Raw genomic sequence first — 144,179 nt, forward strand, 5'->3', positions numbered from 1 at the left:
GGTGAATAAGTACTAGGAAGAATTTCAGTTCTTTTTAATCTACTCACTCATAGACAACCTTTATGTCAGTATACTGATCACTTTATTGTTTTTCTGTGTTCCCAAAAACGACACATCCATAAAATACATGTATTATTAAGCAGACAGTGTCTACACATCATCACTTATACTACAATTGTTTTTAAGAAAAGCCTAAAAAATCTTCTTTTTTTTGTCTTCATAGCTGTTTGCATGTGAATTGGCGTTAAAGAAACACATCAGAGTCATTTATTCTCGCTGTATCGGCCCTATATATGAATACGCTGAATTGAATTGAACTTTGCATGACTTCTGTTTATAAATAACCAGAATTAAGCAAAAAGGAAATGCATGTAAAATGGTATGCACATTTCAATGATGTATTTATCAGCTTTAACACTGTAATAAAGAGGCTTTTAGTTTGAAAGTCCTCACAGTGGGAGTCAAATGCGTGTAGAAAAGTATAGCAGGGCCCCTCCCTCTCAGTGCATGAGGCTGATTTGGCTCCAGATATAAACACAGAGCTGCTGTTCTTCGTTTCTCCTCACTTTCCTCTCAAGCTGTGTGCAGTTTGCTCCTAAAGACCGAGGCGGAGGGAGAAAAACACCAGGAGGGGACGATTCCCGGCGCTTTCCCAGGATGGAGGTAGAAACTATTTAAGTCTCTCTTCTCTTTACAACCAGATGTTTTTAGACATTAAAGTGGAATTGAAATGGAGGCATTACATCAATGGTTAAAGTTGCAGTATTTAAAAATACTGCTATATACATATATATATTTGGAAGAGTTAAGATTGTTTTCTTTTAATATTTAATCATTTTACAGGGTTGAAAAGTTATAGATCAGTGGGAGCATATAGGATATCAAAGCTTTTCTCATTACTTTTGGCTTCTTATACAAAGCAGCACATAAAATCCAAATAATGACACATTCACACACATTTACGGGAGATTTATTAAAACTACACAAGTTGAGATGCTCAGTGAGTTTCAGACTAATCTTGTTGCTCATTACCAAAGCCTAAGTGGAAGTAAAAGGAGATGACAGAGGATCTTTTATGAATTCCTCAAATTACAGAGATCTGTACAGCGTCCCTCTTCCTCTGAAGAGCATAAGTTGAAACAGAAACTCTGTTTCTCCTGAGCAGAGGAAATGTATGGCTTGCTCACAGTTTTTGGGAGCCTCCTCCCTGTTTAAAGAAAGACTTTTAACATCACTCGCAAGAGTTTCATTCTACGTGAAAAGTAGGAAGCGAAACACCCAATTTCTTTCCTCCACAGCACATTAGGAAGTGCGGAAGTAATCTGCAAAGCTTCTCCCACGAAGCAAAATCCACTCAGTTTGAGGTTAAGGCTCTGCTTTGCTTCTACTTAGACTCTGAGCTGCATGTAGAAGCAGATCTGAGGTGGTTTTGAATTTTATTCGTCAAATATTTTTCTGATGAAGATGCGCAAATTATGCCTGATTCATGGAGACCTTCAGATATTTTATTGGGATGACATATGATTCATAGCTATTCTATTGTGTGAAGAATGCATAACTTTTGTTTTCATTAACTCTGGACAAATATTGAGCGGTCAACAAATTCTCCCACCTGAGCTGTGGATGTTTGCAGCTCCTCTAGAGTTGACATGTGCTACCTGGCTGCTGCCTGATTCACTGAAGAACTGGTAACACAAAACCAACATGGAGGGACTGTCATAATGTCAAGGAATTTTGTTGATCAGAAGATTTGTGAATGTTTTTCAAAATCGAGTAATTTATGTTCATCGAATGTGACACAATCGACCAACCTTCTTATTTTTTCTCACACTGGAACATCGATGCCAAACAAACCGGACATTTATAGAGTTTTGAGTGGGCACCTGAGGATTTTCCACAGGGGCAGATTTCATGCTGTGGTGCTTTTTTCTTCTTTGATGGAAACACTCCACCACAAGTGGGGCAGGGAGTATTTTGGAGATACTTTGCCAACCATCTGGCGAGCACATTTATTATGTAATGCATAGTAAAGTCAATGTATAACAGCCATTGCCAGCTGCACTGCTAATGAGTTAGTTTTTCCCTTTCCTGGTCTGCTGCACTACGTCATCCAAATTGTGTCAAAGCACGATTATAAACAGGTACTCTTGGCTGTTCTCGCATAATAAAAGTTCTTCATCACTGGAGCACATAAGACTGACTTTTGGGCTGATTCATTTCACTCTTACTCTTTTAACTTTGAGAAGATTAAAAACAATGCCTAACTATACTGAGCTGTGATGAATCTCTTCAAATCACACATTGACATGAATCACCCAGCGATGTCATATGACACTGAGATTTCCTGCATCTTGTAAGATCGTCTTGTTTTTTTTTCTCTCTCTCTCTGAGAATATTTGCAGACTTATGTTCACACATCTTAACTGTATTCTCCTCTGATGTAAGCTGTGGAAAATGCCCCAAAGGACACAATTACATGCTTTTTCCCAAACTCTTTGTGTTTTCTCTGCACTTTTTCTCATGCTGTTTACAACAGTTTCCCAGAATGACAATCTGAAATAGCTTTCTGTCTTCTTTTGCTGAACACTTTTGTCACTTTGGTCCTGTTTCATTGATTGTTTGCATTCCATGTCTCCAGACAGGTACAGATTTGCACAGCATTAAAAAAAAACTTTAAAAAGATAGCACCAAGGTGTTTTCGCCAAACATACGAAGCAGCAAAAGATTCTGCAATGTTATGATGGGATGTCTTATTTCTTGTCCCAAACACTAATCTGAGTGAGTTAAGATGAGGCAATACATAAAATCACCACCATATGCAGATTTGACAACCCAATAACTTTACAGTTTCTAAAACAACACATATTATAATATCTACATGGGGTCATAATATTTTAAACGTGCAACACCTTCCTCACTCACCAACGATGCTCTCTGCATTTTACATGACAACAAAAAATTGCTTGTCCCATTTGAAGATTTTTCTGGAAATATTAGAAGAGATGATAGCAGAGGAGCTTGTTTTTTTTTTTTTGTTGTTGTTGTTGATGTTTCCTACAACAACAACAATGAGACTGTATAAAATGACAGTCTCATTTTATACTGTCAGGGCATGGTGGTAATTTTAACAAATATGTAACAAACATATCTTATAAAAGTTACATGGTGCAGCTTTGAAATGGATCTGGACTTTTCCAAAGGAAAAATCAAACAGTGACAACAAACAAAAAGGCATGCAGTAGATAAATCAAGCATAAAGAACTCAACAGTTTTGGCCCCCAAAACAGAAATAAACTACTCTGGTGTTTATTAGCAGAGTTTCCCACTCTCGTTGAACTGAAGACACAAACTTTAAACAGTTTGGATATTTAACCATTTGGTCGACATGTCTACTATGTTTTTGATATGACTTGTTGATAATTTGGTTCATTGTGTATTTAAATGCATTTTTAGTTAATTATAGCAGATAAAACATTTTTTAAAAGAGTCCAACTCCATAATTATAGCACTTTCCTTTAAATATCATTTAGTTGTTTAAATTCAAAATAAGTCTCATCACAAAGGTACAGCAGGTCACAACACACAGGCAAACGGTGACTTGCAGCAGCCATTATAGTTTCTCTTTAACAAGTTCTTAAATAGTCATGGAAAAATTCAGATTAATTTTGAAAAAAGCAATGGTTACGAAAAATAAATATTGATACAAAACATGTTTGCAAGTCTCCCAGAACAACAGCAGCTTGGACAGGAGACAAAACAGGATCAGGGACCAGATCCAGAATATTCCTAAACCAAGCTGAAACACACAAGTACCAACTTGTAGGAAAATCGTTCATGCTTTATGTGGAAATGAGGAACTATTAGCCTAAAACATACTTGTTGTGTTGCCTAGTTGCGGATGTATTTTCTCTATATTTACATCTTTGTGCTTCCTTTTTGCATTGCAACTCAGTTTGTTGGAAAGTTTTTCCACTTTGTGCCCAATCATTATTTTAAAAAACTAAAATCTTTAAACTGCATGATCGTTCATTATTCTTTTCTGTTATTGCATAATTTTCTTTTTTTATTTGTTGTTGTTTTTTCTGCTTTTTCTACTAAAAACAAAAACAAAAAAACCGTGATGCTCTGTCAGGGCCTGCTGCTGTCACTGGACACTTTACGAGCCTCCTGCAGAGAAATGCAGGAGGTGAGTTATGAGCAAGACAACCAGCGCAAGAAAAACACCCGTGCTGCTGCCATTCATGAATCAATGTAACAGAATGATGCACAGTTTCATTTAAACATAGAGTTTACATGCGTTGTCTATCAAAATCACAATTTTTGGATGAACAACATTGTTGTCGTTAAAAAAAATTATTTGGATTTGAGCTACTTATGGCCAGTTCTAAATGAATAAATAGGTTAATTTAGACGGAAAGAACCCCTGATAATTCTGACTAAGAGTAGGAGGAAATGACTAAAACAGTCTTTATAAGTTCATAGATGACATTCAGACCTCCCTGCAGAGCAGTTAGCCCACACAGCCTGCACCACCCTCTTCTAATTTTGGCATATGGCCATTCTTCTTCCTTTTTTGGCAGAAAGGAGTGTAAAGATAAAGGCTGCAAGCTGCTACTTGTTTGCAAACACCATTTCACCTCCTGGTCGTTTTTACTGCGGGTGGTTCTTATCCTCTGAGCTCGGGTCCTCTACCAGAGGCCTGGGAGCTTGAGGGTTCTGCGTAGTATCTTGGCTGTGCCAAGGACTGCACATTTCTGGACTGAGATGTCTGATGTTGTTCCTGGGATCTGTTGTAGCCACTGCTCCAGTTTGGGGGTTACTGCCCCGAGGGCCCCGATGACCACAGGCACCACTGTGGTCTTCACCTTCCAGGCCCTCTCCAGTTCTTCCTTGAGGCCCTGGTATTTCTCCAGTTTCTCGTGCTCCTTTTTCCTAATGTTGCAATCACTTGGTATTGCTACATCTACCACAACGGCTTTCCTCTGATGTTTATCCACTACGACAATGTCTGGTTGGTTCGCCATTACCATTTTGTCTGTCTGGATCTGGAAGTCCCACAGGATCTTAGCTCTGGCGTTCTCCACCACCTTTGGGGGTGTTTCCCACTTTGATCTCGGGGTTTCCAGTCCATATTCTGCACAGATGTTTCTGTACACTATGCCTGCCACTTGGTTATGTCGCTCCATGTACGCTTTCCCTGCCAGTATCTTGCACCCTGCTGTGATGTGCTGGACTGTCTCAGGGGCCTCCTTGCACAACCTACACCTTGGGTCTTGTCTGGTGTGGTAGATCTGGACCTCTATTGCTCTGGTGTTTATATATATATATATAATTTTTTTTATCCTTGTAGATAAAACTTTTAATGAGTATAAAAGGAGACTTTAGGTCATTGAGGTCTGGATGAGCACTGCCTTTTGCGGGTGTGACTTTGATGTTTTGTGTAATCAGTGTGCAATCCCAAGGTTTTCTTATCACGACACTTTGACATTTTTCTCTGTATCAGTGCTTTTAATCATTTCTGTCTGTAAACTTTCAGTTTCAACAAAGCTTATAAAATTTAGTGATGGTTATGGGGATAAAACACTTCAATTCAATTAGAGCAGGATTTGTCTGTAATATTAGTGTTATGATTATAAATGTTATGAATTATCCTCATAAACATGTGAGTACATGAAAATATCTAGTTTCACCTTTGCATTAAAACTATCCAAGCTGTTCTTGGTGCGTGTATATCATCATCCTGTTTCTATTTTTAGGTCATCATAGTTACGTATTCTTTACTTTGTGATTTTTCTATATATATATTTTATTGTTTGACTCGCATACAGTACCAGTTTGTGCTAGTAGCACCTCCCTGTTACCTCAGGGCCGCAGACGCCCATGGATGAGTTTTGCTCATCCACTGGTGAAGGACTTCATTGTGAGAACTGTGGAAAAGAGAAATTTTCACTTGAGGTCTGGTTTAAAAACACCTCATGTTTTCCTGGAAAGGCAGCAGGCATTAGAAGTGCCAGTTTCTCTGAAACAAGTGCTGAGGCCAGAAGGAGTTGTTCTCTGTCATTGTTTCCCTGCGGCAGGACTTGCTGAAGCTACAGAGACAATATGCAAGCATAATGCTCTGTCTGCTCTTCTGAACAAGATCTGATTGAGCAATTGTCTAGTTTATTTCATTCTAACTAAGAGATCTCCAGAGGGTTTTAATTTCAGAGAAGCATCCACGATCTTACAGATTATCATCAGGCTCATGATTGATTGTGTATTTGGCAGCTCTTTGACTCCGGGTGGATATGTTGATGTCTGCTGAGCCTGATATCATGTGCTTCTTCCCAACTGCCTCTGGGAGCAGGAATTGCAGTAAGAAAAGAAAGCAAACTTTGTGTGGACAGCCTAACTTTTCTTCTTCTTTCACAGCTGATGATCACACAGTGAACCGCGTGCTTTCATTCACAGTGTGGAATTAAGATATTAGTTGTGCACATCATTAAACATTTGCTATGTATATCTGAACCTAGACATCTCAGTTGCTGCTCCGAGTCATTTAAAAATAGGCATTTACCCACACCAAGTCCCAGTCCAATGTTTTGCTGAGAAGTCGGTAACCGATGGCATTCTGCATTCTACTTTCTTTGTCTAGATTTTGCAGTATCAGTGCTTAGCTAAGAAATCAACTTTAAGATTCTGAAAACCCTCACCCACAATCCACCGATCTTTAGTTGACGTTTCTAAAAAGATGCCACATTTTGACACATACAATTGCAGCATTGAGGTCTACCAACACACCTGTGGGGGCGCTGCACCGAGAACTACTGAAAGAAGCAACACAAAAACTTCTGAAGAGGACACTGAGCACAATTTCATCCTTTAGGGAAATGGGAACAAAAGTTGAGTAGCATCAGATTTTAGCAGTTGGAGGATTTCTCTCTTGTCGTTGTTAAAAGATGTCGAGCCAGTTCCACTTATCTATGTGAACAAAAATGAAAAGGTTGTTCTCCAAAAATTTTATCCTTGGCTCTGTACTTTATAAAATGAAAAGATTAGTGTTTCAGCTGTGTGCAAACCTGACAGACATGGTCTGATTTTTATTTATCACCCAATATGTCCAAATTAGCTCGAGGTTTATGTTTAGGCTTGTTGTTTCTCAGGAAGGAAGTCTCTAGTTATTTTTTGTTTGTTTGTTTTTTTAGGTTTTTGCTGGATTAACCTGTACTTAGCTTTTTTCCAAGGAAAGTGTTCCCATATCATAATGCTGCCCCCACAACTCCCTTGTCTGATGGCATGTAGAGCATGATGTGCAAAATTTAGATATTAGCACTTTTGCTAAGCTCTGCTGCAGCTCACATGACTCCACTGAATGCTTGTTTAGCTTAAAGAAGAATTTCAACCATCTCCTTGTTTAGGCATACCCAGTTGCTCCATATGCTGTATTACAGCATGCTTCAGATGTGGTCGAGGGACACTCGGAGGAGCAGAGGGGTTACGAAGCAGAGCTGCTTGAACAGCGCTGGGGCTTTTTCCCAGGCCTTACGCCCCCAAAAATAGTCTGATCTGATCTGTCTTGTAGAGAAACATAGTTTCCCACTCTTTCACAGCCAAGCGTGGGGTCCCAGCTGAGTGAAACGTGTGCGGTACTGATAACCAACTCTTTATTTTTCCCATTTAAGGCCTATTGTTATCTGTTTTGCCTTCTCTGGGACAAAAATAGTAAGCGATATTGCTTGTTAATGTAGCAAAAGTTACGTATGCCTTTCACTTTACATGACTGCACTTTGCACCATGAAGAGACTCATGCCGTAGAAAGTGAATTGCCCAGTTGCTCACATGTAATTTAAAGAGGCTTGTGGGACATCCCATCCACAAAACAATTACTTTTTATCTAAAAGGTTTGTTTGCTTTCAGACAGCTCACCGTAAATTACTGATTCCCTCTTTCATTGTTAATTATAATCTGACCATTAGATAAAGCTTAAAAAAAAAAAAAAAAAAAGAATTTGAACAAACTATGCATATTTTAAATGCGAAACTAACCACATCAGTGGATTGACTGATTTCTGAACCCTTGCCCTGTTAGTTATGCCGTCCACTAAGTGATGACTTTACACTCTGAAGATTTAAATAACTCATGACCATTAATTAGGAGATTTACAAGCATTTGGAATTTGTTCACCCAATAGTTAGATTTTAGATATGGAGCTGCTCAAAAGACTGTTACCAAGGCAAACCCAGATGCCTGATGTTCTTCATAATTTATTCAAATCAGCAGAAGCTTGGCTTTTTTATGGCTCAGTCACTCCTGTTAAGTTTGCAACCGAACATGACATGTCAGAAATCTAAAAATTAATGTAAAGCAACTTTTATACTAAAATTAAATTATAAAAATGCTTAATTTACTAATCAAGTGACTTTTTGAGGTGGATAGTTGCACTGGATTTTATTTAGGGGTACCTCATAAAAGGGAACAGAATAACCTTTTTTCTTTTTTTTTCACTCCATCCAGTTTAAAGCCCTCGTTTATCTTTTCCCACCATTTTCGATGACGCAGCTTTTCTTCAACCCAGACATCTCACCGGCGACCAAAACAAAGAGCCCTGCTTCCTTTGGCTGTGCAGTTGTGATTTGGGTTTTCTCTGAATGCGTTTGTTTTGGAAGGACAGGAAAGAGTTAACAATTGGAGCTTACAAAATAACGAGGTTGGGGGGGGGTTTGGAGGGCATCTGGTAATTACTGCTTATCAAATATGAGGCAGGAGAGTTTAGGAAAGAGTTTGGATGTGGAGCGGGACAACAGAGGAGTCCAAGCAGACGTTTCGCTGTGTTTGGGTGGAGGGAGTGAGGCAGTGAGGTCATGCTGAGAACAAGAGAACCAAAAGAAAATAAAGCGTTGCGATTAACCTGGTATGTGTGTTTGTGACGCTTGGGAGATCCATGTTTTCCTGGGCGCTGGTCCAAAATGTGCTCAGGGGAAGCGGAGGGAATGTCAGAGTGGAAATGCCCACTCAGGAAACATGACAGAAGTGGCAGCTGCGAACAGAAAGCCATGAGTTTCTTAATGATGTATAAAAGTAACATGGAAATGCGATATAGTGTGAAAGTTACTGATTGAAAGGGAGTGACCACACAAGCAAGATGCAAATCATTTAATGGCAACATGATTCATGAGAATTTCCACAAGCTCAGAACAATTTGACTACAAACGCATGGAAACCAAAAGCATTAGCGGTTTAAACGTATTATCTACGACAGAGCAGGGGCAAGAAAACAAAAACAATACAATTAATAGAAGAAAATCAAAAAATTACAAGTCACAATATTCCCGCTACACTCTTTGTAATATTTTGACTTTATTCTCAAATTCCAATGACTTCATTTTACAATTATTACAATATTTTTATAATATTTATTTTTATAGTACAATGACTTCATTCTCATAATATTACAACTTTATTCTTGTAATCTGCAGGAGTTGATTAATCTTTTATTTTACATTTTTTTTGTATGCTCTATTACTCCATTGTATTATATGAAGAGAGGAGAAATTTAACTTAGAAAAAAAGTGATAATTTTTTTGATTTCATTTAAAAATTTACATTTTTAACATTATTCAAAAATAACATTTGTTTCATTTATTTTCTATTTTTTAGTATGGCCTAATGCACCATCATACTATAGAAATAAATGAAGAGTGGAGAAATTTATGCGCGTTCTGCTATGACGCCAACTTATCATTCAGGCTCAGATATGTGCAGAGTTAGTGACCCTGAAAGGGAAGTGCGGAGGAGGGCGGTGAAGAAATCAGTTTGGGAATAGCGGGAGACGGAGAAAGTGAAGAGGCCGAGCAGTGATAACAATGTGAAGCAGCGAGGACGTGCAGGTCCCTGCTGTCACAGGCTGCAGCATGATGCTGACCAGCTGCAGGGTGAAGGACTCACTTCCTGTCGCGCTTCAAGAGAGTTCCTCCAAGGACGGCGCCAAAACCCACCAAACTGCTGCTGGAATCCTTTTTCCCCACCCTTAGTCACCTGATGTCTGCATTTCCCACTGTGCTTGCTTTTTCTTTTGACCGAGAAGAGGAAGTGAAACACTTTTATTGAAGAATATCAGCATTTTTTGGTTTTCTTTGAATTCAGTCAAAAATGGTTTATGTCACTGTCACTTTTCAATCTGACATTTGAATTTTGTCATTCATCAAACAAAAAATATTGTGCACTTCAAGTAAAACTTATGCCACCTGTATTTAACTATGTGTCATAACTAACCACTTGCTAATTTCCTGTCTGATTCTGTTTGCGCAATTGAGAAACTTCAATCTTCTTTTGATGAAGATATGTTACGTTGTTGAATGTTCTATTTGTCCTTTTATGCTGAAAGATGATGTTTCTCTTCATCTTAAGCTTTCTAGCTGGTTCCCTCCCCTGCCCATCCTCTCTGTCTTGATGCCATTCTCATTTCTATGTGAAAAGTTAGAAATGAGAATTTTACCTTGTTTATAGTGATCTAGTGACAATGTGTGTTAAGCCAAAGCTTGACTTTGGTTTAACTTTACCACATATCTATGGTAGATGTTAAATATGCATTTGAAAAATGCAAACTGAAAGAAAAGAATGGAGCTTCAAAAAAATGCTTACTGGCCACAAGATGGTCAAGCTTTGTTTGCTCAAGTATTTGAAGATCAGCCTCTTGGGCCACAAGACAAATGTGAAAATATCCCTGAACTTTGTTTATTTACAAACAGTTTTGAGTCATTTTACTTTAAAATAAATTTAAAACTTAACTAAAAATCCTATGTTAATCCAAGATGAGCCTCTTCTGTTTCACATTTAATGCAGTTACCCCTATTTCTGACCTAGACTGATTTGTCTTTGAGTGACCTAGAGTGATCTGAACCTAATGCTATCTATTGCAACACACTTTTCACAACTTATGATTCAAATTATTATGGCCGCTGAAGATGAGGATGTTTGGATGAATGCTTTGAATCTTTTTTTTTTTTTTTTTTTTTTTGAGTAATTGTTAAATAATCCTGGTGGTTTTGTGTTGAATTCTTGTTTTTCCAGAAGGATTCTCCATCCAAGCCGTCTGTGGCTGAGCTGGCCGGAAAGTTAAAGGGTCACATTATGCCGATGCCCAATTCAAATGATGAGGTAACCGTCCAGCCAAGCAGTTTAATAAAAACATCTTCAGTATTCTGACTCATAACCTGTTTATACTCAGAAGACTTTCTGCGTTTTTTTCCTCTCTTCCTGCAGTTGCCTTTTCGAGGACGACCTCCTTGTTCTCTGAAGTTGCAAAATCCTACACAAGACAAGGAAGTGTCAGCTGTGGGTAAACTTGGTCCCTCTGTTGATTTATGTGCTACGGTCAACTTCCTGAATTTTGAAAAGCTTTGGGTTTGTCTCAGTCTTCTCACAATGTGTTGATTCAATAAAATCTTTGCCTTCGTTCAGTTTTGAGTCTGCATTTAAGAGTACAATGGATTTTACTGAAAATAATGTATGTAGATTTTTTTTAGAGTGACCATTTCCATTTTCAAGATAAATGTTCAAAATTCATATCTTAATGTGGCACACTCCATAAGGAAAAATGTGACTTAAATTATATTCATGAATCGTAGCATTATAAAGAATAATGTACTAATACCAAACAATTAGAACACAAATAATACTTCATTACAGATTCATTATTTTCCTGGGACCAACATCTTTTTCACATTATTTATTTTCCATTTTATTTATTTACAATGAAGCACACATCTTTTCCAGCAACACATATCATGTTGTATTACTGTTTATACGTATTTAAGTAAGTTCTTGTCTTAATCAAGTTAACTTTTTGAGTATAAACGTATTTGATAGACCTGATTTGATCTCAAAATGTCCAATAAAGGACACAAATCATGGATAAAGTCAAATCTTAATCAAAATAAAAAGTAGTTATTTTGTTTGGAATGCCAAACGTCTTTCAGTCAATCCTTGGTTTGAGCAACCTGGGTGGCATTTCTGGAAGCTTTTTTTATACCTTCAAGCCAGAGTAAAGTCATATTTCCTTCCGAGAGTCTTTGAGTAAATCAGTCGTGCATTTTTCCCAACACGTCTCGGTTACTGTAAGTCTATGTATAAGGAGGGTATTAATCAGTTGGTCCAGCTTTTGACTGGCTCCAGGAAACAGCATTTAATTCTGGTTGCAGCCACACTCCACTGGCTTCCTGCTACCTACAGAAACTAAAATTAAGATTTTGTTACTTTTTCAGGGATATGAAAGTTTTATTTGGAGCAAAAAAGCCAAATATGCAGACTTAAGTTCATTCTGTGGCTTTCAACTCAGCTGCAGCTTCGCTTTTTTTTTCTTTTTAACTTTGTATGTTCACTATTTATTTATTTCATTATTACAGAATTGTTTGATCAACTATTTTGACTATTTTTACACATTTGATTCCTATCAATATCTTAATGGTTATTTTTGTAGTTGCATTTAATCGTTTTGGTGCCTAAACTCACTTGAGATTAACAATGTTTCTGTATTTATCTCTGATGGTGACAGTTTTTGTTTTCATTTTTTGCCAGACATCTGTCTCTCCCACCACCTTCAAAACAAAGAACTCCTCCATCATTGAAAAACTGCAGGTACAACTTCAGACATTTGATTGTTTTACAGTGCACAATCCACTACAGGAAGTGAGGATGTTTAAATCATTACTGCCCCCTACTGGTGCATTGGCTCATGACATTTTGGGAAGAAAGAGGTGGGGCTTTTCTTCCCCAATGCCACAGTCGGCTCAGATTAATGGCCTAATGAGATCTTGGGCCACTGAGGCTCTGGTGAGCCTCATACTTTAGACCCTTTAGTTAGTTATTCCCACAGTGAGCAGCCATGGGACAAAAAGGCTGCAGATTCTCCCTCTTCCTCTTCTCCCCAGTCCAGGTAGGACACATCAGTGATCTTAACTCAAGGGTGTTTTTAGACTTTTAGATGTACATGAAGAGGGAATGACATGCAGATCAATGAAGTGTGATGGAGAAGAGAAACATCCTAAAGCTGAATGACTGTAGATCTTGAGAACTAGAGTTGGGCAGCCCTGTGTTTTGGGAGGCAGATGATTTCTCGAACTGATTGGTCAAGGTTTACTTGTGACTGGAGTTTATTTTGACAGTCTGCTTTAAAAGTAGGAGGAATCAGAGGAGCAAAGAAAATAATGCATTCTGGATCCTTGTTTTTTGTATTTGTTAATCGTTTGCTTTTGTTGATATGCTCAAATTTTCATTTTATCACTCTCAAATTCCGCTTTCCAGTGCAGAATTACATGCACTGGAAAGTCCCTCAACAGATAATCACACATTATTCCTCTCCGCAGGCCAACCTCGCTCTATCCCCCACAGCTCTTCTGCCTTCACCTAAGGGTTCAGATGTGAAGCTGCAGCCAGCACAGTTGTCGCCCTCCACGCCCTGCACGCCCCTGAGCCCCACCCTGCGCCCGCTGCATCTGTCCAGTGAAGATGAGGATCCTGTTAGCTTCGACAGCCCACCTGAAGGGACGCCCCTGCTGAGCTTTAATAAGGTAAATCCATCACCAGGCATGAACAGCATGGATCTAGTTGTTGGTCTTCTGATCTATCCACAACATACAGTATTTATTTTTGATCCATTGTGAGTCCTAGATTACTTGTGACCTCATTTGAATTGTTGTATTTGAATTTTTGAGACAAACTGAGCCAATGATTGAAAAACAAAATGAGTCGAAGTATTACTCACGCTACTTGGTGAGTGAGTTGTGACGACACAGCGAGGCACATGCGGATTGTCCTCACAGACGCACTTCTGATTGGCCGATGTGCATCTTCTGTTTAAGCGGGTCCGAGATAATCTAGAGCAAGATGGTGGATTGAAGAAAATAATCCACTTAGCCTAGTTGGAGTCCCTGGCTACACTTTGTGGTGTGTTCTCACGCAAACCACTGTGAGATTTCTAACGTGACCGGAAATCATTTGAAGAGCAAAAACAACTGCTGTTGGACCGAAGATGAAGCACATTTAGTTTTTGTTTTAGAAATGACAACTAGACAAAGAAAAACCCTGTACAGAATTCACGCCTTTGAATGTTTCTGTCTTGCTTGTTGTTAATTTATACATATTCTAACAGCGTTATACTCCTACACTGTCTTTTCTAGATTTAAAAATAGATCTGAATTAGTGCTGAAACAAATATTTGGAGTATTCATAGTTAAGCGGTATTTGAAGACGTCAACTAAATTACTAATCAGCACAACAAAAAATATCTACATTTTGCATTTAGCATGAAAAAAACTTCATATGACAATATGTTCTACCCAGACCTCCTCAAGTGGAGCAGTTTTAGCTTAATCTGGTTCATAGAATGTTAAAAAGTCTCTCAATAAGTATCTTTTGCACTCCAGTTACTAACCGCTTAATCAAAAAAAGATTTATATTTATCAAATACACATATATCTATCTCTCTCTCTCTCTCTATATATATATATATATATATATATATATATATATATATATATATATATATATATATATATATATATATATATATATATATATATATAGAGAGAGAGAGAGAGAGAGATAGATATATATATATATATATATATATATATATATATATATATATATATATATATAGAGAGAGAGAGAGAAATATATATATATATACAGAGAGAGAGAGAGAGAGACATATATATATATATATATATATATATATATATATATATATATATATATATATATATATATATATATATATATATATATCGAGATAGATATATATATGTTAAATATCCATCCCTAATTACACAGCTTCTAAACTCTCTCATGGCTCTTTCTCGTCTTGTCCACATAGACCCGTCCACGATTATCATTCAAGAGGCGTCCACCTACAAGACAACACAGAAGGTCAGCTGGAGAGGAGGCAGGTGCTACAAGTGACCATTCCCCGTGTGAACTGGACGCCCCGAAAGAAAATGGGAACAAGGACCAGATGTTTGAGAATCTAATGGGAGAAGCTGAATCCAAGCAGCTGGGCAGTGTAAAAGAAGCTGAAAACAACGACGAAGACTTTGAAAAGATTGAGGCTGAGGTGGCACAGTCTGACCCAGACGACAGACAGGATCTGGAGCAGGAGGCGGATCTAGACCTACCTGCAGAGGCTTTACAGGAGGGACAGGAGTCTTTACCGTCTGACAAGCAGAGGGAGGGGGACGCTGAAACAGAAAAGGGGCAGGAAGAAGACAATATGTGAACTATAAAAGCCTTTTCTTTCTGGAAAAAGAACATAAAAATAAGTATATGAACGCATTCATTAGGAGAACTACCCTATTTAAGAGATTATCTATTTAAAACATCTCTGCCATTCGATTTTAAAGGACTCCGCCGCCCTCTACTGGCTGTCTTTAGAACAGGTCTTTCAGCACTGGACAGTTGAGAAAAGCAGCTGTTTGGAAAACAGCACATGGAAAGAAAAATCCTCTCTTATACCTGATCATGGGAAACATTTGTTAAATTTGCAAATCCCTCCTTTCATAGAACTTTTTTTTTTAACTTCAAGACTTTGATATGAGTTCAGCCCCACCCCTCGGATCTGTCATGTATGGAGTGCAGAGAGTAACATTAAATAATAGGATGGATAAAGGTATAAAATACCAGAGACTAGATTCAGGCTCTTTTGTATATGTATTATGGTAAACTAATTTACTTAAATTGACTGTCCTTAAAAATACTGTATATGTTGGTTTGTGTGCAACAAAATGTACAGATATTCTGACCCTTATGAATATTAAAGTAAAATATTTCTACAATATTTCAAATTACAGTGCTCTAGACAATTATCAACACTCCTGATTATGAATGATAAAAAGTCTTGGATTATTTTCCTCCTGATAGATCCAATAAAAACTCAATGTCATTTCTTTGGAGGAGTTCATCGATTTTGAAATATCAAAGAGCCGGTGATGATACACATTCCATCATTGTCCCCAAGGCTGTTGGAAGAGAAAAAGGTCCACTGCTTTCCAGATCCTCCCCTGTACCTAACATTGGGCAACATATTCCTGTTTGGTGTTGCCTCAGTGAAAATTGGAAAGACAAGCATCACTTCAACCAACGTTTGCTCCAACTGAAGTGATCAGAAATCAGTAAGACTTCCTGGATAGCAAGATGCAACCAAGTCTTTAGAAGATAGACAGACCCACACAATGACATGTCCTTCACTTTTCCTTGCAGTGAAAATTATGTCCTTTGTCAGTGAAATTATTATGTTTTACCAGTTTGTATTTTAATATCAGTATTTTAAAGAAGCTATGACGCCATGATGTACGCCGAGGGTCTAAATCGATGAGAATAGCCCCGCCGTATATTGATCCTCCACTACACTGGAAATGAGGTAACTTTTAACTCTTTCCTCCTTTGTTTGCAGCCATCTAGTTGGCATGAAGTGGTTATGATAACTTAGTAACCACCAGTGATGTCAATAACATATTACTTAGTAATGATTTACTGACTTCAAACCACTTTTTTCAATAACGGGTAATCTAACGCGTTGCTATTTCAAATCCAGTAGTCAAACTACAGTTACTTATCAAAATTTGCGTTACTATTTTCTTTTTAAAGTAAATTTTATTTCCTCAACATGTCTTGGGGAGTAACCGACATTTCTATGCAACAGTATCAGTGGTGACAGCAACAGAAACATGGAGGAAAGAGGGAAATGCGAATTATGTTGCTGGAAAAACAGGAAGCATTTTGAGTTTTTCTCACCAAGTCTGGTTATTCTAAGCAGCTTTGGGCTTGTTTTTTTTTTTTGTTTGTTTCATTTTCTAAAATCTTAGATTTAATGAGTTGCTGTTGCGCTTTTTGGGCTTAGAAATAAGCAGACATAAACCCCAGAATTTGTCTGACATCCAGTAATATTTTGTCAGACTCTCCCTGTCCATCATTTCCCAGATGGTCCGTCCCGCTGTGTCTTTGCTAATGTCAAGTTAATATATCACCTGTGAATCACATTGAGCTCTGATTTGCGCTCCAGAAAACTACAAATATCGAGACTAATATAAACAGTGCAACAAATGTGAAAACAGCCAAGAATGACCATGTCCAGAAAGTTGTACAACTAAAATTAACAATTCAAAAGAAAAAAAGCCTCCAAATTAAACTATAATGCATGTTGATTTTGAAAAACATTATAATATGAGCACTTTTGTCAAATCTTCATTGTGGTAAGATCATGTAAGTTTTCTCAAATCCATTAAAACTCAACATTAGGTATGGCTGGTTAGCTCAGCTGGTCAGAGCGTGATGCTAATAACGCTGAGCTCATGAGTCCAAACCCCACACTGGCCAATGGAAACATAAAGTTTTTCAGAAAATCAACACATAAATTGCAGAAGGCTTTAAACTACAATAGTAGATATTCAAGTTGTCTTTTCACGAGAGGTTATGTAGCATTTTCTGACTGTCTTTGGGTTGTAAAGGTTGCAGACCCCGGGACTGGACTGACCTGCCCACACTTAAACACAATCACCACCAAAGGTTTGTCTGGTGACATCCTGGCTTAAACATGGCGCTCTCTTTGACGTCTCCAACATTGTGGAGGGCTATCATTTCTTCTCGGCGTAAATCGACTTTTACCAGAGAACAGAATCGAGTTTGAGGATCCATTGTCCATGGCGTCTGTGTGTTGTGGTGTGGTCAGGTACCTGCGAAGGCTGTCCAGTAAGCTTTACATTCTGATGTAAATGGTTTCGACCCATCTGTCTCTCAACTCCCTTAAATGTGCTTGGAGTTGAGTGGCATTCTTCATCATGACTGTGTGACTGTTCACAAAGAAGCAGCCACACAGAGGACGTCCACTTCTGTATGTTTCTGTGACTTTCAGTTTCAGTATCTCTGTTGTAACCTTATGACACTCTGTGACACCCTAAGCTCAATGGCCACTTCCGTCTAATTACATCCTGCCTGAAACCCCACAATGGCAAGGCAAGTCGATCATCTGCTAAGTGTCGTCTTGATCTTGTGACATCAAAGCATGATGATGAGGAAATTTATTGATTGATTCCTGGTTAAAAAACCTGCTGTGAATTTTGTCATTAAGCTCCATATCACAGAAAAGGAAGTGGTGCAAAAAAGACTGACACATTGAACAGTTGAACATGAGCGCTCAAAGGTTTAGAGAAGGTTACATTAAGTTCATCTGTAAATGTAGCACATTTTGGCTTCATCCTGTAATTTCACCCTACCCTACATAAGTAATGGATATCATGCCTGTTTGTGCTTTATTTTTATAAAGGGTTGTTTATTTCTAACCTAAATAAGATTTGGTAATGTCACATGGTTTATTTATTCACTGTGAGATTAAGTCATACATTTGTCCTGCATATCACATAGTTAGATAAATCCCTAAGCAGATACTGAGACAACTGGGTAATGCAAGATACTTTCCTTTGAAACTTAAAGTGCTGATTTTCATGAGTATTTCATTCATAGAGTGAATCACCAGCGACTTGTTTTGTAAAAATGATAGAGTTCATATCTTGTGTTGTTATTCCTGGAATCTGCTGAAGTCTTACTTCCAGTTTGAGGTTATTGCCTCAGTTTAACTGTGAAGTAAAGTCATCCTTCTAAGTATGACTTTACAGAACTTGTCTAGTTCTGATTTTAAGCTCCAAGTTTTCTTTTCAAAAGTTCAAGTTCCTTCTTAAAGTTTCTGTGGTATCAGTTGCATCATCTGCCATTGTGCTGTCTTCTGTCCTTTTTTAGGCAATAGAAGGCATCACCATGATAAACCTGTCTGTGTGGCTGTCAGCTCTCACTGTGACGTTAGCCGTGGGACTCCCGCTCACACTTAGCATGTTTCTACATGTTTGTACAATTGCAGACGGTTTCTGACTGTTATGTTCTGGTCTGTTTTTGAACAAAATGCCCTGGATGTCCTGTCTAGCTACAAATCTGTTTGATAAAGCAGAGTAAAAATATCTAAAATCCTTTAAAATATGGTGTCTATTTATTAGATTTATTTGATGCTGAAAACTACATAATTCTGTTCTTTCAAAGCATGTTCCTGAATAGCTAAACACCCAAATGTTTTGAAGATTGTGTACAAATATTTATGATAAACTGGCCAGATGACTTCCTGCAACATGGTGCTCTTAGATGTATTTAGCAAACATATTCCTACATATTTCTCATTTCTAATCTCAATACCATAACCAATTCCAGACTCACATTTCCTTAGTTACGGGTCTAGTTTTTGCAAAATTTTGGAAATATTAGTTCAAAGCTTTTTCATTTGAATTGCACAAATCATAAAGCAACACAATGTTAAAGATTAATTTAAATTTGGCAATATAGTAAAGAGTGATCTTATTGGTTTGTTAAACATCTTTACTAATTTACATCAACTATCAAAATCTATAAAATTGTTTCATGATATGTGATACCAAAAATTAGGTGCTTCAGTGCTTTAAAAAACAGGCCCAGAAAGTAAAATCTAACAGCTATAAACAACTCCAGAATTCATAAAACTGGACAAAAATTGCACAATCCCAAGTCTAAAGGAAATGATGTTTTAAAAATACATTTTAAAATTAAAAACTCAACTATTTATTCATACTTCATTATCCAGATACAATATTTCAGAATCTCACCAAACAGTTGTGTTATTTTATTATGATTGTGTCTACATCTTTTAGTCTGATGTTTCTCATACTTCTTTAATGCTCCATAGATTCTCTACAGCTTATCTCAGGCCAAATGGCTAACCAATCAAACATAACGATGCCAATAATGGAAAATGAAATCAGTATCTTCATAAAATGTGCTCCTGGTAAGCATCAGTGTTGACTTTTAACTTGAACTAAAACAAATTGACTATCACCTTAATTTACAAAATAAAACACATTTGACTTTGGTCTTGAACCAGTCCTTTTTTTTCTTTCTTTACAATTTATTCCTATAACCTTTATTTTCTGCCACACTTTTTTCTTCCAGCTAACTCTCCATTTATACTCTCGAATAAAGCTTTTTGTGAACAGCCAGTTTTTTTAAAGCAAAGGACATTTGTGGTTTACCCTCCAATAATGTGTTATGGATATATGATTCTTGTTCTGTCTTTTTTTTTTTCGGCATACAATGCAGCACGCTCTTTATGGTTTTATATGCATAATATGTTATGGTTTGTTATATCCATAACATATGAGACTGCCGACAGTCACACAGAAACAAAAACTGATTAAGGCAGGCCCTTAGAGAGGGTGCAATGAGGAGAAGATAAAGGCAAAACTCGTACTGCAATCTTTTCTACTCTGTCACCCTTAAGGTGTGCTGAGTGGAGCCCACCGCTGGACAGTGAATGTCACTCTATAACTGTCCAGTTTGTATGACTTGTAACACTTCATTTCAACTGGAATTCAGAAGTACTTTATTGATCCAAAAGGGACATTAAATTTGATCATTTTCGGCATTAATGCCTGCTTTATACTTAACCAAATCCCATTCATTCTCAAGGTAATGACTGAGGAGTTTTGGTCAGGTCACAGAACTGGTAAACACAGCTGGGTGTTGCACAGGAGGGGAAAAGCCTGCAGCACGACAAAGGTGGGTTATCTTCTGCTGGACATTGATCAAATCCACATTTCTCCTTTTGTGTGCATCATATCTTTGTGTTACATGTCATTTTTATTCATCTGTCAATATTTTAGTTTGTTGAGAAAGGAAACATTGTGCACTCAATTACTGGAATAAATGAATTTACAAATGATTTTAATTTATTAGGCGCGTGTGTGGAGACAGCGGTTGGTATTTCCGACCCGACTTTCAAAAGATACCGGAGTTGTGTCATGGTATTCGTGAGGAGGCTTCAGTACCGCCTCCCAAAACCATCGGCCCATTCAGGAAAAGTCGTCCGTCAACAAGTCGGTCGGACGAAACCGAAACGACACCTGACAGCCAGTCGGAGAAGAGAGGACCTGCGAAAGAAGACACTTCACCCCCAACCCCGAGGAAACGCTCCCTTCAGCTTCTTACTCACAATTACCGATTACCTTTTGCTGTCGGTCGGCGAGAACTTATTTTGTTTTTTTGTTTTTCGGGGTTTTTTTTACTGTTTGAACCGGGACTGATACGTTTACGGTCCCACGGAGAGGACGTGTTTGTTCTTAGTTGACACCTTTTGACAGGCGCTTCCGGGTCTGTTGGAATATTATAACCACGGAATGGAATCTGGGGACGTTGAGTTGAACGAAATTAAGACAATTTCGGACCAAAAGGTACGTTAGTAAAAGAATGGGTACTTCAAATTCCTATCCGTTTTACTTCTCCTGTTTAGGGTTAAGGTAAGTTGACAGGTGGGGGCGTGTGATCCCCAACCCTGATCACTTCCAATCAGTCCAGTTTCTTATGTCAAAGAAATGCAGTATTGATTTATATAAGTAGTTGTGGATTTTTGTTTAGGGGAGTGAGGTCAGATAATATTTCCAACAGAATTGTATGATAAAATATTCTATTGAGAGAACATTAAAAGAAATTGTACAAATTGTACAAATATTATTTACGTGGGTTCAGATATAAGAACATTTTTGAAAACTTGAATGGGACAATTTTAAAGCTTGAACAACAAATGTCAACATTTCTGGATTTTAAATGTTTTTTCTTTAAATATGATCCTGAAATGTTCGTCACAAATGCTTGATTTGATGAATAAAAATTGGTTAATTGCCTTATCCTAGCCTTTTAGGTAGAAAAAAGGCATGCAGAATCTGATCTTCGTAAGTGTAAACCTAAAAAGAAAAATACACGAGCTTGTATTCTGTTTTACATGAAACCTTGCAGTGGAATACAAATTTGGACCTTGCTTGGATAGGAATGGGCCATAAATCAAAATGGTTGGTTTATTGTCCTTTTTGTAGTATAACAATATGCTTAGTTAAAATGAACAAACTAACCATTTGGTTGCGTTAAGAAAATCCCACTGGTTGTTTTTGTTAAATAAAACAGTTTTGTGGGACCATCTCTGAAACTGCAAGCGCTTCTGCAAACTCAATAATAGCAACATATTTACTCAATATTACTTTGAGAGCCAATTCTCTTGTGATCACAGGATAATAAAACCCCTGAACGTCTGTCCTAGTGTTTGATTTTGGTGTGCTGCCATTTTTGGCCACTCATTTTGGTGTGTGATTATTAGCAACCACACCACCTGGACGTCCGTTTGAAAAAAGTTTTAGGAGCCACCCTTATTCTTGGGAGCTGACATTTTCCTGAAACAATAATTTACAACCATAATTTGCAATGACAAAAATACGGCAATGGAAGGTGAAGGTCATTTTATTTAAATAGCACATTTTCAGCAACAAGGCAATACAAAGTTCTTTAGGGGAATTAAAAGGAAATTCAAACAAACTAACTTTTGAAGGAAAGAACAAAAGGAGAAAAATAATCCAGTTTGTTCATCTTAAGTATCAACATTACTTTAGATGTTGATACTTTAACTTTAGATGTTAAAGTTAAAGTATCAACTTTAACTTTTGATACATCTAAAGTATGTACTCATCTACTTACTAAAACCCCTGTTCAGGGTTACTAAGCAGGAGCACCTAGAAATAACTGTTTTGTGTTGATAATCAATATTTTTTATGAACTCTTAGGACATGGTAGATGGTCAAGATGCTGAGGCCAGTGTGGTAAACTCTTTACTTCCAGAGGTGAGTTTTTGTCACTCTTTGTCTAATGCTTGTCCTCTACATGACCTTATATTTAACAATTTGCAACAATTTCATAAGAATAACATTGCTACATAAATACAATGAAGTTTTTAGGAAAGCCATTTACTTTAGCCTTTTCCTTTTTGTCATTTTAAGATCTTGAACAGAAAAAAGAACTCAAGTTTCAACCAATAGTTATTAATCTGTCGTAGACATTCAGATGCCAGCTATGCAAAGCATCGGTAGGGATAGATAAAATGATATGTTTGCAAAAACTGCAGCGTCTTTGCAAGTGAAAAAACTGCACTGTGATACTAAATACAATATAATGGTTTAGACAAAAGATCACACCCTTTTGCAGTTGGAAAATAAAATTTTTACTAAGGCGACACATTTTTTAATCTTACTTCAAGTGTAAGAAACCACACAAAGATAGAACTAATGTTAAAACAAAATGAGACATCTGCTAAAGGCTTTGCTAAAACTAGCAAAACGCAGATTAAACAGAACTGCTTACAACCTGGATTACCAAAAAGGTAATATTTGGGTGAAAAGATGATAATCAAATTAAATTAAGACATATTTAAAACACAATATGGAAAGATAATTGAGAAACAAGTATAATATAAACAAATATGGCTTTTTAAGTCTGATTATAATGACTTTTGTCTAGTGTGAATATTTGTTTATGCTATCTACTTAGCACATACAATGCTAAGGCTATTTTGGTGAGCAAACCTTGATCATGAGCTAAATTTATCATCACAAACCAAAATGACAGGAAAACCTCATGTATAAATAATAGATTATAGCGTCCTAGCCTCTTTGTAGTGACTTGGTGGCCAATTTTTTGGTCAAAGTGTGAATGTTCAGCAATGTTAGCCAGTAAAAAATGCTAACTGGTTAACAGGTTAAAGGTTAAAATCATCAAGCGTGATCAAACATTCTCAAACATTCAAAACAAATCCAGTTTGGGAGCAAACCTAAATCCCTCTTAGAACAGCTTCTTTATCTGTTAGTGTTAACTTTATAACTGAATCTAGTCTAACTGTGTGTGATATTGATCTTTTAGCTGTCAAAAGAGACATTTAAACCACTTTTCCTTTTGCCAGAGCAATAATGGGGGGAAAACAGGCACTAAACCAAAGCATAAGAACTGGACAAGTCTCCAGGTAGGATCACAACATTGCTTCTCATTAGCTTTTTCTTCTTAATGTTTGCTTTAAATAACAGTGAACCCCCATTTTAACAAATGTAGTTTTGTTTTTTTTTTGTACTTTCAGAAATGTTTATCCCTCAAAGAAAAACGCAGCAAACTGATTGCTGCCTTCATTGTCATTTTCCTTATAACTATTGTGATTGTCATCTCTGTTTCTGCATGCTATGGTATGAAATCTAAGCTTACTGTTTGTTGCAAAACTACAATTTCTTTAATTTCTTTAAATGCTAAAGATGTTATGATATTTATCTAGGTTGCATAAGCACAGGCTTAACTTTTAGTGTGGTTTACTTGTTGATTTTTTGTAATTTTTCAGCGACTCATAGTGTTTCAGCTTTTCATGTCTAACACTGTTTTTCTTTAAACAGCAAATTATGACGATGAGGATGAACAATTTGACCAAACAACGTTTATTCTACAACAGAAATTTAATGGGAGCTTCCAGATGGGAACTCCATTTTCAAATGAAACCCAAGGTCTCAGTGACGTTCAGAGAAAGGTTAGTGATATTATTTTACATAAATATTATTACCAAGCCAGACATGGTACGCAAGACACAGATAAACAACGAGACGGCTGCTGCTTTATCTATGTATTTGCCTTTCTTATGCCCATTTTTTTCTCTACTTCTTTGACAAAAAAAAAAAAAAGATGGGACCATTTCAAGTTCTAACTAGAAACTAAATAGAAAATAACGCAAAAAACTATCTTTCTTTATTATGATGAACACAATACTGTCTTTCATTTGTATCATCTTCACATGCATAGGCAGGCAGCCCAAGGCATGTGAGAGTTAAGTGGCCCACACCACCAGTTGTCCCCCAAGACCACCAAATTAGCATGATAAACAAACTAAATGCTATTACACATGGAAAAACTATATTTATGTTATTTTTATAGTTGCTTCACAATAGCCTGATATCTTCCTGCTGCTGCCACTGCTGGAGAAATATAATAAATCAAACGTGTTAACTTGTTTACTATAAATGTGGTGTTTATCAGCTGATGTCACTTTCAAATAATTAAAATAATATGGCACGTTTAAATAACAGTGTTCAAATCAAAATCTCTGCTTTTTTTTGTTAGTTTACTACTCATGTATGGTAACTGTCAAAATAACACTGGTATGAGGCAGACTAATTACAAATTATGTTAATAATAGTGGTCACATTACATATATAGAGTAACCTAGGAATGAGAAAGAATCTGGTGTTGACATGTTGGTATGGGGACCCTGATGCAAGTCTGCTTACTGCCCCAAAAAGGCTTGTGCTGGCCCTTCAGACAGAGCTCCTGCCTCTGTCTCTGCAGAACTCTTTTCTTCATCTTCTCCCGACTGTCACAGCTCTTGTCTCTTCTGGAAAGTGTAGCTACACTCCAAATAATCTTCCTAATATGGTCTTAACCTTCAGTTCTAGAGAGGTGCAGTTTCTGATCTGCTCTGAAAAACAACCAGAAGCATTTATGTTTAATGCGTTCGAGAAATGTTTGGGGTTTTTTTGCCTTAAAAATTTATTTCATACATAGTATTTTATTGTGTTTTGCAGTTCTTTTTAATAATGCAACAGTATTGCAGAAATAAAGCACAGCTATCATTTCTTAAAAAGAATGTCTTGGTTGCTCTGGTTTTCCAACTAACACCACATTCCTATTGTTTCTTTTTGCATGTTTCTACCTGCCCCACCCAGGTGACCAAGCTCTATGAATCCTCCCATGCTCTGGGTCGTTTCTTCTCAGACGCGGAGATATTTCACCTTGGGTAAACACACAAGCCACTCAGTGGTTTTTGCACTGTAGTCTACCGCGTGTTGCATGACACGTTATGCTTTGTGCAGAAGTTAACCAGTGCTTCTCTCTGCCTACAGGAATGGGTCTGCTGTTGTGCAATACAAGCTGACATTTATCTTTCCTGAAGAAAAGCTTAGGAACTCCACTCTCAGCAGAGAGATTGTGTACAATGTGTTCAGGCAGTTCCTCTACGATCAGAATGAAGACGAATACAACATTCTCCCAAGTTCCTTGGAAATGCACACCATGCATTGAAAAATGAGCTCCTGTAAAACCACTAAAACCGGATTTCCAGGATGGATTTTTTTTTTTTTTTACGTATTGGCCTCGAAACAGTTGACTTGTCAGCTGTCATTCACCACACAAACACATCCACTGTGAATGCTCTCACATGACCAGATAGCATAAACCACATGGTTGTAAAACATTTGTGTTTTTTATGTACTGTCATTTAGATTTTATTGTATATTGCCATTGTTTTTAAGCTCCAACGGTCTTTGTTAAAACCTCTGATGTTGTATATTTTCGCTATATTGATGTAGCAGAAATGGTGATCTGCTGTTAGATGTGGAAACACACACTCCTTTGCATACATGTTCAGTTTTGAAGCAGACCTCATTTGCAAACTGTAACTAAACTTACCTTGAAGCATTTGCCTAAAGTGCAACAAACACTAAAATAACCAGGTACACAGAGATTAAGAGTTATTTTATTTGCCAAGTGATGAACTTGTTTACCTAAGTATGATTTATACTATTATTCACATGTACTTTGTGACAGATATTAAATATCAGCGGTTTCATTAATTCTGTTTTATTTTTTATTTTTTGCTGCATTTTAGTGTTTTTTATGGACAACAGAGGGCGCAGGTGTGCCTCACCAGGGGTATGTTTTATTTTAATTTTTTTTTTTACCTTTCAGTGAATCGATACCCTCAATGAGGTTGTAGAGAAGGTTATTTCAGTTTGAACTTGTAAATGTTTAACACCTTGAACAAACACAGCGGTCACAGTTAATCAGTTTGCACGCGTTTTTGTAACCGTATCCTCATGTAAAGTAAGACTTTAACCTGTTAAATGTCAGAGGGTCACGTTTAGAAGTGGAACCATTTGGTTGAAGATTATTCCAGGTAAGGTTATTGTGGATTTAGGAGTTTTTAAAAGCACAGTATCCTTTAATAATCCCCTGTAGACTGTACCACAGATTTTGTCTTACAATGAAATATGCCATTTACGAGAATTTTAAAACAATCTGCTACAATTTTTTCAGTCGTCATGATAAAACAAGATTAGTAGAAGACGGAAAAATTAATGTTTCCTGAAATTTTCGAAGATGAAGCAATATCAACTAAATACGTCTAATCCAGAATGGTAAGGCAAAGTCTGACCCTCACCCCAGAGGGAGCAATTCAACAGTTTTTGAGGCACTCCCAGAAGGAGCTTGATGGTTATTGTGAATAGTGTTTTCCTATTTTCCATCCTGCCTCTGTGATCCCATCTTGGATATGTGGAAGGTGAAGGATTGAAGTCCAGCCTTATTTAATCCACTTCCATTTTTCAGACACCGTGAGTATTTTTGCAGCTGCTTCTGAACAGAACCACTCCCAGAATGTTTTGTGGCCAAATGGAGACCAGTAACTGTAAACTCTGAAAGATAAAACAGGATGCACCTACACAAATACACAGTGGGACAAAATCAGAATCTTGGACAAAGTTGATGACCTTGATATTAATGTGAAAAATTTTCATCATACTTTTTTGTTATGTGTACATTGGCTCCACCCACAAGACCAACAGGTATATTATATTTCTCACCTGTCCAGAAAGCATCTGTGTACCTTTCATATTCAGGTATCATTTGAGATTCGTTGTGTAACAGAATGGTTGGCTTTCAAAAAGAGGCACTATCAAGGAAAAAAATCGAAAGTATATTTGTGTACACCTTAAATAATATTGTAACTCATTCTTTTTCTCTTAAATGAATCCATAAAAACATTATTCTATGACTGTAGGCTCTGAGAAGACTATTACAGAGAGAGGCCATTGTTCCCCCTGAAATTTCCCAAGTGGCAGCACTGCTGCCAAAAAGAAATAATGTCTCTTTTAAAACAAGGTTATACAATAGCTCGTTTGGAGCGTTCTTCCATATATTAACAAATCTCAGGGTGATAAGACAATAGTAGTGTTATTTGAAGAAATATAGTTGCTATTCACCAATTTAAAGAACTATTATTCTCCATATTAATCAGAGGTGCCCAAATCCCTGCCCAAGTTCAAGGCTACCATCCTGAAACTTGTAGACACATCTACTCTCCAACACAGCTGAATAAAATGAGTGGAGAGCCAAAAATATGCTGATTAGGACATTTGGAGATGCATCTAGGTTGCAGGAAAGTAGCCTTGAACTTGGGCACCCCGGTCCTTGTCTTGACAAAGGCAACAAATAGACATTGGTGAGTTGTTAAAAAATATTCTAATTTCTGCCATGCAAAAACTCAGGTGGCATTTTTCCACAAAACTCAAAAATCTGTCCCCTCGCCTCATTTTCTCCTTGTCACCTGGAATTATTGACATGAGTGCATGTGATTCTTTGGCAGCGATGCAAAGATCAACATTGACTCTGGCTGTCAATTCTATTTTGAGAATTTTCAGCCACCCAAAGCCAGATTTACTCAGCTGAGCTCACTGAGCTTCTATAGCCTTATCACAAACATCAGAGGTTCCTCTGAAAGCTGCCATGAATACTTCAACACTAGAGTCATTCCATTCTTATCAACTTGGGACCCTAAAGCTGATGGAGAACCTGAGCAAGGGCCCATGTCTTTTTACAATAAACTAGAGTTTATGACACTTTGTTTTATTCAAATACATTTTTATTCGGCCCACTTGAGACAATAATATATAGAAATGTCTCTCTGCAATTTTTCCAAGAAAGTCTCCATTTAGCTGCATCTAGGAACTGCATTTGTTGCAGTCCAGATTTTTGTCTGGACTTTGACGAGACCAATTAGACACTGAATCTTGCTGCCAAACTTGGAGGAAGGTTCTTGCTCTCTCACCCTCCTCTCTCTCTCCCACAATTCAATTACGTTACACCAGATAATGACATTTATTTCCGCTTTTGTTTCTAACCTAATGTACTGAGGTTCTTGGAAGCCTCAGCACTTATCCAATTAAAGCGTTATCTCTCCTTTGGGCTTAAAGATTAAGCGTAAACTCTGCGGTGGGTTTCAGACAGAAATCACAGGTGCCATCTTCTCCGAGCATCGGTTTCACCGCCACTTCTCTGAGGGATCTGTAACCACAATAAAAATCACAATCCCTGAAAGGAGTGATGGGCTCTTACAGCTCGAACCTGGATGATATCTTGGAGGAGGACATGCATCACTGGTACACAAAGTTCATGAAGGAATCTCCCTCAGGACTAATCACCCTGTTTGAACTGAAGACGATGCTTGACATGAACGGCATGACAGAAGAGGCCAACAGTTATGTGGACCAGGTGTTCTATACCTTTGATATGGATGGGGTAAGAAAATAAATTTCTGCTTGTCTGCCTTTAATGACTTAGTGAGAGCAACATTTACAACCTAAATGATAGATAAAATGTGCTTCTGCTTCAACAAAGTACAAAAGAATTTGATTATAAATTTTAGGATTTTTACCTAAAGAAAATAGATGTTTATGTTGTCTTTGTTTTTCTCCTCAGGATGGCTATTTAGACTTTGTGGAATACATCGCAGCTATAAGTTTATTGCTGAAGGGAGAAATAAATCAGAAATTAAAGTGGTACTTCAAGCTTTTTGATCAAGACGGAAATGGGAAAATTGACAAGGATGAGCTGGAAACTATATTTAAGGTACAGCTTGCTCTTCAATGATATTAACAATCATATTCTCACACTTGCAGAGCATGGCCTCTGGAATCCTTAAAGCTTTTTACAGATCCTGAAATGGACATGACATCTAATCTGAGAATCTCTTACATCATCAGAAGGCTAAATATGTTGTTACCTAACTGACAGACCAAATAGACCAGACAGGACAAATTCTTGCACATTTTAATAATTAAGTCAATATTTATTTATTGTGAAATGTACTTTCATTTAAAGTGTATTTCAGGCTAAAAGGACATAAAAAACTATTATTTAATTTGTTAGAGCTCATAGTTTCTTTTCAGTTCAGATGTCACTGTTTTAACCTAACCTGATAATGTACTCCCAACTTTAAAAGCTGCCGTAAATTCTCCTCAACAGGCTATTCAAGATATCACCAGAAGTTACGAGATACCTCCAGAGACAATTGTGACTCTTATATATGAGAAAATTGACGTCAAAGGAGAAGGTAACACCCTACAGTATTTACACAGCTTCAGCTTGTGTCTTAGTGGGATTAAAGGGGAAAGAGCAAAACAATGTAATGTTTAGCCAAAAGGTGGACGATTCTTTTATTTAACATCTAGAAAGGGAAATCTTTATCTAATCTTATTTGTAAAATACCTGAAGCAAACTATGTTAAATTACAGCAGTTTCTGAAATGGAGTAAGCTCTGGGCTATGATTGGGCCATTCAAAGGCATAAATATGTGTTGGTATCCCAGTGGTGTCCAAACTTTAAAATCTGCAAACTGAAAGGAAATTAAACTAAAATGTATTGCATTGTGATTTTGCTTTTTAAACTCTCAGTAATCTAATATTAAACAAATATTAAATATTCTGATGAAACAGGAAAGCAATATAATTTTTCTGAATAGATCAATAGATAATTTTATGTTAAGAGCCATAACTTACTCTTGTATAGTTTTGTTTTAGTCTATTCTCAGTCATAAGGATGAGAAATGAGTCATTCTTTCTGCTGCTTGCTGTATTTAGTTTCGGTGAATTGATTCTCCAAAGTCTGATTTAGAAACACCTGCTGGATTTTTTTTCTATTTTATTTAAGGCTGTAGTTGTTGTTAAATTAAACATGGTTAATTAAAGAAAAATGCTTGTAAGTGCCTAATGGTTATAATTTTAAAAAGATTTGAATTTCCCAGGGAAAACCATGACTTGTATAATAATAGTCCACCTGCCTATGTTAAAAGGGGTCATTTATAGATCAGCCGCACTCTTTTTAGGTTAAAGGTTGTGAAATGAAACTGAACCTAATTATTTCTAGCTACACAGTACCCGTACATATGTAAGATGGACTTCTCATTTCCATGTTCATTTCCTCAGGTGAGCTGACGCTGGAAGAGTTCATCAGCGGAGCGAGGGAGCATCCGGACATCATGGATATGCTCACGAAAATGATGGATCTCACACACGTCTTGGAAATCATAGTCAAAGGTCAAAGGAGGGATGCCGTGAATTGAGATGCGATTCCACAAACGGAATTTTTGCTGAGCTATGCATTGTAAATTAAAAAAAAAAAAACAAGACTCTCCTTGAAGGATTTGGACTTAATCTCTGCCAGCAACAAACTAAGGGGCTGATATGTCACTTTTCACTCAGACTGTACTTGCAGAGCTACATTTATGGTTTCTATTTAGGATTGAAACATTTTTGCAAATGATTTTGCTCGTGACTGTTGGGGAAGCTTCAAGTTGTGGTTCCAGGTTATGCAAATTAATGGAGTAAATTCTATGCATTTTTAACTAGTTGGTTCAAAGCAAACATCTTGAGATCAAAGTGAATTTTGAACGGTTCTGCTGAATTCAAAACTTTTTCTGTTGGTTGTTGAAGTACAAAATGCAACCAGGACCAAGAGGTGCAACAAGCACAAAGAAAGTTGTATGTATGTACAGGTTATATTATGGATGTTACAATAAGTTTTCACTATTAATATGAAAGTGATGCCTTTATGAATGTTTGTTTTAAAATTTGTTTCACTTTTTGAAAGATTTGTCAAAATCACTGTCAGAGATGAAATCCACAGGTGGAAGACATTTATTTAAACCTGCAAAGGCTAAAATGACATAACTGAGTGTCTTATTTTACTTTGGTTTACAGTATTGCTACATGTAATAGTAAATATGAAGCAAAACATTAAAAATAGGCAATATTTTAAACAGAAATATAGACTCATTATTTTGTCGATAAGGTGTATAGTATTTATGGCTATATGAATGCATTTTAAAATTATTAATAAAGTGAAAGTTTGAGGAGAGATTATTAGATTTACAGATGATAATATCTTGGTATTTGTTTATTTTTGTTCATAAATCCAGATTTGTTGGACAGGCAGACTGAAGCAGGTGGCTTGTCAGAGAGAGGCTAAGATCACAGCAGACTGTCTCAAAATCTGAGAGCTTCACAACTTTTGAAAATGCAACTTTATAAAACCTGTAAAGTTTTGTCATGTTTACATTAATTACACAGTAGCTGATCATGTCTTTCTAGAGGAAACTGGGTCGGAGGCAGTGTACCACCTATGATATTCATATGTATATTAGGTCTTGCATGAATGTTCTGGGTAAATACCTTCAACTGCTCCTTCAAAGAAATCCGTTTTGAAAAAGTGTTTTACTTTTTAAAATAAATCAGTTTTAATAATAAAAAATAATAGTTAAAGGTTCTGTATAGAGTAGTCCAGTCTTATTTAGATAAGGGTTATTCCTCAGTATTTGTTGGCCAAATACTGAGGAAGAAAAAGGAAAATCTTTCTGGTCCAAATTGCCTACTTAAAATATATACGTGTAAACATCTATAAAACAACCTTCCCCGAGGCTGCTGTAATATTTCACAATTCACATCCCTCTTCTGATCAAACAGGCCGTTATTCTGACTGGAATTGCTTTTGATTTTCTGTTTTCATCACCTCCTGTCACCATTTTCTGTGTAAAAAAAAAAAAACACAGACTTATCTGTAATCATTTAATGCATATGTGATTATGGTTATTGACTAGCATTCATGTAAACCTAGGGGACATTGTATTTGTTTTCAGATTGTGTAAGTTTATGCAGTTTTGATCTCTCTCATACTAACTGCTTGGCTTCAGCTTCTGCTATCAACTTATCTGTATTTATATTTCATGAAAATGCAGTCAAGAGTTATAAAATGTGGGTTGTTGTTAATACCTTGGAAGATATTAACAATAATCTTTCAAACAACCCCGCTTTAAAAGACCCTGAACTATCCCTTTAAGACTTTATGCCAAAGAGCTCAAGGCTTCCCTCTAGTGACCACTGTCAAATATTACAAAACATTTTTATTATTATTTTTGGTGAAGGAAACTGATTGTGTTAAACATTTCATGTTAAATTATTTGTCAGCCTTTTATCACTATTTAGAGCAGATTTGCATAACATGTTTGGAGAGTGTGAATATTTAAACAGTACAATGTTTTAAATCGCCCTTCATTATCTTAAACTGTCTGCAGACCTAAAAACTCTTTGTCTTCTGGCAGACATTGGAAGTTTCCTGGATTTGCCTGTTGTATTTTAAATTTAGTTTTACCCCTTATTACCAAAGTTTGGAAATTTGGATTGATATGAACTCATTAGCCCATGCTCTAAGGTCATTCAGACATCATGCCCGTCTGGCTTGGTTATTGATTCCACAGAGGAACGTTTTGTGCTTGCAATTTAAAACACAAAATATATCTGGCTGTGAGTTGTGTAAACAAAGATAAGGTTTGACTTCAAATAGCACCCATATGTTGCCAAATTTATCGGATGATGCACTGACCAACCCACCCTGGCTCGTCATTTAAAACGTAGTTTCTCCCTGTGGCTTTGCACTGCATAAATCTACCTGCTGTCGGCCGCCACTCCTCAGGAACAGCCATCCACATCCTTCTGAATCATGCAGTCTGCTGAATCCAAATTCAACAGAAACAGCTTGTTTCTGACCCTGAAGCAATACAGCTCAGCCGTCAATGACATGGAGAAGACCATCCTCCTGCCAAGCCTGCTGCGAGACGTCCCCTCCGACTGCAAAGCAGATGAGGCCTGCAGAGATCTCTATGCCAACTACTTGATGCTGAAGGCCATTCGAAACACAGTGGAGAGCAGCCTGGTTCCCCTGGACGATTGGAAGGCCAAAAACGCCACATTCACCAAGACCCTGGAGCCTTTCCTGGAAGCTGATCCTGAAGCATTATTTCTCTTCCATCTGAGAGGACTGTTTTCTGTGATGAGCGACCTCACAAAGGAGACTCGGAGCCTCACTAACAAATACTTGGACATAATTGGATTGGCAAATTAACGTCAAAACATTTGTTTGCAGACATTGACCTTCAGGATTTAAGCTTCATGAATATGGAATAAATGTACTTGAGCAAAACTGACAACTTGTGTTTTATTTGCTGGTAGTGAGTAGCTAATTTGCACTGAATAATGCCAAACGTTTTTGTAATTAGTGATGTAGCCATTAATTAGTGATTAGCATTTTGAATGGTGAAATGCCGTTTCCTCGCCCCCAGATCTTTATATTGCATCCAAGGTAAAAGTTTCCACTTTGTTTCCATCTCCAGACATATTTCACTCAGCCCACTTTTGTTAGACATCAAGGATGTTTTTGAGGTATAAAGAAAAGCAATAATTTTATAATTTGGCAAGTCCAATTTTAGGCCAAGTGATTGGTGCAGCTCCACATTAAATAAATTAAATCTCCTTTAAATCTAGAAGATGGTCTTAGCCAGTAAAAGCTCAATTGATTACAGCCAAAACAATAAATAAATGAACTAGGAGTTATTAAAGAAACTTATGATTTGAAAATAAAGACAAAAAATGTCAATTTCTTAATACTATACATCCATCCATCATCATACAACCCTATCCCTAGTTGGTGTTTGGGAGGGGTGTTGGTGCCAAATACCAGCTGTCAACGGGCGAGAGGCGGTGTACAGGTTGCCAGTCCATCGCAGGGCTTTCTGAATACTACATTAGGACAAGTACACATTTTAGTAATTTTTTTTATTTACATCTGTATATGTCATACAATACATGGCAGATTGCACAAACAGGCTGCCCAATAGAAAACTGTCTGTCCTCTCTTTATTCTTCTGTTTGTCCCCCTGGCACCCACTGACACTTAGCGAATTGGATAGAATGGCTCAACAATCTCTGCAAAGGTCTTTTTTTCTGGTGAGATGAAAGACATAGAGACAAATATTAAGAACAAAATATGGGCAAAAATATGGTTTAAACTAACGTATAGGTTCAATCAGAATTATAACTCCAAAATAGTGATTCATAGTTGACAGGTGTTTTGATTATTTTTTTTTAAACATACCGTAATTCTTAATGGTAATGAATGTGATTGTGCTGTTTAGGCACAACCACATCAACACAAGTGAATATGCCATAAATACCTCAGTGGCATTTTAAAACACGTTTTCTAAGCAAACACTTATGAAGAAAGAACTATGATGTGAAAAACAAAACTACAAACCTTTAGTTTCGAATCTTTCAGGGTGGAGTTTAACATACTCATTCATGACTTGGTCCCGCTTGGCATAGGTGTAGTTTTCATGTTTTGTAACATGATAACCGATGAACCAGCCAAGAGTTGCCATAAGAACCTGCCGATGAACACCTGAAAAATAAATTAGGATGCAACTATCTTCAGTATTGTCTCTCAGAATGACACTTTTGTAAATCTCAAATTATAATGTGACCATTTCAATAATAAATATTTAAAATGCCTAATTAAAAAGACAAACAAACTAAAAGGCAATGGCTTAAGAAAACAGGAAATAAACTGCAAGGCAGGCAAACTGACTTGCAGTCATGGACATCACAATACATTTTACATAGAAAATATGCACCAATAAAACAAAACAAGACACTAACAATCTAAAACCCGAAATGCATAACTGTGTGAATGTTACAATTTAAGCAGAAAGCGAAATAACTGGTCGACTTTCTCAGCTGGTCAACTCAGAAACAACAATGCTAACCTGACTTCAGAGGCGGCCTATGGTTGAAAGCGTTGTCGAGCATCGCGCTGAACCAGCCTATTCCGGACAGCCACACCGAATTCCTGTTAACGATTCCGGGAGGAGGGAGAGCCTTTCCTTCCTCTGGAACAAGCCCCATGACGACAAGGTTTAATCTACTGTATGTAGATTTGTCGGGATCTACCGCCTGGGTAGTTGTAGCTATCACCTCTCTGAGGGAAGTCAAGGACGTGCGTGCAAGTGAATGAAGTGTCCGGGTACAACAAATGAGGATTGTTAAGGTTCCACTAAAGATGGGTTCAGTAACGTGAGATGCAAAGTGAAACAACGCTACAGAAAAATTTAAAAAATAAAATTAAAAAATGAATAAATTTACGAGAGTGTAGTCTATATAATTCGGGAATAAGCTTGTAGTATCACGACAATAAATCCACCTTATTACGAATTTATTCTCGGAATATTACGACTTTATTCTAAAATTAATTTTGACGGTATTCTCATCTTATTTTGACTTTATTTTTATGATTTTTATTACTTTATTCTCGTGAAGAACATCCAGTCTGATCATCAAGGGGTACTGAATTAAAAATAATGTATGGCTAATAAAGGATTATTAAACGCTCTTTCAGTAATTCTGCTTTCAATTTAAAAAATTGTACACTAGAATTGCTATAATTTACAAGTTAATATTACCTTAATTTAACAGTTTTTTTTTAAAGTTAAAATGTAAAACTGTGAAAAACTGTGATTTTAAATAATGCCATGTGGCTAAACTTTTGGGTACATCTAACTTTTGTGCTGATGCACCTAAGAAAAAATGTTAGGCACGAGTGTAAAAAATTGTTCTCGCACTGTTATTGCATTTATTCATCATCTTCCCTCCAGATCTCTTAGACCTCCCCACAGAAGCCTTTGGAGGCCATCCGGGTGGCTGCTTAGCCATCTTCTTCATCCTCTTCATACTCTCTGTCGTCATCTATGGTGGCGTCCTGGTACTGCTGATATTCCGACACCAGGTCATTCATGTTGCTCTCTGCCTCGGTGAACTCCATCTCGTCCATGCCTTCACCGATGTACCTGTGACATGAAAGCGTTAGAATCTATCACACAGTGTTCTAACACACCACTGTGCCTCACTGAGTCTTACTCACCAGTGAAGGAAAGCCTTGCGGCGGTACATGGCGGAGAACTGCTCCGAAATGCGCTTGAAGAGCTCTTGAATGGCTGTGCTGTTTCCGATGAACGTGGCGGACATCTTGAGTCCACGCGGTGGGATGTCGCAGACGGCTGTCTTTACATTGTTTGGAATCCACTCTACAAAGTAGCTGCTATTCTTGTTCTGCACGTTCAGCATCTGCTCGTCCACCTCCTTCATGGACATCCGGCCTCGGAAGATGGCGGCTACTGTGAGGTAACGGCCGTGGCGTGGATCACAAGCTGCCATCATGTTCTTGGCATCAAACATCTGCCGGGTGAGTTCAGGAACTGTCAGGGCCCTTGGAAAACACAGACATTCAAGAAGAAGAATTTTTTGAGAAAAAGTGAGGCTTTGTTATTAAATAAAGGTGGGTTCAGGGCAGCATCTTCACCTGTACTGCTGGCTGCCTCGGCTCGTCAGGGGGGCAAAGCCTGGCATAAAGAAGTGCAGTCTGGGAAACGGCACCATGTTGACAGCCAATTTCCTCAAGTCAGCGTTCAGCTGACCAGGGAATCGCAGACAGGTGGTTACACCGCTCATGGTGGCCGAGACCAGGTGGTTCAGATCACCGTATGTAGGGGTGGTAATTTTTAATGTACGGAAGCAGATGTCATACAGCGCCTCATTGTCAATGCAGAAGGTCTCATCAGTGTTCTCAACCAGCTGATGGACAGAGAGGGTGGCATTATAGGGCTCCACCACAGTGTCTGACACCTACCATGGTGAGAGAGGAATACCTCGTTTAAGATTAGAACAAAGCAGCAATGAGGCAAAGCATCATATCTGAACACGAGTGAATGCAGGATATAAACCTTAGGCGACGGCACAACACTGAAAGTGTTCATGATGCGGTCTGGGTACTCCTCCCGGATCTTGCTGATGAGGAGTGTGCCCATGCCAGAGCCGGTGCCTCCTCCCAGGGAGTGGGTGAGCTGGAAGCCCTGCAAGCAGTCGCATCCCTCTGCCTCTTTCCTTACCACATCCAGAACAGTGTCCACCAGCTCAGCTCCTTCTGTATAATGGCCTTTAGCCCAATTGTTGCCAGCGCCACTCTGGCCTGTTGGAGATCAAAATAATTTGTTAAAAAATAAAAGTGTCAACTTTTTTAATTCAATCGATTCTTGAATTGAACTTTCAAGAACCGATTGAGGGGATGATATTGCCATGACTAGTTGTCATCATAGTTGATAATTTAATGAAATGTTTTTTTTCCCCAAGATTTCTGAAACTTGAACTTCGAGTGGTTTTCTTTCAAACAGTGTTTAGAGAAGCCCTTGGTGCAGTCTACTCTCAGTCGAATGATGTCACACCTGTATGCGTTAACGTACAGGTTTTAGCATGGCAACATCCGCAATACCGCTTTATGTGGTCAATTAAATGTTTTAAACGAAAACAAAATGCTTCCAGTAATATACATACCAAAAACAAAACTGTCAGGCCTAAACACCTGCCCAAAAGGACCGGACCTCACAGCATCCATAGTGCCTGGTTCCAAGTCAACCAACACAGCGCGAGGGACATATTTTCCACCTAGTAGGGAGGGAGAGGATATACCAATTATACAAAGACACAGTAACATCCTTGCCTGCTTGACAAAGTAAAATTGGACAAAAAGATCAAAAATAATTTATGGAAAACAATATGAAATGTATATCAATGTGCAAGATGCGGATAAAAAACAATTTGCAGCACATCAGCTGTCGTCATAATTCGTTTGGGAGCTTGGACTTTTGTGCATCATTGAAACAGATGCTTAGTAACCATTGAATTCAATTCAAATTAGGCAATTAGGCAAAGTAACGGACTTCTAGTGGATTTTAACTGTACTAAAGTGTTTTCTTGAGATATTGAATAACTTCCCCTGGGAAGTAAAATATGAATAAAACCTGATGCCTCGTTGAAATAAACGCATATCCGGTCCAGCTGCAGGTCGCTGTCTCCGATGTATCGCCCGGTTCGGTCGATGCCATGTTCATCACTTATTACCTCCCAGAACTACGAGCAACGAGAGAGGAAAAACTATTAAACTAACGGCTTGAGCAGCAGCGTTTTCTAATTACATTTTAGCTATTCTCCTTTTTTAGGCCTCAAAATAATCTAACTTCTCAGTCGGTGTCCTCGTGAATTTAGGCCTCCATTTTACAAATATATTTTCTTACCTTTGATCCAATTTGGTTCCCGCATTGGCCAGCTTGAATATGAACAATTTCCCTCATTATTATGAAAGGCTTTCCAATTGTTCGAGTCAATTTTTTTCTTCTTTTTTTTTTTTCTTTTTTAACGAGCAAAGTTGTGCCTACTGCGGTACTCCATTGGGATGGAGGTCGGGAAGAATGATGCTCCACGTTGACTGTGGAAAGCCAAAGGACTATAAACGCAATTAAATAACGAGCCAATCGTAAACGGCCTTTGATTGGTCGGTTCAATTTTAATTGGTGTGAACTTCCTTGGTAACCAAAAACAGTTCCAGTACCAGTTTTGTAGACAAACACTGTTCCCCAGACGTTGAGTGCATGTCTGTTAAATGCAGGTGTTGTGGAAAATTCTGTTCCCCTGTGAAAATCTGTTCCCTCTTTGTCTGGCGCACTGCAGCCGCAGAGGCGGATCCGACCTTTTTCACGGCCTGGTGGAACAGACCGTGAAAATGTATTTACACATCATGGCATTTGTATTAAATGCCTTAAAATATTTTTCTATGATTCTATATGAGAACATACTTCCTTTCTTCTCAGGAAAAAAATAATGCTTTTAGAAACATGAAAAACAGTAGGTTCGATTCCTTCTTCCTCCTGCCACATGTCTATGTGCCTCTGGGCAAGGCACTTAACCCCAAATTGCCTACCGATCTGCGTATTGGTGTATGAATGTGTGTGAGTTTGTGAGTGTGAATGTGACTCTAGCTTAAAGTGCTTTGAGTGATCAAAATGGCTGGAAAAGCACTATATAAGTTCAGTCTATTTACTTTGAATTGTTTTGTTACAATGGGACAAGAATCAATCAATCATCTTGAAATTTAGGTTACTCAGTCTACCATCACACAAAATGATCCTTGAGAATTTGAAAGTATTTTCTCTTTATTGTCAAAGTTATGATAAGAACCAAATATTTCAACTATTTGACATCAATTGTTCCCCTCCTTATGTGGAAGCTATAATTGTTTCAAAAACTTCTTATGTGTGTTTATTCCTCTCATAACAAATAAAGTCTAGTTGGAAACATTTGCTCTTTATTTGCCAACTCCACAAGCATTAAAAATCACCAACTACGCTATTAAATGTTTAGGTTGCTAAGATGACAAAGTTACCACGCAAATCAAAATTGAACCGACCAATCAAATACGCTTACTATTGGCTCATTGTCCAATCGCGTGTTTGGCATACCGTAATAACCGTTTGGAATCAATCATTCACCCATTATTTTGAGTACTGCAGCAGAGACAACATTGTTCTTATTTTAAAAAAAAAAGGCAAAAAAAATAAAAAATACTGGTAGTTGAACAATAGAAAAAAACATTGATAAAAATGAGGGAAATTGTTCATCTTCAAGCTGGCCAATGCGGCAACCAGATTGGAGCAAAGGTAAGAAAATATACTTGTAATATATTTTGTATACTGTCTTTTTATAGTGTCTTTGAGGTTTTAGAAAAGCGCTATACAAATAAGATTGTATATAATCATACCGACTGAGAAGTTAAACTTAGTTTGAGCCCGAAAACCCTTAAAGTAACCGTTAGCTTAAAATATATTCATAGCCGTTGTTTCCGTTACTTTGCTGTTAAACCGGAATAATAATAATAATAAAAACACGTTAGCTGAAAGGCTCTCTGGACATACAGAATGAGATAGCATGTCATTAATTCATTTTACATTGTTTATTTCTTCTTTTTTTTGATTACAGATTTATTTCCTATACCTTTTTCTGAAAACTAAGTCATAAGAACTATGGCCCCAATTTCGTTATGCTTGTGTACGTTGACAATAAAATGCTTTACTTACTTTAAATAGTAGTGGTTACATTCGATTTCAAACCAATTTTCTTCTAAGTACAGCGATATAACATGAGCGACGCTGTGAAAATAAGATGTCACAGTCAAAATTGAACCGACGAATCAAATGCTATTTTATGACTTCCTCGTGTCCAATCGCGTGTGTGGCTTTTCAAGCATATTTTTTTACCCCATTCTTTGGAGAACTACAGCAGGCGAAACTTTGCTCGTTTAAAAAAAAACACAAACAAATTCTCGTTGAACTTCCATAAAAATGAGGGAAATTATTCATCTTCAAGCAGGCCAATGCGGCAACCAGCAAAGGTAAGACAAATATTAGTAAGACTGTGGCTGAGAAGTTAGATTTAGATAAAAGCCAAAAAAAAAAAAAACTAAAGCAATTAGCTAAAATGCTACTCATAGCCGTTGGTTTCCGTTATATTTCTGCTGAACCCGTTAGCTGAGTATTTTCTCCTCTCTCTTTGTAGTTCTGGGAAGTAATAAGTGATGAACATGGCATCGATCCAACCGGGGTATACCACGGAGACAGCGACTTGCAGCTGGACCGGATCAACGTTTATTACAACGAGGCATCAGGTTTGTTCACACTTTGCTTCACAGATGCTTACTGAGTGCAGGAGAAGTTATTAAATATCTCAAGGAAACATTTCGGTACCGTTACCATCCAGCAGAGGACCGTTACATGGCCTGATTTGAATTGAATTGTCACTAAGCAACTATTTCAATGATGCACAAAACTCCAAGCTAACAGTTGCTACAATTTTGCTTTCATAACTGCTAAAAACGAATTATGACAACTGTCCCAAACAGTTTATAATACACATTTTTATGTTGATATGCATTTCATATTGTTTTCCAGAAATTACTTTTGATCCTTTTTTACACCATTGTCCAGTTTTGTTTAATCAAGCATGTGAAGATGTCACTGCATCTTTGCATAATTTTTCTCTCTCCCTCCCTACTAGGTGGAAAATATGTCCCTCGCGCTGTGATGGTTGACTTGGAGCCAGGCACAATGGACTCTGTGAGGTCCGGTCCTTTTGGGCAGGTGTTTAGACCTGACAATTTTGTTTTTGGTATGTATATTACTGGAGGATTTTGTTTTGGTTTAAAAATAATAATAATTAAACGACCATATAGGCCTGCCAATCAAAATCATTTTCTGTTAATTTCTCAAAAGTTTCACACAAAAAGAAACCTGGCTGTTCAGTTGGTAATAGTCAAATATTATTGGCATAAAACTCCACGAAATAAATAGATTTTATTTTAGTGAAGCATACATTTTTAAAAGAAAAAGAATGTTCCTTTAATGCGTAAAACCGTCCACACCGTCAGATGTGATTAGAGGACAGAGCTAAGGCTGATGTTGCCTCTGTGACGTTGTCCCCCCATACTGCATAAAGTGGTAGATACATTAATTCATCCAGGTGTTTGAAAGAAACCATTTGATTTTGTCGAAGTTTAAGAAATATGAAAAAAACAATAAAACTATTTTATTAAATTGTCAATACATTTTATCGTTGATGTTAACTATGGTGCCAACTAGTCAATGGCAGTGTTATTCTCTAAATGAGGTATTGGACTTTTCATAAAGACGTTTTCTTATTAAATATTTTGATCTCCAACAGGCCAGAGTGGCGCTGGCAACAATTGGGCTAAAGGCCACTACACGGAAGGAGCAGAGCTGGTGGACTCTGTTCTGGATGTGGTAAGAAAAGAGGCAGAGGGATGCGACTGCATGCAGGGCTTCCAGCTCACCCACTCCCTGGGAGGAGGCACCGGCTCTGGCTTGGGCACACTCCTCATCAGCAAGATCCGGGAGGAGTACCCAGACCGCATCATGAACACTTTCAGTGTCGTGCCGTCGCCTAAGGTTTATATCCTGCATTCACTCATGTTCAGATATGATGCTTTGCCTCATTGCTGCTTCCTTCAAATCTTAAACGAGGTATTCCTCTCTCACCATGGTAGGTGTCAGACACTGTGGTGGAGCCCTATAATGCCACCCTCTCTGTCCATCAGCTGGTTGAGAACACTGATGAAACCTACTGCATTGACAATGAGGCGCTGTATGACATCTGCTTCCGTACATTAAAACTTACCACCCCTACATACGGTGATCTGAACCACCTGGTCTCGGCCACCATGAGCGGTGTAACCACCTGTCTCCGGTACCCTGGTCAACTGAACGCTGACTTGAGGAAACTGGCTGTCAACATGGTGCCGTTTCCCAGACTGCACTTCTTTATGCCAGGCTTTGCCCCCCTGACGAGCCGAGGCAGCCAGCAGTACAGGTGAAGATGCTTTCCCTGAAACCACTCTTGTATTATAACAATATTGTTTATAATATAATGTTCATACAAACATAATTCTTACTGAATGTCTGTCTTTTCCAAGGGCCCTGACAGTTCCTGAACTCACCCTGCAGATGTTTGATGCCAAGAACATGATGGCAGCTTGTGATCCTCGCCACGGCCGTTACCTCACAGTAGCCGCCATCTTCCGAGGCCGGATGTCCATGAAGGAGGTGGACGAACAGATGCTGAACGTGCAGAACAAGAACAGTAGCTACTTTGTAGAGTGGATTCCAAACAATGTAAAGACAGCCGTCTGCGACATCCCACCGCGTGGACTCAAAATGTCCGCCACGTTCATCGGAAACAGCACAGCCATTCAAGAGCTCTTCAAGCGAATTTCTGAACAGTTCACTGCCATGTTCCGTCGCAAGGCTTTCCTTCACTGGTGAGTAAGACTCAGTGAGCCACGGTGGTGTGTTGGTGCACTGTGTAGATAGATTCTGACTCTTTCATGTCACAGGTACACCGGTGAGGGTATGGACGAGATGGAGTTCACCGAGGCAGAGAGCAACATGAATGACCTGGTGTCGGAATATCAGCAGTACCAGGACGCCACCGCAGAGGAGGAGGGAGAGTTTGAAGAAGAGGGTGAAGAAGATGCCTAAGATATTTTTTTTCAAAGTGGGGGCTGCAGCTACCTGGGAGGCTACCACAAGGTGCCTTATATAACTGGATGGAAGATGAGAAATAAATGAAAAATTTTTGCTCTTGACTTACTTTTTGCACTGGTGCACCTAATGTGTTTTCTTAGGTGCACCAGCACAGTCGTTAGATATATCCAAATGTTTGACCACATGGCATTTTTAATATTGCACTTTTAAAGGTTGTCTTCTTTTTTTGTCACTGTTAAATTAAGGTAATATTGACGTGCAAATGATTAAGAATAATGTCCATTTTCTAGTAATTCTTTAAGCAGAATTACTGGCCTTGTTGAAAGAGCCTCTGGGCTGAAATATAAACATGTCAAGATAAATCAAAGAAAATCTAAATTAGAAGATGTTTGCAGGGCTACGGATCTTTTGAACATCTTGAACTAGACATTTAATTACATTCATGTCATTTTTCTTGTTAAATATTTACAATTTGAACTTAGTGAAGACAAGTTTTTCTTATGTAGTTTAAATATTATCATGCCAGCCTCTACTGATCTGTGTGCTGCTTTAATGACAGCATACAGATGCATTGTGTTTTTTCAATGTTTCCATGCAAAAATGTATTGGAACCAGTTACAAACGCACCATTGCCAGTGTTTTGCTCAGGTAGTTTTTCCTGACAAAATGTGGACCTTTTTCATTTCTTCCAAACTGCTTGATCGAATGACTTTCAGTGTAGATCTGCCAGAAGTAATAATTTGGATATAGCCTTAATTAGTGACTATATTTTTCAAGATTTTGTGTTTAATATTAATTTATGTGGTCTAAAAAAGGTACTTTAAAAATAGTTGACAGCCATTTCCAGTGATGAACTCAGGTATTCTTTTCTGTTTTGTTTTCAGAAGATAAAACCTTTGCTGATGTGACTTCTTCCCCCACATACAGCACACAGCGGAGACTAGTTTGTTGAATTTCTGTAATGAGTGTCAACAACAAAATGCACAGTGAGCCTCCCTACTGGTCCACCAGTTCTGGGTACACAGTAGAGTGCTGAACAGACTGTGTGGAATCTACAGTTTTTCCTCCTTTTATAGGTAACCAGTAGGGGGCGCCGAAAACTACTCACCACAGGACAACTATGAAACCCATTTTAGCAGAATTTAATCTGGACCATTTCAACTATTACACTGACATAGCACTATTACAGTCAACAGGACTTTTATAGGACATCTCCAACAGCTTTTTTTCTTCCTGCTAACGACATATATTTAGTTTAAATCTTCATAAATTGATTTAATGATTTTTTCTTTTTTCAATCGTAAAGTTGAATCCATTTTTCAATCAATATGAAATATAAGACGTAAACAAAATAATTAAAAATAATATATTGAAACGTCATTTGCTGTCCTCCACTTTCTGTTTGGCTGCCAGTTACATTTGGCTGCCAGTTACATTTTTCAATCTATCTCTGGCATAGTGGTATGATAGAGTATTTATACTAAACCAATGTAAACAATTATTGAACAGAGAATAAAAGTTAGAAAAAACTTTCTTAGAGTTGATGTTTCTTTACTGGTTTTGTAAGCATTGCCTGTGTGTTTGCAAAGGAAATCCCTGCCCAGAAACTAATGTTGTTTGGGAACCTCTGGCGTTAGCAGAAACTAGTGGTTTTTCTCCTGGCAGGGCAGTGAAGTACAAGTGAAGACAATTGTTTCGTTTCAATGGTTCCTGCTTTATTGAAGTATCAAACCAATGATATCCAAGATGACGTGCTGAAGGGGTAATGTTAAAAATGGTTGGAGGTTCTTAAAGAGACAGGCCAATTTCAAGGTGTCAGACATGGCTATGATGGGATGTTTGATATAAACATCATTTTATATCAACTTAAGATAACATAGTGACTTGATTGTGCAATAAAATGGTTCTGCCTGTGCAGAAAACATACTGTCCTTTTGGATTAGTAATACTGCCTATTGGAGCATCTTGAATGTTTTGCTTCGTAGAAGTGAGCTGTTTGTTCACTGATCAAACCTTTCGTTGCTCATAATTTTTCTCTGGGACAGTGAAGGTCAGTGTCTTTGAGATATTATAACTCCTCCAATCTGACCAGACTCACATTTACTGCTCAGATGATAAGTTGTCTCAAAGCTCTTTTACTAAAACCCTGACAAGTTAGTTCATTTTGAGATTTAGCAACTTTCTGATTTTCACTGATTTATCAGTTTATTGATTGTTCTGCATTACTAACTTTTTGTATGTTCATAAATTTTAATAAAGGTTTTCACATTGGTGCTATGCTGTGAGAACCTTTTTATCTCACGGGACCTTAACAGTGATAAGGTTACAAATCTGGAAAATGTAACATGATGTGTTAATGTTCCCCTTCACACATTATCTCAAAGAGTTCAAGGCTGACCTCTAGTGACAACTTTAGACTATTACAAGACATTTTTCATTAAGGATAACAGTCTTGGTTGTGTTCAAAGCATTTTAGGATCATAATTTGTTATCTGTCTATTCACAGCAGATTTTTATGGCAGCAGTGTTTGAACAATTCAATGTTTAAATTACTGTTTATGGTTTTAGATTTTTTTTATTGACCCAAAAAGTTTGGACACCACTGGTAAGGTCTTTGAAACATCATGGTTATCATGATTAAATATTCACAGCGGAACACTTGGTTCTTGCAGATTAAATGATGAGAAAATCTCAGACTGTGTGTTGTGAAAAGTAAATAAAGATAAGGTTTGACTCCAAATAGCACCCACATGTTGCCTTAATATATTGCATAATGCAATGCTTTACCTATCTTTCCTTATCATTTGCTGTCTATGCCTGCAGTTTTGCACTGAATAAAGCTGCATAAATACGGTACTCATTTTTGTCTTGGCTCAGCCTGCCGTAGGTTTAGTTTTCATATTGTGTAAGATGATACGGGCTTCTGTAAACAATTCCTTTAGGATGAGAAACTCCCCACCGTCGCAAGCAACATGACTATAATGTTTAAATTATTTTATTTAGGCATACTGTAATCTAGTCTGTGCAGTTCTCGATTTCCAGGCACCACCTCTCCGGAGGAACATGTGTGCAAACGAAAGAAGTGTCCGGGCACAGCAAATGAGGACTGTTTAGGTTCCACCTACAACGGGTTCTTCTTTCGGCAGCTTCTTGTGGCCAAGGTTTGTTGCGTGGTGAACATGCCACTAGTAACATGGCGGACGCGCTCACGTACGGTTTTTAGATGTCTCCTAGCAACAACGACAAGAAGACAAAACCATTTTTATGAGCTATTAGCTAATTTTTACTTACATACATGTTGGTAGCTTCTGACCGGGTGTGTCTTTTTGTAATGTATCAAACTAAAAACATAAACAGTGTTTTAAACCAAAGAACATATAGTTTATTAAATACAGTGGCGTTGAACTTGGCTGATTAGCAGTCCACGAGTGGATGTAAAGCTAATGACATCATTGAGTGCACTTTCCTCCTCCCTCCTTCTTGATCAGACAGGCTGCTGCTGCTGCTACTGAGCTGCCTAGGACACACAGCTCTCAGACAGGGGAATTATGCCCTGCCCAGCAGCGGCTGCTTTGCCTATTTGAAGAGCCGAACCTATGCATACCAAGTAGTTATAAGTCCGGGGCTATCCCCGTGATTATTGGTGAGTGCAAACAGTTTGTTTTTGCGTTGATGAAGTGCTTTGACTGTGATTTTTCCTGCATCTGCAGAAGCTGCGAAAATGGCTAGAATCGCCAGGTAGCCTCGCTATTAGCTACTGTTGCTAGCTTCGCTCTACTAGGTATCAAGTTAGCTTGAAGATAAATCATTTTTGACAGGGATTAGAATGTTAAATCAGATTAAACATGAACCGCGGGGCACGGTGTTTGGGTTTAACACTGGTAAAGGATTAATAAACTCCACGACACGGTAAAAAAGGTGCGTTCTACTTGGAAGCTTAAGCTGTTAATTTAATGCCAAAAAACTACGGCGGAGGACATTAACATAGGTTCGTGTGAGCGAGCAACAAGCAGTTTGTCTGCCTGAACTGCATTTGTGACGGATTTGATTTGCAGGCACGACTCCCCACAGAGCACGATAGATGTAACGGTGTTTTTTTTTTTACACTCTAACAATTCTATTAATGTTTATTAGATGCTGCTTTTACACACACGCATTATAAATATTAGGGACGCACCAATATGGATACCCAACGTTGAACTCCTCACTTTACTACTCCTAGAAATTGTCCATAAATGTTACAGACCGTTATTGGATCACTCAGAGCTCTAATTGTAGCAAATGCTTGTTCTACAAGTATAACCATTACAATCACAATTGCATGTCACACCTCTTTAGATCTGTGTAGGTAAAAGCATTTGGAAAACCAATTATCCATGATACTCTACTTGGCCTTGGACTACAACTTATAAATTTCAATAAAACACATTGTGGTTATAATGTGACGAAATGTGTAAAAGTTTTTTTTACCATGAACATTTACCAAAGGCACTTCATTCATAACAGTTGTTATGAACAGTGGTGTGCCAATTGACTGGCCAGCCAATTGATCGCTCCTGATTTTTGGTGATTGTAGCTCGCTCAAACTTTTCCACCAATCTCATTTACATTTAATTAGTCATGTGGGCATTTAAATGGCCATTCTTTTAGTAAAAGAACTATTTTTGTGGTTTAAGTTGTATTTTTAATTTGCCCTTAACTGACCTCAAAACTTAGATTTTTGTCAAAGCAAAATACAACTGTGCAGTTTATATTTGCAAAGAGGCTCAAAACAGGATTGCAATATTACCTGGAGTGAAGTTTTTTTTTATGTAAGAAATAAAAGATTAAAGGATCTGATTTTTTTTACTTCAGTTTACCTGTAGTTTGGACTGCAATGAGCTAATTTTTCATTTATAATAGAGACTAATACCTCATTGGCAGTTAAAACAAACTTGTATTGTTTCACAGGTATTTTTCAGTGTGTTTCAATTAAATAAAATTGGAGTACTGAATGTGTATTGTAACCTGACAGTTTTTGGTAATTAAAAGAAAAAAGTTATCAGTCATAATTGAAATCTTTCAGTCAAGTTTTTTTAAAGATTGGAGATCAGCAATCTAAAATCAAACTACAATCGGTCTCCTCCTTTTTTGAGCAATTTTGTCACTTTGAATTCTAAATTTTCTTTACAGGTTATTATGAGCATGGAAGATTATGACTACCTGTTCAAAATAGTTCTCATTGGAAATGCTGGTGTTGGAAAGACATGTCTCGTCCGGCGCTTTACTCAGGTCTATGTTTTGCCCAGTATGTTATCATTCTTATCAAACACACAAATGTCAGAAGTTTTAATTCTAAATTTCTACTTAAATTGCAGGGGCTTTTCCCACCTGGACAAGGGGCTACTATTGGAGTGGATTTCATGATTAAAACTGTGGAAATCAATGGGGAGAAGGTCAAGGTACATCCAAACCACAGAGAGGTTTACAAAGTGGAGAAGAATGCTCTGCAAATTATTTATTTTTAAATTGCCAGATAATTACATGTGTCATTTGCTTTGTTTTACAGTTGCAGATATGGGATACGGCTGGACAGGAGAGATTTCGCTCCATTACTCAGAGTTACTACCGTAGTGCCAATGCCCTCATTCTCACATATGACATTACCTGTGAGGACTCCTTTCGGTGCCTTCCAGAGTGGCTGAAGGAGATTGAGCAGTATGCCAACAACCAAGTGGTGACTATATTAGTCGGTAAGAAAGTCCTGTTTTCTTTTATACAAGATAGCCTTCTATTAGGGATGAACCAATATGAAATTTGAGCCAATATTGATATTGCAGTCACTGCTGATGATCAATACTTTCTGATACAGAATATATTCTACATATGTATAAATATATATCTCATTACCCATTCTACATGATTAAAAAAATGATCACATTTGCTGACTTCACCACTTCTTCCTTGGAATCCTGCACTGCATCACTATCACTGTCACATGACCAAAAATATACTACATCACCAACCTCTTTTCCTTCCTCCTCAGAAGCAAACGGTTACAACAAAGAAATATTTATTAATATTGGCCCTGTTTTATTTATTGGACCGATACTGACATTAAGAAATGACTAATATCAGCTGATCCCAATGTCAGTGACAATATATTGTGCCTCCCTACTCTTTGTTGTCTGCAATGAACTAAATGTTTTTAACATTTTTGACCGCCAGACTAAATCACGTCTTTTCCTAAACATAGCCTCAATTTTTAGCCATGTGTTGTCATTTAATCTCTTTCTTTTTCCATTTGGTACCAGTAAGCAACCTATAACATACACATGTACTCAAAAACATTCTTTTTAGAGTGAGTTTTACACAAAAATGCTTGTATTTTATTTTTTGTCACCTTCCTAACATTATTGCCTTAAAAAAAAAGGAATAAAAGAAAACGCCACTTTTTGGATGCTTCAAGTAGAAAAAAAATGCTTTTGGCAAAAAATGACGTGGGTCATTATTTTAGATAGGTGGTTCTCTCAAACTTATTTTAATAGTGAATTATTTTCTGAACTTAACATGATATGGGCTTTAATGCTAGTTTGGTTTTGATTTCCTTTTGGGTTTGCTGAATCTTGTCAAATATTACAAAATTATGTTCTCTGAGCAAATCAGATTAACTCTGCGGATCCTCCCTTTGGATCTTCTTTCAATAGACCATGAATATGTTATAGAAAATGACTTGCAGAACTACTTGCCAATGCAGATACAAAATATCCCCTTAGTAGTAACAAATTGATACATGGTCAGAAGTAAATGACCCACAAGGTAAGAAACAATGGAATCTCCAATAGCACCAAACAAATTCCTTGTTTTGTTTTGTAATTTCTATGAAATGTCAGTCAAAAAGCACTCCCACCCAGAGCCTTTGTTGAAATTCATCCCCCACATGCAGGCACACACATACACCTCCACGCCCATCTGTTTCGTTGCTCACTGCTCTGTCAGAGTGGTGCTCAGAATAACATTTCCCAAAGTACATGACGTTAGTTGGCTGATTTGTTTCGCTCGTTCTCTTTTAGGTAATAAAATTGATCTGGCAGACAAGAGAGAGGTTCTCAGGCAGAGGGCCGAAGACTTCGCTCAGGCTCAGAGCATGCTGTATCTGGAGACGTCGGCCAAAGAGTCCGACAACGTCGAGAAACTCTTCCTTGACCTGGCGTGCGAACTCATTCGAGAAGCCAAGCAGAACAAGCTCGACAACAATGACACTGCCCCAATGCCCGGTGAGGGTAAAACCATCAGTTATTTGAACTGCTGCAGCCTCAATTAAAGGGAGCTCAGCTGCCCGGCTGCAGTAACTCGGTAGCCATTGACTGTAGAGCGTAGATGGCTGAGCCCCAATGCCTCCGTCCTGCTAAGATGGCATAAAGCCAACGCTTAGTTTGGTCATGTTTTTCCCATGCCTTTTATACGCAGTACAAAGGAGCTAGTTGATTTTAGTTTTAAAAGTGCTACTATCATTAAAGCCAGTATCCTTACTGGGTCAGGATGAACAGGTGCACATCAATCGATAAAAATATCATCAAAACGTTCATTTAAATCACTAATTCAATATAAAAAGTGAAATTTACACATTATGTAGATTCATTATGAACAGAGTGATATATTTCAGTTGCAATTATTTACTTCTGGAGTTTTTCATCTTTCTCTTGACAGTACTCAGACAGTAAATGAGGTTTTGCGCAGGCCTGTTTCGTTTTTAATTCAGTACATTGATACCATAATCATTAATGCAGAGTTTGGAAGTTTTGGCAGTGTGGGCAGGTGTCAAGAGCTGCTGGAAAAGGAAGTCAACATTACCAGAAGAAGGAAGGAAGAGTGAACATGCTCTTCCATGTTAGGTGACTGCGGACTTCAACAGCTCCAACAACAGCAGATGATTCAATTTCCCCAAAATTTTCTAACTGTGGAAACTTCACACCAGACCTTAAGCAACCTTAAGATGACAGTCCTGGCATTTTTTCTCCTTAGGTAAGGCACCTCTGACACATCTGACATCATCTCTGGTTCAGGAGTGGCTTACACACTGTTGTTGTATACTTCCAGGATACGTCTATGTGTGGGAGTGTCAGTCCACAACATCTAAAACTATACCAAACTCTTGAGTGACCTTTGCTTCACAATCATCTAAAGGTTGTGGTTGTCTGTGTTGCTTGTGCAACTTTTTCCTTCCACTAAACTTTCCAGTAATATGCTTTGAATCAGCAGTCTGTGAACAGCCAGCCTCTTTAGCATTGCCTTTTGGTGTCTTACCCTCCTTTTGGAAGGTGACTGCGACTCTGCATGATACCTGCCACGTCAGTTATATAGCCAATGAAAAACTTGGAGATGCCATAACATCTCTACATTCAAAATCCCTTTTAGAAATATGTTGCTCTGTGTGTAATGAATTTATAACATTTTCAGGGTTTCACTTAACTCAATTAGGTTTTTTTTTTAATCATATCCCAATTTCTTCAGTTTGACTGATAATGTGGGTAATCTGGGTAGAGTTTAGAAACGACAGGACTTTCCAGTTTGGCCTTTGGGATTCATTTCTCATCCGACGTCAGTATTCACCAGCAGTATTATGAGAGCAAACAGTTTTGCCAGGTATATTGTTACAAATCAGATGACAATTTTAGTGAACATTGGGGATTATTAGTTATCAGTAACATGTTTACAAGCACTACATTTAGGAGATTACTAAGATTGAACAAGGTGAAAATGTAACATAAAATCTGTTTATTTTCCCTTTGCTCTGAGAATCACATCACATGACAGCTTTGTCATTTTTAAATCATTTTTTTTTTTGCACCTGTCATTACATACTGTGAAGCATTTTTTTCCCCCAAATTTGACTTTTTACTTGCTGCTAGAACATGTTTTTATGTCATAAGAACTGAACCACAAATAAAACCTACAGTATTGTGTGTCGCTATTAATATTTTTTTAGTTTATTGGCAGTTTTAGTGATTGCTGATTTAGTTTGAAACAGTTGGAAAGCCTTCTATCAGTGAAACTTCTAAGTAGATTTTTCTTTATGATTGTCAGCTATTTTCGTTAACATACACGTGAATATTTCTGCATTTGTCAGTGCTGGTCATGAAATAGTTTCAAGGGGGTGTGTCCATGTAATTTTATATAACTTGTATTTCATATTATGCTTTCTGTGAATTTATTTTGTTGTCAGCATGGTAGTGTCTAAAATGATCTTTTATTCATTTGCCATAACTACAGGCTGCTGTATTGCACAATGCCATATACTGCACACTTAGTTTTTTTTTGTTTCAACTGTAACATTTAGTGTTTTCTTGTACAGATTTATTATTGTAGTACATTTTGGCACTTTTATTGTATGATTTTGTACCTTCAGTTTTTGTCTCATTTGCTAGAAGTGCCAGAGTTATGTTATTTCTGGTGCTTTAGGTTTTAAGAGGAGACACTTGTGCTTAATTCTTTACATCTTTCTGTCAACTTCAATGGGACTTACATCTGACAGGCTGTTTTAATTGTTGTGTTTTTTCCTTTTGTGTACAAAAATAATCCCTAAATTACTGTGTATATCATTAAACAGCTACACTAATTATTGACTGGTTGCCCTCTGTTATTACTTTTGCTTGTAATGGCCAGATTTTCTTAGTTTTAAAAAAAAATATTTTTAAACAATTCATTCTCTGCACTTTTTACAAAAAAAGAGACAAAGCAAAATATGTAGTCATGCTAAATTTGCAGAGTTGACGTGTTTTTCTACTTTATAAAATTGGTTAGAAATGACAACTGCGTTAAATGACAATGGTATTACATGTAATCTGGGGTAGTAATGATGAAATTAAAAGAATGTGTAGGACTCTATTGTCACAGTTCCAAGTTCTGAGCTCTGCTGACTAAACTTTGGAATCTATTGCATCTTTCTTATATAGAACTCACACTCCCATCAACCATTGCATGATAGAAGTGTAGACGTTGCAACGTCATAGTCATTTTTGAAGACTCGTCGGCCATTTTGTGAGTGGCACTTTTAAATCTTGGTTTTCTGGGAAAAAATGCAGAAGTTTATTCTCAAATAGTTTTAATTGTCCGTTTTTAATGAACATCTTAAAACCAGAATTTAACAGTATGCTTAAATGCACCTAAGCTTACCCTTATTTAAGTCATAGGAAGAACAAAACTTTTTCAGTTTCTCAAAAACTTGCTTGATGAACGTTATTTCAGGGATAACTGATTCGCTAGCTTTTTACGGCTAAGCTAAAAGTTGCCCCTCACAAAATGGCCGAAAAGTTGACGTACGTCGCTGATGCTCACGCGGCGTACGCTCGTTCTTATCTATTTATGACACGAGCCATCTGCTGTGTGTTTACATCTCCCGTAGCTCACTTAGCAGTGTTAGTTGAACACTTCCGGAGACTCTGGCACCTGGTGTCCGCTCTCCAGAAGCGGACTTCAGCCTCTGCTCTCATGCTAAGTTGACACCGGCTTGAATGGCAACACCTCTCCGGACCTGCTGACAGGGAGAATCTCACTTCCTGCCTTCTACGGGAGAAGTGTACTTATTGCTATCGCAGCAGAGATCATGCGGCAGTGTTGACCACGTAGAAGATCAGCACACCGAGGGCTGTGATTTACACCTGAGCAGAATGAATTTGGATACTATTGCAGCGACCTGCATCATAACTTTGTGTTTGGCGTGCTTGCACGTGACCTCTCTAAAGTCGCAACTTTTCACCAGACTTGGAGGGTTACGTTACACCACGGAGCCCCCCATCAGCTATAAAACACTGTACTTCGATCAAAAGGTGAGTGTTTTTTTTTTATATTTATTTTTTTATTTATTCTTGCTGGACGTGACCTTTAAAATAACAGACCATTAAAGTTTATTCTTTTGCTCCTGTCTTCCGCTTTTAATTCTTTCTTTCACTTCTCCTTTAGTTTATTTGTTCACTTCAGTAGGGAGGTACAATGATACCCATATGTAGGAAACTTGCATACATATGCTCTTTCATAAGCATATCTGGTATTAACCCCACATTATTCCCCCAGATCAGAATATTCCCAGTATAACAAAAAGAAAAAAAGATATGACCAAAATTGCAAAATAAAGCAGTGGATTTCTTTGTTTACACTATAATCTTCAAGTCTCCTGTATCTACAAAGGTCAAAGAAAACAAGGGAACTACTTTCTTTTTCATCAAATACAGAACAAGTTTGCAGTTCAATCACAAACATAGAAAATATACATTTGTAGACAATCACTTTTTGTGTTGGCTTTTATTCAGCTGTCAAAATTCATCCCATATTTTCCCAGATCAAAACTGTTTTTGTTCATAATTATTTGTCAATGAGATTTTTAAAAACATGTATGCATAGCTTTATGGCTAAACCCTCTTTGATCAGGTTTTTAACTTGGACTTATTCTTAAACTGGGTCAGTTTAGGAGCAAAAAAGCATATATAAGATCATTATATTAGAAAACAATACAGGTATAACATACAGAATGTGTAGATTTCACAAGTTTAAGGAATAGTTTGTCCAGAAATCACCCAGCTAACAAATTGAAAGTTAACTTCAGGTGTGTTTGTTTTTTCCCAGAATTTCTGAAACACACAGAAGATAAAATCAAGTTTGTCAAATTTTTTACATCCGCTTAAATATTCTCAGGATATAATGAATTTCATCAAAGTCTGAAAATTTAGGTCAGGAGTATGTAACTAAATGGACACTGGTTAAGAGCTGTGATTTTTAGAAAGTCACATTTATCCTATTTTTTTACTGTACTTCTTGGTTTCATTGTTTATTGTTTGCAAAAAAAAGTACAGAGCTTGCTCTTTCTAAAGTTCCCACTTCACTCTGACATATAGGAGTGCATGTGTTGTGACTGAAGACAATAGGTGTTTCCATCTGGCTTCCTGTAGTGAAGGGAAAGCCATCACAACTGGCTGTGTTCCTGCCAGCAGCACCGGAACCCTCCGACCTGGCTGTCTGCCTAAAGAGGTCTCCGGGGCCCAGTGAATATGAAACGATTTACTTCTCAGGGGGGTTTGAAAGATCTTCATTCAGCCTGCACATTTTCTATTTATCGTTACTTCACTGAGATTCAGATTGCATGTCGGACGCTGTGCGGCAGGACACGGCACATCTGCTCTTAGTCAACAAAAGAAACATCTGGACGCAGTCCAAATATAAACTTACGAAACGCCCATTCTTTTACATTTGCTAAAGACGCCTATAGCTGAAAAGATTTGAAACTTCAACAATACTTATTTTGTTATTCTGTTTTTAATTTGTATTTTTTTTGTCTTTGTCTTTTGTTGTTTTTGTCTGTTGTCTTAAGGGTTTGTATTAGACATTGATCACTCCGAGATTTCCAAGGTCTTATACTGTTAAGTAAGAATATCATAGTTTTGTGGTTTTATGTAATTTTACAGTCAATCTCTGTTAGGATTAATTGAAAAATCCCTAACTTAGTTATACAATTTCAAAAAGATAGCCAATTGCTGCTAATGCAGCATAAGATACATAATTGTAATATTCCAAAAACAAAACGAAAAACAGAGCACTGTCCTATTTCAGTCACCTTCTCACTCCACATTTAGACGTAGCAACATAAATAAGCAGCCGATATGAGACTGATATCAAATAGAACATGGTCTCTAAGTATCATCATTCACCTTTTTTCTATTCTTTTCTTTTTTAACATCTCATTGAAACCCATTGTATTGGTCTTCTCTCAGGAACAGTTTCCACTCCTAAGAACTCTGTTGTCACTGTGTCCTATTAACTCTAATGATGGATTCACTGATTGGAAGAAAATTTGAATGTTTAGTTTCTGGTCAGATGATTACAACTAGCTCAAATTATGTCATGAACCAATTTCTTGATGCAGCTCTACATTATTTACATGTGCAAAACACAGTGATACATTCCAGCCCTGATTAGTGTGCTTTAATCGAACTCTAGTTTGTCTGATTAGAAAATCAGGTTCAATTGGGGAGCTGCAAATGTGCAATCGAACTCTGATATGGACCAAAAAAGCGAACTCTGGACTACATAGAAACATAAGTCGTGGTTTGGTAAAAGTTAATCCAGGAGCGATTCAAATACATCTGTGAAGGCCAGTCGGACTGGTGTATGTCTCGCGCTAGCAGGCAAAATTACTCTTGGTCTTTTACCAAAGACAAAAAAACAACAACCCACAACTGCTAAAATTGGACATTACTCCATTTTGTTTGTTTGTTTTTTTACATTTTGTGAAGAAAGAGATTGCACATATTGTCTTTTTCTGAGACTCTATGTTGTTTCCTTCAGATGTTCTGGGTGCAGCGCCACCACAAGTGAGGTAGTAGACAAGTTTTTCAAAAGATTTGGTTCGTTGAACACAATGCAGTGTGGTCTCCAATCAAATCGAGTCTACTGCATCATCAGGTGTGAAAACACAAGTCTCACACAAGCTGCTGAGGTTCTGAATCATTGTTTTAAGCAACTAAAACAATTATGCAAATACGTATCGGGTTTTTGTTTTATAGGATACTTTTTTTTTCTTTAGAAATTTAGAAACTGCAACTTTTGTTTTGTGAAGCAAAATCATAAAAAATAATGGACACAGTGGCTGATACTACATACTAAGTCACAGACATAATACATCTCTGCTCTCAACAATGTTTGCATGTGTGGACAATGCTCCACACCTGTTCCTGCCCACAGCATCCTGTCTAATCAACTGAGCTGACAAGAAGATAAAGACCATTTCCTCACTCCTAATGTTTCCTTCCCCCATTGTCTCGTCTCATGTGAACTCCTGTTCACCAGTTAATGAGAAATTAAATGCTTCTTTGTAAAATGTACAACAAATAAAACCCCTTTTCAGTACCTGTCGGGTGTTCTGTTATCTGGATATAGCGTTTTTTTCCACACGTTGTAGTCCCAACTGATATGAATGTAGTGCCAGCAATTGTCATCAGGAAATCCTTTTGGCTGCAGTCTGCCATCAGACAATGAATGGAAGTGTCCTTTAGCATCCTTAAAATTAACTGCTAGAGTTAGCTGCAACTTGTGGTCTGTCTGGTTATTTTGCGACTCCGTAGGGTCAAAAACAAATTTTGCATCTTAACTTTTGCTGTAGTAAATATTCAAACTGTAAAATTGGTTTTACAGTAAATAAAAACGTAGAACTTTTGCAAAAAGATAATTAATATATTTTCTTCCACAAGATGTTATTTGTTAAAAACATTTTCCACCTAATGACGAAAATTAGAACAACATATTGTTACTTTTAATGTCATTCTGTTGTGAAATTTCAATACAACTATTCAAGCAAAAAAAGTCACATTTGCTGTATATCTATGTTTATAAGCTGGAGTTTGGTTTTGCAATTTTTAGCTAAACTTAAGAACTATTGTGGGATGTCCAAATGAGTCTCTCTGGAGACCCGGCTAGCAGTACCGTGGTTTAAATCAAAACCTGTTTGTGTTTGAATGGCCCAGTCAAAGTCCAGACCTAAATCAAACTGAACAGACTTAAACATGGTTATCCCTTAATATTCTCCATTCAGACTGAGATGTTGCTCTTTAACAAAGAATTATCTTGGTCTCTTGATGTGCAAACTTGGCAGATGCGTACAGCAAAAATTTAGCAGATTGTTAGTCAGCTTATTAAAAATGTAAAATCTACATTTTACAATTATGCACTACTTTGTTTTGTTCTGTCGCATAAGAAAACCAATGTGATTCAAAAACAAACAAACAAAAAATACTAGATAGTAATACTTGATTAACAAGTTAATCAAGTATTAAATATTCCTGTTGAATATTTATTGAATTCAACTGAAATAGGAGATACTTTCTTTGGCCACAAGGTGGCAGTAGGTATTAAGTTCTGGGTGGGTTATGAAACCAGATCTACAGGCAGTGTGCTGTGCATACTGAGTATGGGGGTACATTTTTGCTGAAGCACTGAACTCCCCCAAAATTTTTTTTTTCTTCTCTAGATCCACATTTTACTAAAAAGAGATTTTGTTTCACAGTATTTCCACCTTTCGATACCTGAAGCTGGACAGCAACTCTTTAAAATTCTTCTAATACAGTTATAAATAATTAAGAATGTGAAATGTAAGAAATTCTTGATAAAATAAGTAACAAAGTTCTTTGTCCACATGTTACAGCATGTTGGGCCAGTAGCAGTTGGCTCTGCAGCCAAACTGCAGAACATTTCTTTTAAAGCGTCTCATGGTCCCCCCGCCCCACCCTCAAACACTGCCAAGTGAAGGAATTGAGGCTTGAATGAGCACACTGAGGCCCCCAGAATCTTTTTGCTGTCACTGGCTCATAAAAACCCTGCCTCCTTTGTTTCTACCAAGAAGTGTACTGAGAGGATGGAAGGGGGTAAAAACAAAACAGAAACATTTGTATGAAGTGCTGGAAGCTGTTTCAGGGGCCAAACCGCAGAGAAACCTCATGGGGTCGTCTTCACCATGAAGCTAAGCCTTTGTTCAGGAAAAAAACTTGGGAAAATATGGTTGAAAGGAGAAGATGGCAGAGAATCCCTGAGGTTTTTTCAAAGGATATTTCAGAGCTCAACGAAAGTGGAACTAATGTGGCATTTTTTTAAAATGGTTCCAGCATTTCTCTTTACAAATTGGTGCTAATTACCCTAAAGTCCAAAATCGGGGCTGTGACCTAAGAGCAGCTTACATTTGAGAAGTGTGGCCAGAAGGTTCTCCTTATCTGAGCTTAAAGTTATACACAACATTTATCTCATGGTTCTATCAAAGAAGGAAAAGAGGACCTGAACTTGAATATGAGCTTAGCTGCTGAGTCAAGAAAGATCAATCCTCTTCCGAATAATATATAAATAAAAACATAATGATAGGACTACATTTAATATATTTCTTGCTGAAAGCATGTAGAAGTATTTAACCATTGAATTTACACAACATTTTTAGTAGAATATTTCAGAAATGATGAGATTAGGAGTTCCATTCATTCATTTCAGTGGGACCCAAGATGATCACAAAAAGCTGAATATTTCTTTAATGTCAATTAATGCCGACTTCAATACCAAAAGACATCGCCGTAATGTCTTGAATGAGCAGAATATGGTAAAAGTTGAAAGGTTTAAATAGCACAAAGTATTTAGAAGAAGTTAATCCTACAGCATTCATACTAATAAATTCTTCAGCAATGTACTGCATATTATTAAAAGACTCAATAACTGTTATCAAAAGCTACTCATATAGCACAAATACTAATAATACGTTCAGTTTGTCTGTTTCCTCGCCATCCTTTGTAGTGTCTTGTCTGCCAGGACTCCAGTGACAGGAGCTGTGCAGATAATTGGAGCATCCAGGTTGTGTTTCAAACATTCCTCTGAGCAGTGCACAGATGATCAAAGTGAGACAGAGGCTCAGTGTAAACATGAGCCTGGTTCTTTAGTCGCATTTAAATTGGATGTTAAATTGCCCTCCATGATTGCGTCTAAATCCTCAGCCCATTTGCAGAGTTAAGATTCACAATTTGTAATCAGTTCATGCTTCTGAATACAGACCCTTTTTCTGCTTGAAAAGGAAATCATAATGATGATCTGACTCACTTGTCCTCTTATTACCATCTTCCCTGCTCGCTTTTACTTGTTGATTTTTTTTTTCTTTTTTTCCAAGGCAAATTCCTTTCTCTCATTTTGGGAAAGAAAGACTAAATTTGTAATAACAATGTGCAAAAATATGTAGCAGGTTTAAGCACAAAACTGACATTTATTAAAAATGATTATGTTCTTTGGCAGGTAAAAGATTCTATACATGTTTGGAGTGGGGGAATCAATGATGATTTCATTTAATGCCTTTGCCTTGAGCCAAAAGGCAAAAATATTTATTAGATGATATTCTGTTATTACCTCTGGCCCAGAGGAATAGAAACATTTTGTTATATCAGGAGTACTGATATACTGAGCAGGATACTTTGGGGTTATTACAGGACCATGATACATTGAGATTGCTTTAAGGCTGAGACAAACATTTGGATTTAAGACCTTGAAAGTTCTCAATTATTCAGGATATTTTAGGGACGTAAATTCAACTCTTAACTTTGGCAAATCGCAGTTAAACTCAGCGAAATACAGGCATGTGTAAATGTGGACACCCTCTTTAATCTTTAGTTTTTTTTAAATTTTATTAAAGCAGCAGTATTGTGTATTTTCCAGCCACATAGTGCAATTTTATAGCTCGTGAAATAAATATTATCAATCGAATACTATGTGGCTATTTTCTTTCTGAGGATATTCCATTTTGAAAAGCAAAAATTCTTTCTTTAATCATAAGATTTTTCAAAACCTTTTAAAATACCTTTTTGATATTTTTTTGTGGAAATACAAGATAAAGCAAATTATGCCTATTGCTTTCAGTCAATACGTTAATGACCTATTATTCTCTTTCACAGATTGATCACTTTGGATTCCTCCAAGATGGCACTTTTAAGCAGAGATACCTTGTGGCTGACAACCACTGGCAGCAGCCAAATGGACCTATTTTGTTCTACACCGGAAATGAAGGAGACATCACCTGGTTCTGCAACAACACTGTAAATATAAAGATGTTCCACTGCATACCTATATTGTTTAGCATTACATCAGGGGTGTCCAAAGTGTGACCAGGGGGTTATTTGTAACCCTTGAAATGATTTTGTTCAGCCCCTGACCACAAGTCAAGAAAGAATGAAAAAATTGCTCTGCAAAACAGAAAACAATTGATCACCCCCTAAAAATGGAAAAAAAATGCCTTATTTCTTTTAATAAGGCAACAGCTTGAAACCCTTTATATATTTGGAATCTTTAATGATGTGCAGTTTTCATAAAAAGTAGTTTGCCACCAGGGCAAAACGTTTGGACCACAGCCTCATGTAAAACCTTTAACTGGTTTTCAGGGCTTCATGTGGGAAGTTGCGGAACAGCTGGGCGCCATGCTGGTTTTCGCAGAACATCGTTACTATGGAGAGTCTTTGCCATTTGGTCAAGACTCGTACAGTGTGAGTTAAGATCCAAGCCACACCTAAACCCAGATCTATAAAGTTAATGTAAATATCCAGCGCATGATTCTTAATTTAAAAGCATTTCACTCTGAATGCAGGACATCAAGCACCTGAATTACCTGACATCAGAGCAGGCCCTGGCAGATTTTGCTGTGCTGATTCAAAACATCAAGACTATTGTACCGGGTGCTCAGAACAGCCCTGTCATCGCCATCGGAGGCTCCTATGGAGGGATGCTCTCCGCCTGGTTCAGGATGAAATATCCAAATATTGTTGTTGGGTAAGGTCGTCATGCACAAATTGCCTCATATGCTTTGATATTTAAAGATCTGAGATAAAACATTTGCCATCCACCTTTATGACTTGTCTTGTGCTTACAAATCTTCTCCACAGATGACGGAAGGAAATGGATGTGAGGTTTTTGAGCAAGCAATAGATTCAGTTCTGTTTGTTCTTGGCTTCTAGGGCTTTGGCAGCATCTGCACCAATATGGCAGTTCCCTGACATGGTGCCATGTGGAGACTTTTATAAAATAGTAACGCAGGACTTTGCCAAAAGTGGCAAAAACTGTGACGCAAACATCAGGAGATCTTGGAAGGCCATAAATAACGTCTCCTCCTCTGGTGAGTTACAAGAGCTGGATTATCTGCAGGAAATAAATCACATCATGTCAGATTGTTTTGTATTACACTAAAGGAATTGGTGGGCCTTTTTATTTTATTCCACAGCATTTTTCTATAAAAGGATGTAAGTTTTTAAAGTATATTTTTAATATTTACAAAAGCTGTAAATGACATGAAGTTAAAAACCCTAACCCTATAAAAAGGATTTCAGAAAAGTGACCAGCCAGGTCTGTCAGAAGTTCGCATTTTTTAAAATGAAAAATCATTAGAATCACTTAGAAAAAATTATGAATAACTATTAGATATCAAAAAGGATCCTTGCACAGAAATGATTTTTGTATTTTATAAGTCTTTCAAACTCACAAATATGTGCCTCGGATTTTCTGTGAATATTTTAAAGTAAATGAGTATTTACTTTTCTCCTGAACAGCCTAATTTGACAAGATAATGGATATTTCATTTACATTTAGAGTAGCAGCACATTTCTGACATTCAAACTGTGATAACTGATGGAAGCTATGTTTGTTTTGTTTTTTTCCTTTTCCACTACAGAATAAAAATCACACAATGAATAACATTAACAATCTTGCTTCACATTATTGGGACATTTTTTAACTGAATAATTTTTTTTTTTCTTTCATCAAGCATCTGGTCTTCAGTGGCTGTCAGAAGAGTTCAGCTTATGCAGCCCTCTGAAAAACAAGAATGATGCTGTGAGTTTTAAAAGCTGGCTTCAAGAGACCTGGGTGAATCTGGCCATGGTGGACTATCCTTATGAAGCAAATTTCCTCCAGCCGCTGCCTCGCTGGCCAATCCAGGTACAGACAGGACTCCATTAAATATTATGGGAAATGTGTAGTTCTCCCACCTGGCTCGGCTGAATATTATGTTTAATTTCTTTTCTGTCTTTTTTTCACCTTGACTTTAGATCTCCTACTTATTAAGTGCTCTGGATTTCATAATGTGCTGTACAAGTACAAGCCTTTTACCATTTTAAATGCAGGCCACACTTCTCAGATTTTTATTTCTTCTCTACTTTGTACCGGTCCATCACTTAAAATCCTAATAAATATGTGGATATATTGTAAAAAAAAAAGTTACAAATACTTTTTGGCATTTCACATTCTTATACTGAGTTCTCCCCTCTCCTCACTGTGCTGCCCACAGGAACCTCATTTTTCCACCAGTCTGATATGTTCCTGTTATTGAGCCATTGAATGGATCCGCAAGAATCATGTTTCATCATGTGAAATGAGCACTAAATGGTCACTTTGAGGTTTTTTGGCTCCTTTCTCTTAATGTATGCAACCCCTATGGGTGGTTTAAGCGGTTTAGGCAGCGGGTGCAAAGAGGAGCTTTTTTTAATGACAAAGCTAATGTGATTATCTGAGTGAGTGTGAGAACGGGGTATTGAAGGCTTAGAGAAGGGAAATCTGTTGGCTGAGATGAATGTATAAAACTAATCCTATCTGAAAAGTAAGGAGAAGATGCTTTGGGGCTATTGCAGTGTTTTTTTTTTTTTTTTTTTTCTCTCTCTCCACAGTATAAATCTTTAGTTGGACATGTCTGTGGCCCTCCTCAGCCATCGACCACCAACTCCTCCCCTGCCCATAAACAAAAGCCTTGGTAACAAACTCCACTCTGATGCCGATCCCCTCCAACCTCTAAAAATAAAGAGAGCCCAGTTTTTCTGCCTCACAAAAGGTGCGGAACAACAGCGCCGGCCAATTCTGCCGCTGCAACCATAACAACACGCAGTGAAATCAAACAGGAGCTGAAACGCAAATATTTATCATTCACGCTAATAATGCAGAGAAATCAGCGAGTCAAACAAAACAGCAGGAATGAGATTCAAGCCTTTACGTTTTTGAATTATTTAACTTGTTTTGTCTGAATACATGGAGAGTTTTTTATTTTCTCTCACGCCAAGGTTAGAGTAATAAATTCAAGTTCATTCCAGGGAGTTTCATATGCAAATTAGGCGCCACCTTTATGCGTGGAAAAACACTTAATGACCCACAAGAAAGCATTCTTTAGTCTTGTAAAGAACTTAAATTTAAGAGAGTTGGATGCCTGAATTTTTTCACTCGCACAGAACTTTTAAATGGTGACAAAACTTTGTTGTGAACAAACCTCAGTTGTTTTGGTTTCATTTCACTCCTTCACTGTTTTGTACCTTTTTTAGTCTTAGTTGTTTCACACCTGACTGTTTTGGGTAGGAAATGGGATTCGTTGGTACAGTTTTTAGCCTCCGTAGACATAAAGAGCAGAACTCATTACATTGGTTTTATTGTCCTGTAAAAACAGAACACGGTTCCACATCTTGTCAGTGTCCTGTTCGGGAACCAATACAGCTTTGCATGGAAACAGGTTTTGTCTGATTAAAAGAAGCAAGCAAAATATGCTCAACTAATTTTTGACCAAGTTTTCTTTCACATTAATATCTGTTCACTTGATTGCAAGCATTGGTGATACATGGAAATAGTATTTTTCACCTTTGTTGAGTTATGAAGAAACTATGATTGCCTCAAAGATATGGTTTGAAACAAATCAATGACATCTATCTGTCCAGAAAGGGTTGAAAGGCCATTTTTAAGGCTTTAGGATCAAAATCTACAAATTAATAAAACGTGAAACAGTGGAGAATCTCCCAGTGAATGGCAGACTTACAAAATTACACCAAGAGTGGATGAAGGACTCCTCCAGACAGTTTTAATAGAACCCTAAAGAATATCTAAAGTAATGAAGTCCCCCTTTATGTTGGCTCTTATTGTCATTGAAAAATAAGAAACAGAAATGTGGCCCTTAGTAGAAACAGGGTCTGGACAAAAATAAACTCAAATACAGAGTTTTCATAAAATCACATACTGGTATGTAACATTTGAACATTTTTATGAACACTTATCTTAATTTTTAATGAAATTACTAGAGACATGAACCGGGTTATTTACTGTTATGGAATAGAATTAGATCAACTTATAACATTTGGGTTTTAAATCAGGGTAAAGCATGACAAGGTGAGGAATTTACCTTTTTAAATGTGCTGATTTTTTTTAAGGTGGTGTGCAAGTATCTTGGTTTTGACTCCACCGTATCTAACGAGCAGCTGCTGCACGGTGTCGCCCAAGCAGCGAAGGTCTACTACAACTACACAGGAAACGCTCCTTGCCTCAACACTTCTCAGACAGCAACCAGCAGCCTTGGTGCCCTCGGCTGGTTTTTCCAGGTATGTAAAACAGCTTAGGGATTTTCCGGGATGTCGGTGGGTGAGCTTGCCTCTCAGAGTGAACATATGTTTCATCCGTCCACCCCAGGCCTGCACAGAGATGGTGATGCCCATGTGCACAGATGGAGTCCAGGACATGTTTGAACCAGAGGAGTGGAGCTTCCAGGCCTTCTCCGATGAGTGTAACTCCGTCTTTGGTGTCAGGCCTCGAGCTGATTGGACTGGGACGGTCTATGGGGGAAAGAAAATTGGTTCCCATAGCAACATTATCTTCAGGTATGAGACTATAAGTAAATACTGATCAGCGTGTTTGGGTTTATTAGGTGAGGAAACAACTTTTCAATTGAATAAAGTTTGACATGGGTGTTAATGTTTTTGTTAACAACTGTTAAGAAATCTTCAAAAAGATGTTTATATCCATGCTCTTAATTTGAAGTACGTGAAGGCTGGTTACGCAGCAGTTCTGTTTCCTCTTCTCACATTCTCTTTTTTTTTTCCCCCAGTGACTTTAGTTAAAACAAGAAACATGCAGGAATAGAATGAAATAGACAGATAACAGGATACAAAGATAAATACAACATTAAAGGCATTATAAAACATATAAATTAGAATGTCAAAATTCAGTTGGTGCTAAGAGTTGTAGTCTTTGAAGGGAAGGTAATCTGAATTTAAGTTAGCTATTTCGCATAAGCTTTGCCTAATGGTGTTGGTGTGGTGTTTTAATTTTTGCTAAGCTACCAGCACTGACTCTTTGTCTTTTTCTGTAACTTTTTCCATCCCTGGAGAAAACAGGGAAAAGGATCCTTGACTGTTCCTTGTTCCACAATTTCTTAGACTGTCCACTATCAATTTCTGTAGTATTTTTGAAAGACTGGTGATGTGTGTGTGAAATAAAACTTTCTGTATTAATCTGTCCATATTTTATGAATCATTATCTATCTGACAGACCCAGTAATGACTCATTTCAAGGTTCCTTGTAGAGACTCTCAGATTTCTATTTCAAATATTTGGTAGATTCAGCTGTGCTGGAGAAGAAGTTGCAAAATAGAAGCTACAAAGGACTGTAGTTGGGCAACTCTGGTTTACTATAAAGAACAGCAGTACCTTAGTCACATTCAATCAAGTATTCCTTTCTTAATCTTTATACCATCAGTGTATAATGTACCAGTGGTTGAGCAACATGAGCCTGTGATTATAAATAGATTATAACAGATTATAACATCACATGTTACAATGCTCTTATATAGTTTTGTGCTTTGCATTCAATTTTCAGTGTTTATGTGCATCTTATGTATTTTCTAGCAACGGCGGACTTGATCCATGGTCAGCTGGTGGAGTTACCTCCAACATAAGCCAGTCTCTAGTTGCCATTATGATTCCTGATGGGGCTCACCACTTGGACCTCCGCTACAGCAACAAGCTCGACCCTCCCTCTGTCCGAGCTGCAAGGGCCTTAGAGTTGAAGTACTTTCAGAAGTGGATCAGGCAAGCTCAAAGGTCGACTGGAACTGGATTTACAATGTCCAAGAAAAGAAAAAATTCTTCTTAAGATTGTATTGATGTGCAAGATTCAGCTTTAACTTGCATGACATGGAGTTTCACAAGGTGCTTTCTGATTGAACCAAAGTTTGTCCTTTTCTATGTAATTTTTTTGTTGTTTGAGCTTTTCTCATCTAGTTAGAAACGGTCCAATTTTAATGCCATAATATTAGTAAAAAGGTTTTGATTCACATATTGGCTAAAAAAAATGCTAACAGAAATGCATTTTCTATCCAGCTATTCAAACTATCATTGTTGAAATTTTGATGTAAAACTGGCACATTATAAGTTTATTTATTTTTTTAAAGTAAAAGCAGAAATGGCTTGTCTGCCACAGGGTGATATTTGTCTTCTTTTTCAGAAATCAGGGCTGTATTTATATTTTTGATTTTTAAATCTTAATTTTTGATTGGAAAATGACAATTTATCATTTTGTTATCATCATGGGTAATTCAGTTATTTGTTCTTTCTAAGTGTACTTATGGGAGCCTCTAGAGAAAAGTTTGGCATTAAATATGAATGAAATTGATTGCATTGAAGTCTTTTGTTGCCCTAACAAGAACAATAAAGAAAGTGTGCTGTTCAGAATATAATTTTTTCATCCTTTTTAGATTTGCATTGAATTTATGTCTTTGTACAAACTACAAATCAATAATTGTCTCAAAACTGTAGACACAGTACCTTCTTGTACTTGTACCATTTAAAACTTTACGTATTTTTATTCTGTTTCATGTCCCAAAAATAAACCTCAAAGTATTTTTTTAAGAATTCACATGATAAACTGACAAAGTGAAAAACAATTAGCAGAAAAAATATATGCATATTCTTAGATATAAGTTTATCTTATCCATTTGTTTTCACCTCACTCAAATTATTGTCCTTGCAGTTACAAAGTTATTCAAGGCAGCTGTCTGATTAAAAAAAAAAAAAAAATATATATTTTTTTAGATGAACCTGTAAAGACAATAACACACTAATCAATTCAACTAAAAAAAAAACAAACATATGAAGACTTTCTCTAAGTCTTACTGGGACATTAGTGAAAATGCTACTCAGATGATAAAAGCTGACTTTGTAATTGTCTTTATATGTCTCTGAATGTTCAGGTCTGAGTCCATCACTACACTCTGATTTTGGGCCTGGTCACTAGTTTGTAGTTGTAATAATTATCATGTAAATAATGTATTTACATATCAGACACAGATGGACACCTGTTCACCAGATACATAACTTTTGAAGACAGATTGTTTAACTGGGTTCTACTTAGGGGTGACAGTGTAAAAAGGGTTGAAACCAAATGAAATCCACACCACTCTAAAATGATTACTTTAGAACATTAAAAACCACATACACTTTATGTATAAATATTTTTGCAAGTTACTGTATTTCCTTTTAATTAACCTTTGATAGAGATGTGACTTCATCCTTCTGAGGAGCCTCTTTTGTTATGTTTATGAAAAAAGATGAGGCCATAAAGTTCAATTTCCACCAAGCGAGAACAAATGCACATCCTTGAGATTTAATAAAAACCCAATCGGAGGAGGCCAATAAAGCAAGTGGTGGGAGGTTATTGCGGTTACGGTTGCTGACCTTACCCCTGCGGACCAACCTGTGGGATTCCCCTTGGCACGCATTCATTCACCAGCTGCTATTAAAAGTCTAAATTGTGGGACCAGGACAGCCTGTAGACTCTAGTCCCCCCCTCTGCTAGTTATATTAATATATTTCCAGCAGTGCTGCAGAGATTGAGAGGGGTTGTTGGAAGGTTAAAAGTGATGCAGTGAGATGATCCAGGTACCCAGAGACTGTTTAAAATCAGTTATGTTTTTTTTCATTTTTGACTGTTTCACTTCACACTTTTAACCTCCTAAAGCTAAAGTTTCTGACACAAACATGACCCATGAGTGCAAAATGTCTGGTGTGTCAGTTTATTTTTTTCACAAGGAGAAACAAAGACAGATTTTAAGCGTTTTGTCACAGCCTCAAATGAATTTTCTAAGTGGAAAGAAACAGAGCTAAACATGGGGGAGGACAGGGTCTCTAGCACTAAATGCCCTTCTAAAAACGTTTCTCAGGACTTTGAGAGGTCATTAATTAGGAGGCTCCCTCTCTTTTTTTTTTTTTTAGCTCCCTGACAATCGTCATCAATCAGAGGTGTTATTAGTATTCGCTTGAGCTCAAGCTCTTGAGTATGTCCGTGCTCAGATGGAGACCACACACTATTAGGATGAGGTTAAGCTTGTGGATGTCACTTCACATTGTCCCCTCTCACCTCTTTAGGATTTGGTTCTGTTGAATAAGTAAAATCTCTTAAGCAGGACAGGAAACAAGTGGGGAAATATATGAATTTCCAAAGTAATGTTCCTCCATAAAGCATTAGTTATTGTTTAATGCTGCAAGGAACAACAAAAAAATTTACCAGAATATTTTCAGTACAAACTACATTAAACCTTCTGGTCTCTGTTTCTATTTTGAGTCTATCTGCACCTACCCTTCCCCTCCCATCCTCACAGCTTTAGCGCAACAATAGAAACTTGTTTCCGGGATGTGTGCGTCAGGCTCTGTGGTCTGAATGACCTACCAGCATAAAAGCCAAGATCCCCTGACAAGGGTAAAAATGGGAGGGGGTTATAGCTGCCATGACTGGAATGATGTCATTTTGCCAAAACTGTGCTGCTAGTAAAATTACAGTAATTTTAGAATCCCCTCTACAAATCTGATATGTTGTTTTGAATACAGAATTGAAAACACAGTACTATTAGAAAACCAAACAATCAAATTTACACAAAGAAAAGTAAATAAAGTTCTAAGTTACAAGCTTATCTACACAACTAAATGGTCTGCAAAGTAAAAACCTGTAATATATTCAACTCAAAAGGTTACTGTGAAGAGAATAAATAATGCTATACAAAAAGAAAACACTCCATTTGGTTGTGCCCAGTGATGCAATCAATGACATCATAAACAGAAAGCGGCAGCCGGGCTCTCCTATGCACCTGTTGTTAGGGGTAGGATTTGAACGGAGGAACAAACAGTGGTGAGACTCAACAAACAAAAAATTTAATGTACGAGAAATTTACCTTGTAGCTGAAGAAAAAAACTAATAAGTTGATGTTTCAGTTATGTGAGCTTTGTAAATGTGCATAAGTGTAAACTGTAATAAAATGTCACCACAAACAAACCAATGATGGTAAGTGACGCAAAATGACAACACCAGTGTTTAACTAACGCATCATGGTCAACTATAACACGAATTAAATAAATAAGAAATATGCTTAAGGGACAAGTAAATAAATACAATCTTAACCACTTTGTCACAATTTGATATTCAAAATGAATTGCCGTTCAATTGTGAATCAGCTAAAAATTCCCATTTCTGGATTTGTATGGACATAATTCCAATTTGTGTCGCTGATTCCCAACTGAATTAAAACTCCAAGCTTTGACTGGGCCATTCGTACATTTAGGGTTGTTTTGCTATTGTAAGGTGAAGCTTTAAATGAGTCTTCATTTTTGTGCAGCCTCTAAAAGGAACACATCTTTATTTATTGGTGATGCTTTTTTTAGATTTTTGTTTGAAAATTTAGCTTGTAAAGCATGTTGTTTACTTTATTATTATGCACTACCTCGTATTGCTCTATCACAGGAAATTTGAATAAAATCCATCAAAGGCTGTCATAGCATGACAAAATACGGATTAAATAAATAAGAAGGGGTGTGTTAAAAAATAGAAGGGGTGTGTCTTTTTAAACCACTGCACATCTGAGCTGCATCAGTCCAAATTGCTCTTCACATTTGGTCTTGTTTTTAGGTTTCTTTTCAGTCAGCAGAGTTGTGTTGGCCAACTGGTTGCATAATCTCCTTTCTGCCTGGGAATTAACATAAGAAAGAATTTTGCTCTGCTTCACCGATTTTTATCATTCAAACACTTAAACAACTCAGTGCTTTTGTAAATTTATTGACCTGTTCTAATTTTTTCTGTCCTAGAAAAAGGGAAAAATAAATATTTGCATCAAATGGATGGACACATAGGAACAAATGCTATTTACTAGATACATTAATAGTAAATTACACCATTTTTGAGGTTCAGAATGTACTAGAAAAGAAGGTAAGTGCTGGCAACAACACTGTCTGGCTGTTAGACACATCCTCCCTTGTATTCAGTGCTCGCCATGAAACTTCCTGTAAATACGTGATTGTTTACAGCAGGCGTTTCATACCCAAGATTTCTTAGGGTCAACATTTCTTCTGGCACACTGAACCCGAACTGCACTTTATTCCCCTTTAATTTAACAGCTCTGGCAGCTTTTCTAGTTAAATCGACTGTTCATTATTGAGACCCGTTTTACGAAGGGGCTGTGAGGTGCAATTTAATGAATCTCTGGCACAAAGCTCCCTTTCAGTGCTACCCGAAGAATAGAGGGCTATTTAGACCCCGCTAGGGCTTTATGTCAAAGGCGGCCCATAATAGCTGTCAGGCCAGGGCAGAAATTCCCACTGGCCTGGGAATGCACTAGAAATCAACTTTTGCCATGAGCAGATTAAGACAACAAGCAAGCAGTTGGGGAAGATTCTCCAACATACTGGCATCTGTTGAGGACAAAGATTTTCCCACAGAATAGAAGCAACTTCTTGCCACTGTATAACTTCAGTTTTCAACTTCGTAAGTAAGTAAATTACAAATGAACTTCTTAAAGCCTCAAACAAAACCAATTATCAGAAAATTTTGCTTTTTATGAATTGATTTTTGTTGCTTTAAGCAAAAATAAATTTCCTCCTGGTCTTTGATTTTTTTCTATCTTTAAAATTCACACATTTGGTTTTTGCACTTTTGAGGAAAGCCAATATGTGTTTTGCTTGTGTCCATAGACATACTTTACCAGATAAACATTACCAAAGTAAATGGAGAAAAAAAAAGATGGCTTAAGTGATAAAAGGTTATCCAAATTAACATGCCATCCTGATCCACCTGTGCCACCATTAATAGAACATTTCTGACAACAGAAAGTTGTCAAATATTCCCCCAAAAGCAGAAACATTATATACTCTTTTGAAAACATTAAAGAATAGAGGAGAAATGAATTGATATCAACCAGTTTTGAAAGGTTTACAACGCCAGAATTCTGGATTTGGAAACCATAGTAAGAGCCATAATCCTCAATTATATTAAAAAAGAACATCTAAAGCATGTTGGTCTCATTTACGTTAGTTATAGTAAGTTTATAGTTAAAGTAGTCAGAAATGGCTGCTATTGAAAAGTTCTAAGACAAAACTCACAACTGACAAAAAAGAATGTAAAAGTCTTACATTTGTCAAAAACATCTTGATAATCCCCAGGATTTTTGAAAAACTTTCTTTCCTCGCATAGTCAAAATTTAATGTTTTCATAAGTTTTCCAGGTCAAATACTGAAATGGCACTTAAAAAACATGGTTGTTGTATTATGTCAGTCTAGGATTCCGACGACGTTTTGAGTTGACAGGTTATCTTTCTCATATATGTATATATATATATATATATATATATGTGATGTATATATATATATATCAATATATATATACATATATCTATCTATATATATAGATAGATATATATATATCGATATATATAGATATATATATATATATATCGATATATATATATATATATATATATATATATATATATATAGATATATATATATATATATATATATCACGTATACATATACATATTAAATATATATATATATTAATATATACATACATATATATATATACATATTTTATATATGCATAAAGATATTTATATTGTGTTCCAAATTATTATGCAGATTGGATTTAAGTGTCATAAAGATAACATTTTTTTCTTTCTGCTATTAAATTTATTGATGGTATTGTGTGTCAGGGCTGTTTGAATCACTATAATTAATTTCAGAGAGCTGGTTAATTAGTTTGTCTGGTGAGCTCAATTAAAGAAAATCTACTTAAGAAGGATGTTCCACATTATTACGCAGGCCACAAGTTTCAAGCAATATGGGAAAGTGAAAGGATCTCTGCTAACAAAAATCAGATAGTATAGTGCTGTATGGCAAGGTATGAAAACATTAGATATATTTAACAAAAACTGAAGCGTTATCGTACTTTGAAGAGATTTGTGGCTGATTCAGAATAAAGATGGGTTTGTACAGATAAAGGCATAGTGAGGAAGGTTTCTGTTCGACAAATTCATCAGATTAACAGAGCAGCTGTTAAAATGCCCTTACAAAGTTGCAAACAGTTATTTGATATCAACCAGTTTTGAAAGGTTTACAACGCCAGAATTCTGGATTTGGAAACCATAGTAAGAGCCATAATCCTCAATTATATTAAAAAAGAACATCTAAAGCATGTTGGTCTCATTTACGTAGTTATAGTATCAGGCTAGTGTCAGGCTGAGGACACATCTGTTCCTCTGGAACCTCAAGGTGGAGGATCCTCCTGAGGCTTGTGCTGCATGATCCTACTATTCGTCCCCCCTAACCAGCTCGCGAGCAGAAACGGTCGCAGTGGGCCCAGCCGTACATGAAGATTAATAGTTCACTGATGACAGCTGTGCAACCCTATATACAATTAATTGATTTATTTTTATAGCACTATTTTTGGTGTTCGACTGGTTAATCAATTTCTTGGAATTGTGCTTAGTGACTGCTTTTTAGTTGCAAAAGAAAATAAAACATGCCATCAAATGGGGCTTAAAAAGCCTTTTCTTCTCACTATTACAGTCATATCCAACAGTTCCACAAAAAGCTGTCATGGTTCAGAGCACACACTGACAGTAAAACCAGCGGAGGAGCTCTCTGACAGAGCACATTGTCTTCTACTCAGTAGGAAATTTCAGACAAATCCCTCTTAGATGCAGGTGGTTGGGCACAAGCAAAGAGTTAAGTTCCCCGGTTTCCCTTCGCTCCTCCTCTTTGATGTTCTGACATCATCGGTCCTGCCCCCTGAAAGATCCCCTTCCTCATCCTCAGTGCCCGTCACTTCCAGTCTGGATTGTTTATGGAAACTTCATGAACAGCATCAGGAGCAGGTGTTTATCCACAGAACAAAGTCATGCTTTGAAGAAACTTTCAGTTCGGGGATCACAGTGGATGCCACAGGTGTAGCCGCCGGGCTCGACAGAGTTATGGCGGTTCAAACCGCAATCATGAACCCTCAATTTATGAGTTTTTGCTTCCCTGATTCTGTGATGGAGTACGACGTGGAAAAGAGTCTGGATGGGAGTCTGCTGTGCGAGGCAGAGAACGACGAAGACTTCAAAGAAACCACCAGGGACCTGCTGAGCTTCATAGACTCAGCCTCCAGCAACATCAAGCTGGCTCTGGACAAGCCAGTGAAGTCCAAAAGGAAAGTCAACCACCGGAAGTATCTGCAGAAGCAGATCAAACGCTGCACTGGTATTATAACTCCAGGGAACACATCAGAAGCCCCGGTGAAAAGACAGGGTTCCCCGGTGAGTCAGCAGGGCCCTTTGCAGAGTAAAACTCTACAGAAACGAGAGGGAGGTCAGGCCAACCTGCAGAGCAAGAGCTTGGCTGCTCTCTTCAGCCCTGTCAAGGAAATAAGGGGGGAGAAAGCAAAGAAGCCCCCCATGAGGCACCGTAATCTGCCTCCGTCTTTCTTTACCGAGCCTGCCAACTGCTCCAGAGTGAGCTCCACGTCTGGGATGACGCTGAAGGACTTGGAACGGGGCAACCCGGAGGCCGCAGACTTCTTTGAGCTCCTGGGGCCCGACTACAGCAACATGGTGAACGAGCAGGACATTTATCAGGGCGTGCCTTTGAGGGGGCAACCAGACATGGGAGGCCTGGACCCTGCTTCCTATGACCATTTAGTCGGTGGTCTCCTCTACACCGAACCCTGGACTAACTGCTCTGGACCGAGTAAAAAACCCTCGGAGGGTCTGCGGTCGGGTCCACCACAGCCTCCAGTCTATAGTCAGGCTGAGGACACATCTGTTCCCTTAGACGACAACGGACTGTGCACTTTGACCTTCCCGAACTTCTTCCCAGACTGCTCCATATCTCAGGTTGCCTATGACTTAAATGGTGGATATAACAAAACAAATTTTTCATGTCTATGAAAAACAGAAAAGCTTGCAGACTGTTCTAACAGTAGTGGAAGACACTTTGATTTTCATTAACGTTGCAACTGGGACACCGTTTTCATGTTGCGTCTATGAAAGACCCGTTTTATAAAACGTCAAAAGCTTCATGTGTGGATTTTTTTTCCATCTCAGGCAATTAACAAAGACTTTCTGAAAGGATCTAACTGTAAGGGGACAGTGATGTTCATCCTGCTTGACACATCAGTTTGTCCTATAGTGGCTGATATTAACAGTGAAGAAGTGGAACTAAACAACAGATGCACTTTTCCAACTTTATTAGTAAAGGTCTGTGCAGCAGCACAGAAAGTGGGAAACTAATTATTGCTAAAACAATGAAGACTCCGTGTTTTTGTCTACCAGAAATTTATTCAGAATTTACTTTCAGCTGGTCAACTGAACACTTTTCGTCCCCTTTTGGGAAGGCATTTATTGTATCTAGCTATTGTAACAGGACAAAATAAAGCTGGTCTTTATTGGTGTGTCTGTTTCCTGCTTATTGTGGATAAGTGTTACACAATTTTTCACCCGGTGACAACAACTGCATTGAATTTAATTCTAGTGTTGAATTTACAGGGCTGTTATGATAAAAACAGGCAACAAATTACAAAACATACCGGCTCCCCCTAGTGGTTCTGTTTTTTTGTAACAGTATGAACCCATAGGCCAAAGCTTGACAAGTTGGTGCAAACAAAACTCAAGGCCTGGGGACCAAATCCGGCCCACCATAACTTTTTTTGTGGCCCTCTGAGAAATAGTACTGTTAAGAGAACGGTTCTTAAATATTACTTTGTCAATCAAATCAAGGCAGTTATATCTGTAATGAGCCAAAATAAACGAATAAGTAAAGATGTTTAATATTTAATTCTATGAAGTAATAGAATGCAGTTTATAATATTTTAACAATTTAATGGGCAGTTTTATCATTATATTCTACCACAATCAGCCCTATTGAGAACATTTGTGATCTTCATTTGGCCCAAAATGAAAATCAGTTTGACACCCCTGAGTTAAAGGGCCAATAATACAAAAACTGATTCAGATTTATTTCAAACCTTTATTTCATCTTATTTTAGTTATTATAGCTTACAGCTCATGAAAACTAATTTAGTTTCTTAGAAACGTATTACATAAAAACAATGAAAAAAGGATTTTTAATACTGAGATCTCAGCTTATTGAAATGGGCGTCCATATGTTGTACAGTATCTGCACTCAGTACTCAGCCTCAACCGCTTTTACATGAATTACAGCATTAAGGCATCAAGGTGTGGAGGTGATAAGGAGGTCCAGGTTGCTTTAAAAGGAAATTACATTTTATCTGCATTGTTGGATCTGGGATTTTATTTTTCTCTTAAAAGATTGAAAATGAGGTTTAGTTTTCTTGATACCAGGGTCATTAAAACAGTGGATAAGTGGAAGACCTAGTGGAGAATAAAATTAGCTTCTTTATAAAGTTTGTCACTACACAGAAGCAAGAAATGCTCCAAAATCTCAGCTTATGCATTTTCCCCATTTCTCATCCAATTTTATTGATTTCACGACCATTTGCACGCATGCTTTTCCTTCACACATGCACTAGATGGCAGTAATGGTTCATGGTAGGACTTCCCCACCACTCCCATCTGGCCATAAATGATGTATGATGTATGCATATCATTGTAGTATTGTATAGTAAAAGCCGAGTTGTTCATCAGTTGTCTGCTTGCATTAGAAAAGTAGATATGGAGAAATATGAGCAGTTGTTAAATTTGATATTTAATCACGGTTTTTATACAACTCCCATTTGAGAAGGATTCTCTCAAAATGCTCAGTCTCTTGAGCACAAAAAATGATCTACTGCTCCAATTTGAAGACATGTTCTGCAAGACCTGTGGTTTGCCTCCTGCCAGTTGGCTTGATTAGCAAATTGTTCATTACTATAATACATCATACATAGGGACAGACCGTCATTTTATCCTTCTGTACACTGAAGTACACACACAGGAGGCATATGGATTTTCTGTCCCAGAGTTGACACTGGCTAATGCATTCAGATTAGCTCCCACTGATGGCACAAGAACTGCATCCTGCTTTGATTTGATAAATAGTACGGTGGAGATGCTGTGTTTGTCCAAGTGATTAACGACTTCTGAGATTTTGCACATAGGAATATCAAGACTGGAATGTTTTGTTTAGAAAATTTAAAAAATCTGGCAAGATATATTGCATAGATACACATGCCGACTGCAGCTAAAACAGACGATTTCCACTGCAGATAATGTATGTAGAAAATGGATGGCAAAGGTCAGGGGCTGCCTAACAGGATTATATTCTCATCAGGGACTCCTTTGCAGTCCCATAAACAAAGCAACAAAATATCTAAAGAATCAGAGTTTTAAAACGTTTTTCTTTCTTTTTTTGTTTTTTGTCTTTTTTATACTCCATTCAATAATGATTACGTTGGTTTACCATAAATGTTGCTTATATCTTCTGATTTTAGTTGGCCATGAGTTCTTAGGATTTTTTTGTAGCAGTGTCTTTGATAGGAGGATCGTTGGACGATCCCGTCTGTCTTTTTTCTTGAAACTTGTCAGTTTCGCGGTTGCTATGCCATCCAGCAGAAAAAGGCAGCTTCATAAATTTGATTGGCCGCCAAAAAGAAAGATGAGCAAAGCAAATAACATTGTGATAAGTTATTTTGGCTTATATTTTACAATTTTTATGAAAACAGATTATATTTCATAATTAAAATTTATATAATACAAAATTTGAGATTACATTTCCTTTTTTTCTTTCTTTCTTTTCTTTTCTTTTTTTTACTCACCTTCTTCTTTCCCCGATAGCTTCCTGATGACCCCTTCTCAAAGAGGGGTCATCAGGTCATCACACCTAATTAAGGTGTGTTTGGTTTCTGCTGTTGAGACAGATGTTGAACAGGTTTTACATTTATGAATGTTAAGTTTAATTGTAGCAACATATTCTGCTTACTTCTCTGCCTTCTGCATGAATTTTGTCAAATTACTATAATGGCCAAAGCTATTTATTGTTGCTGTTTAATACATTCCAATTTTACCTTATGTTTCATTGGTATCCTGCTTTTTAAATTTTAATATATTTTAAAAGTTTTTGGCCCTATAAACAGTAAACAGTTGCTTGTATAGTTTTTAAAATATTTATCAGAGCATCACAGAAATTTTCTACTCTGTCTTCTCCTGCAAATCCTTGGTGACTGAATAAACATTTACATTGCCAGATCTTGCTGTCCTCCTTTTATACATTCCCCATTTTTCCCCATGTGCATTTTTTTTTTAGTCTTATTTTACAAGCAAACTTTGCTGGTGCTGTTATCAAATTCCTGCTCTGCCTTAAGGGTATCCTAGCATTGCTAAAGGGTTGTACATTTGGTTTAGGATTTAGCAGATACCATCAGTGACTGTAGATGTTCATAACCATAAAATATTGCCATAGTTTGCATATTCTTCAATGACAAATCAGAAAAGGTATCAGAGTGACTAGTTTTCTCCAGGTCTATGAACTAATATCGTGGTGCCTGTATACTTGTGCATTGGCTGCAAAAATAAAATAAACTGAATTAAAACAATAAAATAATTTTTTTATTGCTTAAAAGAAATACAAAATATGTTTAGATTTTTTTAGTTTTGAAAACTCACAAAATTTTGCTCTTTTGATTATTGTTTGAGTTTATGTGCTAATAAATCTAATGATCAGTAAGCTCTGGAATTTGAGAAGTGGAAGTGGATGTGCTATATTCACTGCTATATCATGTTATAAGTACATTTTGTTTACACGTTTTGTGCAAACACTGATCCTGAGAAACTCATATTATTATCATATTGTGCGAATGTCATGCCTGCCTCTTCCCACGTCCTCTATACTGCTACATATCTGTTGTAACTTGACAAATAATTTCTAAAGAGAGCTTCTCTCTGACCAAAAGTTCTTCCTTTTGGTTCTTTTTAAAGATTTCCTGCTACATTCCTGAAATAAATTGTCGGCACCAAACAACTTCAGACATACAATTCTGAAAAGATGTTTCATCATAAAATATGTTGTGGGCAACCTTTGACCAACCCACGACATTCACCAACAAATGTTGTTAGTGGAGATGTGACTTTAGAGCCCCTGATACATTTTTCTACCCACCGATGGTAACAGTTAGATTCAGTAGGTTCCTTTCTAAAGCCTGAATAAAACACTGTGGTCACAAGCAAAGGTGGTTTGTAAGCATTCACTTTATATTAATATTTTATCCTTGTCTTGATCTTTTACTTTTCTGCAATGTGCGATTTCAGACAGATTCATTCGCAGTGTACTTACTGCAGAGGACACCTTTTAGCATTTGTATTTTGAAGCCTCAACACTTTCCATTTTGAATTTATTTTATTCAGCGTTTAAGCACTGTTCTTTTCCCCGCAGGGCGTTGCGAGCTTGCACTGTCTGTATTTGTTGGGGTGATAATAAGAAACTGTGCAGCTGACAAAAGTCTCAGATCCATCTAAAATTTTCATCTCTAGAAAATTATATTGACAGACACAGTATCAATCCAAGAATTTTACTTGGCAGGGAGATTTAAACTGATTCACTTGCTTCTTGTGCAACGTGTTTCAATGCAAAAACAAAAAAAACAAAAAACAACGTGATCACAAAATCAATGTGGGGGTTAACATATTTTTCATCTTATTGAGGGTTTACTTAATTTTGGTTGGAGAGATTTAGTTAGAGTTCTTCAAGACATGTCCAGATCCAGGACTAGAGCAACAATTTGTTGTTTCAAGCCGTCCCTGAACCACAGATAATTCTAAAAGTGTCTTTCCTGACCTGGGAGGTTAAAGGAATGGACTACTGCTTAATAGTCCCAAAGTCCTGATTTCAGATTAAAATATAGTTTGCATTTCATTTGAATATGAATCTCCCAAATTACTCAATACCCTTAAGATCCCACAGTTAGTGATGATAATGTGCAAAACTAATACAGACATCTAGCAGAATATTTTTACAGCAGGTAATGCTTTCCTCCTCCATTTGACACCTGCCCACACACATAACCAAAGGTACCAAAAGCTGGTTCAGTGATCGTTAAATACTTTGCCCTATAGGCTAGTAAATTCAACTGACCTGAACCTCAGAGAGAACCTATGGAATATTATAAAGAGGAAAATGAGAGCCATCAGACCCAACAATGCAGATGAGCTGAAGGCTGCAATTAAAGTAATCTGGGTTTCCTTAACACCTCAGCAGAGCCGCAGCTTTATCGTCCCCATGCAACACTGCATTGATGCAATTATTTGTGCGAATTGAGCCTCATCCAAGCATTGTGTGCATATATTGTACAGTACATGTGCATACTTTTCAGCAGGCAGACATTTTTATTTATTGGTTTTTATGAAGTGAAACTTTTCCGAGAAGCAGCAATTTTGATTCAGTCACTGCTGCCATCCAGTTTGTCTACTACAGGCTTCTATGATCAAAAAGTCCAAAAAGCTTTGACATGATAAACATCTTTTGTCGAAGAACTGATCCATGAGTCAGTGAATTATTAAAGGGTCCTCCGTCAAATCCTGTCTGGGTTGTTCGCAAAGTTAAACTACTCAGAGAAGTCAGGTGTAACTGATAGCCAACTCATCCTGTTAGTTATTTTCCACTGATACTCATTGTATTACAAAGTAATAGTCCTCAATCTACCACATCTCCTTTTCCAGCTACAGACCAGCTCTCGTTTGCCTTGTTCTACCTTCATGCCTTTTTAACTCAGCTAAGCATGTTATCTTTTGCAACATTTTTCCTTTTGCAAAGCACTGGAGTGATTTATTAAACTCCCAAGCATTTTTTTCTTAATTGGCACATTTGGTGAGTGTGCATACTTGAAATGCTCTGCACATCCTGTTCCTCCTTAAGAAAGGAAGTAATCTTGATCAGTTGAAAATATTTGATGTGTTTTGAAATCCAGAAATTGTATATTGTTGGAGCAGCACTTATATATATATCTATCTATCTATCTATATATATCTATAGATATATTATATATATATAATATATATATATATATATATATATATATATATATATATATATATATATATATATATATATATATATATATATATATATATATATATAGATATATAGATATATCTCTATATATAGATATATATAGATATATCTCTATATATCTTACTGGCCTTGTTATTAATATTTCAAGCTTCTGAGTAATGAAAGCATACTCAATGGCAAAATTAACAACATAAGCAGAGAGACATTTTAAGGTACCACTTAGCCTGCAGCCATTTTATATTCTGTGTCTAAAAGTCTGTCAACTACTTCTAAGTGAAAACAAACAAAAACTCACATTTAATTTGCTTAATTTTTTGTGTTTAGGTAATAAAAATACACAATCAAAAGATTTCTGCACAATACTTTTGCAGAAATATGCAAACCCGGTCTACATTGGCAGCTCAGGCAGCCGTTACATAAGGCTTCATAACACTTGCTTTTCCAAATTCTTGCATTGCCTTCATGCTAAGTGGGAATGTGAGTGACTTTCTCACCTCAAAATAGATGCTGCTCTGTGAAGATCATCAAAGCTGCCTGCCAACAAGGCTCACAGAAACTGCTCAATTATGGAGTTTTAATGTCATGAAGCAGTGCCTCAATTATTTTGCTGCTGCAAGTCCTCCTGATTGAAGAAAATGTATCCCTGGCTATTGTCAGGTGGAAATGTTTAGAGATGTTTGCATCAAAGTGAGCCTCCGTTTCTCTCCGTCTTTGTCTCATGCTCTGGACAAGAAGTGATTTGAAGATTCAAATTAGGTGGAATTCGTCCTAAGATGATGAAGATGTGTTATACCGCCTGCTTGTCCCTTGAGAAGCATGAGAATCATTCAGAGTCGGGAGGAAAAAAAAATCCCATTACCAATGGCAGATTTCCTCCACCATAATTGCTGGAGTCTCTCCTTTGGGAGGAATGGGAGGTGAAAGATGCCAGAGTCATTGATATTCTAATATCTGCAGGAAAAATATAGGGGAAATCTATTTTTGTCATTTCTCCCAAAGCTTGGGCTGGCCTTTGAGAAAATCTGGAAAATGATTTTGGGACAAAACTATTTTTCAACCACATTTGTTCACTACTTTTGTTGAAGACCAAAGAAATACACAATGAAGTTATACAAGAAAATGGGGAGCTGGAAAACAATACGCATTTTTAATCTCATGCTTTTTTGAGAAAGAAGCTTTTCCTTGTTTTTTCTCCTTAGTAAAACTGATTGAGGTTGAATGAAATAGTTTGTTTATAGATCTTCTTTGATTTTCTTTCCATAGAATTTACTCCTGGCCAAGTCTTTCTCTGTTTGCGTGTCTCTTTTCTAGGTAAAGCCATTCATAAAACCATTGAGGCCATTAAGTTTGTGTAATCTCTTTCTTTTTTTGTCTTCCCAGAAAGCCACTCATGGCACTTTGGTTTTTCTGTCTTGCCAAACTAGAATGGATTTTTCTAGATTGTCCTGCTGTCTTTTGTAACATAGAAGGTACTCCAGGCTAATTGATTTAGCATTTTTGAAATGTTTGCTCTCTGTCCTCTTTGCCCTAATCGAGTCTCAGCAGATGATCAGTCACACTGAACTGGATTCTGCTGAGGGTCTCTCCCCGTTAAAATGTAATCGTTGCTTTCCACAGTCATCACTGCAGAATTAAGGTCTCCACAGGAACTTCTTTAAAGATGACATTTCACTAACTGACAAGACATGACCAACTGATTTTTACTATGTTGTATTATAAGATGTGAGAAAGTTACTTACATTCACACTAAGCAGGAAGGCTATGCAAGAATTTGGAAAATTGAAGTGTTATCCAAAAAGCTTTTCTGAAAAATACTAACATGAGCGAGACATACACAAGAGAAAACCAGAAATTATTAGGCAACCACAGACAAATAAATATCATTACTAAATGAGCCTTCTTTTACCTCAAGAATATTTCCAGGATTAAAGGACTAATGTCCAGCAAAATCTAGAGAAACTCCTCCATGTGTTTGCAGATCTGTCTAAAAAGTCAGACAGCTGCAGCTGACCCAGAAAGCTGTTGCTCGCATTTTCACTAAAACCAGAAACATAAAGCACATCCCTGGAGTTCTAAAGTCCTTACATTGGCTCTCTGTAGCTCAGAGAATAATCTTTAAAATCACTGAACGGTGTAGCAACACAATACAGTTTAAAGACCTGCTGTTGTTGAATCAATCTTTCAGATCACTCAGGTCTTCTAGCTCTCATCTACTCTGCTTCCCCAGAACCAAACATGAAACAGCATTCAGTTGTTATTTTCAAATAATCTTGAACAAATGTCCAGAAAACTCCTAAAACACTGAAATTCATTCAAACGGGTAACCTTTTTAGAGTTATCCTTGATTCATTATAACTATAACATTGATAAACATATTTGACGTACATTTGCTAGTGTAATGTTTTTTGCTTGTTTCATAATTGGTTTCTGTAGTACGTTTTTAAGTTGGAAAGTATTTTTGAACCGACTTGTTGTTGAACTGTGGTATCTAAATACGCTTGATCTAAACTTGACTTGACATTGTTGATGAGGAGACACATTGTCTGACACTGTGGACTCCTTTTTGTCCCTGGCTTGCACACATAAAGCACCTCTCAACAGAACAAACAATGTGAATGTGTATTTAAGATATAATAAAGTATAAACCCATGCAATCCAACCTTAAACAGGTAAAGCAATTCACCTTTGATCACACTTCCTTCACAGGTGTGGGACACACCATGGGCCTCTGTGAGCTGACCTGAGAGATACTCTTGTCAGGTGAAATCACACGGTCCAGACAGCTGTTTGTTCTGCCCCTGCAGTTCCGTTTGTTCAGCTATTATGTCCAAGTCAAACACCGCTGAGATGCATTTGGCATTCTCGTCCCCCACAAGGCCTGAGCTTTCTTTGCGTTTTACCCTAACCTCACAAGAGATGCTATTAAATCTGAAGAAAATTAGACGAAATAAAAGAAACACTGAACATTATTATCTCAGAGTTTTTGCAGGAATCAAAAGCCTCCCGTTAAAATCTTCTGTCTCTTTAGAGGAGTACAATATGTTAAATTAGCAAATTCATTCAAATTGCAGCCGGAGCATACATTGTATTTCATCGTCCTATTGTTCTCTCACGCTATAACAATCTCTTTGTTGTCTTCGATGTGATCAATTTACTTTTGTTCCCCTGCATGAGTTCAGCTCCGTCATGCTTCTGTATTCAACACCCCGCTGGCTGTTCAGGTGATCTGATTAATGTCCAATAAATTATTGTGTCCAGGTGTATCCTGGGATGTGACTGCTGGGTTTGTTTGTCTTTTCCCCCTGTTTGTTCTGCATTGTGATGCAGGTTGAGTAATGCCATTCTGCGAATGATGGCGCGCCCCCATTTTTAACGAGCTGTTTATCTGCTGTCTGGTTTGCTCGAAGTGTTTGATGTCTGCACACGGGAAGAGACAGTGCGAGGGAGCGAGTGTGAACTGCTTTGTTTTGTCTCGTTTGAAATGAGAAGATCTGTGTGCGCTTTTAAAAGAGCAATAAAAAGATAAAAGCAGGAAGGAACTCAAATAATTTATGGGATTCTGACTTTTGAACACATCAACTCTCAGAGTATTGCATTGTGTTTGAGTTTCCTAAGTGATCTTGCCAGTAAAGATAAGTCATCTCTTGATATGGTGCTTTATAGTTTACCAAAAATAGAGTAAAATTCACTGGTATGTAAAGAGAAATCAGGTAGTTGCAGCCAAGGATACATTGTACACACGGAATTGGTTTCAGAAAAATTTTCTTCCACACAAATATGCTCCTGCATGTTGTTTTAAACATGCCAAACACATAGTGGGCAGTGAAGTGCAGAGCTAAAACCTACTTCAGCCAATTAGATTTCTTCCAAACAATCACAACATCCTGTTAGGAATTAAATATGACACTACAAGGTTCATATGTGTGGACATACTCAACTACTTTTACACAGATTATATCAATCAGGGATCATGACAAAGCAAATTTGTGGATATTTATGGATGTTATTTTTTGCAGATGGACCATAAATATCAGTTTTCCCATCTACACATACAAACACAAATAGTTTTCTCTAATCTATTTGAGAAAAGTACTCTCAAGAAGATTATAGAGAATTTTTAATTTTAATGATGGTAGAGTTTTCTATGGATGAGAGGCTAAAACATATGAAAATGTATTTGTTTTGCCAGATAGCCAGCCACGTTTGGTTTAGGCCTTCGAATATTTCCCCGGATCTTTCCCCGGGGTTTATAGTTTCATTGTGCCTAAGTTCAACTTTCTTTTGTGTTATTCCTGATTTTCCCTCTTTCTGCCTTTTTGCTCTCGTCCACAGCTGTTCCTAATAACCTAGCATACGTCATCTACCCATGGTTCTTTGCAGCATAAACAAAATGGTGACATATATGTGACATTTAAGTTTTTAAAACCTAAACAGCCTAGAGTATTTCTATTGCATTGCATTGCATTTACTTCTGATGTAAATATTCTCAAATAGCTATCCTTACAATAAGTTGTGGAGTTCTTCAGAATAAAAAAATCAACAATTTTCAGCTTTTTCCTTTTAATGAGGCTGAAATGTTTGACAATAATCCTGATGAAGACATTTGTTAAAGGCCAGCTTGTGTTTTAATCTCTGCATCTGTCTTTGGATTTCCTTTAGTTACTGGGAAAGCAATAGATCTCTTATTTGTAGGACTTTTTTATGTGCCTGTTCTAAACAAACTCATACTCCATTGCTCTGGATATACAGTACAAAACAGATTTCTTCATTGGTGGTGAAATTGTTCTATTAGCAGTCTTCTAAAGATAATTCCAGCCTGTCCAAACATCGGCCTTTTCTTTCAATATCAGTATTTTAGCTGCGGCTTCCGACAACACAATTACATGTTGAAAAAGGTTCATTTTCTGGGATGTATTGTGTATAAGTGAATGCATTTTCACTACGTGTGTGAGACTATGTGTATGTGTTAAAAAATGAAAATTAATCTCACTTTTTTTGCTCCCAACATCCTTTTAGCAAATCGAAAATCCTCCCACAGAAATCTTTCCGCATGATGGGTTTCCTCTCAAAAGTTTGCAGATAACATAAACTCTTTCACCTGAAGGATGTTGGCTTACACTGCCAAAGCAGATGTGTGTAAATAGGTGAAATCCTCCCAAGCAGCTGCATGTGGTGCTGGTTCATTGACCATACAAAGATAAATGACTAACAGCTGGTTTACTTGCCGCAGTCACATTTCTCAGAAGGTGAATTCGGTTCTTTATTTGTTGCTTTTATTGCACAAAATGTACTCTAGTTTTTTGTTTGTTTGTTTGTTTGTTTTGTTTCTTTTGAGAAAGCTCTCGCACAGAATGCACAAATGTTCAAAATGTCTTCATCAAATAAGACCACATGAAACATTTTTCTTACTGGGTTTATGCTTTTGTTTAAATTTGCTATATCAGATTGCCAACAATAGGTGCAAAAAATATGCATAAAATTTTCTCTCTCCCTTGTGTACTGTAATCTGAAAGTGAATTAATGGGACACCTGGCATAGATGGGTAAAATGCCTTAAAATAAGCTTATCTTTTATTGCAGCAGCATAGAGTCACTCTGTAGAAAGTGCCAGGTTACTTAGTGAGCTTTGGAAATATTTTGCTACTTTGCTCACCAGCCTGCTCATTGTCCTTTTCCAGCATTTTTCTAACCACACTTTGTTGTTTCAGGCTGTTCTCACACCTGACAGTCCGGCAGACTCAGTTCGATTGGGGACCAAAATTGCAACATTTGTAACATTTTCAGCTGGTGTGGTTCGCTTTCACACTGCTCAGAGTCAAATTAGATTAAACTGGAGAAAACAGGGCTGGTGTTAATGCACCTTTCAACATTTTATTTATTGTTCTGACTGTAGATATTGACAAGCAGAAGTACAGCCATTTCTCCACTTATGAAGACCAATAAGCATCTTGGTGGTATGACAGCCATGTTTTCCTATCTCCCATGTTTCAAATGAGCACAATGAATAAGGAGAATATGGATTGCTAGTCAAAAGTGCCTCTATATTCTAATAAACTAAAACAAAATAAATATTATAAAAAGGATTACTTGGGGATGCCACTAATAGTCACATTAGGTATTAGCTTGAAACTATTTAAGTTAATACATGCACTGAAATTGAAACCTACAAGAGGTGTTAGTTGTATTATTCTAGCACCCCTTGGTGCAGCCAGGTTTCAGTTGGTGATATACAGCAGTTATACACCAACAAGGGAAAAAATAAATTAGTATGCATATTTTTTACAATGGTTTACTATTGTAAACAGGTTTGTAGAACTCTCTGGAGTCTTTAACTGCACCTACAAGCAAAAGCATTTCAGAAGGCAGGCCAGTGAAAGATCTCAGATCTGCAAGTTGGTAAAGATGAAGCTGTTACAGAAAAAGATTTGTAAGATAAAACATTTTCCACTCATCAATAAACACCACCCAAATCTTGTCAATCTACCAAGCAAATCGATTTGAAGTCAACAGATTTTGATCCTCCACATGAGACCGTTTCAATGTGTTCCAGTCATATCATGACATAATCTGCCATCTGAATCTGGTTTAGACTGTGGAACTGCAGGCTACACATAAAATAAATATCAAACTATATTAGTGTCCAAAGTAGAAGCCCATCTTAGCCCATGAAGTAATAGTTAACTGAATATTTAATACTTTTTTTCCTATGTGCGTGTATATTTAGCTCCAGTTCTATCAATCAAGACAAACACCATTACTAGGAGTATAGTCCTGGGTGACCTTTTCAGAGCGTGTTATGATAGTGAGAAGGTCAGCGAGTGTCTTCTGTGTTCAGGGGAGGAGGAGGTGCATTGTGAGCTACTCTAATTTAGTTATTACAACAAGGCTGAAGGGTATGCTGTTAATAAAATGCTCATATAAACAAAAACATATGGCTCACAGTCCAATAAAACCAGGCTTATGTTGTAATTTTTTGACTTGTTACATGCCAATTAGGAAGAACAGACAAGAATGATAAATGTCAAAACAGACGTGCTGTTTGGTTTTATCTGACAGACTACAGAGGTTGATAAGAACGCCATGAGATCTAGTTTTGTATAATAGTGTATTAAAAATATTCTATAGAGGACTAAATTAATTGGCCTATTAAAAAGACTGCTTCATCAGCAACAATGCTTAATCCTCTGTGCAGTTACTCTTGAAGTAATTAAGTTAAATAATGCAAACAAATACTGCAAAGGCTCTTTTTCCTTTTTAGTTGGTGGCCTTAAATTATTTACTGAGACTAACCTTTGTTGCCAACATGTCAGCAATTTCTCCATCTATGAACCAGGAGTTCAGAAACCTCTTAATGGTAAACCGCAGCTCTGACCTTGGTAATTAATTTCTGTGGGATTTACCTTTAATCACAAATCAGTGACTCAAAAGACTGTCAGTAGATGATTAAAAAAAATTTACAAATGGGAAGAGAGTAAAAAAGTTGCAATGAGCTTGGAAATGAATGTCACTTTCATGTGCTTATCAGAGAAAGAAAGGCAAGCTAAACCATACAAATGTGATGATAAAGATGTTTACAGAGGTTAAAAAAAAAAGAGGCCACAAAAAGAGTTTAAAGGTGAGGTATTTTATAAAATCAACCTTTTATGAGCTTTAAATTATGTTGCGTTATTCCCTTAAAAGCCTACATGGAATGTTGCTTTGGTTCTTTCATCCATGTTTAAGCGTTCCCCCACTCAGCTCCTACAGACTAGCGCCAGCAGGAATTAGCAAACACTTGGTAAAAATGTGCATCTGCTGAGCTAATCCCAACTGCTTCTTGATCAAAAGCTCCTCAGCATAGTGATTGTGATGATGTACTGAGAAAGAGGTGAATTTCAAGGAGTCAAATTCAAATTATAGCACCTGAAGGTAACGGTTACTTTCTTGTGCTATATAATGGTACAATATGCCTAGAAAATGCATAATGCTGCCCCTTTTAGAATCTTTCAGCGTACAGTTCGCTCTGCAGTTATGCCTTCCAAATTTATGTGTTAATCAGTGTTTATGAGAACTTTTTAGTTAGTTATCCCAACTTCCTGTTTCCCTGGTATAAAAATGATACAACACAAATACCAGTTTAACTTAGCAAGGTTGATCCACATCTTTCATTCAAAATCAAGTTGTAATGAAGTAGCTGCAGAACCAGGAATGGATATATCACCATGCTGGGGTTTCCATATAAAAATATCAATTAATAACAAAAACTAGCAGTAAACATGTCAAGGAAAGACTAACTCATGAAACTTTGATTGACCACATCATTTTTGATTGGATCCATTTGTAAATCGGGATCAACGCGGATGAAAAGATGATTGATTTTTTTTTTTAAGAAGAGGTGAGCAAAACAAAGTACACAATCTGAATCCTGAACATGACAGATTTTATTTGATTTCATTTATTGATTTACAAGCTGTTTAAAAGATCCAAAGAGGCAACCAAGGTGCACAAGAATAAAATCATAACATTGAAAAAAATCACAGATAACAAAACATAAAAATAGAATGTGGTAACAAAAAAAAAAAAGATTTAAAAAAGTCTTCCTTGTAAAAACATATCCAGAATTTGCTTTAAAAAAAAACCTGGATTGGATTGGCATGAAGATCCAAAGAAAAAAAATGTGATAAATTAATAGATACGAAAAATGTAGGAGAAGGTTTCAATATCAAGAAAATAAATTATGAAACTTCTTTAAAGAATGAACATTTGAAGATGAAAAGAAACAAACCTGTTGATGAAATATTCTTAGTGTTAAGGTTTGACGAGTGACAATTAGCAAATGATTTGTGGAACATCCATTTTTACATCAGAACATTCTTCACAAATCATTAATGTATATTTATTTTAGAGCATAAATGCAATATTATTATTTTTTTTTGCGATGGGGTCATTTTAGAGGCAAATTAGATATTACTGGAATCAAAATCCTACAGTTGAGCTATTATTTTGTGGGCAAGGGCACAAACGGAGAAAAAAAAATGTTATTTATGATACCATAAACAGCACGTGCAGCAAACCACCATCTGTTGGCCAGTTAATGTTTTCTGTGGCTCTTGCAAGTGACACTCATTCATTACCCTTCACTGTGTGTCTGTTATTTGCACCTGCATGAACCTGAAAATGTAACATTCACAGCACATCATTCATTAATACATATTCTGATGAGCAGATAAGTTGATGGAGCTGAGTTTGCACAGCCAATTCAAAGTGTTAAAAGAACACTTTCACAGCACTATTAATGTTAAGTGAACTCTTTTGCCCTATTTTGCAATGATGTTTTGGAAAAAATAAAAAGCTATTACACTGCAAGCTGAAATGTCAGCCTCATGGAGAAAATATTTCCCTTGAGAACCTTTTCAGATTTGTGGTATTTGCACTTGACTATTCTGGTAAGTGTAGGTGTTATTGTGAAATGTAATGATATCAAGGAAAAAAATCAAAGCAGAGACAGGCAGTGATAGCAGAGGAGCAAGTGGATGAATTTTTTTAAATTATTTTGGCTCCCAATGTCACGTACTGTTTTAATTTTGTGATTAACATTAACTTCATCAATCCAAAGCTCCTGTTAGATGAATTTCCTCTTAATTAAGGGCTATTTTAAAACTGCAAAGGAAACATGAAATATGTAGTTATCAGCCTTTGTAAGATAATTGCATGGGGGTCAAGGCAGTAGTAGCTTAATTGGTTTTTGCAGAGTTGGTGAAGAATGAGAAACCAAAGCTAAAAAAAACAAGAAATATTTCGTAATAATTTAAGTTAAATGAAACTTGTATATTATACACATTTTTTACCCAGAGAGTTTGCTGTGTTTATTTCTGTTAATTTAGATAATTATGAGTTAAAGCCAAAGAAAATTCAAAATACTGTTTCACAAGAAATTAGAGCATTTCTCAAGTCTATTAAAAAAAAAAAAACTTTTAATACTGAAATGCTATGTTTTGATATTGCTATGCTTAAAACTGCTAAGGTTTCCAGTGGACAGTGATTGACAACCTTCACAAGAAGGATAAGCCACAAAAGAATCATTGTAAAATCTGTGCCCAAGCCTAATAATGGAAAGTTGAGTGGAGGGACAATATAGAAAATGATTCACAAGCAACAGATGATGTTGTAAACGTAAACATATCTGCATCAAGCAAATTCCTTTCAAGAGTCTTAAAACAAGAAAAAAAGGTTTTGTTACAAGTGGAAAAAATTTGCTAGTGGGACTAATACTTTTTCAAATATCTCTATTCAAGAATTTTTTACCTAAACAATCTGAAGCAATTTTATTTTTCACTTCAAGTTACATTTAATTTAGTTTTGTCTTATTTCAAGCAAAGCTGCATGAAAGTAACATACAACTACATAGAAGTAGAGACATTAATGTTAGTGGTTATTACGGAAACTGTTCCAGTACTTCAATGGAATTGTGTTTTATGATACAAGATTGTTCCAATAAGCAACCAATCAATTAAATGCAGGATAAATTAAAATAAACTCAATCATTTGTTTTTCCTTTTATTCTTTCTTTTGACCAAAAACTGGAGGACAAAACTTCAATCGGGTGCTTTGATCTCAACTAGCCCTTTTTTGAAGAATAATTTGTTTTCTTTATTTATTTTGGATAATCAAAATGTCTTCTAGTGTTTATTATTCTTTAGAAATTAACCTTTAATCATCTTTGAGAGTGTGAACTTGCATCACCAAAATTTTAATTGAAAATAGTCTCAATAACAATATTATCATTTGTCACGATAACATCTGGGACAACTTACCATCCAGCAGAATATGTTACTGTGACAAACCTGAACACAAATGTATTGTGTTCTTCAGTCAGTACTTGACAAGGCAGTGAGCAGACACAAAGTTAACCTGTTAACCTGTATTTTATTGTTTTGCGGTTCTACTAAAACTAAACATGCTGCACAGGAAATGAGTTAGCCTGTAATATTTTCTTCTTGTTTGAACAAATTCAAACGAGAAGACAGCTGCTATTAAAACAACCAGATTTTCTGCCGTAGCTCTACAGAACCGCAGCTTTGAGTGTTGTATTGTAAAATTACAATGGTAGTACATCTATAAGCCATCATTTCTGTACTTAAATCACTTTTTACTGGTATTATAAAACTTTTTTTAATTGAATTTGGAGTTTTCAATAGCTGTTGACAGTAACCATTAAAATTTTCTGAACAAAAATGTTTGAAATACATAACTGTGTGTCATGATAAATACATCTCACCTTTGAAGTTTAACTTCCAAAATAAGTTAGCTTTTCAATGATATTCTAATTTATTAAAGCTATGCCTTCATACGCTGGGAATGTGCAACTTTACACAAGTAATAAAACAAAAAACTATCAACAAGTAATTACCCTTCAGGATTTCGCCTCAGCCCACTTTTTCACATTTTCTCTTGCTTTCCTTGATGCGCCTTCTGTTATGATTGATAGAAATTACGCGGTTGTGGAAGAAGAAGAACAATTTCACCGCAAAAGATAATAACCTGGAAAGGTGCTTAGAACAGACAGATTTAAATCAAAGTAACAGACCATTAGAGTCCTCCAAAACCCTCTGCTCCTCGGGGGGAACAGCATATCAAAGGTGAATAGTTTCACCTCAAATAATTCTCCAAATAGGCTACATAACACATTACGTTTCAATGAGCCATGTGTCACTGAAGGTAATCTGTGATAACCATACTGTGCAGGCTATATTGGATGCACAGTAATGCAATAGTACTCCTTTGCCTTGGAGGCTGTGCGAGTGAGAGATACACTCTGTTATATCTCAATGTCATCCCAGAGATTAGGGTAAAATAGCTATGGAGCTCCTGACAACACTGAAAGTGAGAACTAAATAATAACATGCATAAATAATATGGGAGGACAAAAAAAGGAGTGATCAGGGAAGACGCCTTTGAGGGCTGTTTTACAGAAGAGGGACATCATATAGATCTGAACTAGTGTCTTCTTATAGAGCTCTCTGTGTAGCTCTCCCAATGTCACTGCTTCATTTGCTGATATTTTCAGAACCTCAAATATCCTCTGCAGCACGGTTATTATATCCAATCAAAAGTATTTTCCTGGAGCACAGATATAGCTCATTTTGCCAGCGCATGATTGCAGATACACGCCTCCTCTTCAGAAAAAACTGATTTTGAAGGCTCAATGCATTCTAACCCGCGTCGGCAAAAAATCTAATGTTCTGGTGCTTTCTTTTATTTCGCATTTGTTTCTTTGCACCTTGGAAATATCTAGACTGTCCAGTGGAAATAGATTAGACTTGCCATCACCGTGCGGTAGTAAACACTGACACTGTCTGTTCTGCACTGGTGCTTCGATGCTGGACAAGAAAACTGCCAGCTAAACACTCATCTCATCACTGTCATGCTGTAAACATCTCATCATGTTTTCTGCACAGCTACAAACACGCACTTGCTGGTACTTGTGCCTTTTGGTTTCTGTTGACTTATTTATTATCATTGTGGCTGTCCTCTGGTCTGGCTTGTCCTTGAATCCTGAACAGCTTCAAACAGGAAGAGTCCAGCTTTGGGCTGCAGAAAAAAAAGAAGAGGTATTTTAACATCCTGATGATGGCTGCTTTGCCACGGTCGCTGGCTGTTTGGGTTATTTATTTCCACCACCAGGTAAACACATTTTCATTGTTTTCTATTTCTGAAACCATTATGGAAGAAATCAACATAATTCAGGAGCTATCACATTTGCTATCTGTGTTCTGGAGGGCTGTGGTTTTACAGTTTTCAATTTATTGTTATTTTTGGATGATGTTGCTCTTGCTTAATACTAGTTTTGTAGATGCACACAAATATGTGCATAACTATATATATATATAAATACATACGTAGTAAACTTTTTTTGTTAAACACTATGATAGTGTGTGGGTGTTTCTTGTGAGATAAAAAAAAGTTGCTCTTAATTAAAAAACGCGTTGACTGTTACCTCAAGGAAGATGTAGTGTTTCGATAAGTTTTTCTTTCATTTTGTGCTTTTTATTGCATGAACCTGCTCTGCACTCCTTCTCTAATTATCTTGCTTCTTCATTTAAGCTTTATTTCCAGTCAAACGTCACCATTTTATGCTCCTCTCACAGTGTGCAGCATTGTTGGTAATGTGTGGCATCAGTGTATCTTGATCAATGTCAGCCGGGAAGGCAAGAAAATAATATTTTGAGTGTTGTAGTCTTGAATGTTCCTAAAGAGAAATGTAAGTATGCTATAAACATTCATCAATTTTACTTTTTGCTTAATTTGGGTTTTGTTATCATAAAAAATATGTTGTGATTTTGTTCTGAAATTTACTGTATCCAAGATTTCAATTCTTGAGTTTCTCTTATCATATTTATAAAAATAACAGCTCAACACCAGAGCAAAAATAGGATGATGGCTGTCCAGAGAGTGAATCAGGGAGTGTGAATGCGTCTGTCCATCTGTCATAACCTGTTTGTAGTAGTTTCTCTGCTTATTGATTTTGTCAATAAATCTCTTTGGTTTCATGTTCCATCTCGTCTGCTTGCTGCCCTGCTGCTGATCGAACTGCTGTCCCCTCTGACCTCTCCCTCAGCAGCTCTTTCTAAAACCTCCCAGGCAGCCAGCCAGCCTTCTGTTTCGATATTTCGGAGGAACAATCTCAGATCTGCACAACATAAGAATTTGACACTTATCCATATGTCTGGGAGTAATGCTCCAGTGTACACAGAATCAGGTTTCATATCTGAGTCGATAACCAGATATGGCAGCTGTTTTGACGGCTGCTTTTTGACTTATTTTCATATGACATGGTTAAATTTTTGTACAGAAATAAGTCGTAATATTAAGCTGCGTTACACTCTATTAATGTTTAATAACAGTCTAACAAGATAAGAGAATCAGTCTAAAAGAGTGATTCATTTTCATTCCCTCCATTTAGCTTTTATTCACTACTGATTCACTTAAAGAAGTTGTAGTTCCACTGACAGATTTCTTTACTTACTTTTCCCATATTATGAGCAAAAAAGAGACAATATTAAGGAATTATTGTCTTAAAACAAATTCATAATTCTTGCAGCAAGTTCACTTGTTTGTTAATTTTGTTTCATTTAAAGCGCACTAATATATTTGCGCTAGAAAGTAGAGAAAAATTACTTTACAAGATTTTGTGTTTTTGCAGTGCACCAGCCAGGTTCTGCTTGTGGTCTATATGTGAATTCTGCTGTGAGTGTAAAATTGGGAAGCAAAAGGAGCAGGTCTCTACAGAAGTAAAAGATATTAAGTTTTCATTTTTGGAACTATTCATGCATGAAGGCTGCTGTGATGCAAGAAGTCCTGTTTATGTTGCGAAATGAGCCGAACTGGATGCTGTTGGTGTTTTATTTCTTGTGCTAGCTTAAGGGGCTATCGAGTCAGAGTGAGCTTTGTTCAGTTTTTGTATGATCTGTGGAAATAAAAATCAACTTGGGTGTGATGTGTGGCTGCAACAAAATGTCATGTTTTTTTGTTTTGTGTGTTTGTGAGCGCGATCAAGTGAAACTGCATTTTAAGTGATATTTAACCATACCTGGTAATGCAGGCATGGTTTCGGAGTGGAGGTCTGTGGTTTATTTTGAATGATGATGCTATTTGCTATGACGAAGACATAATTGTGAGGTCCTGCTAATTCCCACTCTGCTAAATGAGTCACATACAGCCTCTTTCTTTGTTTTTTGGACGACAAATTTTCTGGAAGTGATCTAGTGAAGAGTCCAGAAGCAGGAGGGTTTAACCGCCATCTTTATGAAGCCAGGAACGTCGCGAAGTCTGGAGTCGGATTTTTGCTTGGCCAACAGGTGAATTTGCTTGTACATGTAAAAACGCTGGACACAAACACTTAAATCATTTCATTTCGCAAACTATTTGTTGATGAACTTTACCTGGGGTGATAACTGATGCACATTTAACTGAGCTGTTTATTTCTGAGGAATTGTGTTAGTTTGTTTAAGCTAAAATGTTTGAAAAATAACTACTCTGATTTAGCAAAAAATATATATATATATTTTTGCAAAAAAAAAAAAAGACATAATTTGAATTTTTGTTTGGTAATTTTGGTTGCCTAGATTTCATCATTACTTTTCTTGGAAGGAATAAAAATAAACTTGAGTTAGTGCAACTTATTTACTTACCATCCTCTTGTGTGTCCCCAGAATATGATGTTTACTCATATTCACTTCATTATGTACTGATTATTCTACTTATCTCTTCATATCTACGGAAACAACGAAAAATAATATTAACAGTACAGTTTGGCTAAACTAAAAAAGGCTTCATTTAAATATATTTTTATACAGTAGTGAAATGTAAAATCTGCTTTACTAGTGCAGTGTGAGGAGTTGTAAGATTTTTTTCTTTAACATCGACCAAAAGATGTTTTTTGTTTGTTTCCTCATTTGTTTTTCTTCATAAATACTCATTGTTTGTCTGCCTATTGGGAAGGAGAGTTAAATTTGCCTGAATTTAAAGTCAAGGAAAACTACTTTAAGTGATAGATTGGAAAAACAGGCATAAGGATCAAGTAAGTTGTTAGTTCACAGCATCCATTGTGTAGCTCATGCCATTCACCTCAGTTTGCTGTGGCAAATACTGTTGCTTAGATAAGTGAGCCACTAACATGCTCTTCAGACTGACGACTTACTTATTGTCTTGATCTCTTTAAAACAACATGATTTGTCTAATTACAGCTCAATTATCTGACTTATCAATGTAGAAAATGTGACGACTGTCTTATGCAAGTTTTAAGCACCTCTCTCAGAGCTTGGCATTTCTGTCACGATCATGGCTCAGTAATTAAACTGGCTTTGTTTGTGCTCGGATCATTGGTTTCAGCTGATTAAGAAATGATAGCAAAGACTATATAAATCAAAGACAACCAACCCATATAATTAGCCGTCCTTCACCACTAACAATCACTGGGGGTGTTTCTTTTTTCCTCTCTTACATAAATAGCTAAGTGATATGAGAAAATGCATTGCATGATGTTACATTTTTTTGATACATTTTAATTTGGGATGTTTTTAATTTTATTGCAACATTAATGTTTAATTTTTAGCAGCCTTAGATTTTAAATTACTTCATTTACAGCCACATTTCTTAGTTTTATTTTGTGTTTTGAGGGGGGTTTTTTTGCTCTCAAGGACAAATGAAGCAATAGGTCATTTCACTTGCCGCTAAAAAACTTAACTTGATTAAAATTTATTTGACTTTATCTCCAAATCAATTAATAAGCCTTGACAGGAATATTATAGCAAGGTGCAAACTAAAAGTATGAAGGACATGCTGAAACTTAATGATTTAATTACCCGATGATGTCATGTGAATATAAAACAACTCAATTCCTCCCGTGAGAGCGCCACTCAGGACTCAAAGCGCCGGAGATAATCCTCCAACTGCGAAAAAAAATCTGTGACAATAGTCTGTGTTTATAGCAAAGACTTTGCCCTCAAAGGCTTCACCTTCAGAGTGGGGCTATTATGTTTCTCCTGATATGGGCCTGATGCTAATCAGTGTGGATTGTATTTTATGCCCCAAGGCAGGAAAATGTGCTGATGAGAAGCCCAACAATAAATGAACCTTATCACCTAATGGCATCTCTGCCCACCTTGTGACTAACTGAAAGGGCCCCTGCTAAATGTCACGGGCAGGCAGAATGCACTCGTGAGATAATGAGAAAAACGAATGATCCACAGATGGATTGGTCACTCATAATTATTGCTGATAGGAAACTAAGGGGTCTTTTGGAAATGCTATTGGATATTTCAAATACCACCCTGACTTATTAGCATGTCAATATTTTCTCTCACCTTACATTGAATACATATAATATGCAAACTGGCATCAATGAAGGGTAAAATTGAGAATTGCACATATTAATAAGAACCATATGCAATAAATAAATTTGAAGATGCATGAATCTCATTCTGGTTTTCAAGAAAGGCACTGGGAACAAATAATAGGAGTGTTTGGCAACGTTCAAATGTTACCCAGATCCGATTGTTTTTATTTATTTTTTGCAGATATTTTATTGATATCCTTTTGCATGGCTAATTTTGATCTCTTCAGGCAATCTGAGCCACTTCCAAACATGACGGTAAACCAGATGCATGTCCGGCACTTTTCAAAGTGTCAGCAGTCTGAGCGATCATGTCGCATTTTATCCAACTTTTACATTATTGACGTGAGACATGCGTCATATTTCTGCACCAGAAGAAACCGGATTCAAATTTCCACATTGCTAGAAATCACAACCAACCAACTAAGCCTCTCAGTTTAGAGCACAGAGTGGCCAGATAAAGCCTCTTTCTCTAAAGCTTTCTTAACAGAAACGGAATGACTGCTGACTTCTTTTCACAAAATCCAAAGAGACAGCAGAAAGACACCTTAATTGACCTTAAAAATTGCCCTTCGAGACATCAATTAAGTTGTCCTGAATACTAAAACCTTATCCCACCTTAAAGTGTTTTTTTGAATGGCAGCATGAAAATAAATTTGTAATTAAGCAAAAATAACCACGTCTTCGCAAATGTTTTATTTTTCCCCTTCCAAAACACTTTGTCAACCTTTTTTGTTTGTTTAGTAAATACTGCAAAATGACTGACATGATTGTAAAACCAAGACAAAACACAATTTGTTATTGAGGCAATTTAACAACTGTATTGTTGGTTCTCTACTTAACTGAGTAGTTAATTGTACACTGGTCAAACAATTGACGGCTCTATCATACCACTTCAAATAAATTAAAAAAAATGAAATAATCATAATTAATTTAGTAATTGATTACTTGATAACTGGGGTATACCGACCCCCTTAGCCCCCCCAAAAAAGATTATTTGCTGAAAGAGCAACAAAATCAGAGCAGTAATCATAATAAGCATATACAAAACCCTTTGTAAATATTTTCTACCCATAACTCCTCAAGTGGCATAGTTTTAGCTTCGAGATGTATAGCTTCACCTACAGATGCATCTTTCAATATAAATGATCAAGCACACACTGAAAGAGTGGTATGTTATTGCATTTTAGGCAATAAAAATGTTATTTTCTTATTGAAAAAAGAAACTCAAATTAGTCTTTTAATGTATTTCTAATATTACAAAAAAAAGGCCTAAGTGGTTTAAATCAAAATATGTCAAATGTGGCAATCTATTTAATCGATTAAGTCATTTTCAGAATGATCAGTAATTAAAATAACTTTTAGTTGTAGCCCTACCATAGACCAAAGGAGCTACTTGCATTGCTACACAGCTAAGTTACTTAAGCCCTTCTGCTTGAAGCAGAACCATGTTCTTACACTCATTTACACTATATTCTGATTTTATTTTCTCTTGTTCATTTACATTTGTTTTGTGGTGAAAGACATTAGCAGTAAGGAGACATTGGTGATTTGGGTTCCAAAATCATTCAGTTCTGCTATTTGGACCCATTGTTTAAAGCTGGCACCACTTTGACGTCACTTCTTGGTTCTTCTAGGGGAAAAAGAAATATTTAAAAGTTTTTAGCAGCAAAATTAGACCAAATTTTTACATGTGAAATAGATTTCTTTTTTTATAGTCACCTGCTAGTATTAATATCGTTCAGTTAAGCAGATAAATCAGCATGTGTGTAGGAGACGGCGTCTGTTTAAGATGGAAATGCTCTGTGGAGCGGGGCTAAGTGGACGATCACTCATTCCGAGGAAAGGCAGAGGTGAAATGTAAGTAAATGCCGTGAATGTGCACGGCTGCCCAAGTGCCAGATGCTGAGAGCTGGTGCCAACGCTGCAAGTAAGAGACTCATTATTTCAGGAATCCGTTGGCCTTTCTCTGATGACTCTGTTGCTCATTTATACCAGAAAGTCTGTTCGAGACTTTCTTACATCAGGGAAACCTGCCAGTTGGGAGCAGCTCCCGATTCATTATAACCATCTGAAAAAAAAAACATATTTAAAAAAAAATAACATTGAGAATAGGACCAGAGGGAGGCAGTTTATGGTATTAGGGAAAGGAAAACAGTTTCCTGTAAGCAGCAGATTATGAAAGCATTAAGCAACAATTACCATAATGAGAGTTATTGAAGCGGTCAGGTAGCATACAAGCTGTGTGCATCTGGCTGCTGCAGTGGTGCATTCAAAGGGAGAAGGCGGGAAGACATCCATTTGTTATAGCTGCTCCTTTCCCTGAGAACCAAGGCATGGCATGTCAGTAATTGTCATGTGCTGGAAACGATTTCACAGGCAGCGTGTTGATGCATGCGCTGCGAAGGATGCTGAGTGTACTGTCGAAAATGTTAAAGACATAATTTAGGGAAATAACAGGGAAAAGCTGTCAGTGGCCAATTTGTAGCCTACCATGTATGTTAAGAAATCAAAAGATGGGCAAAAAAACCTGAATCTTTAGCTTTTGCTTAATTTATTAAGCACTTATTAGGCTCCTCGTTCAACACAATTATGACAACTATTAGGCTACTCACTGAAAAATTAGTTCCAAAGCAAAAAAGTAATACAAGGAAAGAAATATTGCAATAATGGCTGGTGAGATTTACTCCTTTTATCTCTGAGACATTGTTTCCCTCTCACCAAGATATTTCATTCTGTGGTAGCTGCAGTCATCAGATGAAAAATCCAATAACTAAAAGAAGCCATCATAAACTCAGGAAATTTTCATATAACACAATAGAAAGCAGAAGAATGAAACAAGACAAACAGGTTTCAGTGGTAGTGCTGGTAGCTTCACCCATTTGTTGTGTTGTGCTTCTGCAGCATTGATCTTTCTGTAATTGACTTCCAGAAACATTGGACACTAAAAGGAGCTACTGCCACTGGATGTTTTATGAGGTTGCGTCAATTGGTCTGTGTTTTGGGTCTTTTAATATTTTGATCCCCTTTCAGTAGAGTATGTTCGATTTTTCTGACAGGTTATATGCATAACTTACAAATATAGAAGACAAAACTCCCTATTAATTAACACATGTTTACTGGTAGAAGACAGAAGTAGGAAGGGACAACACGGCAAAAAGTAGGAATGAGGAAATAGGGCAAGGATGCAACCTGATTCCGGAACTCACAAAAGCTTTGAAAAGAAAAGAACTGGTTGTTCATGTCTGATCTCGATGACTCTATTGAAGCTTTCACCTAATTGAAACAAATTATTTCTCGTAATTTTATGATCTTTCTTCCTGTAATATTGCATCTTTTTTCTGTTAATTTTATGACTTTATTCACATATTTAAAAGAAGAAAATGACTACTATTTAGTCATACATATAGAACTTTAAGATAAGTGTTTATCTCAGAATCGAATTTAACTTAATAGAAGAATGTTTGAAAAAGGGTGAGATTCAATATTTCAGAAGCACAGACAGAAGAACATGAATACAACATGAGAGAAGTGCCATGTTTTGGGTCAGATGCTGACTTTTATGTTCTCTTGCAACCAACTTGCATTTCTGCTTTCGGGTGCCATCTCTGCTGTTTTTCTTTGGGTTGAAGGAGTAACCAGGCTTTCTGCTTCAGCAGTGGTTCTGGCTCAGTTCATGTGATGTTTTGGTGGTTTCCCTCTTTGGATTCAGAACTGGGTAAAATACAAATAAAAAAGCTCTCCAAGAGAGTCAATAAACTCGTGCTGAGCTATGGAGCAAAAGCACAACAAAAATCTTGAGGAAATTTCACCCAGAAATAAAAAGAGATAGCGAAGGATCGGATACAAACAAAATTGAAAGTAAAAAAAACATGTTTTTTTTCCATGTTTTTGTCCATTTGTCTAACAAATTATCATTTTTTTTAGATGTGTTTGTTTAAGCCAAAGGCCACAGCAGATTTTCCATCTGCAATCATAGGCATCACTCTCCCAATAATGTATGATTTTCCAGATTTGTGGTTGGAGATTATACCCAATGAAAATTGCATCCTACTGCAGGCCATTGACATCAAAAACGAACATGTAGACCCTCTTCCCCCATCTTACACAACAAATTTTATGGCACATATGATGAAAATTATAATCTGACAGTCTGCTATATTCTCCCGCTCCCCGCTTCTCAGTTTGTCATTGTGAATTTGATGTTGAATACACTGCCCTGCCTGCACTAAGCAGTCCATTTAATCAGGGTGTGGGATTAAGGCTGGAGCGGCACACTACCAGACAAGATGCACTGTAACACGACTCTCTACCAGGAACTCAAGATGGATGGGCCGGGCCCCAGACTGGATGGACCGCCTCCATTGGGCAATATGGCCTGGTGGAGCCCATCAATCAGGGTGGCACCACAGGTCTGGGCTGAGGCTGTGTAATGATGCGAACAGCATGTGGCCAGGCCATCCCCTGCCACTCAGGTGTAAAGGTCTGCCCTGTCCAGCGGTCCTCTCCGCTCCTTCACCGCCACCATCCATCAAATACTGTCCGTATTCATAAACGCAACAGATTTCAATAGATTTGTTAACTTTATGTCAACGGAAGTTGTAAACAAAGTCCAACTCGTGGAAGTGGCGATCATGCTACCTGAGACAAGAGGTGTTTTTGGAGAGGAAAGAACTGAAGAACTGGAAACAAAGCATCAATTTCTGTAGAGCTGAAACGATTAATCTCCTCAACCATGATTAATCGATTATCAAATCGTCAGCTAATTTAGTAATTGATTAAACGTTGACTGGAGTGTGCAGACAAAAATAAGCCCATTTGGTGAAAAATCTACATAGTCCAAGCTGTATTTAAGCCACAACTGTATAAAAGTATATCTATTTTGCATATAAGATAAAAAAACACTTTTGTTTGTAAATATGTTTCATCCAAAGCTCTTTAAGTGATATAGTTCAGATTTAATAATGCTATTTTGTTGGATTTTAGGCAATAAAATGTTGATCTACTTTAAAAAAAGAAGAAATTACTTATTTGTACATTTTCATCTTTCAATGTATTATGCAAAAAATAATTAATGTACCAATTTTCTATCCAAGTCATTGTTTGTCAGAATAATTGATAAATTAAGTGAATACTAAAGTAATCATTTGTTTACTCAACATTAGCTGTACTAGGAGCTGCCACTCTCCATTTTCCTGTCACCTGTTCTTATGGTGATGTAAATCCTTCAGTCTTTCCCTAATATTCATTAAAGGAGATATTTTATTGCACATTATGTGCTTCGTACCCCTCACACAAACACATCATGCTCCTGGATGAAAGTGGCCTTACGAGTCCCATAAACCAGGCCACATGAATATGAGTGTAAAAGCCACAGCAGAGTCTGGACTGTGAGAGGAAGGTCATTTTGTTAGAAAGCATGCGCTGCAAAAATGTATGTTTATAGAAATGTCTTTGGTTTCCCAGCTGCTAAAATGCATCTCTGGCTGCCTAATGGACTTCTTTTCAACCACTGGGAACAAGCCTGGATTTTCAGCATTTTATGGGTTTGAATTAAGGCAAAGCCATTTGTTGGTCAAGATTTGTGTCATCCTGTCATGGTGTAGGCAGGTATTTACCCCAACAGATCTGAAAATACATTTTCACTGAGATTATTTTACATGTTTACATCTATAAATTCAGGATTATTTTATGGTAAAGGAGATTTAAAAGCATGGACAACACTCCTAGAGCTTATTTTCTTCCTAGTTCTTCTCTTTATTTATTATTTCTGTGTGATCATAGTGTGCCTGGTTTGTTTACATTTCTGATTTCAATTTCCTTTTCCACATTCCTTGTGTGTTTTTCCAGCCATTTCTCCAATTTCCTCAGTTGGATTTCATTCTGTGGTCTTCCTCCACAGCTGCACCTTGTTTCTAATTAGCCACCTGCTCCTCGTTCAATAATCACCTCTCCAGCATAAACATCATTCAGTTAGTTAGTAATGATTCCAATCCTTATCCATGTCCAGCAAACTTCAACATGTCTCATGGTCCTGGTGATCCTCATGTATTTTTTCCCCTGGTTTGAGTTTTGTAAGTTTATTGTTTTATTGTTATTATCGTGTTGAGTAACTAGATGAATTTTTTTGAACAACTTCCAACTCTTTGCCTTTAGGTGATGCAATACAGCATTATGTGACAGTTGCATTTACAATGAATTAATGATTTAACAGACTAACACAAAGAATAGTCTGAGCTTAAAAAATAAAACAATAGTTTGTCCTATTTAACTGTGAGTTATAATCTTGTAAAAGAAGAAGATTTGCTGTAAGTATTTCAGTAGAGTTTTATTTATATATACGTCTGTCAAATGAGCTGAGTTTGGGTTGTTTTAAGAAATCCTATTAACGTGCACATTTTCAAATTAGATGAAAAAACAAGAAATCAGTATTGATTAGCAGTCAGGGCTGTGCAAAATTGGCGATCGGTCACAATGTCTGATTGGTGCACATCTAATGTACATCATAATCAATAGGGTTATATGAACTTGATATGTTGTAGCACATATGCATTTTTTAAAGACATGAATAAGTGTCAGAGCATAATATTGAGTCACAGCAGCTCCTGATTAAAAGCAAAAATTGCACTTCCAAAGCTGGAATTTAAGGATTTTTACAACTTATTTATAATGATTTCGAATTTGTGCAGCGTTTCTTTCTCTTCAGCAAATCATTAGGGAGTGTTTTAATGTCCTATTATGTTGATTTGTTTAATTTACACTGAACGGGATTTCACACTTTCTGGAATTGAATGGGTAATATCCCCTCAAATCCTTGTAAGCCTTTAAATCCCTGAGAATGAGGAGGGGGGAAAAAAATTCCTGATGCAGTTGCAGCTCTCGTGTTGCCTCTTTTTCCATGTCACATCTTGTTAATCTAATCCTTATTTGGGCATCTAATCAGTGAGACCTTCCTGGATGAACTTCATAATTAAAGAATGTATTATTATCCCGACTTTAATTACATTACTATGTAACTTTGTTTTAATTAAAACACCCTGCCCCAGTGGGAGTAGAGTTTGACAGACTTTTGTGTGCCAAGGTGTAAAAGCAATTTCCTACCTTGCACAAGGCAAGCATGATTATCACCAAGCTCACCTAAAGAACTCCATGACCATGAAAATTAGGGAACGACAATCTTTTTACATCTCGTGGCATGCAAATGACTAAAAGTCCATGTGTCGTTGCTGCTTGTCGTAAAGCTTTTCAGCTTCCCTATACCATGTCCAGTGTCATCAGGGGGGTTAATGGAAGCCTATTACAAGAGGTGTTGGGGGTGAACGTCCTTCCTGCAAAGAGAGGGGCAACGTCCAGAGATTAAGATGTGCTGCCAAGACATAATAAGGGTTCCAGCACATTACATACACCTCTGTACGTCATTGGGTTTTGCCAGGCATAAAAACAGTCATTTTACTAATGTGAACAAACCACTCTTCATTGCCATGGTAATGACTGAGAAACTGAGTGCAGCCCAGTCAGGTCATAACTGTGTCACGGTTGATGGCTCTCATCTGCAGAAACACCATAGATGGCACTGTTGCACTGCTTGACAGAATGACTGACAGTGTATTAATACGCCAGTCAAGGAGCACAGATTGTGGTGTCGGGCCATATCTGTGCATTTACAGAAAAAAGCTCCTGGCAACTGAAACTGGGAACTGCTTGGCCTCCTTTTCACATAAGAGCTCATATTCATTGAATTTTGCCACAGAATTATGTCCTGACAGAATAAGTGAAGCTTTAACATGACAGCTGGATGTTTATTTTGTTGATGTTCTGCCAATTTGAGGGGAGAAAATTTAAATTTCCTGTGAGGCTTCAGGTGCTTGTTTGCTGTGAATTACACAGGAATATTAGATGTCATTCACCTTGACAAGCCCATTTTCTGCTCTGTCATTCCACCAGCAGGTAAAGATTGGCATTTTCATAAATTTCTTTTCTCAAAAAAGGCAAAATTTGTACTTCATTGAAAAAATGTTTTGTCATTTGTCTTAATTATGTTTCCAGAAAAAGCATTACATTAATATCCACAATTGCTCATGGTATTCTATAAAACAAATTACCTGAACATTAAGTCCTAATTATAAAATTTAGTAATTAGGCCAGTAATTTCCACCATATAAAAAGCCTCAATTTGTGCCTTCCTTTGTGCACAAACATTTCTGAAATAGGTTTTAAGCTTCTGCTGGGGATGAAAATTACTGCTGAATATTTTCACCATATGTGGCCCCTCAATAAGCTATTTACTGAGCCAAACAGCTCCACATATGCAAGGCCACATAGGCCTTCAACAGGTCTGTGTGCCAATCTAGTGGCTCTCAAGTTAAATGAAGTGATGTTTTAATGAGGCTGAATCCAGGAGACTGCAACACTTTTCTCCTCTGAGATCCATGCTGCAAAAAAACTAAAATGGAAATAAATCTGCAACGCCTGATTCAAATACATGCTGAAATAATACATTCACTTATCTACATCTAATAGATAATCATCTCATTATTCTCATCATTACAAATCCTTACTTCCCTACCACTTGAACCTTTTGACATTTTGTCTTGTTACAACTGCCAACTTGTTTGATCTACTTTATTGAAATTTTATATGCAATACTCGGGGTCTATAATATGAGGTTCTTTGAAACTTTCCACGATGGCTCCTTACAATTTTGACTGAAAGCTGTAATGAAACATTGTTAAATGTAGAAAACCACTTTTTTAAAAAAAGGTTGTACAATAAATGCATTTAGCAATAAATGCATTTAACTTAGCAGAACTAAAGGTATTAGTTCTGCTTTTAGATCTGTTTTTTATTTTAAATTATGTGACTCTATGTACTAAAATCACATTTACCTCCCACAGAATAATCCTCTATTTGCTAGATTGTATCCATCTATCCATCCAATATCTGTTCCCCCTTTCCCTATTGGGGTCAGGAGTTGCTGGTGTCTATCTCCAGCTGCGTTCAGGGCGAGAGGCGGGGTACACCCTGGACAGGTCACCAGTCTGTCGCATGCTAGATTTTTTATTTATCTTTATTTTAAATCATAGAAATTGAGACTGACTTAGTTGGAGGATCAGACAAACTATTGAAAAAATGTGCAACTTAGTATGGAAAATAGAAGAAAATGTTACATATTTTACCTAGACCTCTGGTACAGAGGTCTAATTTTCTATCAGAAAAATTAAATAAATTCTTAAAATACCAGTGGAAACTTGCAAAGATCTGATCAACAATCATAAAACGAAGTTAGTTACTATTCTCCTTTTTCTTTTTCCCACTGAATTTTGAATGTTAATTTTTTTTTATTAAAGCCCATCTCTGAAATTCCTGGTTGTAATTTGACAAAATGCAAAACAGCTCAGTGTATGAATATTTTTCCCAGACAATGTATGCAGCTGAAGCATCAAGCCATCCGCCTTCCTTCTCAGTGATCACAATAACCTCTTCACTGCAGCCACAACAAGCATGTAACTAAAAGGAGCCTTGGGTCCAGAGCTGTGTCTGTATTTAGAATATCTCTCCACTCCGATGTGCGCCATCACAGACGGGTGATATGAGCAGAAATCAAGGACGCCTGCACACACACACAGTTTGTTATTGGCCTCATTAGGACTCTGAAGGTTCTGGCTTTGAGATTTTCTCCACACCGCCAAGGGAGTGCGACTCGGTCACCAGATCATGTGTTTGAAGAAAAAGACAACAGCTGCTCTATGTCTGACAGCTGATAAAAACATAAAAATGTTTAGCATCTCAATTTTTAAAACTGCTGTGCAGAACTATCCAGGAGGCAGTGAGTGTCTGCAAATATGTTTTTTTTTTTTAAATCATGCAGATTTCCTGGGAGAAAATACAACACTGCTTAGATTTAGCATTTTATTAGAGTAGAAAGCCTTTCATGAAGTTGAAAACCATATAAATGCCATACAATCTAAATTACCTTCAAAATTCTGCAGCCAGAAGTGTTATTTCTGAAATAAAATGGGTCTTTATTCATTTTGCTTTTGCAAGTTCTAAAATTAGATGGGACTTGATAATTGGAAGTTGATGTTTGGTATTTTCAAAAGAGCCTCACATTTCCTTCTTGAAATCTCAGTGGTTATTCCTATTATCTTTGATTTCTTAAATGCCTTCAGAGCAGCTGTGAATGCTTTTAAGTCAGCTTTTGATGTTTTTGAAATGTTTGTGGATTAAGTTTTTTTAGAAACAGGTGGGCAGCTCTAGCTGAATTCATGTTACTCCACATGTGATGGAAAAGCGGAGGTGTTGCATCTTTGCTCAGTCCCACATTTTGTAATTTGAATTTTGACATTTGTAACAATTAACAACCCAGCTTTTTCAAGTCATGCTGCCAAAAAACCCATCCATCTGTGATTTTATGATAACATGCAAATTTTTGTCAGTTTGCTGTTTGTAGGTCATGACAGATGTTTGGTTCTCGCAGTCTGGAGCGGACTGGGGAATGTGAGACTCGGGTTTGGTGGTCAGCAAGATCTTGTAGGTGAGTTTGATATTTAAATTCATCCCCTACCTTCACTTTAATCAGATTCTTGCTTTCCTTAATACCGTCACAGCTTTGTGAATGTGTTTTTCATTATAACTGTTTGTGACAGAATGATTACTATCCTCTTTCATGGGTAATTGTTTTGCTTGAAGGAAATTTAATTGGTGTTTATCTGAGATATAATGCCTGTTTTGGGCCAGATTCAAGTCATGTACTTGGGTTGCTTCTTCATCCTTTTGTTGCCTGATGCTGTCAACCAGGTAATTCTTATTCATCTGCAAGGTGAAGACATTAAAAAATAAATTTCTTTGTAATCAGTGAAGAGCTGTTTTAATAAAGGGCAGGACATGGAGGAAGTAATGTGACAATTCATTCATGATTAAACTTAAAAACTGATTCTGCCAAACTTGATTTACCATAAATATTTAAATTAAACCCTGTCATCTTTTCCTTCTACACTTTTTAAAACCTGATCTGACATTCAAAAAGCTGCTACATTAATGCACCAGTGGATTATACAGCTCTACAATATGATTGTGAACAGAAATAATCAATTGCGTCCCTTCCCTGTTCAGTAATTTTGGAGATTTCAGATGCCCATCTCTAAACTGGGAACACGAGTTAATCAAATGTAGTGGGATTGAACAGATCAATCATCATTGTCTCCCTGAGGGTCCTTGTGGACCACCGGAGCACGCCTTCATTCATTCTTAGCCAATTTGCTTGAAGAAATAAACAAGCTGTCTGGGTGTTTGGGACCCATTCTACATTTCCATAAATCTAATTTCAGGTGAAATTTTCTGAGCTCACCTTTACCCCCGCAAATTCCCGAGTCCTGTACGTGGCTGAGGCAAGCTTTTCCAAGTGTGAGAGTGTGGTGTGTTTTGTTTGCGCCAGCATCTAAAGTCAGCTTTGTCATCTTGAAACCATCAGTATTACACTAACAGTCTTTATTATGTGGTTATTGTTATAAGTTTTGGAGCTGTACTATTCCAGTGAGGAATGCAAATACTTTATTTACTTTATTAGATACACTACAGACTAAAGTTTATTTTCTTATTTCCTTGTTCAATCGAACATAAAAATAAGTCTTGTAAGATGCCAATTAGTGAGTTTAATTAGGTTTATTCAGGTAATATGGTATTACACTACAGTAATATGAGTAAACAATGAAACTTCCAGAAATTTTTAGATGCATCCGCAAAATCTCATCCTCTTACATCTCTTGCTATTCGCTTTCTGTCTGTGTAGGCAATGATATAATTCAACACCATAGTTTCCAATTTGTGGTCCTTCCATGCTCTTTTTGTTCTTCTTCTTCTTTTTTTTTTTTTTTTAAATTTGAGCACCTGCCTCTCTAAAGGTCTCTGCACAAAAATGAGACCAGTTATGAAATGCAGGGTTGGAAGAGGTGGAAAACAACAACACCTACAGCATTTTCAATTTTCACAATAACTTGGTAAAGTAACAGTGACTCAATGTAAAGTTTTGGGTCTGGAATTTCAGACTGCAGAGCAGAAGGTACAATCTGAGCTGTTGAAATTTGGCTGAGATGTTTTCAGTTGAATTTAGGCTAAGATTGATTGCAGTGCACTCTTCTGCCTTTTTGTATGATCCAAATTAAGTCAGTCATATCCGAAATCTTCTGATTTTTCTTCCAAAATAAAAGTTTGTGATTCTAGAACACTTTCACTGGGATTTTCTAAGCCCCTCAGGCAAACATTTGTGAAATTGTTTGCAATATAGTTCATTGGATAAGTCACTTATGCTGGGATACAGTAAACTAAAATATTTAATATTACTACATTTCGAGATTGAAGAGAAACGTATTCCATAAATTTCTTATTGATTTGTCTTTTTTTTTCTCCCCCTTTTTTGTGTGTTCCATTGTGTTCTCCTTTGTATTTGCCAGCGGGATTGTATTCCACACAACCTGCATCAGTTTCAACAAACTGAAAGAACAACTTTGAAACCCCTGGGTCATACAGAAGCTCCAAGGATGCATCTGTTTTTATCAGAATTTGCCCAAACCTTGGCAAATTTCTCTGATTAAATTCTCTCTCCTGGAGATGTATGAAATAGAAAACGCGTTGGGAGGCCTCTTTCACATCAGATTTAGTGGATGGACACTGCTAGGTCAAGGAGAGGTCTGCTGGTGGGCATAAAGAACGGTGAAAGCTGCCCATTTCATGTGATGGACGGTTGTATGGTGATTAGTTTTTCTGTGTTGTCAGGGCAGCTGGGTCCACAGTGAATTGGTCACCAAAAGATTTTGTATAGTTTATGCTCTTGTGTTTGCAGCTAGTCTGGGCACCGGCTCCTGCTACTGCTCTGACTTTAACGTACTTACATCATCAGGCCCCGAAAAATGATTAAAAAGGCTTTTGTTCTGTGTGGTTCTAGCATTGTGTTTAACAACCATGATGGAGGAGGAGCAGAAGGAAAAAAGTAAAAGCTTTGTCACTAATAGATAGACATTGTATCTAAATACAACAAAATTGACAAGTCAATGAAAGAAGCAGGATATAATACATAAAAGTTCTGCATGAATATTTATGTAGCTCATGTATGGTATAAAAATAATGCAGCATATTTATGAAAATCAACTTTAGACTTCAGACTCTTGCTCAGTTTTCAGTGAAAAAAGGGAGCTTGGACTGCCTCCTCCACAGTAAGGCTAAAAGTGATGCTGGAGGCGCAGAAATCTCTGATGTAGGGAAATTGCAATTGTGCAGATTGGAACCAAATACCTGAATGCATATGGCATATTGAAGTTCTGGTTGGGTAGCTGGGAAACAAGCAAGGGGAACAGATTTTAAGTACTGGGACTCAGGCAGGGTTTCATTCAGAGTAGTAATTAAGCAAAAACTACACAAAAAATGCATACATTTTTCATTTAATAACCTTTTCAGGTTACAAAATTTGCTTTAAATTAGAAAAGTAATTTTAATTGTAACGGTTCTACATCAATGAATAGTTAGGAGTGATAATATTATCACAATGCATGGACCACTAGCACTGACAAAATGACTTTCTGAGATGACAGTGTTAATAATAGGTGACTTGACCCTTTAATTATAGAATAGAATAGAATAGAATAGAATAGAATAGCATTTATTGTCATTGAACAGGATTCAACGAAATTTCTATTGCAACTCCCGTGCAAAAAGTCAAAAAATACAATATTAAATAAACAAATACACAATAATAATAATATATACAACTAAAATTAACTAAAGGCACTCAACCACACCAAAGAAGAAGCAGCAGGTCCAATTATGGTAAAGTGCAGATGATGTGACAGTGCAAGTGCAGAACAATATGGCTGTGTAGGGGTTGGGGTGTGGGGGGGGGTGTATGTGAGGTTATGATATGTGTGGGAGGGGGCGGCAGGGAGTAATGGCTCTGACGGCTGTGGGGAAGAAACTGTTTCTCAGTCTGTTTGTTGTAGTCCGTATATTCCTGAACCGCTTGCCTGATGGCAGCGGCACAAACAGTCTGTGGCCCGGGTGGCTGGAATCCATGGCTATGGATCCAGCTCTCTTCTTGACCCGGCCTATGTAAATAGAGTCCAGGTCCGGGAGGGGGCATCCCACAATGCCTTGTGCCGTTCTCACCACCCGTGTCAGTTGTTTCCTCTCCAGTGCTGTGCAGCTACCATACCACACAGTCACGTTGAGGCAGAGGACGCTCTCGATCGTCGCCCTGTAAAAGTTCACGAGCAGCCGTGAGGAAAGTCCAGCCCGTCTCAGTTTCCTGAGGAAGAAGAGCCTTTGTTGTGCTTTCTTCACCAGGTGGGAGGTGTTGGTATTCCAGGAGAGGTCAGACGTGATGTGGAGGCCCAGGAACTTGATGTTGTCCACACGCTCCACCTCTTCTCCATCTATGAGAAGGGGAGTGTGACCCGTCCTCCTGGACCTTCTGTAGTCCACAATGACCTCCTTGGTCTTCCCTGTGTTCAGCACCAAGTTATTGGCTGAACACCACTGAGTGAGCTGCTGAATTTCCTCTCTGTAGTGGGTCTCGTTGTTGTGAAATGAGACCCACTACTGTTGTGTCGTCCGCGAACTTGACGACTGTGTTGGTGGGGTGGATGGCAACGCAGTCGTGTGTGAACAGGGTGAAGAGAGCTGGGCTGAGAACACAGCCCACTTTAGTGTGAGCTTTGCATTGATTGTTTGATTGCTGCTCATCAGAAAGGCTTTATATTACAAAAATGACCACAATGTTTAATACTGTAGGTTCTAATATGATCAAGCAGTGAGTAGAATCTGACAGTTTTGTCACACTGTTTCACAGTGGGATCTCACACTAGCTTTCAGTTTTCAATTCATTTGTGCATTACTGCTTCTATTAAATGAAAAGAAATGTCCTCAATTTCAAAGTCACCTCAAAGTCCTAATGCGGTCAGCTTTGTAGATTGGATGAAGCGCTACACCCTTGGATTGGCTGGCTTTATTTTTAGTGCTTGTTTTCGATGCAGTGAGTGGTTGCAGGGCACAAACTGGTTGTAGACTTGACTGAGACTCAAATTGTCATTTTGAAAGTGACAAGGTGCTGATTTGCCCGCCTGGCACTGAGCGATTGGACATCACTCTTGACAAATGGGCAGGGGAACAAAACTGGCAGGATGCAAGCGAAGACAAAATGCCTTCAGCCAGAGTTTTTTTTCCCATCTGTTATCACAGCTGGGCAACAACTAGTTAAAATCTCTTACTTTACTGTTACAATAATGCATTTCCTTTTAAATATATCTGTAAACCTCAACTTTGAAATTAATGCCTAATATGTCATTTTATATGAATTTATTTTATTTTTTTTTATTTAATTATAGAATTTAATGTTTTTTACTCGTTGGATTTGGCTCCTTAAAAGTATCTTAAGGGACCTAAATAAATTTAGGAAGGGTAATTTGTGTTTTTAACTGACAGTTGTTTTTGGAAGTTGCTTTCAACAAATTTCTATTCTGTATGTTTTTCTAACATAATTCTAAACTGGGATCTTCCACCATGTTCTTTCAAGACTGTAACTAAGACTTGCTACATCGATATTGAAAGCCCTGAAAGTGTCAGACTTCCCTTATTAACAAGCAACAAGAGCCTCATAAAACTGTCAGATGTGGGAAGGGGAGAGTTACACATGTACAAATATGGGTCTAGTGTTCAATACTAGGCTTTGGATAATTGCTTTGTTTTTACTTCTCTTTCTCATTATTTTATTTTATAAATTTTTTGTGTAATTTTTATTTTTGTCTATTTTTTTGTTTGCATGCCTTTCGCCTCACAGAGAACCCCTTTCTCCACTGAGCTCCTTCAGACTAGCGGCCGTGACAATTAGCAAATATCTGGTGTAACTATGCGTCTGCTGAGCTTATCATCCAAATACTTCTTAGTTCAACACTCCTGAGAAAGTTGTGAACAGCAAAATGAGAGGCAGTGTTGTGATGAAGGCAGAGTGTGGAGCTTCTTAAAGAGACAAAAGCCAATTTTCAATTTGACAATTTTCAGATGTCAAATTGAAAACTTAAATTTCTTTTAAGTAATTTTTGACATAGAAATTTTTTTATGACTTAAGATAAGTTACTTCATTGCTATGGAATGGCACTATGTGCCTGGAAAATCCACAATCCTACATTGTAAAGGTTTTGTATTAAAAATAGTATTTATTGCATTTATGAGAGTGGTGGCAGAGAGTATTTAAAAATCCCTTGCAGTCATTTTAGCTGTAGGCTTAGTCTAAAACAGGATGTCACTGAAATTGAACATAAACATAAATATTTCGTTTTATGTTTCTTTGTATTAACTATTTGTTGAACAAATAACAATTTACTGATTATTGAAAAGATCATTTCAGGATTCTAGATACAATCTCCAGGTCAGATTAATTGTAAAGCAACACAATAGACAATCCCAGATAAATTGGAAATAAACTCTGGAGCTAGATTTTTAGTTCATTATTATTTATATAGCACTTTAGCCACTGATGAAGAGAAAGTCATGATAAAGGTTGGTACAGGGTGCTAGCTTGGAAATCTATTGAACCAGCACCCTATTTAGGAATTTAAAAACTCTTGTTAGCCCATTCTGCATGTACCAGTTTGAAAAATGGCTACTTAATGATGAAAACTAAAATCCCAAAAATATGCTATCACTTTCAACAACCGTCACCAAATAAGCTAACATTAGTGAGACATCCTGTGATTGTACAAGTCTTTTTCACACAATAACTCAATGTTTTACAATTCAAGTCTTCATTCAGCTGCAATAATAAAGCTGTCGAGACTTTATTTTGCTAAGCTTCTACAACTGTATAAGCTTGTCTGCAGTTAGTTTTCTCGACAACTAGTTGTTTGGTCCTTAAGAGTCACTTCCAGCTAATGTACCATATTTGATGGAAGGATGGAAAGTTTAAATGCTGACATAAAATCACACAGCTGCAGTAAAACATTCTAGTTAATTTGAGTCAGAGATAAAAAATGAGTTGCAGCTGAAGTCGATTATCATGGGTAAATATGCAGGATTGTTTAAACAGAGCAGGTTTTGATTTTGTGCGATCTGCGAGTAGCAGATGTTTTGTACTGAGAAGTCACTCAAAGAAAACACTGTAAAAGGAAAACATTTTCCAAAATGGGAAAGACAAGAGAGCATGACAATAATGGCAATGTGATAATTGTTGTACATTAGGAAATAAATAGCTACCAGTAGCATCAATAATCAATTTTTTAGATATATTACACAAAGTGTTGGAACATTGGCTGTGACAGACAAGCATGGATTATAATTTTGATTTATGATTCCACTATAATTTAACCGTGAGAATATTTCACAGCAAAAAAATATGAATTTATGTTGAGGTGTTTTTTACACATCTATATCAGAAGTGCCAATAAATCTAGAGACTTATTTCCATCTCAGTATCTGTGGTGCAGGGTGGATCTGGTTTCTGTCACAATGAGAAATTTATTTTTCTTTCTAATTTTTAATGTTTGCAGAAGATGGCATGCCTGATTGGAACAGTGGATGTCAAAATAACTGTGTTACATGAATTAGAGGCAGATTGATGGAATACAGATTATTTCTGCTGTAGAGCCCTCAAAACTCACACTACGTTTCAGGTCTACTTTATTATTAGCCATGGTGTAGAAAGTCATTCAAAATGACTTGCAGAAATGTATGGTCACTATTGGGCAACAATGCACATTGAAAACTACGGCAAAACATTAAAATATGAGAACAAAGAAGCAAAGCAAATGCAACAACATTACAAAATGGTGTAACAAAAACATACAGCAGCTGATAATATTCACCAAGCCTGAGTCAGGCTGATACTCTGGCAGACAGAATTTTGGCAGACTCTGGTTTCCATCACATCCTCCTGTGGCGATCTAATGCATTATTCAGTCAGAGTAAGAGTAGCACACCCATTCTCACTCATTTGCCAAGGCTGTGGTCAGATCCTGTTTTCTGCCCAGATTTATTTATTAATTAATTTATTTTTTTTTACAAATTTTCTTGGGAGAATATGTCACGATAACCTTCACCCCCCTCTACAAACACAAACACACAGTAAGTGATCAAGGTGCTAGCAAAACAGGCAAAACCAAAATCTAGAACATAATGTTATCTGTTGCTGTCAGAAAGGACATGATTTTCCTTTATATTTAATATTGACGTTAGTGGGTGACGATGATTTACAAGACTTCTTTCAAACAAATTCTCTTGATTAGTATTTCTTTCTTGTATCTCTGTACTTCTGTGGTGTTACAATAGAGCAATCTAATGGAAAGAGAAATAAAACATGTGGAATATGGCCTTTTTTCTGAGTCAGAACTAATTATAAATAACCCTAGAGTTAGTCATTACCTTGAAACGCCAGTAATCCCTTTCTCCCATTTTACTCATTGTTCCAACATCAGTGTGAACAATATTTCTATGGCGAAAACGACATTGGTATTGTTTAGTTTGTTGTAAATTTAGAAATATTTACAGTGCTTTTAAAATGTTTTAGAAATAAAACTGTGAAGAGTTCAACTTCCAAGGCAACAACTGGAGTTACAGTGGAATTTGTATGAACTGTTGATCAAAACAGTTCATACAAATGAATGCCCCAGTCAAAGATCAGACCAAAATGCAATTCAGAATCTGTAGAAAGAATTTGCTGTTCTCTGATATTCCATGTTTAATTTGATTGAGCTTCAGCTATTTAAAGTAAAAACGGGAAACATTTCAGTCTATAGAAGTGCAAGACTGTTAGTCATATTCAAGAACTGCAGTTGTGACTGCAGTGAAAGGTAGTTCTGGAAGTATAAGTACAAAGAAATTTGGAAAGTCATGTGTTTTGTTTCACTTTACCTATTATTACCAACAGTAAATGTCCATTTCTCCATGTTTATCTAACAAAAACTACTTAACATACAATAATATACTCTGAAGCTTTGTGGTTTTAAAAAGCCTTAAGGGATCTCAATACTTTTGTGATGTAGATACAGTTAGTAACTTGCTTGTTTAAAATATTTTCTCATGCTATATGTGTATTTATTTCAATTTAGTCTTTAATAATATAATTAAGTAAAATTAAAATTTAGATACAAAACAACATGATTGCGAATTTTTTATATGTCCTACTTTAAGATATTTCAAGATTTCAGTAGTGTGTGCTGACATGCACACACACAGACAAATTGTTGTCAAAAGATAATAAGCAGCTGGTCACCCCTGCTTTAAATCTGGGGAGACGGCCTCCTGCTGACCCGCTGCAGCCCACCTTTATACTCGTGTCCATGTAGTGGGATGCAGGCTCACATCTCCCTATAGGTGAGAGGTGAGGAACCAATTACCTGGAGATGTGTCTTGGGGCCAAAAATATCATTGTCAGCTTGTCACAATGTGAAGGATGGGGTGCAAAAAAGAGAACAGTGACAAATCTCTTGGCAACATGACTGATTGTGTTATCTTGTTTGTGCCTCCTATCCAGATCTGAAAAAACACTAACGGGGAGAGCCGCAGTACTGAGACATGACTCAATCTTTCTGTAAAAACTTGTAAATCCTGCAGTTGTGCGTGTCCATCGATTTAAAAGAAAAAAATAATCTTTTTTGCCTGCCTTTCTTTTTCCAGTGATTGCCCACTGCAGGTCAAGCAGTGTTGTCAGTGCTGCAAACGACTACTGTAATAAATAGAATAAAATTGGACTTATTTATTTCTTTCCCTTCTGACATAAGTTTCATCATCTCTATCAATTTGACCCTCTGTATTTCCAGCTCCCGTTGCAACTTATTGTATGCGGTCCACATTTTTCTGGCAGTTTGCTTTTCCTTTCCTCCTGAAGTTTGGCAATACCAAAGAACTTTTTTTATTGGAAAATCTGAGCGAGATATTCAGGCTTGTTATTTTCTTTTTTTGTGTCAGTAAATTTTGGCAAAAGATAGCAGAAAGTTCTGATTGTTCATAGAGCTTGAGATTGCTTAGCATAGCTCCTGGCGCTCTCCAGAGTTTAGTTGTGAGAAGCAAAATTTAGATCTTCAAGAGTCAGGCTAAGAGAATAGAAACAAAGACTTGCATAAGAGCTTAACGTAAAGAGTGAAAATGACTGAACTGCCACTCAAAATCTCAGTGAAAATGTTTAGGTAGACAGGATTTTAAGATGACTGAAACAAAAATGCCGGTGATATTGAATCAACGAGAAATGCTAAGCACACATCTATGAACTTCCTCTTTTAGTTTATGGCAAGTTGTACCTCCTTTCAGGTCTGTTTTCAGGATAGAGGTCTACCTACTTTTGCCTCTCCCTGCAGTAAAAACACATTCTTAACATTATATATAATATAACTCTTTTTACTTCCTGCTCACAGGAAGAATTTGGTCTTTTAATCTGTTATTACCGTCACTGTCGCTCGCACTATCAGTCTCCCACCTACATATCACACCCACAGCTGAGAGCCACAAGTTCACAGGTCTGGCAGTTGTTCAAACATACCAACTCAAGTACATAAAACACTCTAACTTAAAGTGGGTAATTTTTGGAGAAGAAAAAAAACGAAACTGCAAAACTGTGGAAGTTAATCACAAAATAACACCTGAGATCCACTGAACCACAGCAGATTGGTGATTTATAACCGCACAAGTGTGTTTGAACTTCAAATTATTTTTATTCAGGGATAACAAGGGAAAGCAGGTCAGCAAGACGAGGTTGTCGGTTTGATAAATCAGTTGCCATGGAGTCTATTAATTCAACACCCTGCTGAGTCTGAGTTATAAGCAGTGATTTATGTTTTGCTATTTTACAAAATGGACTTAATTTTGTGCTAACATGTCATTATAGCAACCAGAGAAAAACAACAAATGACTGGAAGAGGCTGTTAAAGTCTACAGTGATTATTACCAGTTGTCATTGAGGCTTCAATAGTGAATGTTTAAAATGAGCCGTAGATAAGACCTTGCACCTGTGTAATGTAAGAACTGTAAGAAACACCGGTCCTCTTCTGTAGCTGCTCCATTTTCACAACATATACATTTTAAGCAACAGCTGAGACTGACAGCAGGATTTATAGTACATATTCACTTACTGTTCTGTAAAAAGACATAAATACAAATCTTCAGTTATGTCAAATCCACAAGAGGTCCACTTGTGTTTTCATGGTGGGTGCAGTTCTTTAACGAGCTTTTGATAGTTCAGCTCACATTTCTGAAACCACAGGTGTCCCATAGACAAGAGATTGTGATATAAAAATGAAAACGTTGGCTCCATTTGTCATAAATCATTAGTCGGTGAGGCGTCTCCATTCCAGCAATTAATGATGAAATTATTCTGTCAGAAAACGTTTAATCTACTGTCTCAGTTTGTAATTGGATTATTTAGACAGAGCTCTGACTGACTTTGATTTGGTAAAAATGTCCTTGAACACAGTGGGGAAAGAACCTTTTTAACACTTCAAATAAAACATTCTGCCTGTGTTTAGAATCTGAATTTGTGTGATTTGTCAGTAATTTACAAATGATTAATTCAACAAATGTGATCAAGATTTTATTAAAGCTGCATTGGACAACTTTTATAAATCTGTTTTCACATATTAAAACTGTCAACGTATTGTGACAGTGGAACATGGGATAGATGATCTCTGAAAAAAATTTAGTTTGTAATTTGGTCATGCACACAAAGCATGGCTATGCTTTGAAAAAGTGACTACTTTGAATCACTGTAATTAGTTTTTTTTTAACACATTTAAATTTGTACTTAATTTCTTTAAACGACTGTGGAATCTGTGAAGTGTTTGTAAATTTGAGGTTGACTTGAAGTGGGTTTTATTACTGTATTGTATTTATCTTACTTTTTGCAAGAGTTTGGTTAATAATCAGATATGCGGGTAATGCCTCACCTCCACTTGGTCAACCCAATCGATTTTAAAGAAACATGATCCTCTATGAAAACCTTTAAATGGTACCTGGAATAAAAATGAGAGCATCCAGTTGTTAATTTTAAGGCTTTCGTCTTTGGGATAGTTTCACCCAAAGAGATAGAGACACTGGAGCCACTAGTCAGCTAAAAGCACTGGGCTGCCTTATCTGATGCTTTTAAAGCAAATCTGACCACAACAGAACTCCTTTCTCCACAGACTGTATCAGTGGAACAAACATCTGTTGGGCGCACAAAGTAATGGTTGTCGTGAAGCAGTGATATTATCGTGCGCTGGATGTTTAACCATTGTTTCGCCATCAGTCTTGGTCACCGTCTTGTCACAGAACCTTTTCAGTTTTAACTAAACTGTCAGTTGGCGGGGGCGTCAGGCTGTGCTGACACGGCCTTTGTTCGGACGACTGGTGTATCAAAACGAGCAGGGGGTAGAGCCATGCAGCTCCCCGAGAGGTGAGCCTTTTAACCTCAACACAATAATGTATGGCATCACAACACAAAGAGCTGCTCTACAGTCTGCACACAGTAATCTGTTCAGTCATGCGTCACTGTCACCCGCACTCTCTATACCATCACATTTCTGTCCTGTCGTAAATACTTCAATCACAGCGTGTCCCCTCTTGAGGGATGGATCTTTCTTGAAGCAAAACGGAGGCAGGGGCAGTTTCACATTCCAGCCAGCAACTCATCCATCAGACTGAGCAATAACAGCATCTTCTGTGTCCTTAATAAGGACAGTTGTTACATAGTGTCTTGAAAACATATTCCCACTTCATGAACGACAAAGTGCTTTGCATTTTATGAAATAGACCAAAGTAGAGCATCTTGAACCGGAAGGAAAATTTGGTATCAGTGCCATCAATCGATCAAAAATATTTATCAGATTAATCACAGTCTAACACTATGATTTATCACGATTAATCACTATGCTTAACTTTGCAAGATGTGCATTTTCAGAATTTGCGTAAGAAAATGTTTCATTGTCTCAAACCAAACTGAGGATTCAGACGTACTTGTCTATCAGAACTATTATTCACAGTGAAAATAAGCCAAATCTTACCAACACCAGCCAAACTATGAGAAAAAATGACTTATCATTATTCTCCTAAATTGAGACACCACCCTAAAATAAATGTAGTAAACCTGGGTGTAATTTACTCTTATTATGAAAAGAAGGTTGTTCTGCAACCACCTTGGAGTTTTTTTTTTATAGCTTAAAACAGTTCTAGGTTCTAAAACAGGGGAGCACAAACTTTTTGAGACCAAGATGAATATTAATGTGACAGAAAACCTAATGCAGTTTCTTCCTCAGTGAGATTCTGACCCCAGGAGGAGGTTACTGGTGGCAGGAGCTGGCTGCAAACCAGTTTGACGTTTCAAAATTTGAAATGTCAAAGTGCCAAAATGTCCAGAAGTTCTAACTTTCTAAGATGTATCACTGAAGGCTTGCTTTGTGAACATCACTTACGAGTCAACAAGTCCAGGCCTTCGCGTCTTTTAATGAAGACAGGGACCCTTTGAAAGCAGCTGTATTTATTTCTCGTGTATTTAAATGTAGCAACACATCGAAGAGCAGCATCATTGCAGAACATAACTTTAAATAACTCAGACCCTTCAATTGTCACTCCTCTCCAGCTCAGCTGTATTATGAAAGGTTCTGCTTGGCAGCATCAATACATTATCGTCTGGCTTGCATGTCAGAGCGGTGCACCGCAGATGAATGGCTTTACATACACAAAAAAGCTTATTTCCTTTGAGAAACGATAGGGCAGCACAAGCCAAAGGACAAATAGAATTATTTGCCTACTTGCACTTATCAGAAATGGAGAAAGAGCCTTTTGCCTAGTTGGAAAACGCATCTAATTTTAGTGTGGGAAACAATGAAAGTAGAATTATAAACTCAATCAGATGACAGAGTCATCAATCAGAAACACCAAGCAAAACCTGGAACTAAAATGATAAAAGAAAAGGACAAAAAAGAGCAAAGTTTATGTTCTTTATATTTGTATCTCAGCAACAATGTTTGTTTTCGGGTTTTTTTGTTTTTTTTCAAAGTTGTATCTTTGCAGGTAAATCAAACAAACACAAAAGGGATGAATCTCTGAACATGTGACCAGCAGGCAAAGCAGCTCCGCAATTAGATCACAGTGTGAGGTGCAGCTTGCCACAATCTTGTCAGAAATGATTTCACACAAGGGTGTTGTTGATTCGTACAATCGCAAGCACTTAAAAAGCACTCGTCACACATGTGTAGACAAGAGTTACTTTTATGAAGTCACTAGAGTGAAACCGTGCTAACAGGATGCTGAACAGATGAGATGAAATTAAAAACTGATCAGTTTTACTCCATGGGGACGTTACACCGGGTATAAATTGTTCCATCAAAAAACAAAAAATATCTGTTCATGCAAACCTCTTCGAGGGGAAAAAGCCCTATAATGCAATTAGAAACTTCTATTGCAAATTAGAACGTATTCTGTTTAATCAGTAATGTTGGGTATCTTTTCGTGGCGAATAAAATACTTCTGTTGATAGTTAGCGATGTGATACATGTAACATAGAGGCATGTTTAAATAAATCAGGCATAATTTAATTCTAGAAATGTCAGCCAACTAAAAATTACCAATAGTAATAGTTAGCAGGAGACAAAAACCAGCAATGAGACCATGGTTGTGGTGCAACAAGCTGAACATAAAGTATTTTACAGTCACTTGAAAATATGTGGAGAGTAGCATGTTAGCTTATTAATGACTCCCAAATTAGTTAATAAAAAAAAGAAACATTAAACCTTCTATATGTTGGTGTAATCACCTGACAGTGATCTGCTCTCCACACAGACATGGATTTCATGTTTATATTTCTTTCATACAGCACATCCTAATAAGGTCACAGATTTATGCTCAGCTAAAACATTTTGAACGTGGGTGCAAGATGCAGGAGAGCATGCTTGGGGAAAGATGACTTACTGCTCAGTTGTAACTTGTGGTGTCAGTGTTTCTCTGCGAAAAGTATCCTCACTCTCTCCCCTAAAATAATTTACAGTAATAGTATATACAACATTTTCATCCCTTACGTTTTTATCTACTTTTTGTGTAGCTTTTTCTAACTTCTCAGTCACCGAGCTCTGAGGTCATGTTCTTTTTTTTAGACTGGCAAGTCTTAGATTCAAAACAGATAAAATACAGAAGACGAACTTTTTGGGCATGATGATGAAGGAGTAAATAAGAAAATTGACTAAGTTGATTAAAATGCAGTTACTGTTAATAATAATTTGAAATGAAAATATCCATTCTTTAGACATTGTTTCATTATGTAATTATACATAGTTTCAACTCACTTCTACAAAATCATAAAATGTTCATGTTGTTATTCTACAACATTAGCATATGATGCATCTGGGCACCTGACTTAAAAAGTTGCTACTCATGAAATCAATTTGGAACCTTGACAATAGAGATCATTGTTTTGGTATTTTATAAATCTGCTTATGTCTCAACTTGGACTATCTGTTTGCATAGGAAAGATTAATCTCTACTAGAGGATGAACAAAGTAAATTACATTAAAACTGTTTTTTTTTCTTTTTTTTTTACCTTGCAGTAAAATGTCAATTAATTTCACCACAGAGCCCAACTTAATATAATCCCCTCAGGAAGAAAGAAAAGTTCCTGCATAATTATTATTATTTTGTTGTTAAAGAATGGTTGCCCTCTTTTAATTAGCCTTTTCAGGAAATTACTTTTTCAAATAATATATTCCTAACTGTCAGTGGTTTATTGGTTTAACTTGTTCATGCAGTTTCATTTGTAAGAGAGGTCAGATTATAAAGTGATGTCACCTTAAGAAGGAGATTATTAGCAATAAGTACTTTGGTTTCTTAAACTGGGATGGAAATTCAAAAGCACTGCTTTCTGCACTCATCTGCAGCATATGTTCCCATTAGAAAAGTCTTGATAATGTGGTTAGGAATCTGTTTTTTTGTTTTTTACAATCTTTTTTTTTTTATTATTATGACAGATTTAGTTTCTGTTACTGTCTTGATAACTTATTGATAAATTTATGTTCTACTTTGCAATATCTGTTACACTTCATGAGAATCCAGCTTGAGCTCATTTTCCTTCCTACACAACTTTAAATGTAAATTTTTCTCGAGCGTTCGGGGGCTCGCAGCTTTATTTACATTTATTTGTATTAAACATGAAATTCCCTTTTTAACATGATTTTCATCTTCATTGAGTAAACAAGACATACTGACTTCCCTTGTAGCTTTCAAAAGAAGCAAAAAAAACCCAATCATTTTAATTAAAATAACTGTTCTGTTTAAAAATATTTACACATCTGAACAATTAATACAAGGTAGGAAAGAAGGGATGAATATAGAATTACTCTAACATGTTGTCATTTTGAGTATATCAAAGCTTTAACCTTTTGATGCTAATATAATATCCACTTTTTAAAAAATACCCATTCACTTTTATTGCGACAGTTGTTTTATGACAGAAAGGTCAGTTCATGACGAGCACAACATGAGTTCCTCTGCATCATAAACAGATGCATAGAGTTGTTTAAAGGTGACATGACTGATTGGAGGAGCAGCAGATGATTTTAGTGGGGTTTCCTAAGACAAAATGTGATTAAAGAGGTTCCCTCTGCTTTAATAACATCCTCTCTGACTGATGGCTTACACAGCAGACAGGAGCTTAGCAAAGCAAAGCCTCTTATTTTCTTTTCAACTACTTGTAAAAGAATTGATAACTTGAGTTAAATTTTATGATACTGTTTGAAGAAAATGGAACATGTACAATAATTAACAGGTTCATTTACATTTTTCTATAACTAGCAACACTTTGCATACAATTAATTCATTTGCATTCAACAAATAAAGTGCTGTGGCTTTAGTTAAAGCACAGTAAGCTCTCTTAGTGTATTTATCTTTATTCACCATTCTGCATGCATTTGGTGACAAATCCCTGTCTCAATTTTACAGTGCATGCATTATCTATTCTTGAGTACAACTGGTGAAGCGAACAAGTTGTTCAAAGGAAAACAGTGAAAATCTTACCCACCTGCAAGCATTGTCTCCGTTTGTGTGGGTGGGTGTGTGGGTGGGAATGGCTCTGACGGACACTGTCATTCCACAGCTGGATGCACATCACACATGAGGGATCTACTCAAAAGAGCTCAAGAGGAGTAACAAAGCTTTGGATGACAAGTTGTGCAACAGTTTGGGGAAAAAAGGACTCATTTTGTATAGTTTGTTTTGAGTTGTGGAATTTCACATCCTTTTATGCATGGAAACAGTGCTCTGTTTCACTGTTTCCATGTAAAAAAAAAAAAAGAAAAATTGGCTGAGGAGTGGTACTTTGACAAAAAACAGTTAGAAGTGCTTTTTAGATGCTTCCTTTCAGTTATGATTAGAGAATTGAATGTTAACAAGTAGAAAAGTACTACTTAAAGTGCTGTGGAAAGTATTTGTGGACATAAAAATAAGGACTAAGGAACAATATATAAATAAATTTCTTAAGAAAGTGCGTAACTGCTTATTTGTTTCAGAAGGGATGCAATTATTTTTCACATTTAGTAGGATGGCTTGAAAAGCTTTTGTTCCCCTTAATAAATGAAATTACTATTTTAAAAACTCCATTTTGTTTTATTTTTTTTTTTTAGTCGTCTTTGGTATTAAAATAATGGGACTTCTTTAATAAAATCCGTCAATGCTAATCACAAATGTCAACAATAATTACTTAGATTGCCATCACATCTTTGTAGAGGGTGAAAATTCTCCCTCAGTTTGTTCTCAATGGTTTTAGATGAGCAGAAAAAAAATGTGTGGAAAGAACAGAGCCTGAACTTAATGGTTTTAGACCAGCTGTGAGGCATGTCTAAGATTTTTTCCTGTGAAATCTGTGAATTTTATGTGACAAGACACAATAAATATATATTTAAAAAGCAATGAAATGATGTCCTTTGCTTAATACCAGTGACAGATTATTGACATGAAGAGAAAAAGCTGTGGCAAAAATAACGTGTTATTCTAGGGATACATAATATGTGCAACGATTCTTCATTTTCTCACCATCTAATAACATATTTCTCAATACTGGAATACTTTAATTCACATTTAGTATTCATGGTTTTCTTCAAAATAGCCTGCTGCCTAACTGCGCACAGCTCTGGGGTTATCATGCTTTCTCAGCTTGTTTTCTTCAGGACATCAAATGATTGACACAGTTTAATCCACGAGAGCTTAGCCATCTCAAACATGCCCACTTCTGATGGAGGCAGCTCCTGAGCACGACTTATAGAAATGCAAATTTAAAAATGCTGTGAACAATAACCAGAAAATAACATCTCAGCAACTGCTGCTGCTGTTTTCTTTTTATTATTAACAATCCCCACAAAGACACGCACGTACATTTTATTTTGTCATGTAATTAACAATTTTATGTTTTTAGGCTTTCTGGAGGCCATAAAGGCCACAACTAATGATGGCGGGTTTTCCCCATTCTTTCTATTAAAGGTAATTCATCACTAATTGAAAAAACGCAGCATTGCTTTTCACTTTCCGTTGCTCCTTTAATGCCAATTGAGGGAAGCCAACACACACAATCTTTGTGATTAGCTTTGATTATTCCTAAAGCTGAACGAGTGTGCAGCAAAGCTTATGTAAATATGACGCTGGACTATTTATTCAGTCATTTTTTTCCTCTTTATGTTTGACAGCTCTTTTATGAGGTATTCGGTAAATTGGATTTGTTCTTTATGAATGAACCAGCCTCTTGCAAAGGTTTTCATTTCTAATTTACAAACTGAATAGCCCCATTTTTATGCAGAGCCTTGCAAACGTATCCAAACCTTTTATTTTTCCCAATTTCTTCAAATTACACCCACCCACAAACCTCAGTTTATTTTACAGGGATTCAATGTAATAGGCAAACAAAAAGTTTTGCATAATTGAGCAATTAAAGGAAAACCCTTGGTTTTCAAAATATTTCAAATTGCTAATTAAAAAGTGTAGTGTACATTTGTTTGAAACTTCTCTGTGAGGGACACAACCGAATATGTGTAAGATGCTGCTTTAGTCTGCTGATATTGAACTTAAATTGCTAGGTGAGACAAAAACAGTATACAGTTCTTACTTTTAACAAACCATCCTCACAGAAAAACCTGCTGATGTAGCATCATGCTGTGGAAAAGCTTTTCTCTAACAAGGACAGGGAAGCTGGCTGGAGTTGATGGGAAGATGGATGAAGCTACATCCAGGGAAACCATTCAGAGGCTACAGAAGACTGTGTCCAAAGTTGGCCTTCTCGCAGGATAACAACCCTAAACATTCACGGAGCGCAACAACTGAATGGCTGAAGTCAAAGGATTAAGACTTAATTGAGAACTTGATCTGAAAAAAATCTGAAAATTGATGTTCACAGATGCTATACAGTCATTCAGACTGAGCTTGAGCTATTTTTGTAGAAAAGAACAGGCACATCTTTTTTTCAGATATGTGAAGCTTATTACCCCAAATGTTTCCCAGATGTAACTGTGGTAAAAACCAGTGGTTCTCCAAATGATTCAGATGATCTCAGATTTTTGTTTGTGAAAGCTGTGAAAATCTTTGTTCTTTTTCTTCCATTTAAAGATTATGCACTTCTTTTTCTTGATCTATTTCATAAATCTCCCAAAAAATACACTGATCTATGTTGATGTGGCAAATATGAAGGGATGTGATACGACTAAATTTTATGACTTCAATGTATTTTTTTCAATGTATGTAGTCTGTCCCTAATACTTCTTCGTACTACGAGTACTTGTGTAAGTCCTTGTAATTCTAAAAGATAACTGCTCTTATTGCACCTCTAGATGTTTTAAAACTAGGCCATCCTTCTCAGCAATGACATGCCAGTCCTTCTTTGCATCCAGGCAGTCTTTACATTTCCTCCTAATGTTGAGATTTGAGATTTAGTCATTTTGAAAGAAGAGACTCTCGCAGCCATTCTTGCCGTGAGTCATGTCGTCTAATTTTCCCCACAAGCGCTTCCTTGGACTACCGTAAGACACACTGTGCCATATAAATTCATTGCAACAACATCTTGAGGTCATTTGAGCAGCTGCTCATGTAAAGTGCGAAGGACCCTGCTGATGCAATAAGTATTTACTGAAGCACACAACCACTAACCAAATTTCCTCCCTGCTGGAAATGCAATATGTAACAGTTGTCATTTCCAATTACTCAGACTGAGTAGGAGGCAGGTGATTGACCCTGTGAGCATATTGTGTGCCTGAAGATGTGTGAAACCAGCCACAAACAATGATAATGGACAGCTTCCAGTGGTTTGCCTCTGTCTCAAAAGCTTCTACTGCATTGTAATGATCTGCGCCTCAGTGGTTGATAGTTGCTGCTTGGTCTCAACTGATCTGAAAATAGTTGATTTTTTTTTTTTTTTTTCTTCTGTGAAGAGTTTTTTTTTTTTTTTTTTATGAAGCAACTCACGGCCAATTTTATTTCTGCGATAGCACGAGCCCCGAAACCAGCAGCAATGTGAGCAACAAGAGTAATAATATTAAGTGAGAGGATGTCTGTGCAAGCAGACCACTTAACATATGGCAGAGATGAATTGTGGTACCAGAAACTATTTGTGTGTTTGGCACTGAGAAAATAAAAGAAACAGGCCTTCTTGAGATGTGAATCATCAGAAACTGGGTTTTGTTTTGAGCTTTTAGGAATTAAGAAATACACTGCTTTTTATAATTTGACTGCCAGCAGAGAGTACTTCATGTGCACAAGTCCATCAGATTAAATTAAACTGTGTAAATTTATGGTAACTTTGACTCAATTATGAGATGGCATGCTGCGTGATGTGCTGAGAACTCAACAGACTTTAAACAACAACAACAACTAAAAGCCTTTAAGCTCATACAACACTATGAAGGATTAAGTGTCAGATTATTTTTGGTAAGTGCTGCTGCTCATCTCACATAGTGAACACACAAGTTGTGGAACCTGTTAACAAAAACGTTTGTTGCGCTGACCCTAAAGTATTAAACTTTACTTCTGCTAATGCACCAATCCAACATGGTATTCAGTGGAAGCTGATGCTAATGTGCTGCATTTAGCCATGTTGACACCCAGCATGTGTTTATGTTATGTTACATCGTATTGCCAATAACGGGCTCAAATTTGAAGTGAATTTTTTTTAAATTATTATTATTAAATGGATCATTCAGTCATAATTTCAGTTTTATAGTTAAGTAAAAGTAACTGTTGCTGATCTTCACAGGAAACTAGTGGGTTTAAACTAGTGGTTCAAAAGTAGTACGTTTATTTATAGAATAACCATAATTTTCTGCATAAGTAGCTTTCACTTACTTGAAAATAGTGGATGAATTTAAACGTCTAACTACAAGTTAGGTTTGTACGACATGGAGACTCACCCTGATACTTTAACAACATAACTTTTAAACAGAGTGATGTAGGACGGGGCAATTTGAGGCCTAAGTGTTCTGCACGTTTTTAGATGCGTCCCTAAAACACAAATAAGTATCACTTCAGTTTTTAACCAAGTTTAGCAGGAAGCTGCTATAATCCAATCATGAAAATCAGTTGTGTTCCAGCAGAAACCAACTACATGCAAAACATAATTAGATAAATGTTTCTTGAAGAAACATTAATCCAAAGATAACTCTGTCTTGTATTAGATTTTATGCAAGTCTGACTGTGTGCCAAAAAAAAATCTAGACATATTTTACATCTAAAAACCAGAACTTATCTTACTTGTGAGATTTGTTTGTCTAATTTTCTTCAGTAACTCAGTGCTTCAAAGAATTCACAACTAATGTTTTACTCTGTTTTGACTTTAGCTTGAGCTGCTTGGATTTTCTGATTCAATGACTTCCACACTGTGAAGTTTCCGGTTACTTATCAGTAAAGTTGGCACTCTAATTGATTTGGATCACTTACAGCTGACTGCTGGTTGTCATCAAGAACCAAAGATCAATATTGTAACGCATGCCAAGAGGTCAAAAGCATTTTGCATAGAAATTGCTCAGTAGATATGCATTCTCACATCGATGTAAGCTAGATCCTTGTTAAATCAACACTTAATAAGCTGCAGCTTTTCCCACCCAGCATGAGTTTTTATTAGAAACATCTTCAGAGATATAGCTGCTATACCCAGAAGACATAAACACATTTTCTTTGTTTCCCACTCTCTCCTTTTCTTTTTTTTAGGTTACAACTTTAAAGACTTAAAAAAACAGTACAGTTTGTGTCACCAAAAAAAAAAAAAAATATATATATATATATATATTATATATATATATATATATATATATATATTAACCTCTTTTTTGTTTATAAATAGCTCATTTGCTACCATTATAGTTTCTCAAACCAGGCATTTATTTTAAGTAAATATTTTAAAAGAAGAATGCTGGCAGATATTTGTAACTTAATTAACACCACCCACTAGAGTGGCAGATTAAAATGAGGAAGGTCTCGTAAAACTGCTAGAGATCCAGGACCAGCTGAAAAAAACAAAAAAAAAAAAGATTCAGACTAGAACCTTGAAAGCTGGGGATCAAGGTGTAAACAGAAAGAAGAAAATGCAGCACAGAACATCAGAAAACATCCTTTGTACTCTCTCAAGGCTGTTTAAACACAGACTGTTTAAAGCAACCTAAGTAGGGGATTTTGAAATGAATCGCTCTATGCATGAGCAGTCACTTCGGCTTGATGCTAAAGAAAATTGTTTTTTCCCTCTAATTATTCAGTCTTTCATGCAGTGCCATGACAAAAAAAAGGCTTTTTGACGACACTTCACTGATTATCATTTTTAACATTCCATAACTTAACCCAGTTTTAGACCAGAATAAATTAAGAATTCCAAGATTTTTTATGACTTTAAGAGGAAACTTAAAAAAATTATCCAGAATGATAAAAAATACACATTTCAAACTGTAATTTGGCACTTCTTTTAACAACTAGTTGTATGTTTCAATCAGTGATCATACATATGATATGTTCATATGGTAATATGAACATATCATATGTATGATCACTGATACATATGTATGTCACCATAATATTACCATACATATCATATGTATGGTAATTACCATACTTATGATATCGTAATTACTATATCATATGTATTTAACATAGAATTCCTTATTGTTGTACGCCATCCTTCGTAAGAAATTAAAAAAATGTTTTGGGTAAAATGAAATATGGCACCCAAACTACACTCTTCACTAAAAGTTTTTCCTTCACTTGTAAACCCCATTTATTTATAAAATCTGCCTGAGTGATATTTGACTATGGATCCCTGGTGGTCTGTAATTCTAAATAAATATTAATAATATCTTAACTTCTTATAGGATTTGCTTTTTCCAGAAAAAAAACAGAAATAAAATTAAATCTTACACAGCAGTAATCCACACTGAGTCGCCTTGCGTGAACCGTGCACCTGTTTTTCCTTCTCCTTAACCTTTTCTTGTTGACATATTATGAATCATGACAGTCACCATCATGGTTCACATGGTAGGAGTTATTACTTTGCAAGATAAAAAAATTATTTTCATGTCTGGGTCACAGCACGGCTGTACCCAGTCACCTGCACTTGTAACCTTTGCAGCTGGCAGCTCATGAATAAATCCGACTTCAATTTAACAGTTCAGTGAATGTTTCCTGGAAATGTTCAATTATGAAGTGACTGAAGACTGTTATGAACTAAAATGTCCAAAAGTTATTATTCCATTGTGGCAAATATGCCCGGCTAGTATTAATCAAATGGAGGATTGGAATTGCAAAAACACATTGAACTAAATGCTTCTGTTGGGTTTTTAGTACATTCAGTATCATTCTTAACAAATCAGATATGAAGAAATAGTTTTATGCTAATTTCTTGAATGTTTATTTTAATCGCAATATGAAAAATGCACACCTGAGAATACCTATATGCCTTACATTGTTTCAATGAAAAAACTGTACTGCTATTCTTTCCCAATTAGGATTTGAATTATTTCTTTATTTTTGAATAGATCACCTCAAGGTAAATCTGCCACATGTTTACTTTGTGGCACGCGCTCATCTCTAAGCAACAGATAAACAATATTGTTATTGTTCAAGAAAATAATTCTACTCTTTTGAAATGCTACTTAATACTTAACAAGAAATGTGCAGTTGATGAATTTTGCAGAAAAGTGAAAATGTTTTTTTTTTATCATTGGTGGTGAACATATTAAACAGACATTCAACACAAAAGTTAAATCTGATTTATACTTGATGGCAGTTTGTTGACAGCCCCTCCCCCCCCCCCAACTAATTTCTTAACAAATTAATTATTGTTTAGAAAACATAAGAATTCTTCTTTTCTTCTGAAATACTATCTATCTTACACTACTCACAACTTAACAAGAATTGTGCAGTTGGTGAATTATGTGGAAAAGTGATTTTTTTTTAATTTTAGTTTAGTTTTTCATCTCTGTACTTCTAACTGGAAACTCTGCTTTATGCAAGGCATTTCCTTGCTTTTCACAAGGCATTTCAATGCTCTCCTATGCTTTGCTATGGCAAGCTCAAATTATTTCTTTATGCAAATATTGTCTCTGCATAATATTAGTTCAAAATCATAAGTTTAAGCTTCCTAACTGGAAAAAATTACAAAAAGAGTAAGCTGATATTAACGCCTATTCCAAATTATCTTTGAGAAATGTCTTCTCCAAATGAATACCAAATATATATGTTATCTAAATGCTTGGGAATCATTTATAGACTGTTGCAGTGAAAAAGTGAAATTGGTATTTTATAGAATATTTCACAGTCAAAAACAAAGACAAACATTACATGGTCTAGGGAAACCAAAAGAGACATAACATTTTCTGATCATTTCTAACCCGAAAATGTGATTTTGTACAAAATCTGTATTATGTTGTTTTTTTGTTTTTTTTTTATGGAAATACTAACCTGGATAATCATTACTCAAGGACAGAGCAGAGGCTGGAGACATTAAATAATCCCTCTGGTTTCATGTTGCACTCTCAAAGGTAAGTTTCTGTGGTAGGTCACAAAAATGGTCTGCTAATATTACCACACATACAAAGCAATCACAAACTAATTCCTCTTTAAGTTATCAGCAACATGAGATGGCTTTGTAAGGAATCTGGCCATCTATGAATAAATATTTTCCAGACAGCCTCATTGGCCTGGAGTTCTATTGATCAATGCTTCAAAACAATATTACCTGCTAGGAACGCAGTCTTCTTATTGTGATATTCAATATAGCTGCGACAAAACACGACTGCAATTGTTGTTCATCATGGAAACCTTTAAAAGGTTACAAGCCAGCTACATGAAGTCCTAGATCATTGTCATTCTCTGCTGGAGCATGATGCTGTTGAGAAGTTTCATTTCACATCATGTTATTTAAATTGAACTGAGAAATACAGCTTTGAAACACTGGGTTGTATGAAGGTTGAACACTCCATCTTATATATTAATAGTTCATGAGCCTAAATATAAGCAAATGCTTCAAAGTAATGAGGAGGGTGGGGATTTTTTTTCTATTATCTGTGCCAAATGTGAATCTAAAAAGAGAACTGCGTTACTGTGAATGTATTTATTCACAAGTTATTACTGCAGTGCAGGCAGGTTATTGTTTTACATCTCTGGTCTGTTTTTAGCTTTACACCAACTGCAAAAGTTAAGAAATGAAATGTCAACAGGAGGGTTTATTCTCATTTTTCCCAAAGAAAAGGGAAGAAAAAAAAACTAATCTTCTAACAAGATAAGATAAATCAGCTTGGAAGACATCTTGAGTTTCAATTTTATTTATCAATCATGCATGAGGTGGTAGAGATAAGAGACCAAGGTCATCTAGGCTTACTGGCAGAGGAACTCCCATTAAAACAGCCACACAGCTCAGGCTTTTCACAGTTGCATCAGCCGTGCTTCAGTGCAAGTGTTGAGCTGTTGACTCTATCAACAAACTAAGCAGACCATTGCCTTACAAGTCATTACATTACCAGATATTAAAAGCTGACTGCTCTGCCAGGTCTCCTGAAACAATGCTTAAATAAAAAGTAGGGCTTTTTTTATTTGTGGCATCACTTTTGGTCTAATCCTAATCCTTTTTTATTATTGCCTGTATAGATTTTCCAAAATTATGTATTTATTACATTTCTTTTCCTTGATATTTACTGATTAAAGGGTAATCTGGGAATTTAATTTCATTACTGTAAAAGTAGCTATAAAATCAGTTTTGGCATTAGTTTCAAGCCTCATGCATTCTGAGGTGAGTGAATCTTGATCAGTGCAGACATCTTGTTTGCATAGCGATGGAGGAGATTAAGTAATGTTATTTTTAGGTCAGTACTGTGACATTTGACTAGCAGTGCGGTGACAACAAATAGAGATAATTTTGTTATTTCTAGCATACTTAAAACAAAGAGAAACTTGATCTGATTTAATTGTGAAAAAGTGAAAAATATATCTTTGTTCAATGTAATAGTTTTTATTGTTGTGTGTCCAAGTTTCTCGAGAGGCCTGGCAACCTCCTGAAAATAATATAAAGTTACCAAAAATAGTGAGTAAAGCCTGTTTCACCAGTGGGTCAGAGGAAAGTCATCCCTCAGAATCCAGAAAGATTATTTTAATTCCATTGCTGGGGAAACTGTGTGTCCTTGAGCCGGCTACTTTACAAACAGTATGCAGTATCATTGACTTGCAGAGATGTTTACTTTTTTGCTGGACTTTCAGTCTCCAATAAAGTGGCAGTGACTGTCAGAAATGCCTAAAGTCTCAGAGTGGAGGGGGTATAACTGCGAGCTGAGCTCATCTTTACCTTTACTGAAGCTATTTCCCCATCCACCTGAAAATCCCAGTGCTGTGTTCCTGCAGGCTGCTGGATTTTACCTGCCATCTATTTCCTCTTCTCCCACTCTGTCAATATCTCCACATTTCATCTCCCCTTTCATCCCCCTCACACCGGTGCATCTTGTATTCGTGTTGTGGAAACCGCTGTCATGTCCATGGCCATCCAAAGACACTGCTGGGGATTATCGTAAACCAGTGGAAGCAGAAAATCCTAAAATGGGATTTTTGTGTCACATCTAAGGTGGTCCAGCTATAGCGAGGCATTTTTCTGCATGAAATGGTTCCCAGATAGGAAAATTAGCCAGAAATAAACTGAATTGTAAACAGATGATAATCAAGCATGGAGTGTACAGAATCGATTACACCAATTAAAAAGGGCCAATGATGGGGCATTTTATTTGATCACATTCTCCTCCAATGACTTGCGTGATGTTGAATAAATAAAAATTATTGACTAAGGAAAAACAAAATATTTTTTTCAGTTTAATTCCTTTATCTCCTATAATTGTTTCGCAATTAGTTTGACTGAATCTTCTGATTTCTTTGCTCTGTCGTTTGGCGAGTTAAAATCATTGACTGAATGTCATCCCACTGAATTATACAAGCTTAAAGCTTTGTATATGCACTTTAAATAATAAAAAAAAGATTAAAGAATGATTACTTTGAATTTCTAGCGTTCTGTTTTCTTGGTTGCTCTGGATTCTACCATTCCTGAGCAGTTTATCTCCAGCAACTTTACCTTCTATCTTTAGTTCAAAATAACTCGTATTGGTGTATCTTAATTGGCATCGATACTGACTGTGCATCTTTGTGTGTCTCTGCATCATTCTGTGATGAAGCAGCAATCTGCTCACAGTGTTCCCCAACTCTGTGTGACAGCTGGGATAAGCTCCAGCCCTGCAGTGACCCTCAACGGGACAAAGAGGCTGCAGATAATTAATGAACTTGCCTTTTAACCCTGAAGAGGTCTCATAATGTACTTTTTCCAAAGTGAGGTTAATGTTAGTACTTAAATAGGAAGTTTGTACTAGATTTATGTTTTGTTTTGTTCTGAGGAGAGTTAAAATGTCAATTTCTAGAAACATTAAAATATAGCTGGTAACTTTGGAAATTATGAATTCACAATTAATTCTTTCCCAATCATTCCTTGTCTTGCCTGTTATCATTTAATGCACTTGCTAAAGCAGTATTTAGCAGACGTGTTTTTGCAGTATTGATTATAAGTACAAAATAATAAAACCACATAGTTTTTGTTTCCTCATAACTTGACAAGTTTGTTCCAGACCAGTCCAAATATTTTTCTGAAAAATGAGCATGGCAAACCGTCAAGATGCAAACTTGGAATCTGTATTTTATTTATTTATTTACTTATTTAGAACTTATTTGGGCTCCTTTTCCAGATTCACAGGATGTCACATGGATACAATCTAAACATTGAAACTGTATCTTGAATGTGTTATTGCCTGAAGAGAGCCTGACCTTTTATCTGATGAGATGGTCCTTATCTTCATCTCAGGCGGCTGAAGGGTGGAAAGATAGTCATCATATTTAGCCAAAAACAGCTTGGGGTCATTTCACATTAGTTCATTCAGATTTTCCTAACACAGCATCAATTTGGTGCAGAAAGTACAAACAATTGGAATTAGTGTTAGAAATAAGTCTATAAAAAATTGTCAAATACTGTGGACTAATACATTTCAGCTTTTACAAGCTTAAAATATTCTCTGCTGACATGATAAATAGCAATGGTCTTCTAAATTACACCTAATAAATATATAAACAAATAATATTTGTTTATATGGCCTTGACTTTAGAAACTATAAAAAATATATGGTTGTCTAATGTGGACACATTTTAAATTTATATTATTTCATTATTTGTCATTAATGCACAGATTGACAAAGGTGAAAGTTTAATGTCTTCTTTTGATAAAATGTCAATTACTTGCACAAATGGCACGATGTGCGTGGTTAGTTCCTACTGGCCCTTTAAAAACCTGAGCACATACAAAAAATGAAGCCAATAAGTATACCACAAACAATTTTATGCACCGACTTTAATTTCTTGCTTTGAACGACCGTCTCTCCTGTTGAATGATTTAATTGTCTTAAACATAAAACAGTCTTCAGTCTGGTGACAATTTCCCTGTAGTCCACGATTATTTGTGTTCCACAGAGGTAGATTTTAACCTTCTTAAAACAGACCATTTATTATTCCAGCTGCTGGAGGAAGGCAGGTTGGGACACTCTGTCTCCAGTGAAGTGTTTTCTCAGCTGCTCTTCTGTATTACACACGTCTCCATGGCCAGCAGACATAAAGCAGCACCCACCCCCCTTCTACCAGGGTGAACCCCCTTCTGCCACACACGGGAACAACTCGTTTTTTGGGGGGTTATTTTTGAAGGGATATTTTATTTGATGTTGAAGGTTAAAATACTCCTGCACTCTTATTATGAAGTTAACCTCATCCCTGACAGTTTTGTTTGAAAAGAGTCAGGTTCCTCAATAGAGCTTGAACTATTCTTTGGGAAATTACAAGAAATAGTTTCTTATACCTCTTATAGTTGGTTTAAGCATGTTTTTTTTTTGTTGTTGTTTTTTTTACATGTTCTTTAACCTTTAGTGAATAATTTGTGTTACATTTTTGTCTTGGCACCAGAATGACATTTAATATGATTGACAAGTACAAGAGATGTTTTGTAAAATAAAAGCATCACCTAAGACAGGTAATTTTCTCCTTTTAAGAGAGTACCTTGGGTTTTGTGGCCTTTTGACAGTCATCACATCTCACTTATCAGCTTTTTAAAAAATGAGCAGCAGCCCTTATCACATGATGACTACTTTACCAGAGTAATTGGTTAAAAAAATTGAACACATTATATTTGGAGCTCAATTATGGAAACGTAATTTACACCACAAAGAAAAATGTGACCTTCTTTCTAGATTATGCTTTAAATGCTTTTAACAATATCATGTGGCATTTATGTTTTGGGGAAACCAAAGGAAAAGGCTGTTATGTAGTTGACCACTAAATGCTTTTAAGGCGAGAACAACATGGGAATGACTGTAATCAACCCTGAAATGATGATAAAGTGTTTGAGATTGTGACACATTCAGCTGCTATCTGTTCTTTGAGTGCATAATGTTTAACCTTTGAAGTTTTTCTTTCTGAAAATCCTTTAAGTCTTAACAGTTTGACCATCACAGTTGATCAAACTCAAATTTTTGCAGCTGCCCATTCCTTCATTGTTTCTAGAGTTAAACAATGAAGATGCAATACATTTCCTGGCCAACAAAAGGTCACCCACGCCAACCTTTAGCTTTGATTACAGCACACATTCGTTGTGGATATGCTTTGTTAAACTTCTGCAATGTCACAAGATTTATTTCCATCCAGTGTTGCATTAATGTTTCACCAAGATCTTGTCTTGATGATGGGAGAGTCTGACCACTGTACAGAGCCTTCTCCATAGCATTGACCCCGCAGACCTTACAGTGGGCATAATGAGTGCTTCGCTTCATCTGCCCCTGTTATTGCCCTGATGCCCCATCACTGGGTAAATTGAATCTGGACTCATCATATCCCATGGCCTTCTTGCATTGCTGTAGAGTCCAATCTTTAAACTCTCTTTCAAATTAAAGAATATATTTTTTGTCAGTGCTTTTCTCATGGCTACACAGTTTTTCAGTCACAATCTCTTGAGTTTTCAATGTTGTGCTTGTAGAAATGATCTTACTTTCACTATTAAAAATGACCCTGACTTCTACAGTTTTGTTTTCTTCGATTTGATTTCACCAGACATTTAGGTGATCACAGATCACCATCATTCATATGACTATATTTCTTCCTTAGTGTTCCTTAATTAATTGATTTATGCAGATAAACTAAAGGTTATTTTTAGGGTACTGCCTTTATATTTCTGTGCAAGCTTTGACACCCCCAGTGGCAAATGATGAGCATGGTGAGCATTAATCGATAATTTCTCAGATTTGTTTGCTGTATGGATTCAGACTGAAATAGGTCTTTTCTGCTCTGGCTCTTGACTGCATGCTGCATACAGCTGCTGTCTGTCCTCCGACATCGTGAATTGATGACACATAAGGAACAATGAACAGCAATGAAAGGAAAATTTTCCGCTACTCAGGTTAAACCAAACGCCCAGAATGTGATAGTGACTAGCACTGACAAAAGTTTTTTGGGGTTTTTTTTCCTGTCACGTTGCAAACTCCAGTGTGCATGTCCACGTGCACGAGCTTCACATGCACAAATTTTGCCACTTACTTGGCAAAATTATTGAAGGAGCAGCATGGTTCTCCTGTTTTAGGCCCATAACAAGGAAACTGGAGCTACTCACAGGAGGACTCACTGAGATATTTCCACGCCTTCCTTCCAATTTGAAATTTGTTTGAAAGTTCTCAACCCAATTTCTGATGTTTCTTCATCTCCTTAAATGTTTGACTTGATGCAAGCCAATGATTTGGCTCTTCATTAACACACTGACTTTTCCATGGCCAAATGAAGTGTCTTTTGACATGGTTGTTCAAGAAATGAGAAGCCACCCATGGTATCAGCTCGGGTTAAATAACTTGTTGCCTCCTGAATGATAATTGCTCATGCAGTAATCATGCAAAAGGAGGCGCGTACCTCTTCGCTTAATTGAATCCAGGTGGCAACTTTTTTCATCCATGGAGTGTGACTAATAGGACCTATGATGATGCCATAATCAGTGTCATTCATTCTGCCTGTCAGTGGTCAAAATTCAGTATTAAAATACACTGTTTAAGCTTCGTATAGTAAACATGGGTGAAGAAGCTGTATTTCTTTCCTCAAGAATGAGATTGTTTTGAACTGAAACATTCAATAAAGTGTTCAGTTAAAAAGTTTGTTAAAATCATGCATAGTGATGATTTATGAATGCTGCACAATCATAACTGCACATGAACAGAAAATGAAATTAAATTGAAATGCACAAACAGTAGGGGTTACTGTTTTAATACCGAGTAAATTGTTCAATAAATTACAGGACTGCAGCCAACCTCTCTGCCAAGCAAATAAAACAGCACTGTGGCTTGGTCACAAACAAGCTTGAAGAGCCCTTCAGTTTGCTGCAATCAATCACAAAGTGGATCAACAAGTAAATGTGACCAACTTTAGTTGAAACATCCTTTTCCACTTGCTGGCAATGCAAAAAAGCAAAACAAAAAGCAGAGCCCTTCTGGAGAGAAGAGGGATATTTGCTATATTCAATCACTGTTACCTTGATTAGGTGTTCAAAGAGACAAGAGAAGTAGAGATACAATATCTCAATGCAATACACATTGAATAAAATTTTTAAATGAGTGCTAGTGGCCACTGACTCTGCTCTCTGCTAATGATGCTGTTTTTATCAGCCTATTCTGCAATATGTGGCCCTTTGATTTACTTGATTTAAAGATCCGCCTTACAGTTGCTCATGTAGCCTTTAGGAGGTGCTTAAGTGAAGATGACTTTTATTAATATTATTTTATAATAAGCACATCAATATGGGGAGCCTCATCGGGAGCCAAAATCAATTTGGATATCAATGTTATGAGTGCAGCCGGTAACAAGGAATGTGATACTGCAGAAAGGAGATTAACCTACAGTAAAAAACACAATCCCCACAAAGTAGTCAATATACAGTAAACAGCAACCTAGATTTAGCTTCAACTTCAGATTTTTGTTGCATTAAAAATGTGATTGTTGAGCAATTTATATATATTTTTTTTTGTTAAAGAAGGAAGAGTGTCCTTAATGTTGCAGGACAAATGATGCAATTCTAGGCTTTATTACTGCTGAGGTCACAGGACGCCACACAGATATCATAATGTGTGATATTCAAACAGATTTGAGAAGTACTTAAATTTTATTGCACATCTTTGATACACTAAATTTAACAGATTTTATGGGACCTCATTATGAAATGTCCCCCTCTGTATTTGGAGTTCTTACACTGAAACAATGTTTTTTGACATAAGAACTTCTTGTTGGAGGTGAGACAATTGCTGCCGTCCAATAACTGATGTATGTTTGTGTTATGTTGAGATGCCTTCTTAGACATGCTGTGGCTTTTTTTTTTTTTACTAAATCAGTAATGGATGTTGTGATGTTTTTTTGTGATTGTTACGACCTAAAATTACTGATTTTTCAACACCTTTCTCAAAACGTTGCAGTCAAATTAGCAATTTATTTCATGTCTTATTTTTCCCACATGCTCTTACAAAAAAGTTTATATTTGCTGAATGTAACCTCGAATAAGATGCTTCAAGTACAAAAACATTTTGAATAAATTACATCTAAATTTGATGATGAAATCCTGGAATAACTTCCACTTTGGCAATGTTTTCCCTGAGGAGTCTTTGCATGGCAGGGTGGGCATTTTGGGCAACAGGAATGTTGACTGCAGTGTCGTCTTCACCAATCACAACAAGGAAATGTATGTTTTTATAAATGCAACAATTCTGGGTCATCCACAGCACTGTCACGATCATAGAAATATGGGAAACGTATGTTAATGTTTGGCGTCACATAAGCTTTCCTCTTGCAGGTTGAGCCTTCAAGAGACATTGTAAAATAGGAAGTTAAATTAGACAATTGGTCAAAATGTAGCCAAGTTGCAGTGATTGGTAAAAAAAAAGTGAAATACAGAAACATTAAGGTGAATGTTCAGATTGGTAGAAAAGTTAAATGACTGGCCACAATTTCTGGTCGCTGCAAACATTTGCGTGTGACAAATTAATTTTCATTAACAGTTGCAAACTCAACCTCCCGACTTCCTGGTGCAAGTTATGTAAGCAAAGACCAAAATCTTAAATGTTGAATCTTAATATTTCTTTAAATCACAGGCCATTTACTGTTAATATGGTATTAAAAATTTCTAAAAGCTTGGGTTTATAGACTGCGAAATGTTTGCGATACTAAGGAAAATACTGGAATGGTTCCAGTTTTCTTCAGCTGTTCAAAGTGCCCAAATTACATGAAACCTTTCCTTCCACCATCAGTGTGAAAGGCAAAGGATTTGCATGTTGTTCCCATGTATTTATGAGTACTTCAACTTTCCCCCACAGTCCAAACAGATTCATGTTAAGTAATTGGTTTTTCCAAATCCATTTGTGCGTGTTGCTAGTCTTGTGTGTCTCTGGGGTTTACACAGTTTCTCGTTTAATGACTGGGACCGTGCATGGATTAAATGGGTGTCGAAAACGGATTTTGTTAAACTGTAGTTGTCGATTTTTGTTAGACATCTCGGGATTACGTCAGGGTTTTATAAACAGGGTTCAGCTGAAATGTTGTAAGCAGCCAATTTTTTATCAGGAGGCTTAGGCTACTCCAAGTGAGTCCAAGATCAAAGTGAACGTCGACCATCCCTACCATATGGCCATGTCGTTTAATGAACTGTGTCCAACTTCAGTCCTCGGGGACCAGCATCCAACACATTTGACTTGTTTCTGCTCCAACTTAGCTGATCGAAATGGCTGAAATGGCGCCAGAGCATTTTAAGTTCTGCAGTCTCGTTTTAGATTTCGGTGTGTCATTGTGTCAATGCGTTGGACAGATTTTTTTCACAAAAGCTGATGAATCTTTGAAAGATGAATTAAATGTTATAGCATGTTGAACATTAATTTTTATTACTGTGGAGTTACTTAACAATGGTAAAAGTTCCCTTTGGTCTCAAACCATCTTGATCTGACCTTTGGCTCCAGTATTTGACATCATCTATGTAGTTATGGACTGACTATAAATAACAAAAGCCTCCACTGCTCCAGGTGGGAGCTCAAAACTACTGACAGAAACTCACTACCAAATCCTGAACATAAGAAATCTCCAATAGTGAGCCAGATAATATCAACATTAGTCACATAGGCTACAAGAAAGTCCTTCTGGACCAAAAGTGGATTTTATTTTTTGCATTTTGTGTGGTTTGTTTTCACATTGTGCTTTTTTGTAAGTGGACAATAACTGGTAAACAAAACCATGTGGGTGACAATCCTTGCTCGTATTGGACAGAAATGGAGGAAGTGGGATAAATCACAGACCTCAAAAACTAACTTTGAAAGTTCTGCTTTCAGGATTTCTGTTGTTACAACTGCAATACCAATGAATGTCGAGAGAAACTCATACAATGAAGGTTTCACAATGTCGTATTTCTAATTTTCAAACAGCATCAGCTGAATTAAGCAATATTCTCTGCACCCCTTAACCCACAATGTGCTGACAGCAGCATGTCTAAGGAGAAAATGGCGGATCAGGTACACATTCAGCACAATCACTCCTAACAGTAGTGGCATTAGCAACATCACAGAGCTCATTTTCACCACAATGTCCAGCAATAGTGGCTTGTGAAGTACAAAAATATATACATTTCCTGTGGTTGTTTCAGATCCAGGCCACTTTGTATTTACACCAGATCGTTATTCATCATTGTGCTCGCAGCAGTAGAAATAATTGGGGCTTTTGTGATTAAAATGAAAGCAGTTGCTGTGGATTATAAACCTTTTTGTTTTACATTTTACTGTGAATCCGGGGTATATTCAAGGTTACTGAGAGAATGTCCCTCTCTTCCATGCTTAATGCCATTCTATGCAGAGTCTGCTTAATCTTCTGGAGATTGGCCAAGAGCCCTTTGCTATCATTTTATTTCATTATATTTTACATTATATTATGGACATCGAGTGCTTTAAGTGCCAGACAGCTGTGAAAAAGAGATGGTCGATTTTTGAGTGGAAGAACAAATTTACAGTCAAAGTAGGTTTTTCTCCTAAAGATGACCCCAAAAAAGCCATATATCTGAAAGGCTGATTAGGATCTGCGTATTTTCAGAAAGCTATCTCACTGTATCACCACAAGAAAGGATATCCGTGATCCTCTGTTCTCCTTCAGCGAGTCAGGCTGACTAAAAACGGAGAGAAATGTTCAAGTAAATGTTCTTTATGTAGTATTTTCCTATTCTTTTTGAAAACTAACATTAGCCACACATTAATATTTTCCTCCCAGCCATCTGAGAAATTCTTGTTTCAGAGGTGCAATAGCCGTATGAAAGCTTCAAGGACTTCAAAAGTCAGAATGAGAAAAAAAATGCAGCAGTGTTGCACTAAATGATATAAATGTTTTGGTGAAAAGAT

General features: G+C 36.8%; 10 protein-coding genes across 11 annotated transcripts; 8 read left to right on the plus strand and 2 right to left on the minus strand.

Annotated features, from left to right (window-relative positions):
• Positions 1-559: 559 nt before the first annotated feature.
• Positions 560-15,811, plus strand: zgc:153184 (uncharacterized protein LOC751652 homolog). Its single transcript, XM_055029029.1, has 6 exons — positions 560-663; positions 11,050-11,136; positions 11,242-11,313; positions 12,556-12,615; positions 13,344-13,547; positions 14,855-15,811. The coding sequence occupies exons 1-6, from the start codon at positions 658-660 to the stop codon at positions 15,251-15,253; spliced, it is 828 nt and encodes a 275-aa protein (XP_054885004.1). The 5' UTR covers positions 560-657; the 3' UTR covers positions 15,254-15,811.
• A 4,703-nt stretch (positions 15,812-20,514) lies between these two features.
• LOC129358748 (TPA-induced transmembrane protein homolog) lies at positions 20,515-26,519 on the plus strand. 2 transcript variants are annotated; one of them, XM_055027871.1, is made up of 7 exons: positions 20,515-20,601; positions 22,650-22,706; positions 23,819-23,878; positions 23,990-24,092; positions 24,294-24,424; positions 25,614-25,684; positions 25,791-26,519. In XM_055027871.1, exons 1-7 carry the CDS (start codon positions 20,515-20,517, stop codon positions 25,966-25,968), a joined length of 687 nt encoding a protein of 228 aa, XP_054883846.1. In that variant the 3' UTR covers positions 25,969-26,519. The 2 variants fall into 2 exon arrangements, with proteins under 2 accessions (XP_054883846.1, XP_054883845.1); XM_055027870.1 differs by lacking the exon at positions 20,515-20,601 and adding an exon at positions 20,861-21,272.
• Positions 26,520-28,947: 2,428 nt separating this feature from the next.
• Positions 28,948-32,560, plus strand: guca1c (guanylate cyclase activator 1C). The gene is made up of 4 exons (XM_055027874.1): positions 28,948-29,241; positions 29,422-29,571; positions 29,968-30,055; positions 30,927-32,560. Exons 1-4 carry the CDS (start codon positions 29,047-29,049, stop codon positions 31,061-31,063), a joined length of 570 nt encoding a protein of 189 aa, XP_054883849.1. The 5' UTR covers positions 28,948-29,046; the 3' UTR covers positions 31,064-32,560.
• A 149-nt stretch (positions 32,561-32,709) lies between these two features.
• On the plus strand, positions 32,710-33,982 carry thrsp (thyroid hormone responsive). Its single transcript, XM_055027875.1, has one exon. It carries the CDS (start codon positions 33,496-33,498, stop codon positions 33,895-33,897), a length of 402 nt encoding a protein of 133 aa, XP_054883850.1. The 5' UTR covers positions 32,710-33,495; the 3' UTR covers positions 33,898-33,982.
• A 608-nt stretch (positions 33,983-34,590) lies between these two features.
• On the minus strand, positions 34,591-35,843 carry ndufc2 (NADH:ubiquinone oxidoreductase subunit C2). The gene is made up of 3 exons (XM_055027876.1): positions 35,594-35,843; positions 35,086-35,229; positions 34,591-34,775 (listed from the first exon to the last, which is right to left on the minus strand). Exons 1-3 carry the CDS (start codon positions 35,730-35,732, stop codon positions 34,726-34,728), a joined length of 333 nt encoding a protein of 110 aa, XP_054883851.1. The 5' UTR covers positions 35,733-35,843; the 3' UTR covers positions 34,591-34,725.
• Positions 35,844-36,433: 590 nt separating this feature from the next.
• Positions 36,434-39,201, minus strand: LOC129358749 (tubulin beta chain-like). Its single transcript, XM_055027872.1, has 7 exons — positions 38,951-39,201; positions 38,678-38,786; positions 38,211-38,321; positions 37,604-37,848; positions 37,183-37,505; positions 36,745-37,089; positions 36,434-36,670 (listed from the first exon to the last, which is right to left on the minus strand). Exons 1-7 carry the CDS (start codon positions 39,005-39,007, stop codon positions 36,529-36,531), a joined length of 1,332 nt encoding a protein of 443 aa, XP_054883847.1. The 5' UTR covers positions 39,008-39,201; the 3' UTR covers positions 36,434-36,528.
• Positions 39,202-40,179: 978 nt separating this feature from the next.
• Positions 40,180-43,858, plus strand: LOC129358994 (tubulin beta-4B chain-like). The gene is made up of 7 exons (XM_055028305.1): positions 40,180-40,369; positions 41,265-41,373; positions 41,763-41,873; positions 42,426-42,670; positions 42,769-43,091; positions 43,195-43,539; positions 43,615-43,858. Exons 1-7 carry the CDS (start codon positions 40,313-40,315, stop codon positions 43,757-43,759), a joined length of 1,335 nt encoding a protein of 444 aa, XP_054884280.1. The 5' UTR covers positions 40,180-40,312; the 3' UTR covers positions 43,760-43,858.
• Positions 43,859-47,186: 3,328 nt separating this feature from the next.
• On the plus strand, positions 47,187-53,370 carry rab30 (RAB30, member RAS oncogene family). Its single transcript, XM_055028769.1, has 5 exons — positions 47,187-47,408; positions 48,938-49,036; positions 49,123-49,206; positions 49,314-49,497; positions 50,818-53,370. The coding sequence occupies exons 2-5, from the start codon at positions 48,944-48,946 to the stop codon at positions 51,066-51,068; spliced, it is 612 nt and encodes a 203-aa protein (XP_054884744.1). The 5' UTR covers positions 47,187-47,408; positions 48,938-48,943; the 3' UTR covers positions 51,069-53,370.
• A 715-nt stretch (positions 53,371-54,085) lies between these two features.
• prcp (prolylcarboxypeptidase (angiotensinase C)) lies at positions 54,086-67,761 on the plus strand. The gene is made up of 9 exons (XM_055029009.1): positions 54,086-54,573; positions 61,204-61,344; positions 61,687-61,788; positions 61,890-62,071; positions 62,257-62,414; positions 63,060-63,232; positions 65,473-65,640; positions 65,729-65,916; positions 66,943-67,761. Exons 1-9 carry the CDS (start codon positions 54,415-54,417, stop codon positions 67,187-67,189), a joined length of 1,518 nt encoding a protein of 505 aa, XP_054884984.1. The 5' UTR covers positions 54,086-54,414; the 3' UTR covers positions 67,190-67,761.
• A 6,290-nt stretch (positions 67,762-74,051) lies between these two features.
• Positions 74,052-75,784, plus strand: LOC129359162 (protein FAM181B). Its single transcript, XM_055028587.1, has one exon. The coding sequence runs from the start codon at positions 74,052-74,054 to the stop codon at positions 75,279-75,281; it is 1,230 nt and encodes a 409-aa protein (XP_054884562.1). The 3' UTR covers positions 75,282-75,784.
• Positions 75,785-144,179: the final 68,395 nt, after the last annotated feature.

The sequence above is a fragment of the Poeciliopsis prolifica genome, unplaced genomic scaffold (assembly GCF_027474105.1).
Source record: "Poeciliopsis prolifica strain line A6 unplaced genomic scaffold, Auburn_PproV2 SCAFFOLD004, whole genome shotgun sequence".
In the NCBI taxonomy this organism is placed as follows: Eukaryota; Metazoa; Chordata; class Actinopteri; order Cyprinodontiformes; family Poeciliidae; genus Poeciliopsis; species Poeciliopsis prolifica.

Coding starts and splice junctions, on each gene's coding strand:
- LOC129358749 (XM_055027872.1), bottom strand. CDS start 39,007: ATGAGGGAAATTGTTCATATTCAAGCTGGCCAATGCGGGAACCAAATT. Junction 38,787..38,950: donor GGAACCAAATTGGATCAAAG/GTAAGAAAATAT, acceptor CGTTGCTCGTAG/TTCTGGGAGGTAATAAGTGA. Junction 37,849..38,210: donor GCCTGACAGTTTTGTTTTTG/GTATGTATATTA, acceptor GATCTCCAACAG/GCCAGAGTGGCGCTGGCAAC.
- guca1c (XM_055027874.1), top strand. CDS start 29,047: ATGGGCTCTTACAGCTCGAACCTGGATGATATCTTGGAGGAGGACATG. Junction 29,242..29,421: donor ATACCTTTGATATGGATGGG/GTAAGAAAATAA, acceptor TTTTCTCCTCAG/GATGGCTATTTAGACTTTGT. Junction 30,056..30,926: donor AATTGACGTCAAAGGAGAAG/GTAACACCCTAC, acceptor TCATTTCCTCAG/GTGAGCTGACGCTGGAAGAG.
- zgc:153184 (XM_055029029.1), top strand. Junction 11,314..12,555: donor AAGACAAGGAAGTGTCAGCT/GTGGGTAAACTT, acceptor ATTTTTTGCCAG/ACATCTGTCTCTCCCACCAC. Junction 13,548..14,854: donor CCCTGCTGAGCTTTAATAAG/GTAAATCCATCA, acceptor TTGTCCACATAG/ACCCGTCCACGATTATCATT.
- prcp (XM_055029009.1), top strand. CDS start 54,415: ATGAATTTGGATACTATTGCAGCGACCTGCATCATAACTTTGTGTTTG. Junction 62,072..62,256: donor TATCCAAATATTGTTGTTGG/GTAAGGTCGTCA, acceptor CTTGGCTTCTAG/GGCTTTGGCAGCATCTGCAC. Junction 65,917..66,942: donor CATAGCAACATTATCTTCAG/GTATGAGACTAT, acceptor TGTATTTTCTAG/CAACGGCGGACTTGATCCAT.
- rab30 (XM_055028769.1), top strand. CDS start 48,944: ATGAGCATGGAAGATTATGACTACCTGTTCAAAATAGTTCTCATTGGA. Junction 49,037..49,122: donor TCGTCCGGCGCTTTACTCAG/GTCTATGTTTTG, acceptor CTTAAATTGCAG/GGGCTTTTCCCACCTGGACA. Junction 49,207..49,313: donor TCAATGGGGAGAAGGTCAAG/GTACATCCAAAC, acceptor TTTGTTTTACAG/TTGCAGATATGGGATACGGC.
- ndufc2 (XM_055027876.1), bottom strand. CDS start 35,732: ATGGGGCTTGTTCCAGAGGAAGGAAAGGCTCTCCCTCCTCCCGGAATC. Junction 35,230..35,593: donor TAGGCCGCCTCTGAAGTCAG/GTTAGCATTGTT, acceptor TTTATTTTTCAG/GTGTTCATCGGCAGGTTCTT. Junction 34,776..35,085: donor TGAAAGATTCGAAACTAAAG/GTTTGTAGTTTT, acceptor TCATCTCACCAG/AAAAAAAGACCTTTGCAGAG.
- thrsp (XM_055027875.1), top strand. CDS start 33,496: ATGCAGTCTGCTGAATCCAAATTCAACAGAAACAGCTTGTTTCTGACC.
- LOC129358748 (XM_055027871.1), top strand. CDS start 20,515: ATGACTGAGGAGTTTTGGTCAGGTCACAGAACTGGTAAACACAGCTGG. Junction 23,879..23,989: donor AGAACTGGACAAGTCTCCAG/GTAGGATCACAA, acceptor TTGTACTTTCAG/AAATGTTTATCCCTCAAAGA. Junction 24,425..25,613: donor TCAGTGACGTTCAGAGAAAG/GTTAGTGATATT, acceptor TGCCCCACCCAG/GTGACCAAGCTCTATGAATC.
- LOC129359162 (XM_055028587.1), top strand. CDS start 74,052: ATGCAGGTGGTTGGGCACAAGCAAAGAGTTAAGTTCCCCGGTTTCCCT.
- LOC129358994 (XM_055028305.1), top strand. CDS start 40,313: ATGAGGGAAATTGTTCATCTTCAAGCTGGCCAATGCGGCAACCAGATT. Junction 40,370..41,264: donor GCAACCAGATTGGAGCAAAG/GTAAGAAAATAT, acceptor CTCTCTTTGTAG/TTCTGGGAAGTAATAAGTGA. Junction 41,874..42,425: donor ACCTGACAATTTTGTTTTTG/GTATGTATATTA, acceptor GATCTCCAACAG/GCCAGAGTGGCGCTGGCAAC.